The following is a 144,179-nucleotide window of genomic DNA, read 5'->3' on the forward strand; positions in this document are numbered from 1 at the left end:
CTGTAGGTCTTTGAAGTGTTTGAAGATTACCTATCTTACCTGAAATATATCCATGTATACCTAGAAGACTTAACTAACATGGCTATAAGTATGATTATCATAGATGACTAATTATTAATCTATTTCTTAATTATCCATTGCAATTTTAAATGAGTTACATAAACATAATACCTCAAACAAGAATAGAAATATATATACAGTATAATAAAATTAAGTTTAAACTTGTATTAATAAACTAAAATCTATAGCAATGTAAAACATTTTAAACAAGTTGTTACTCTTTAAAAGTACGTTCATTAATCTACCCTTTCATCCTATCATATCTAAACTATCCCCTTTTTTTTCTTTAGAAAGAGATTCTATTTATAATCAACCTGCTTTAAATAAAAATATTGTTTTTTCTCTGCCTCACACCAAAGGGCTCTTCTCATTTGGGACCCAAGAATCTCTTAACCATTTTTTTTAAAGCAATAAATATGTCTGGGTTTAGAAGGGGAGTGAGCCAATTCCATCTCTAAAGCCAGCTTGGTATATTTGGAAATTTGGGCCTAGCATCTCTTACTACTTCCTGCTGGGGGGCGGTGTTGTATCTTATGGGGACACAAAGAAAATTTTAGGCTTATGGGGTAGTCCTTGAGGCTGTATTGTGTGAGCCAGTTGCCTTGAAACCATTCTGGATGTTAGATTATCTGGGTCATGGTGTCATTGGAGACATTTTAGGGGATCTTGGCTGGTCAAACCTGATGTATCTTAATCTGGAACAAATCCATAGCCTCTGGCTTTATGTGGAAACAAAAGTAGAACCTCTTTTCCAAAGCAACATATCTTTATATCCAAATTTTGAAGTCAAGGTACCTTTAAAATTTACATTTTGGCATAACTCAACAGCTTTTACAATCAAATGTTTTTCTTCAGTTACGAATATTAAAGAGAACATAATCCAGATTTTATGTGTAATAGCCATCTTTATGTGGCTTATTTTTTTATATTAATTTTACTGTCTCTTTAAAGACTTAACTTTTTAAAACAATCTATTTGTTTATATAACTGTGTATATTTCTTTTTCTCTCTCTTTTAAGTCTACATACATTTTTACATACATTGTAAACTATTCTATCTGAATCAGTCTTATTGTGAACTCTATTGCTTTAAACTGCAGCATTCTAAGACTAAAATGGCACTGTGCCTATTGGCTCTGCCCAATTCATCTTCCCAACATGGAAGTGGTTGTTGCTGGAGGGCTTCTCTCCAGGTTCCCCAAGCCCCGCAGTCCCACAATCCACTTATAAAATAATCACTCAGACGCTTGTATCACTTATAAACTGTATGGCCATGGCAGGCTTCTTGCTAACTGTTCTTTTATCTTAAATTAACCCATTTTTATAAATCTATACCTTGCCACGTGGCTGGTGGCTTCCCGGCATCTTCATATGCTGCTTGTCCTGGCGGTGGCTGCAGTGTATCTCCCTCAGCCTTCCACTTCCCAGAATTCTCCTCTCTCCTTGTCCCACCTACTTCCTGCCTGGCAACCTACTTCCTGCCTGGTCACTGGCCATCAGTGTTTTATTTATATAGAATGATATCCACAGCAAGTGGTATGTTTTCTTCCAGCTTTGGGAGCCATTAACTCTCAGAAATAGTGGGTCTATGCTTCTATCAAAACAACATGTAGCCCAGAAACCTCTTTTTTCCCCTATATTAGTAAAAACTAAATCTACCACACACTGTAATGTGCCGCTGGCAGATGCCTCATTCCCGCCATACTGCAGGTCAAGCACAAACGCCAGGAACCTGCCAGTAGTACAAACCTGCGTTTTGTGGTGTCTAGCTGCTGTATGAGACATGAAGCAGGAACCTGGTTTTGGCTCTGTTTAGAATTGGTTATTAAGTATTCTCAGGTTTAAGGTGGAAACTCGAGCCATTGGGCACCATTTGTAGCTGGAGAGCTTTTCTCTCCAGATCCCACCAAGTCCCACCAGTCCCAGAGCCTACTTATAAAATAAACACACAGATGCTTACATTATTTAAACTGCTTGGCCATTAGCTCAGGTCTATCCTTGTCTAGCTCTTTCTCTTATATTTAGCCCATTTCTATTAATCTATACTTTGCCACGTGGCTCGTGGCTTACTGGTACCTTACATCTTGCTTGTCCTGGCAGTGGCTCCAGGCAGTCTCTTTCTCTGCCTTCCTGTTCCCTCAATTCTCCTCTCTGTTAGTCCCGCCTATACTTCCTATCTGGCTACCAGCCAATCGGTGTTTATTCATACAGAGCGCTATACACATCACTAAAGCTTAAATCACATATAAAACCCCACACATTAATAGTGGGAGACTTCAACACCCCACTCTCACCACTGGACAGATCTGCCAAATCAAAACTTAACAGAGAAATAAAGGACTTAACTAATGTTATGACTCAAATGGACTTAATCGATATCTATAGAACATTCCATCCTAACAAAAAAGAATATACCTTCTTCTCAGCACCCCATGGAACCTTCTCTAAAATCAACCACATACTTGGCCACAAAGCAAATCTCAATAGCTACAAAACAATTGGAACAACCTCCTGTGTTCTATCAGGCCACCATGGTTTAAGGTTAGATTTCAACAACAGCAAGAACTACAGAAAGCCTACAATCTCATGGACACTGAACAATGCTCAACTGAATCACCAATGAGTCAAGGAAGAAATAAAGAAAGGAATTAAAGACTTCCTAGAGATCAATGAAAATGAATATACCACATGCCCAAACTTATGGGACACTGTGAAAGCAGTGCTAAGAGGGAAATTCATAGCACTAAATGCCCACATAAAGAAGTTGGAGAAATCTCACACTAGTGACTTAACAGCACACCTGAAAGCTGTTAAAACAAGAAGAAGCAAAGTCACCCAGGAGGAATAGACATCAGGAAATAATCAATTTGAGAGCAGCAATCAATAAAATAGAACCAAAGAGAAAAATACAAAAAATTAATGAAACAAAGAGTTGGTTCTTTGAGAAAAATCAACAAAACAGACAAACCCTTATCCAAACTAACCAAAAGGCAGAGAGAGAGCATCCAAATTAGCAAAATCAGAAATGAAAAGGGAGACATAACAAGTAACACTGAGAAGCTTTTGTAGGGCAAAGGACACGGTCAACAAGACAAAATGTCAGCCTACAGAATGGGAAAAGGTCTTCACCAACCCCACGTCTGACAGAGGGATGATGTAAAGCAAAGGATGACTAGACTCCTACTCACAACTCCAGGGAAGCTACCTAGTAAAGAGGACCCTAATAAAGACACAGGAATTGCCCAACAATAGGGAAATGGATGAGATCTACATGAGCAAACTCATGAGGGGGCAGTAATGAAGGCAAAGGTCAGGATAAAGAGAGCTCAGGAGAGTGGGAGATCCCAGCTGGATCAAGAACAAAGAGGGAGAACAAGGAAAGAGAGACCATAATAAATGAAGACCCCATGGGAATAGGAAGAAGCAAAGTGCTAGAGAGGTCCCCAGAAATCCACAAAGATATCTCCACAATAGACTACTGGCAATGATTGAGAGAGAGCCCGAACTGACCTACTCTGGTGATCGGATGGCCAAACACCCTAACTGTCATGATACAACTCTCATCCAATGACTGATGGAAGCAGATGCAGAGATCCATGGCCAGGCACAAGGTGGAGCTCCAAGAGTCCAATCAGCGAGAGAGAGAGAGAGAGAGAGAGAGAGAGAGAGAGAGAGAGAGAGAGAGAGAGAGACAGACAGACAGAGACAGAGAGAGAGAGAGGAGGGATTGTATGAGCAAGAGATATTGAGACCATGATTGGAAAAAGCACAGGGACAAATAGTCAAACTAGTGGAAACACATGAACTATGAACCAATAGCTAAGGAGCCTCCATGGAACTGGATTAGGTCCTCTGGATAAGCAGACAGTTGATTAGCTTGGACTGCCTGGGAGGACTCCAGGCAGTGGAACCAGGACCTGTCCTTAGTGCATGAGCTGGCTTTTTGGAGCCTAGGGCCTATGCTGGGACACTTTGCTCAGCCTGGGTGAAGGGAGGAGGAGACTGAACCTGCCTGGACTGAATCTACCAGGCTGAGCTGAATCCCTAGGGGAGTCCTTGCCCTGGAGGAGGTGGGGAAGGGGGGTGGATTGGGGGGAGGGTGGGAAGTGGGGGGAGGAGAAGAGAGGACAGGGGAATCTGTGGCTGATATGTAAAATTAAATTAATTATAAAATAAAAAAAAATGATAAACTTTGTTCAGTTTTTGACCAATTATTGTACACTGATGTGTGAATGTGACTAATAAGAATTTTAGCAGATCCTCAGAAAATGAAGCATAGACTATATTCATAACTGTATTCTACCCACATGGGTACAATAAAAAGAAAGTGAAATATGTAGTCCCACAAACTTAACATGGATATTCTTAGAACATTATTCCTACTAGTAAAATATAGAAACAAATTAAATTTATATCATCTCATAAATCCAGATATTATTGGTATAGTATATAGTTAAATAATATTTAATGAGTTGGGGAGATAGCTCAGTGGCTCAGTGCACTGGCTTCTCTTGCAGAAGACTGAGATTAGATTTCACTAAGTTATTTCACAAAGTATTCACTTTGTAGTTGAGAATCATTTGTAGCTCCATTTCTAGGGGATTTATTGTCCTCCTCTGGCCTCTGTGAGTCCCAACCACACATGTAGTGTATAGACACACATATATAGGTGAACCTACGTAAATAAAAAAATAAAATAAAAATGTTGTTTAGTAATAAAAGGAAAATGAAATATGAAGTGTAGAAATCTAAATATGGATCAACCTCAAAAACACACTAAGTGGAAAATACAAATTAAAGGCCACATGAATCTATATGAAATGTTCTTACTAATAAGTCAGACACAAAAATTTATTATTAGTGCTTGCCTAAAATTAGATTGTAACAGGAGGAAATTAGTAATAATTATCAATACTAATGGACTCAAGATTGTTTGGGAGGAGAAACATCAAAAACCAATGTATTGTTATGATTACACAACTGCAGTAATCTAATAAAATGTTTAATAGTACACCATATTAATGAATGATGTGTGTGTGTGTGTGTGTGTGTGTGTGTGTGTGTGTGTGTGTGTCTGTGTGTCTGTGTGCCTGTGAGTGTGCACCCACTACTGGCATTTCAGAAAAATAGAGATAATGGGGAAACAATATACTTGAAGAGCAAAGACTTGACCTTATGAACCAGGAGAGTGTGTTTTCTTTCTTTCATTTAGAAATGCACTTAGTACTCATCTATACTGCTGAGTGGCTTGAACATATAGGACTTATTATTGGGAAAAAATATCCCATTTGATGTATTATCAAAAATAACTTATTCATTTACATATTGTAGGTAAATTTGGTTATATCCAGTTCCTATAAATGAAGAATTTATTGTCTATAAATACTATAGGCAGGGTTTTATGTTGACATGCTTTCTAAGCAGCTCGGGATATCACTAGGAATGTTAAATTTCAGGGTTGAAGGGTAAGAAAATGGTAACTATGGCAGACACCTCCCAAGCCTTTGCAGTGTTTGTCTTCCCACTATCCATAGGATTTCCCATTTCTCTTCAACCTCATTAGCAATTGGTTTCCTCAGATTCTTGGCATTTATTCATTTCTGTTGCTATATAACGAATGATATCCATTATCATTCATTATATCTATTATTTTTATTCATACTTTCATAATAGTAGCTGGCTTCCAGAGACTTTTAACATATTAATATTATATATATATATATTATAAATATTACACATTTTTATAGATCTTTCCTTTTAAAATTTCCTTATTTTCTGATAAGATGTTTTATGAAAATGTTTTAATATGAGTTACTTATTATATATGTATGTTGCATATATCAATCAATCACTCATTTTTTAAATATAGCAAAATGAAACATAATGAAGTAAAACAAAGCTATCACTTCAGAGCTGGACAAGACAAACTAACAAGAAAAAGAGCTCAAGGGATGGCACAAGAATTAGAGACTCATTTGATGAGTCTCATTTCATGGCACTCAGGAGTCCCATAAAATACATCAAGTATATCTTCAAATAGATTGATCAGAAAATGTATCCTGTATATTCTCTTGATATTAAAGAAGAAATATTCATGAAAGTTAGGTAAGTTAGATACAAATTTTTGTTTTTAAAATCTCATTGTAGAAATTGCTATCAACCAATCATCTGAAAAAATTATAAATTATGAATGGTTATTGAATTTCTAGGTCAATGATATGTCTGTATGACTTCTTTCTTTTTTGCCTGTTGATATGATAACTTGCCTTGTTTATTTTTAAATATCAATCTATCTTTTATAGGGAATAAATAAATATGCTTTGATATACAACATAATTTTTTCACAATGTTGGATTTTCTTTTCATGCATTTTAATCAGTATTTGAATACACACCCATGAGAGATATGGACTATATCTTTCTTGTCTTTATTTTGATTTAATAAAAGAGTAATGCTATCTGCATAGAGATATTATTTCTTGCACTATTTTCTGGACTAAGTAATGAAAAGTAGTATTATCAAGACAGCTGGAATGGCATACACTTATAATTCCAACACTGGGAGGCAAGAATAGGAGTATTATGAGTTCCAGGCCAGCCAGCGCTATACACAGTGAATTCCAGGAAAGCCTGGAGTATATAGTAAGGCACTGCCATAAGAATTATATTAAATTTTCCTAAAGTGTTTCATAATAATCGTTAATGAAGTAGTCTTGGTATATAATTATTGATTTTTATTTCCAATAGAAATTATTGATATTGTAAAGTACTTTGAATAAACATTTTAGTATTCAAAAAGTGAAATACTTGGTGACTGCTCCATGAGAATGTGAAAAGAAAGTATTCTCTCTTTTCCTGGGTAAAAGATTCAATAATATCAGTTAGAGCACGCTAACGAAGAATTGTCTTCCAGATAGCATATCACAATTGGTAATGTACCAGTTTCACTTGTCAGTTACTGGTAGAGTTGTGTATAGATCTACAGCTATAATACTGGGTTTTTCTATATATTTTTCTTCTAAATGACTAATTGAAATACAATTTTATCACTTTCTCATTCCTTACTTCCTTCAAGCTCCTCCAAACTACCCTTCCTCTCATTCTTCCATTACCTCCTCAAGTTCATTGCCTCTTTTTGTTTGATTATATTTAATATATATAAATGTATTTTTATACACAAATGCACTGTATCTGTTTTTGTTGTTTGTGTGTACATGATTTCAAGGCTGACAACTCTGGACACTCAACAGAAGGGAAATCAAGACTGATACTGAAAACATAGCCAGCTTTTCAGGGCTACTGGAGTTACTCCCCTTAGAATAGAATCTAATACTACCACTTCTGTAGACAAGCATTATTCCTTACTACATTCTACATCTCATCCTTATACCTATAGGTAAGCGTAGCTACCACCCCTCATCAAAGAAGCTTCTCTTTAAAACAAAGAAAGAGCATCACTGAAAACCACAAGTGGACACAACATAGATAGTAATGGTTGGTGAGGAACCTAGCCTCATGCCCACATGTACAACACAGCTCCTGAATCTACAGTTCAGGGAACATCACTGAAAAGGAAAAGAAAAGAAGTTGCATTTAGGGGTCAGGTCGAACCTGATACAAGGGAAACTCCCACAAGGATGAATAGAAGCAGATGCAGAGGCCCACAGCCAAAGGATAGGCTGAGCTTGTAGAATCCTACTGAAGAGAGGGAAGGATTGTAGGAGCCAGAGGGGTCAAGGTCATCACAAGAAAACCCACAGGAACAATTAAGCTGGCTCATAGAAACTCACAGAGTCTAAGCCCACAATCACAGAGCCTACCTGGGACTGACTTAGGCCCTCTACATATATGTAATAGTTGTGTAGCTTGATCTACTTATGGGACTCCTAATAATAAGAGCAGTGGCTGTCCCTAACACTTTGGCTGGCTTCTGAGATCCTATTCTTCATACTGGATTTCATTGGCCAGCCTTAATACAAGTGGAGGTGCTTAGTCTTATGGTAGCTTGATATGCCATGTTTGGACAATGCCCATTGGAGGCCTGCCATTTTCTGAACAAAAGAGAGAAGTGGACTGGGGAGAGGGACAGAAAATAGGTGGGGGAGAGAATGTGAGGATAGGAAGGAGCGGAAACTTCTGTCAGGATGTAAAATAAATAAATTGAATAAAAAACAAAAGATAGAAAATATATCATATTTGTAAGTTACACTATTTGATTGCATTTGTCTGTATTTTCTTTACCTTTATGTTTCTGAACTGGTATTACTTAATTATAAAAAACAACTATTTGATTAGTGGTTGTTTAAATAACAAACATTTCTAAGATAATTGATTGTAGAAATATTAATTAATTCTCATATCTCAATTTTAGAAATTTAGTGGTTATTTCTTAGTACATTATAAAGTATATGAAAACAAAATATTGATTTAAGTGAAAGAAATTCTACCATTACATTTTTTTAACTAGGAAAAATAAAGTAAGAGTTTGAGTACCACCAGTTTACAAGTAGGTACTAAGTATTTATAAATTCTTAGCATTAAGGTTTATATACAACTGTCTTAGCTTTATACAATCTCATCAAGAAAACAATATACTTTATTTTAATTAAATATTAATGTATTTAATTGTAAGTAATGTTAATTAACTTTCTATTGCATATTTACTTTTATGAGTAATTTTAAATTAATTTTATTTCCTCCTAATGAATATTTTAATAATTTAAATTCCAATGACTTCTACTCTTTCAATTCATATAAATACATTAAGTCAGTCTGTGTATACTTACCTTGAGCTCTCAACCAGCTTACAATGTTAGATTTTTCCATTTGAATTCTGTTTCCATTAGCCTCATAACATTATGTTCACTAGGGTCAAATATAATCAATTTGGAAATAATTTGGGCAGCTTTGATTTCTGGGAATTCAGATTAAGTGGATGGACTCATTTTATTTTTATTTTAGGTGGTAAAGACTTTCAGCTACTGACTGAAAATTTCAATGTGATTACATTTCTATAAATACTCCTCAATAACACATACATCTCAAAATATCAAATGTGAGATTTTGTATCTGGTATTGGTCAATGTTATAAAGGTATATGAAACCTTCACAGAACACTCTCCAAATAGGAATCTGAAATATCCACCCAAGATTTCATTTTCATTTCTAAAAAGTGTTTAATAGAATTTCCTCCATTTAGTTGTAATGTGAAATATGGTAACTGTTTGTTATCACCACGAAAACCTTGACATAATAGAGATTGGTTACTTATTATTATTTTGTAGCTTTAAGAATGAAATTAATTCACATCACTGGTAACATTGTCAATATAGACTCTTAGTCTAAAAGTAGTAAGAGTGTAGTTTGGTGAAGAACAGTAGTGGAGCACAGCAAAGTACAATAAGATGCACAGAGTGCATGTATTTGGATCAAATCCAGGCATGCTTCAGAACTTCCATTATTTTATCCCACAGAATACTTCACTGTAATTGTTTGACTTAGTGCCCCCACAAGCCTCCTATTCTGTGCCCTTTGCATTTCCTTGAGCTTGCACTTAAGACTTGAGAGTAAGTCTGAAGGAAAATTAGATCTAGATTCATGTTCCGAGATGCTTTAATGCACTGAGATATATTAAAGTTAGCTTAAGAGAAAACTTAGAAATTTTTATTGTAAGAGAATAAAACTGAACTGACACTCTCTGGTTGTCCAGGGACAAGCCAAGCTCTCCTTTCTATCTCTTTATTGACTTTTGTTGTTATCATTGGGGTGTTAATTTTATTTCATACAATTTTAAATTATTAATTGTGCATGTCAAAACAAACGTTTCTTCCTGGGACTGGATGTCATAAAAAAAAGTGACACATGGAGGAACCTGAAGCATGAACTCTAAAAGCTTTCATTAGCTAAATGAGTATTGACTAGCTAATATTGCCATGATGAGATAAACTTTATAGAGTCTCAAGCCATGTGTACACAGCACCTGTACCTGTGCTTTATCACATCTTAAAGAAGCAGAGATTTACTCTGTTAAGGTGATCAGTCTGATCCAAGAAGTATCTCTATACTCCTTTCAATTTTACCAGGTGAGCAAGAACTAGATGATAATTAAATATGCAGTTCTCTTCACTATAGAACATGCTTCATGATGGTTAATGTGCTAGTTCCTCATGCTGTTCCATGAATAACCAAATCAAATTACATCATTAAATCTTTAAATCCTCAAAATATCATAATCAATATGATGATTTATATAATTTTGATTTAATAGTAGTTTTCTTGGCAAATTATACAACAGCTTCAAGAAAATGAATTAATATTTGCTGTATTCAAAGTCCATAGTAACATTTTTGCAATGAATCTATGTACATTTCCCATTCCACATGTGAAACACAGGAGCTCAGAAAGCTTAGGTGGTTTTCCAAGAAGAGACATTGGTTTTGTAAGTAGAGAGACAGGATATAACCAAGGCATACTTACCCTTCCTTCTTCTCTCAATTATAATATCTAATATTCCCAGAAAAAAGTTGAAAGCAGAGGGAGTTAACAAGAAACTTGAATCAAACCCACTTAGCCCCAGCTTGCTGCCCATTTGCTGTTCATGTGTAGGTGTGATGTGCTTGTTAAAGCAGTGGCCTCATAAAGGCATCCTTGTTTTACTGCCCAGACTTCAGAAAATGTACTTTACATGAGCAAAACAATTTTGCAAATGTGATTAAGAATTTTTCTGGAACATATCTGTACTCACAGAGATTGTGGTAGCAGGCATGGGACCTACAAAAGTCTGAAACAGATGGGGTCCTCAAGTCAAAAAGGTGAATTGAACACACACACCCATTCTTACTCAGAAGCTATCTCCAACTGAACCACTTGCAAATGAAACATTAATTTTCTACAAAGCCTTATCACTAGAAAAATAAACCACTCTTAAGAGTAGGTCCCATGCCCTGTAAACTCAACTGCATCTTTGGAGGTTCTTTTTCTCAGGTTAACTCTGAGTGATTTGTCTGCTTGTTTGTTTATTTGGCTGTTGGTTGGGTTTTGTTTGTTTGCTTATTTGCTTGTTTTGTTTTTGCTCTACCTTATAGTTCCTTTGTATATATTTTATTCCTTCTGGTTCTGGGTTTTTGTGGAATTCCAAAATGTGTGGACATTTGTGTCTCTGCATCTATAAATGGTTCTTATGATTTTTCTTTGATTATTTTTCTTGTTTGGTAGTTTTGTTATATTTTGTTTGCATTCTATTTATTTTATTTTATTATTATTCTTTAGATGCCTATTTGTTTTCTAATGAGAGACAGAAGGGTAGACGAGTTGAGAGGAGATGTGGGAGGACATCCTATGCCAGTTGGAAGAATAGGTGAGTGACCAGCCTTCTACCCGAGCTGCCCCAATCCTGAGTCCCCAATCCCTAAGAATCAACACCTAGACCTATAATTATCACAAATCCAGATGTCTGAATGCCAGTGTAAGAACAAAATCAATAACATAAAGGGCAATACTCCACTACTAGAACTCAGCAATTCTGTAACAATTCTATAACCTGAACATTCCAACACAACTCAAACACAAGAAAATGACCTTAAAAACAGCTTTTTGAAGATGAGAGAGGTCTGTAAAGAGTACATGAAAAATTCCTTGAAGAAATTGAAGAAAAGACACACAAAAAATTGGAAGCAATCAATAAATAAATTTCTTAAAGAATTTCAAGGAAGTTAAGAAAACAACAACTAAAAACAGGTAAAGAAAAACCATTCATCACAAGGAAATGGAAATAGAATCAATAAAGAAAAAACAAACTGAGGGAATTCTGGAAATAGAAATCTGTGTAAGCAGCAAAACTACAGATGCAAGCATCACCAACAAAACATAAGGGATCAAAGAGAGAATCTCAGAATACAAGAGATGGAAGAGAGATTCTCAGGCACTGAAGATATGATAGAGGAAACAGAGTCATTGGTCAAAGGAAATATTAAATTAAAAAAAAAAACACTAACATAAAACATCCAGGAAATCTAGGACACTATTAAAAGAACAAACCTAAGAATAATAGGAATACAAGAAGGATAAGAATCCCAGCTCAAAGGCCCAGAAAATGTATTCAACACAACCAAAGATGAAAAATTTCCCAACCTAAAGAAGGACAAACCTATAAAGATAAAAGAAGCTTACAGAACACCAAATAGACTGAACCAAGAAAAAAATTCCCTTTACCACATAATAATCAAAACACTAACATACAGAATAAATAAAGCATATTAAATGCTGCAAAGGAAAAAGATCAAATATCATATAAAGGTATATCTATCCCAGTTACACCTGACTTCTCAAAGGAGAATCTAAAAGCCAGAAGACACCTTGCAGACTCTAAAATACTGTAGAAGCTAGCTCAGATTACTATATCCAGCAAAACTTTCAATAACTGTAGATGGAGAAAACAAGATATTTCATAACAAAGTCAAAATAATATAATATCTATTCACAAATCCAGTCCCACAGAAGGCACTAGAAGAAAAACTCCAACCCAAGGAAGTGCTACACCTATGAAAACACATGCAATAGATAAACTCACACCAGCAAAACACAAAGAAAGGACACACACACTACCACCACCACCAAAACAAAAAATACCAGGAATTAACAGTCACTGGTTATTTACATCTCTCAATATCAAAAGACTCAATTCACCAATAAGAAGGCACAGGCTAAGAGAATGGATATGAAAAAAGGATCCACTCTTTTGCGGTATACAAGAAACACAACTACATACCAAAGACAGATATTACCTCAGAGTAAAGGGTTGTAAAAAAGACTTTCCAATCAAGTGGACTGTTGCTGGAGGGCTTTTCTCCAGGTTCCCCAAGCCCCGCAGTCCCACAATCCACTTATAAAATAATCACTCAGACGCTTATATCACTTATAAACTGTATGGCCGTGGCAGGCTTCCTGCTAACTGTTCTTTTATCTTAAATTAACCCATTTTTATAAATCTATACCTTGCCACGTGGCTGGTGGCTTACCGGCGTCTTTACAGGTTGCCTCTCCTGGCCGTGGCTGCAGTGTCTCTCCTCCTTCTTCCTGTTTCCCCAATTCTCCTCTCTCTTTGTCCCGCCTATACTTCCTGCCTGGTCACTGGCCATCAGTGTTTTATTTATATAGAGTGATATCCACAGCACTTCCCCTTTCTTCTTTTTTTAAAAAGGAAGGTTTTAACTTTAACATGGTAAAATTACATATAACAAAACAATTACCGAGCAAGAATTATAGTTACAATATTAAAGATGTCCTATCTATCTTATATTTGTGAGTTTAAGGTTTTATAGCTAACTTATCTTTTATCATACCTGAGGAAATTACGACTATCTAGTCTTCAACCACATCAAAGACCTGAGAAGGAACATAATGGTACCTGAGAAATGGTAGATGGATGCAAGCAACTTTCGGGAATCTTGCAAGAGTAGACCAAGACAGCTGGCAGCCTGGACAGTCACTTAATGTTTCTCAGCATTGTTGGTGCATTCAAATTGGCTACAGGCCTAGAGTATCTGACAGACCATTTTTAGAAGCAGGAATTTTAAGAGACCATCTTACCCTGTCTTGGCAGAGTACAGTGGTCGCTTTCCTTGTGTCCCGCTTGTCCAGAAAGGACAGCATTGCATTTGTACTGTCAGCCATCAAGGCAAGGGCAGTTCTTTGCCCAGTAGGCCATTTTGTGCCAAGAAGACAAACTTTCAAATGGAAATGTCTTAGAAGCCCAACATTCTCTCGGGATCAGATTGGTGCAGCCAGGAGCAATTGTGTCTCATGTCAACAGAATTCTAAGTTATTTAAATGCCATATTCTCTAGGTCTATGAAGTGTTTGAAGATTACCTATCTATCTGAAATATATCTATGTATACCTAGAAGACTTAACTAACATGGCTACAGATATGATTATCATAGATGACTAATTATTAATCTATTTTTTAATTATCCATTACAATTTTAAATGAGTTATATAAACATAATACCTCAAACAAGAATAGAAATATATATATATATATATATATATATATATATATATATATATATATATATATATATACATATATATACAGTATAACAAAATTAACTTCAAGTTTGTATCAATGAACTAAAATTTATACCAATGTAAAACATTTTAAACATAAACTAAAATCTATACCAATGTAAAACATTTTAAACAACTTGTTCTTTAAAAGTAGGTTCATTAATCTACCCTTTTATCTTATCATCTCCATATCCTCTTATATATCATATCCCCTTTTCTTTTTTAGAAAGAAATCACATTTATAATCAACCTGTTTTAAAAAAAAATATTGGTTTTTCTCTGTCCCACACCAGAGGGCTCTTCTGATTTGGGATACAAGAATCTCTTAACCATTTTTTTTTAAAGCAATATGTCTGGGTTTAGAGGGAAAGTGAGCCAATTCCACCTCTAAAGCCAGCTTGGTATATTTGGGAATTTGGGCGTAGCATCTCTTACTACTTCCTGCTGGAGGGGGGGCGCTGTATCTTATGGGGACGCAAAGAAAATTTTAGACCTATGGGGTAGTCTGTGAGGCTGTATTGTGTGAACCAGTTGCCTTGAAACCGGTCTGGATGTTGGATCATCTGGGCCATGGTGTCATCGGAGACCTTTCAGGGGGTCTTGGCTGGTGAAACCTGATGTATCTTAATCTGGAACAAATCCACAGCCTCTGGCTTTCTGTGGAAACAAAAGCAGAACCTCTTTTCCAAAGTAACATATCCTTATATCCAAATTTTGAAGTCAAGGTACCTTTAAAATATACATTTTGGCATAACTCAACAGCTTTTGTAATCAAATGTTTTTCTTCAGTTACGAATATCAAAGACAACATAATCCAGATTTTATGTGTGATAGCCATCTTTACGTGGCTTATTACCTTCAGTGTTTTTTTTTAAAACACTTTATTTTTAGATACTATTTGTTTATATAACGGTATATATTTTTTCTTTTAAGCCTATGTACATTTTTACATGCATTATAAACTATTTTATCTGAATCAGTCTTACTGTGAACTTATTGCTTTAAACTGTAGCCTTTTAAGCCTGAAACGGCGCTGTGGCTGCTGGCTCTGCCCACTTCAGCTTCCCAACATGGCAGTGGTACGTTTTCCGCCAGCTCTGGGAATCATCAAGTCTCAGAAATAGTGGGTCTAAGCTTTTATCAAAGCAGCGTGTAGCCCAGAAACCTTTTTTTTTTTTTTTTAATAATAGTAAAGACTAAATCTACCACACAGCTTAATGTGCCGCTGGCAGATGCCTTATTTCTGCCATACTGCGGGTCAAACGCACACGCCAGGAACCCGCCAGTGTTCAAACCCGCGTTTTGCGGCGTCTAGCTGCTCATATGAGACAAGAAGCAGGAACCTGGTTTTGGCTCTGTTTAGAATTGGTTATTAAATATTCTCAGGTTTAAGGTGGAAACTCGAGCCGTTGGGCGCCATTTGTTGCTGGAGGGCTTTTCTCCTGGTTCCCCAAGCCCCGCAGTCCCACAATCCACTTATAAAATAATCACTCAGACGCTTATATCACTTATAAACTGTATGGCCGTGGCAGGCTTCCTGCTAACTGTTCTTTTATCTTAAATTAACCCATTTTTATAAATCTATACCTTGCCACGTGGCTGGTGGCTTACCGGCGTCTTTACAGGTTGCCTCTCCTGGCCATGGCTGCAGTGTCTCTCCTCCTTCTTCCTGTTTCCCCAATTCTCCTCTCTCTTTGTCCCGCCTATACTTCCTGCCTGGTCACTGGCCATCAGTGTTTTATTTATATAGAGTGATATCCACAGCAGTGGACCTACGAAGCTAGCTGATAAACCTGTCCAAATATCTAATAAAATAGACTCCAAATCAAAATTAATCAAAAGATATTGAGAAGGACATTTCATATTCATCAGAGAGAAAAATCCTCCAAGGTGATAGATATCTCAATTCTGAACATCTGTGCCCCAAATATAAGGGCACCCATATTTGTAAAAGAAACATTAGTAAAGCTTAAATCAAACATAGAACTCCACACATTAGTAGTGGGAGACTTAAACACCCTGCTATCACCAATGGTCAAGTCTTCTAGACAAAGTAAACAGAGAAATAAGGGAACTCACAGATGCTATGACTCAAATGGACCTAATCGATATGTACAGAACTATTTCAGAACAAAATAGTATACCCTCTTCTCAACATGTCATGGAACCTCTTCCAAAACTGACCACATACTCAGTCACAAAGCAAGTGTCAACAGATAAAAAAAAATTGGAATAACCCTCTGTATCTCATGAGATCACCATGGATTTAAGTTGGAGTTCTACAACACAAACTACAGAAAGCCTACACATTCGTGGAAAAGGAACAGTTCTCAACTGAATTACCAATGGGTCAATGAAGAAATAAAGAAACTAAAGACTTCTTAGAATTCAACGAAAATGAATGCATCACATACCCAAACTTATAAGACACAATGAAAGTGGTGTTAAGAGGAAAGTTCATAGCACTAAATGCCTGTATAAAGAATTTGTAGAAAACTCACACTAGCCGTTAACAGCACACCTGAAAGCTCTTGAACAAAGGAAGCAAATATGCCAGACAGGAGTAGACAGCAAGAAATAATCAAACTGACAGCTGAAATCAATAAAATAGAAACAAAGAGAACAATACAAAGAATCAATGAAACAAAGAGTTGGTTCTTTGAGAAAATCACAAGATAGACAAGCCTTTATTCAAATTAACCAAAAGACAGAGAACATCCAAATGAACAAAATCAGAAATGACATGAGGGACACAACAATAGACACTGAGGAAATCCAGACAAACTTTAGATCATACTTCAAAAAACTGTACTTCACAAAATTGGCAAATCTAAAAGAAATGGAAAAATTTCTTGATAGATACCACAAACCAAAATAAAATCAAGACTGGGTAAGCAATGTAAATATAACTCTAAGAAAAATAGAAGCAGTCATTACAAGTCTCCTAACCAAAAAGAGCCGAGGATGAGAGAGTTTTAATGCAGAATTCTACCAGACTCTCAAAGAAGAGCTAATATCAGTATTCTTCAAATTATTCCACAAAATAAATATAAATGGAAAAAAACTTCACTAAATTCTTTCTATGAGGCTGCATTCACCCTAATACTGAAACCACACAAAGATTCAACAAAGAAAGAGAACTACAGACCCATTTCCCTCATCAATATTGATGCAAAAATACTCAATAAAATATTTGCAGACCAAATTCAAGAACACATCAAAAATATCATTCACCTTGATGAAGGAGGCTTCATTCCAGAGATGCAGGAATGATTTAACATATGAAAATATGTTAATGTGATTCCCTATATACAAACTGAAAGAAAAAAAACACACGATCATTTCATTAGATAGTGAAAAAGCCTTTGACAAAATCCAACATTTCTTCATGATAAAAGTCTTGGAGATATCAGGAATTCAAGGAATGTATCTAAACATAATAAAAGCAATATAGAGCAAGCTGACATTCAATATAAAATTAAACGGAGAGACACTCAAAGCAATTCCACTGAAATCAAGAACAAGACAAGGCTATCCATTCTCTCCATATCTATTCAACATGGTACTTAAAGTACTAGCTAGAGCAATAAGACAAGAAAAGGAGATCAAGGTGATACAAATCAGAAAGGAAGAAGTCAAAGCATGGCTATTAACAGATGATATGATGGTATACATAAATGATTCTAAAAGTTCTACCAGAGAACTCCTACTGCTGATAAACATCTTTATTGATATGTCTGGACACAAGATGAACTAAAAAAAAAAAAATCAGTAGCCCTCCTATATACAAATGATAAATGGGTTGAGAAGGAAATCAGAGAAACAACACCCCTTTACAATAGCCACAAATAATATATTTTGGGGTAACTCTAACCAAGGAAGTGAGAGACATGTATGACAAAACTTTACATCTTTGAAGAAAGAAATTGAAGAATATATCAGAAAGTGGAAAGATCTCCCATGCTCATGGATCAGCAGGACTGGCATAGTAAAAATGACCATCTTACCAAAAGTAATCTAGATATTCAATGAAATCCTCATTAAAATCCCCAAAAAATCTTTACAGAACTTGAAAGAACAATACTCAACTTCCTATGGAAAATCAAATCAAATCAAAACAAAACAAAACAAAAAAAACCAGAATAGCTAAAACAATTCTGTACAATAAAAGAACTTCTAGACGTACCAACATCCATGATCTCAAGATATACTACAGAGCTATAGTAGTAAAAACAACTTGGTATTGGGTTAAAAACAGACTCATGGAACGATAGAATCAAATTGAATTCATTTTCATGTCATTAATGTCATGAAATTAAATTCATGTCATTAACCAAAGTATCCATGGATATCTGATTTTTGACAAAGAAGCCAAAATTATACAATGGAAAAAAAAAGAATCTTCAACAAATGGTGCTGGAATAACCAAATGTCAACATGTAGGAGGATACAAATAGATTCACATATATAACCCTGCACAAAACTCAAATACAAGTGGATAAAATATCCCAACAAAAATCCTCGTACACTGAACCTTATAAAAGAGAAAGTGGGAAATAGCCTTGAATGCATTAGCACAGGAGACAGTTTCCTGAATAAAATGCCAACAGCACAGACACTAAGATCAACAATTAAAAAATGGGACTTCATGAAACTGAAAACTTCTGTAAGGCAAAGGACACTGTCAATAGGACAGAATAGAACAGCAGCCTGCACAGTGGGAAAGGACAAGATCTTCACCAATTCCACATCTAGAAAAAGGCTCATCTCTAAAATATTTAGAAACTTGATATCAAAACACCAAATAACCCAATTAAAAATTGGGCACATATCTAAACAGAGAATTCTCAACAGAATAATCTCAAATGGCAGAGGAACACTTAAATATTCAACATCCTTAGTGATCAGAGAAGTGCAAATCAAGACTACTCTGAGATTCCATTGTACACCTGTCAGAATGGCTAAGATAAAAAGCACAAGTAACAGCTTATGCTAAAAGGTTGTGGAGCAAGGGGAACACTCCTCCAATGCTGGCAAGAGTGTAAACTTGTGCAGCCACTTTGGAAATCAATGTGGTGGTTTATCAGAAAACTAGGACTCAATCTATCACAAGACCCAGCCATACCACTCTTAGGCATATACCCAAATTCTCAATCATACTACAAGGACACTTGCTCAACTATGGACATAGCAGCTTGATGTGTAATAGCCAGAACCTGGAAACAACCTAGTTCTCCTCAACTGAAGAATGTATTTAAAAAAAAAATGTTGTACCAAGGTTTGCTCAGATGGACTCTAGCCTGCTGGGACCTTCCCAGCAGGTGAGAAGAAAACCAGTCTGGGTCCTTGGGTCAAGAATGGCTGGAAAACACCCACACCATGCAGGTTCAGTCAGATGGAGCCTAGGACAGCTATACCCACCTGATGCAGGTTTGCTCAGCAGGCAAGAAGAAAATGAGCCTGGGTCTTTGGGTCAGGTATGTGGGCTCCCTCATTTTAAGGAAATAAGGAGCAGAGAATTGGGAGAGTTAGAGAATCAGAATGGTTCATACATCATGGAAAGACCTAAAGGAAGAGGTAGATGAAGAGGACTGGGCAGATGTTGAAGGCCAGCCTGCCACCTGGGTCTATGGTAATGGCAGTGAGGAGTAGACTGAAGAGGGAGTCTGTAGGGCCCTGGCCCCCATTTTGGGTAGCTGTTGTTTGCTTGTCGACCTTGACCAGATGTCCTCCCTATACTGATTCCTTTCCGGTTTCCTTCTTCCTGAATGCTCACTAGAGGTTCTTTGTTTGTGTATCCTGCATTTGATGTAAACAGCTTAGATGCAAGAATGTAGAACATTGAGTAGCAGGGTTCCTCCATTGTGCTGTAAGCCTGTATTTAAGGCCTCCTCCCTCCTTCGATAAATGGCATTCGGCATTCTGCTGGGGCGAATGACCGCTGTTTCTTGTCTCTGTTTTTTTTTTTTTTTTTTTTTTTTTTTTTTTTTTTTTTTTTTTTAATCCACAGCCCCTCGCTCGGACATGGTGAATGGGTGGAGTCTGCTTACCACCCAGCACCACTGTGATATCTGGATCAGGCTGCTATCACAGGTCTTGGGTCCTATAGTAGCCAGGGTCTGTGCCAATATCCATGGCCCCTGTTGCTGACTCCAGTAGGCAAGGCTTCCTCCTGGGTCTGAGTTTGGGTCCACAAGCCATGCTGCCACTGGTGCCTTTGTCATCACCTGGGGCCATGATGACAACTAGGCCTAGGCTGCTGTCTGCCTGTGGTCCTAACGTAGCTGAAGTCTATGTTGATGCTCATGTCTCCACAGTGCCACCAAAGGCCATCCTGATCTGAGTGCCCAGAGCCACCACTCAGAACAAGGATGTCGACCAGGCTAAGCTGCTGCATGAGGCCATGTCTGGGTCAGTGGCCACAACTGCAGCTGTGGTGTGTTGAATTCTGTGGCACAGATTGCTACTATGGTCTGCACAGAGGCCCAGGATCTGGGCTGGAGACTGTGGCTTAGGTGGAGTTTTGTGTGTGTGTGGGCACACAGCAGGAGCCATACAGATATGGGTGGCCTGTGCTACCACCTGGGGCCAGGGTGTCATCTGAGCCCAGGCTGCCACTAAAGGCCTGTCTGGGTCTGTGGCCTTGTAGCAGCCAGGGTCCAGACTAACATACGTGGCCCCCGTTACCACTGAGTACCATGAAGAAGTCTGGGGTCAAAACAACCATGAGAGTGAGGGCTGGTGTCTGAGGACCAGGATGCATCCATGTCTCAGTGGCCTGTGCTGATACTCAATGTCATGGCAAAGGTGATGTCTGAACCCAAGCTGCAGCTGAGGGCCATGTCAGGGTCTGTGGCCACAGCAGCCAGGGTCTGTGCTGATGCCCTATGCTTCTGTTGCCACTGAAGGCCATGCAGACACCCAGGATCAAGGGCTGTTAGTGTCTCAGAGTCATGCCACCACTGGGGACAGTGGTGATGTCCAGACCCAGGTCCTACTAAGGACCACCTTGGAGTCAATGGTTCTACTGTGGCTGTGGACATGACCTGAGGTCCGGGTCCTGCAATGACACTAATGGTCATCCAGAGGCTCAGGTTTGGGGCTGCAGCCTGAGGCCTTGGTGATGTCCTGCGACCACACGGCTACCTGAACCATTCCCACCTGGGGTAGTCATTCTTTTCACCCAAAGCCAGGATGTCATCTGGGCCTAAGCAGATGCCAAGATGGTCCAACCTCGGGCTGGGGTCTGTGTTGGTATTTTTAGTCAGTGTCACCTCAGGAGGCCTTAGGAATCATGTGAGATGAAATCAGAGGGCTATACTGATCCAGTCCTGCTCTTCACTGCCCAGGGAAGCCTGGCTTAGCCTCTTGTAGGCCACTACAGAAAGAGAGCTGGCCCCTAAACTCAGCAAAGAGGGCCCCCACTCTTCACCACAGGCAAAGGTGAATCTACCTAGAGGGCATGCATGTAGGGAAGGTGACTCCTCCACTGCATCAAGGCAGGTGGCTCAAGTGGCTTTAACTGGCTTACAACTGGGCATTGAGTTGACCCACCCTAGCATCTACCCCATCTAGGTCATGTTGGAGCTTGTGAAGGGACTGATTGGTCCAGCAGAACAATACCTGCAAGATCTCTAAAACACAGGATACCCCAGAAAAGTTCTGGTGAGGATCCAGTGAAGATGGTGTACCAAAAACCAGAGGCCTTAAAACGGACCAATGATTCATTGAAATGAACAGTTGCCGGTCAAGCTGATGGGACGAAGGCGTAGACTATGACACACCAAAGCCTCCAAATGCCATCAGGACAGATGAAGAGGTGATAGAGAGTCAGGAGAGAAAGAGAAGCAGAGATTTTTTTCTATTTCTAGTGTAGTTTTTGTTCCATTATGGCTTATTGGTTTTTGTTTGTTTGTTTTTGTTTGCCTACTTGCTTACTTTGTTTTGCTTTCTTTTGTGGGATGGGCGGGATGCAAAACAGGCCATCGATATTTGGCTTAAACAAACTGGAGGGTCCCAGCTGCAAGGAAAATGGCACATCCTCTGATGGTTATGGCATTCCATAATTTATCAACAGAAACCTCACATTCTTTGTCGGGAAACTCAAGTCCTCTGAAGGTTATGGTATTTTTATCTATATCAGCAAAAAACACCTGGAACTTGTTTTGCACAGCTTTTGATTGGCTGACTCTTGGGTGGAGGGGTCCTTGCAGTTTTTCCCAGAATTATTTGTGCAAGGGCCTGCTGTCCCCTGTCTTACCTCTTTCTAAGATGGCTGCAGTCCTCTCAAGAGTCCTTCATTCCCCCCTCTAGAAGTAACTAAAGAAGGTCCTAGTCATGGACCTTCTCTGAAAGTCTGTAATAGATGATATTGAGACTTTAGTACCATCAACTGCACTGTATTGACTCTCTCTTTAACAAAATTATCCAGTTTAGGATGCATGGGCCAAAGGTTAGAATCAGCATTAGAATGATTAAAGGGGCAAGTAGAGTGGAAGTCAGGATGGTTATCCAGGGGGTCCTGTTGAACCATTCTTCTTGTTGATCTCTTCCTTGCTTAGTGAGTCCCTTTCTAACTTTCTCCCTGGATTCTTTAAAAACCCCAGAATGATCTACATAAAAACAGCATTCTTCTCCCAGAGCAGCACATAAGCCTCCTTGTTGTAAGAATGAGTTCTAGCCCTTGCTTATTCTGTAACACGACCTCTGAAAGTGAGGTGAGAGATTCTTACAGTGAGATATAGATATTTCTCTTCTTTCAATGTCTGTATCCATCGCAGCTCTTAGGTTAGAGGAGTACTTGTTCTGCAGGGCAGGAATGGAGATCCCTGCCCCTGCTCCCACCGCGTGTAACCCAAAGACAATGGCTATAGTAAGAGCTGTTAGAGGTTCTTTTTTTGCCTGGATTGGGCGTGTGGGGTGAGGGGGGTGTGCTTCTAGCCACCAATATATCTCTTCTTCAGAGTGGTAAATGAGTTTAGGGAAGAACTGTACCATCACATAGAAGCTTTGGGTATTATTAAGCACAGTCCCATGAACACAGGGTGTTAACCCAGCAGTGCAGGCCCACCGCCCTTCAGCTGCTGGGAGATGATAGGTCTGATTTACAGTGGCCTCAGTTTGATTACAGAGATGTTTACATTGACTAGAGACATATCCTAGACATACCCCTTGTCCATTGATGGACTGCATGGTCAGCCAAGCAGTTCTCTTCCTCTCCCAGTAGCATTGGCTGACATCCATAGATCTATTGAAAGGTTTTACTATAGCTATGCCCTTGTAGTATGGGGGCTGCATGTCATAATATAACCAGCAGGATTGAGTGTATTCTGGCATAGATGTATTTAACCCCTGGTTATCATTGACCAACAATGCCCATAGAGAGTCCCCAGTCCCTGAGGTAGCAGGTATGGATGAGATAAGTGAGGGAGAGAAGGAAGCTGAAGTGGAATTGGCAAGTGGCATGTGAGTGGGCTTACTTGGTTTGGCCAGGGGCTGGAGAACCTTACTAGGTCCTACCACTTGCGGTAGAAAGGGCAACTGCTGTGTAAGCTGTGGGATAAATAGGGCCCCTGGATAGGAGCCTGTATAGAGACTTATTCCTCACGTTTTTTCTCAGAATTCAATCTGCTGGCTTTCTTCCTACCTCAGTAAAGGTTATTTTAATGGGATTGCAAAGAGGGTGGCAAGTCTGGCCACAGGTAATAGCTTTCTGGCCTCTGATGGTCACCTGCTTAGAGCTCCTACTCACTCTAGTGGACTCACCCTGGTTGGAGGCTATCTAGTATATATCATCCATGCTCTCATATCCCCAGGACCTGCCAAAGAAATCAGCTGTCCTCCAACACATGCCCCCTTTCTGCTTACTACTGGGACAGACAAAAATAATTGTGCAACAATCCCCTTGTGTGCCAATCCAGAAACAGAAGCCACAGATCAAAGCTCAGTTCTGGGTACCACATATTCAGAGGGGCTACCTTGGAGGTTTGGTTAAGAATATCTCCAATGGACACATCTGTGACCATCCAAGTCAGGTTGGATGGCTGATGTAGATTATCAGTGGCTCTGCTTAGGCCCAGGGGACCTAGGAGCAATATGAGAAACAGTACCTCCATCTAGTTTCTTGACCTTTAATTTGAGCCTCAGATCAGATTCTGATTCTTCTGTCCAGTTTTGCTGAGGCTTGGAGATATCTGGTCTTGGTCCTGGTGGTTTGGTCAGCTCCAGGTTGACAGATCAGGGGTGGGGATGGTGAATTTAGGTGGTGATCCCATTGACTTTGGTGGCAGTAGGGGTTGTCAGCATCATGGATAAGGTCCCTTCCAATAATACTCTAGGGTCTTACATTGTCGCCAGACGTAGAACCCGTCTCTTGGCTGGAACCAGTATGGGGTTGGAGGTGGGGCTGTCTTGCATAATGTGCACAACCATGGCCAGACGGCTTTATACACCAAGGCTGCTGCCTCCAGGGAAGCAAGCAAATTGGCATCAGTAAATTCAGTGAGCAAGTTAGACTGTAGGTTAGGAAGTATAGGGAGAAGTCTGACAAACATAATTTCAACGGGGGTAAGTCTGAGGGTATATGGGGAATTTCAGATGCAGTATAAGACAAAAAGAAGGAGAGACACCCAATCACTACCAGTTTCCATGGTTAAATTGATAAGGGTCTCTTTTAGGGTCCGATTCATGCGCTCTACCTGTCCAGAACTCTAGGGTCTATAGGCACAATATAATTTCAAATCTGCCCCCAGTATTCTTGCTAAATTCTGAGTTATCTTTGCAGCAAATGCTGGTCCATTATCTGAGCCCAATAGGACAGGAGTACTATATCTGGGAATGATGTCTTCCAGCAGTTTCTTGACTACCGTCTGAGCTGTCTCATGTTTGGTAGGGAAGGCTTCTACCTAACCTGAGAGGTATCTAAGAAAACTAACATATTTGTAGCATATTTTCCTGGTTTTACCTCCATAAAGTCAGTCTCTCACTGTGTCCCTGGTTGGTTTTCTCTCATTCAGGTCCCAGGATGTTCTTTGGTAGGCCTTGTTTTTATTGGTCAATTGTCAGGCGAGGCATTTAGAGGCTATTTGTTCTGTGTTGTCTCAGAGGCTGAAGATCTTCAGTCGAGACTGTCTAAGTAGGTCTTCTGTCTTCTTGAGCCCCAGATGTGTAGTCTAATGAATGTGTCTCAGCAGATACATGGCCATTTTTATTGGCAGAATTAATCTCCCACTTCCCCTTTGCCACCATCCTTTCAGATTCTGTGGCTGCCAAACTTTGGGCAGGCTATGGATGAGGGCCCAATCCCCAGAAGAGTATTCTGGGTTGTCAGTCAAGTCAGGGGGCAGACATGGCAGTTTTAATACCACAACCAGCACCACTTCTTCTGCCACATCTTTAGTGGCCCTGTCGCCCTGCCTCATAGGCATGACAGTTGCCAGAGTCTCAATGGGGGTTGGAACTTCCAGATCCAAGCTGGAATGGCTACCCACTACACAATTGCTGGGGTGTCTTTCTGTATGCTGTGAGTGTTGCTCTGATTTATTGATAAATAAAATGTTGATTGGCCAGTAGCCAGGCAGGAAGTATAGTATAGGCAGGATAAGGAAGAGAAGAGAATTCTGAGAAGGGGAAGGTTAAGTCAGGAGCCGCTGACAGCCGCCACTGCCATGAGAAGCAAGATGTAAAGTACCGGTAAGCCACAAGCCACGTGGCAACTTATAGATTAATAGAAATGGGTTAATTTAAGATATAAGAACTAGATAGCAAGAAGCCTGCCACAGCCATACAGTTTATAAGTAATAAAAGTCTATGTGTTTACTTGGGTCTGAGGAGATGCAGGCCTGAGCAGGACTGGAGAAAACTCCATCTACACCCAATGGTTTCCCTGGGCAACCAGGGGGTCTCCTTACTGGTGGCCTGGGAAGGGATTATAGCCAGCTTTTTGAGAAGCCAAAGGGCCTGAAACAGGTTTAGGATCTCTTGTTTATTTTTAATAGTCTTTCCCTTGGCTGTGGGGAGCCCCCATTCCTGGTACAGGGCCCCAAGTACATGTGCTGTGGCGAAGGCATAGTGGTTGTCAGTGAATACATTAAGTATTTTCCTTTTGGTCAGTTGTAGGGCTTCAGTCAACGTGATCAGTTCTGCTTTCTGTGTGGGAGTTCCTGGGGGCAGAGCCTTTGTCCACATGTCTTTCCTTTCCACCACCATAGCTGCACCTGCACACCTTTTTCCATCTTTGACAAACTGCTTCCACTGGTGTGAGTTCTGCATCTGGCAGTGGTGGATCTCGCAGGTCATACCAAGTCCCATGAACCTGGCTTAGAATCTCAGAACAGTCATGGGTTGGCTGGTCCAGATCCAGGTCAGGGAGTAAGGTAGGCAGATTTAAGACCATCAATGTGGTGAGGCAGATGCAAGATGGGTTACAGAGGAAGGTTTGATAGTGGGTCATTTGTGCATTACTCAACCAGCACTTGGAAGGCTGTTTGAGGACCCCTTCTATAGCATGGGGGGGTGGTCACCACTAATTCTTCACCCAAAATGAGTTTATCCACATCTTTGACAAGCTGAGCAGTGGCTGCTGTGATCCTAAAACAGGAGGCCATCCTGAAGCAATGGGTCTAGGTGTTTAGAGAGATACACCACTGGCCTTTTCCAAGGCCCAAGAGACTGTGTCAGGGCCCCTTTTGCCACTCTCTTCTTTCATCTACAGAGATGAAATGTTTTGTGTCTGGTAGTCCCAACACTGGGGCAGACAGCAGTGCTGTTTTTACCTGGTTTGAAGGTCTACTTCTGTTTGTCCAGAAAAAGAGCTGACCTTCCCAGGTGGTTTCGTATAGGGGCCCTGCTGTTTCTGTGGAGCCTAGGATCCAGAGGTTGCAGAAGTCTGCTGACCCTAGGAATTCTCTGACCTCCATCTGGGTACTTGGGGCAGGTATTTTCAGCACAGCCTCTTTTCAGGCCTCTGAGAGCCATCTTTGTATGTAGCCCAAGTAAGTCACTTCTTTCTAACAAATCTGGGCCTTTTTGACTGAGACTTGGAACCCTAGAGCTCCCAAGATCCCAAGCAGATCTTGAGTTCCTACCTGACAGTAGTCTTTGTTGGTTGCTGCTATGGTCATCCATGTATTGCAGGAGAGTGATCTGTGGATGTTCAGCATGATAGGCCCACAGATCTTCATGAAGGGCTTCATCAAATATTGTAGGTGAATCTTATCCAGGTTAATTGTCCATTTAAGCCCTTTTCTAGGACATATCATTCAAATGCAAAATGGGATTGACTTTGAGGGGCTAGGGGCAAGCTGAAAAAGGCACCATTTAGATCAAGCACAGTGTACCATTATTGATCAGGTGCTTGGGAGCTTAAGCGAGTGTATGGTTTTGGCATAATGAGATGTATGTCCATGACTCTTTTGTTAACATCTCTTAGGTCCTGAACTATCTGGTAGTCATTGGAGTGTGGCTTTTTGACAGGGAGTAAGGGAGTATTCCAGACTGACTGACAAGGCCTTAGTATCCCTTGATCAAGCAAGCGGTGGATGTGCAGGGTAATTCTCCTTCACACTCTCACTGACACAGGCTATTGGTGTACACATACTGGGGTAGCACCTGGCTTCAATTGTACTAATATGAGGGGGGCAATGCTTAGCAAACCCAGGCCCCCCTGCTTCTACAAAGGCCTTTGAGAACATAGCCAGCCAGGAGCCTATTTCTTGAGGCTGAGGGGGTGAATTGAGGAGTCTATATTCATCTTCTAATTGTACTGTCAAGACATGTATGGGCTTCCCTTCTGGGTCTGTCACAGTAATTTTGCCCTTTTCAAAGGATATTTGGGCTCCAATTTTTGTTAGCAAGTCCCTCTCCAAGAGAGATTACAGGCAATTGGGCATATCCACAAAGGAGTGGGCTACCCAGCCTAAGCCAAGATCCACTTGTCTTTGGGTAGTCTATGAGTATTAGCCTATGCCATTAGCTCCTTGTACTCAGACATTTTTCTTTGAGACTGGTCCCAGGGGCTCTGTTAAGGCCGAGTGTTGGGTGCCCACATGCAGTATAAATTGGACAGGTTTCCCCTCCAACCTTAAAGTTACCCTAGGTTCAGGGAAAGGGTCTAAACCTTGTCCCGTTCAGTCACTTTCCCCCCTGTGTTCTGCCATCATGACATGCCAGGGCTTCCTGCATTCCTCTTTCTTGGGCATTCCTTTGCCCAGTACCCTGTCTCCTTACAGTAGTCACATTTGTCTTTCTTGTAGGTGGTGCCGACCTCCATCTTGAGGAGCCTTATCCAGGCAGTGTAGCCACTTGCCTTTCTCCACTTGGTCTGAGGCTGTGGCTGCCAAGAGAGTATGGGCCATGTTGTGAGTCTGTTTTCCACTTGTGGCCACCATTGCCCTGTGTTGTTTTCCATTCTCCTCAGCCCTCTGCCTAGCCTGTCTATCTCCTGGCCTTTCTCTATTGTTATAGACTCTGTTCATGGCCTCCATCACATTGATTAACAATTTGCCTGCCAAGCCATCTATTTTTTTGAAGTTTCTTTCTGACATCAGGGGCTGCCTGGTTTACAAAGGCCAAAAGTACAGCTGACCTTATGCTCTGATGCTTCAGAGTCCATAGGGAAATATGCCCCAAAGGCTTCCATCAGCTTTTCAAGAAAGGATTTTTGTCTCCTGCTGAACATTATAAATTTTAGCCATATTAGTTAGGTGCCTGGCAGCTGCTCTGAAACCCCCTATTAGAACCTGGCAGTAGATTTTGAGGCTTTCCTTACCTTCTGGAGAGTTGAAGTCCCAATTGCATTGAGTAAGGGGAGATCCTTGGTCAATGAGTGCCTGCTTAGTGATAGGGTTTCTATCTGCTCTTGGAACCAATTTCTGAGGCTCAATCAGGATCCTCTCCTTCTGCTCTGTTGTAAAGAGAATTCGTAGCAATTGCTAGCAATCATCCCAAGTGGGATGGTGAGTAAAAGAATCACAGAATCTAAGACAGTTTTGGGGTTGTCTGAAAACAGGGGGTTCTAGTTCTTCAATTATAGAGATCAGACATGGCAAATGCCAGTATTGGTAATTCTCATTTCCCTGGTCATCTCAAGGGCCTTGCTGCCTGGAGGGGCAGGGCTGCAGAATCAGGCTCATGACTGGTGGCTTTGTGGAGGGCTCATCTGCTAGTATGTAGTGGACTTACCAAACCCCTAGCCTCTCCAGGACGCTGTGGTGGTGACTGGGGTACTGGCCCCAGTTGAGGATCAATGAGGGGGTAAATGTTAGGGTGGCAGAGAAAAGAAGAGGCCATTCTCTGTTCTGCCCTGGAGGACCAGCAGAGCTGATAGCTTGGGTTTTCCAAGCCCTCCATGCTCCTCCAAGGCAAAGACTGCTGAAGTCCTGGGTGATTTGGTTGGGACTAGTGGCTTGAGTCAGGGAGGAGGAGATTAGACCATGTCCTCCCATATGTTGATATAGGGAATCTGGTCAAGGTGTCTGGGTCTTGATGACATCCTTGGTTTTTCCTATCATGAAGAGATCAAAAGTGCTCTCATGGGCCAATTAGTATCAAATGTAGGCCATTCTAATTCACAGAGGTTCCTCAGGTGGCCTGCCTTGAGATTATCCATTCCATTACACTGTCTGCACTTCCTGAAATCCTTAAAATGGTCAAGAAAGGGGCTCAGGGGAATGAGGTGACTTGGAAGACTGGCCCATGAGTTCAGGATGTTTGGACAAGAAAAGGAGCAGAAAACAGGCCAGGACAAAATAGACAAGGACAGACAAGACAGGTGCCTGCAGGCAAAACTGAAAGGAGATGCCGGTCTCACACTGGACTGTGGTTGCAAACCATCTTGTCCCTGAAGAGAGACAAGCGGGATCCAACCCTCTTCAGAAGGGTCTCCTGACCAACCCGCAGGGTCCTAGGATATCTCCCAATTCCCCTGCCTGCAAACCTCCAGCGCATCCGACTAGACAAACTGTGGACCAACAGAATGAGCTCAGATTTGGAACAGACTCCGATTAGAAAGACAGTAACCTGATTGCTGACTTGCACACAGACTCACTGGAGGGTAGTTGTGGTAGGCTTGGGGATCCTGGAGGAGTCCCCAAATGTTGTACCCAAAGTCCAGAATCCTCAAAGACTACCATGAGACCAAATCCAGGTGCAAAAGCAAAGAGTCTTGAATATTTCAAGTTTGAACTCAGGTTCTGTTTGTCCAATGCAGTGGTGAAACAGGAGGGACCTTGGGAACCTGAGCAGTAGCAGGGTAGGATATTAGTTGTGGTCAGGGTTGGGGTGAGGGAGAGGATAGGAGATTTCCAAATCCATGTAGTTACAGGCTCAGGATTGGTGCTTACTCGGGCCAGGGATGTTTGGCTTAAACTGATTGGAGGGTTGCAGCTACAAGGAAATTGGCACACCCTCTAACAGTTATGGCATTCTATCTATACCAGCAGGAAACTTACATCATCTGGTGGTTATGGTATTTTTATCTGTATCAGCATAAAACATCTGGAAGTTATTTTGCACAGCTTCAGATTGGCTGGGTCTGGGGTGGAGGGGCCCCTGCGGTTTTTCCCAGAATTGTTTGTACAAGGGCCTGCTGTCCCCTATCTGACCTCTTTCTAATATAGTTGCAGTCCTTTATGATGGCCACAATCCTGTCAAGGGCCCTTCATCCCTCATTATCACATGGAAGACAGGGTTGAGGGCCAGTTCTCCCACTCTCATGACCTCATGGAAGGCTCTCCTGCACCCTCGTCAGCAGGGGTGGCACTACTATGGTACCCAGGTGAGGTGCAGGGTCTGCTCAGCTCAGTGCTGTAGGCAGCAAGAGGTGAGGGGCAAGGGAAGGCATCTCCTCCCTGCTCATGCCGCATGACACCTGAGAAGTGGGACTAGCTCTCCCCCACATATGCCCTTGGGGTTGGCTTACCTGCACCATCACCAGCATGGGCAGATGTACTGAGATGTTCAGGTGAGGTGCATGGCCTGCTTTCCCCAGGATAGCAGTTGGTGAGTGAGTGAGGGGCTAGGTCAGCTCTCCCACCTGCCACAAGTGGTGAGGGGTGGGGAGGCACCTTCCTTACCACCACAGGGCAGACCAAGGGGGAGGCAGGGCCAGCCCTCTCAGTCTCACACCCTCAGAGCCAGCCTGCCCACACCTCCACCAACAGGGTCCGCTTTCTCGTGCTGTCCAGTGATGTGCAGGATCTGCTGGCTCTCTCCAGTGCAGCACCAGTGAGGGGCAGAGTCAGCTCTGTGCAGCCCTGTCCTCTAGGGGCCTTCAGTGGTAATGGGAGCCAAGGACATGAGCTGTACCAGGGAAACTGGTACAGACATGGCCCCTGGTCTCAGCTCAGGCATGAACAGCACCATGACCCAAGTGACAAGGAGGCCACCCACTTCAGCCCGCGTTCCTCACTGTCTTCACCTCTTTGGATCTGCCTCTCTCCACAGGACATGAACCACTCACTCTCTCTCCCTCTCTTCCACACCCCACCATATAGTTGCTCACTAAAACAGAGCCCATCACGTGCTGGGTAGTCCTGTGCACTGTCTTCCAAGCCCAGGGCAGAGAGCCCAGAAACCTTTGTCTCCCGCTGAGTCTTACTGGTGCTATGTAGGTTCCTATCTTTTCCTCTGGGCCACAGAATGCACCTTCCAACAAAAGCTATTTATCTAGATATCTGGACTGGCAAGGTGGTTCTGCTGAGAGAGTGTAATGGTGCCAGACAGCTGGGCACCAGAGGCTCTGAATGGGCTCCTGGATTCTTCACGCTCCAATTCCAGAGACCTGGGCTAGAGCTGTGCTGGTTCTGCAGAGCATACCAGCCCTAGAATCCTGGCCTCAAGTTCTTAGTCAACCAGACCAAGCCGTGTCAGGTGTCTTGTGCAGTGGGCCTTAAGTCTAATTGGATATTGGTTGGTTACTCCATGGTCTTTGTGCCACGATTGCCCTCGCATATCCTTCAGACAGGACAGCAGCATGGATCAAAGTATCTGTGGGTGCCTCGGTGTTTCTGTTTCAACTTTGGAGGTGTGCTGCAACAAAGCTGGGGAGGGGATAGGACTCTACGTAGGCACAGCTCAAATGTCCACGTTCATGGTGTTGTGTAGGCATTGTCTTCAGCGATGGGGCCTTGCTGTCAGTTTCTAGAGAACAATATGTAATTTTGGCAACAGACTGGGTTGCTTGGTGATTCCCATGGGACCTCTCTGGTCTACAACTAAATTAGCTGTAACCCAGTCCTGGTAATGAAAGCTTCATTTATTGACAAGAGATGGCCAGTTAGGGCTCTGTCTCCCCCATTATTAGGTGATTTTATTTTGATCACTTTCAAATATGTATATATCTTATGATACTTTGGAGGTTCCAAATGGCCCTGTATTTTGGCTGTCCTCCATATTTCCTCCCTCTTCCTTCTTTCCCATATTTCAGCCCCCTCTCAATCCATCATTATCTATTCTATATCCCATTAGATCTATCTGTTCCTTGTCTAGTCCCTTCCTCTATACCTAGCCTCTGTGGTTCTAGAAATTGTAGTTTGGTTATCATTGTCTTAATAGCTAATATCCCCATGTAAGCATGCCATATTTGTCTTCCTGGGTCTGAAATACCTCACACAAGATAATATTTTCCTAGTTCCATCCATTTACCTGTGAATTTTATGGTTTTGCTATTTTTTAATGGTTGTGTAGTACTCATTGTGTAAATGTACCACTTTTTTTATCAATTCATCTGTTTAGGGACATCTAGATTGTCTTTCTGTTATGAAAAGAGCAGCAATGAACATGTTGACCAAGTGTCTCTATGGTAGGATGAAGCATCCTTTGGATATATGCCCGAGTAGAGCTGGATCTGGAGGTAGATCAATTCCCATTTTTTCCATGGAATTGCCACACTGATTTCCATAGTGACTGTGAAAGTTTTCACTCCCATCAGCAATGGAAGTGTTCCTCTTACTCCACACGCTTGAAAGCATGAGCTGTCACATTTTATTGATCTTATCCATTCTGACAGGTAAAAGATGGAATTTCAAAGTAGTTTTGATTTGCATTTCCCTGATGGCTAAAGATGTTGAACATTTAAGTGTTTTTCAGCCATTCTGTAGGCTGCCACTTTGTCTGCTTGATTATGCCCTTTCCCTTACAAAATCTTTTCACTTTCATGAGGTGCCACTTACTGTTGGTGCCAGTGCTCACACTGTGTTCTGTTCAGAAAGTCTGTCCCTGTTTTCCTCTAACAGGTTCAGTGTCTATGATTTTGTGTTGAGGTTTAGAATCCGTTTGGAGTTGAGTATTGTACATGTGATAAGCATGGATCTATTTGTAGCCATCAAGTTTGACCAGTACCACTTGTTGAAGATGCTGTATTTTCCCCCTAGTGATTATTTCTGGCTTCTTTATCAAAAATCAGGTGCCTACAGGTGTGTGGATTTCTGTCTGGGCTTCATTTTGATTCCACTGATCAACTTATCTATTATTGTGCCAATACCATGCTGTTTTTATTACTCAAGCTGTGTAGTGCAGCTTGAAATCAGGGATGGTGAGATCTTTAGCAGCAATTCTCTTATGATTCAGGATTGTTTTGAACTATTCTGTGTTTTTTGGGGGGTTTCCATATGAAGTTGAAGATTATCCTTTGAAGACATATAAAGAATTGTGCTGGAATTTTGGTAGAGATTTCATTAAGTTTGAAGGTTGCTTTTGACAAGATGGCCATTTCTACTATATTAATTTTATGGATCCATCAACATTGCATATCTTTATACATTTTAATTTTTCTTCAATTTATTTCTTCAGTGTGTTCATGTTTTTAATCATACAAGTTTTTCACTTAATTGATTAGACTTTCCCAAATACATTTAACATCTTTTGAGAATATAATGAAAGGTGTTATTTCCCTGATTTCTTTCCTATTCCATTTGTTATTTGTATATAGGAGGACTACTGATTTATGTGAGTTAATTTTTTCAGTTACTTTTCTGAAAGTGTTTATCATCTGTGTTTGGTTCCAGGTGAATATTTTTGCAGTCACTTAAATATACCATCATAATATATGCAAATAAAGATACTTCATTTTCTTCCTTTCAATTTCTATCCCCTTGATATCTGTCAGTTGTCTTATTTCTCTAGCTAGATCTTCAAGTACCATATTGAATAGGTATGGAGAGAGTGGACAGCCTTGTCTTGTTCCTGATTTTCATAGAATTGCTTTCAGTTTCTTACCATTTAAGTTGATGTTGGCTGTGAACTGCCTTTACTATATTGAGGTATATTCCTTGTATCCCTAATGTGTCCAAGACTTTTATCATGAAAGGGTGTTGAAAAAAAAATGATACTTTGAGATATGGAATTTCCTGTAGTCTTTCCCCATGTATCAAGTTCAATCATAAGGGATCCTGTAAGTGGAAGAGAGAGGCAGCAGAGTCAGAAAGTGGATGTGAGGACTCCATATGTCCTTGCTGGCTTTGAAAATGGAAGGTTTTGAGTGAAGGAATTCAAACTGTCCTGAAAAGCCAGAAAAGGCAAGGAAACAGACCCTCCTCTAAGCTTCCATAAGGAACAACCCTGGCAGCATCGTGACTTCAGACCTGTGAAAGACACTTCAGAGTTCTGACTTCCAAGACTGTGAGAGGATAGACTTGTTTTAAGTCACTAAATTCTAGCAGTTCATTACTGAAGCAAAGGGAAATGAATATATAGTCCAAAAGCAAAAACTCACAAAACTTCTTTTCTTTTCTTTATTCCTTCCTGCTGCTTTTCTTTTCCACTCTGTAATTCTATAAAATATCTGGAATGTTTCAGCAACATATACTCATTGAACTTTATTTAAGAGCAACAAAACTCTAAGGAATGACCAAAATGACAAACATGGCTTGCTATTAATGCTCCTGCTTGCTTAATGTGAGTTCACTTTAGGCAAACGATGAGCTGCATTTCATCTTCCAGCATTATTCTGTTTTAAGAATAGATCTTCAGTCATGTTGACGCTATGTGGGGAAGATCATGCTACAGAAAAGAGACAATGAGGTGGGGCATTTATTTAGGGCAGAAGGGAAGGAATTGATCTCCACAGTTCATAACTGAATTTGAAGGGATTAGACAAATGAGAACGAACAGGGTAGAGAAGGGAAGGTGGTGGAGTTGCCTTATTTAAAATATCTTTCTTGGAATGATGTGTCCAAGACCTAATGACTTGTTCAAGAATGTGTATGTCACAGTGAATTAGAATAGTAGCCTTCTTAACCTTGAAGAACCTAGTACAATAACCCATAAAAAATAAATTTTCCTTAGAGGACATTAACAGGTTATTTAAAACCTTGAGTTATTATCATAACTGTTGACAAAAACATTCTCAGTGATTCTGCATAGGTAGGTAAATATTTCAAACTTAAAATCACATGGCCAAGAAAAACTGATATTTAATTGCATAAACTTTGAATTGTGCTTAAGGGGTTATAATTAAATACAAGATTAATTTTCTCTTCTTTATTTATAATAATATAACTTGAATTATTATTTGTGGAAATAAATTGCTGCATGTCCCATTTTATCACCAGATCCACACTTAGTTCTGTCTACAGAAGAAGGTGAAAATACTCACACTTGTTTGTTGTTCTCAACTTTTCTGGGCCTAATAAAGTTGTGAAACTCACACAGTTATTGACTATTGTGCTTCAGAAGACATTTAAAACAGTAGACATTTATCTTCAGGGGCTTTAGAGATAGCCCATGTTTAAGAACACTGACTGCCTTTCAGAGAAGTAGGTTTGATTCTCAGCACCCATGTGGCAGCTCACAATTTTCTGTAACTTCAATTCCATGGGATCATATGTTCTCTTATGACCTCATCATGTGTCAAGCATATGAGTCAAACACAGAACAACTATACACATAAAATTAAATTGACTTAAAAATACCAGCAAGCATTTATCTTCCATGATTAAATCATATAATTTTATTTTCATTCATATGTAACCTAAAATATATTTGTTTGAATAATTTTTACTTACTTTTTACAGAGATCAATAAAACCATCAATAATACCAAGCTACAGAAATAAAAATATCTTCTCAATTAATGTATTCATCATCTTTATTTGGAGTAGTTATAATTAGACAAACTTGACAAAAGATACAATTACAATAAAAGTTTTTGTGTTACTCTCTCTATTAACTTCCTATGATCAAGTCATCTTTTAAATTATGTGCTAATGTAAAAGTCAATATATTCTTTAATGAAAGTTCTCAATTATCAAATTGTTTATAAGTACAAAATAAAGTTAAATAAAGCAAAATAATAGTAAATCTACAAATTGGTATTACATGTGTGCTGGGTTTATGATAGATAATCTTGTTACCAATTAAATTAATCTTTTAAACAAATTAATAATTCAAAAATATTTGTTAGAGCTGAAAACACAGAGATTTCTAATATATTATAACCATTCCAAAGTCAGTTTAAATGTTCATACCTAAATCCATGTAAGTCATGTGAAGAGTGTAAAGAACAATGCTATAGAACTGATAGTGAGGGACTGAATTAGCAAGGGAAATTAAGATTCTTCTGAACCTACCTTAAATAAAGCATCCGACACATGATAGAGATGGATCGCTTGTTCTCATAAATCTGGCATTTAAACTGAATTGGTTATGAATATTCGTGACAGAAAGATTTAGCTCTATGCCTCATCCCCCATCCAGTGACTAAATAATTAGTCTTTCAGTTAATCTTCATTAACATTGTCATCTTCCACCTTGTCCTTTGAAAACAAGATTGAGATAGAAGGATATGTACAGATTCGTATTGAGAAATATGAAGGCTGTAAGCCATTCATATGACAAAGGTGCTTAGAAGAGACAGCAAAAGTTATTTCATGTAATCTATAGATACACCAATGTTAAATTGATTAAAATTTCAAAGGCAATTTCAGGGCATGGTAATGCTGATGAATAGTCCACAGACAGCAAAGGGTAAGATGAAATGCAGGCTGTCAGGAAGCACTAAATTGTCTTTCACATGCTCTGTACCTCTATAGCATACCTTCTATCTATTGCAACACATTATGATATTTTCTCACTCATAGAAACTGGTTTACAACTAGAAAGAGTTGATGATGTGAAATAATGTATCAATATGGTGTTTTGGGATTCCTTCCCATGATTGGAGTAATAGAAACTGAAGCAGATTTACCCTTGAATATCCAATTCTTAGTTGTTGAAAGAGAAACTTATTTTAAGGACTGAAACCATGTAAGTTAAGGAAAAACAGTTATAATGTGATTTATTTAATATCTAATATCTAGGTAGATTTATCTTATGTTGTTTAATACTTAAATTCTTGTTCAGTTCATATTAGTTTCCCAGACAAGGATATTGAAGTCATAAAGTATTTTGCTTAAATTAATTCCAAATCTTTGATGAAAAAGGAACATTGCAAATATGTTTGTTAGACTCAGCAAAAGTTTTCAGATGTTTTTATTTATTTGGAGAATATTTCAATTACTGTTCTGTCATTTTTGGTAAGATTTCCGAGAAGAGCAAAGTAAAATGAGCAACAATAGACTTTATAGAAATACAAGTTTTCCTTAATGTTTAATTATTTGCCTAAAATTATTCCATTAATAACCATTTAAACACTGAAAAAATTTTCAACTGTACGTTTATACAGGAACCAAGAGGTTTCAGTAAAGAGAAGTTGTATTGCTCTTCCCCTTGTGGAAGAACACTGAATTTATCAGTAGGTACTGAAGTTTCATGCACAGACAGCTCTTGGAAAGAGGTCTGGTGGACTTTTTACTTGACTTTCCTTATTTGTTTGCAAGAGTACATGAACAGGAAAGGGGGTCTTCCCAGCAATATTTAGAGAATTTACCTCCTGGTTTATAACAGAGTTGAGAAACTTTCATTCTAATATTCTCATGTAACATCATCAGTGTAAAAACCACCACTGTTTGATAACTTATAAATGTTTTATATTGCCATATAGTGATGAATTTATTAGTGGAAGAGTTGTTCTTTGTTCTTCATTTATAAGTAATTTTTCTCCCAGACATGAATTAATTTGTTTCTCTCCAAGACACCTGTAGCAGGTAATTGATGTAAATCTAGTGCCCTCAAGGTTATAAACACTGGAAACATAAGCTTTGGAAGAGAGTATGTTCTAGCAGTCAATTTTTAAATGCTTCTCCACTATAAAGTAATAAGATTTTTTTGTTCTTCAAAAGGAAAAGGAATTTGTTTAATTCCTCATTTTGTATTTATATTTTGTTGTGTATTGTGTTGCATTTCTGCAACATATAACTTATAAAATGAGCAATTGGTTATTTTGCAAACAGAATTCTGCTATTTTAGGGGCACAGTCCTAAGGAAAGTATAGCTTTTCTTTATAAATGCCTTTTCTTAGATGGCAACAAATTGCTTTTAATCAGATTATAACACTAGTTAAGATCATAATGACTCAAAAGTTCAAAGTCAGCAATGGCATCTTTTGAGAGCAACACAAAATCATTGCAGTCTTTTCAAAGGCCAAGTTCGGGATAGCATTCAGTCATTCATTACAATATTTTTATCTCAAGGAGCTGGATAGACACAGTGGGTAAGAGTTCTTACTGATCTTTCAGAGGGTCTGGGTTCCTTCTTTCAATTGACATAAGGTGGTTCACAGCCCCCTGTAATTCCAGTTATAGGAGCTGGGTACTTCCTGTCAGTCTCTGAAGGCACCTGCATGCACAAAGTGTTCATATACTTAAGCTGGCACAAACCCATACACACAAAAATAAGTTAATAAATCTCTAAAAATATTACCATCTTGAAATTTTAATTTAGAATGAAATGAATTTTGTTTGGGCAGATCCAAAAGGACACTCTATAAAGTGTCATTGTCCATTCCAGCCCCACAGATTTTAGAATTGTCTCTGAACTCATTCTGGAGACTGTTTCACATATGTTTAAAAAACATATTCATAAAGTTGTTCTTTAATATTATGTTGTTGAGTTTTCCTTGGGGATACTGAAGAAAGTTTTGAATAAAACTTGTTTGTATTTTCTATAGAAATTCTGCAAAATATCACAACTAATGTACAAATATCAAGAATGGATCTCAACCATACCTATATAGTTTAATTTTCCTTTTTAAAAGGATCAACAGCTATATGCTGTGTCCTGAATATGTTCTCAAACAACTGTTGTGTTGGATACCTATCCTTCAAAACCACAGTGCTTGGAGGTATGTATGGCCTTCTGGAGGGATTTTATGTCTTGAGGGTTTTGACTTATGAATGGATTGTCCAGAAGACTTCCATGAGGACACTGTCTTTCATTATTCTTCTGTGTTTGGAAACATCATTTGTCCTGGTTTGCCTCAGGTTTTTGCTATGTAAGGATGCAGCAGAAAGGTTCTAACATCAGGTGTTAGCACCCCCACTTCAGACATCCCAGCGTCACTGAGAAAATCTGAGAAATGTGTGTCCAGGACTACACTGGCATATGCTGATAACCTCTCCTCTAACTACATTGTTTCTAAATAAAAGTTATTTTAAGTAATCAAATAAATGGGCCATATTTGACTATATGTATCAAGCAAACAAATATATAAAGGGCCAATGTTTAACAATTTTGTATGGAATTGATTTCCCAAAATTTTATTTTAATATAACTGCAAAGATTTTTATATTGCAAGTTTTATGGTTGTGTTGCTATAGAAAATAGAATTTTCTAGTTCTGATCTATTGGTCTAGACTCCTGACACAGTCTCAAACATAACTCTTATATTAGTGAAGAAATTACAGCAATATGTACACTCCAGACAACATGCTCTCAAAAGGTAGCATGGTTATTTTCATGTGTCCTTAGCAGGTAGTATAATTTACAGTAGATGAATCCTGTCAAAATTTAGCAATATCTTTATGTTTGCTTATTACAATGAGTAGGAGGCATTTGCTCAGTACTGATTAAGAGGGACTATGTGAACATGTTGTAATTTGTCTCTTTTCATATCCAAAGTCTCACAGGGAAGTAGGTTACTATCATTCCAATTTTAAAGTTTTAAAATCTCAAAGATGTCTACAGGTAATAGTTAAATGGCATAACCATTCTAACTTGAAAAACAGTGTTGTCAGAACTAATCAGGTCTTTTTGGTCTCAAAAAAGTTAGCTTTTGAATCAAATAAATATTTCCCATTCTTCCGTCTCCATCTCATTACTTACCCAGTAACAGGTGCAGAACAAATGCTTGTAACCATGGTGCTAAATCCTTTGAGATTTTTAAGAATAAAAAGGAATATATTTTTTAAAAAATAAAAATTATGTCGGTAACAAGCCATGTAGAATTCTGGTCATATCTCTTTTGGCTTGCAATAAATACTGTATTAAGTATACTTTAGCATCGATTTAATCAATTAAGGGAAAATATTGCTATCAACAGATGACCACTGTTATCTGTACTCTATGGAAAAATGGAATACCATCCCAAACTAGATAATAATTTCAACTTTTACTAACAAAGAGGTGTCATAAGTATATAAGCCCTTTTCTAAATGTAGCACTATTAAATACCAATTGATGACTGACTTTTATGTGTCTACTGAAGTGTGCTCTTTAAGTTGCACATTGTCTATTGGGAAATTGGCTCATCTTCTCTGATTCACACACAGATATAGCAACTTTTCAAAGTCAGCAGAGCCATCACTAAGTTTACCTCACTCTGTCCTCCAGGCACCCGTGAACACAATGTACGCATTATCCCTTCACACAATATGTCAACTGTGTACCTCGGGCTTCCACAATGAGATACCATGGGCAATGTCAGCTGCCAGAGGTTCCAATGATTCCCAGTTCTGGACTGCATATTTAAGTCAGGTTTTCGCAACAAACAAAATAATATTTTCCCCAAACTTCAAATGTAGAGAGTCTCCATACTATAAAGTGACATTTGTGACATAGTAATAATAAGTACAAATGCAATTAAGTTATTTTGGGTGAGAAATTTTTGATTCTGAGTATGTGTTTAGTCTTCCTAAGGTTTTTGTAGTTGATTTGAAAATACAGCACAAGAACAAATGGTAGCTAATTAGATCTTGCTGTTTCTTGCTATTGTTTAACTGTCATTCTCTCTTCTGAAAGTTAAATTTTTGTGAATTTATCCCCTTGATATTCTCTCAGAGAATTGTCTGTGTGTGCTCACCTTCAGATAAGTTCTTAAGAGTGTGATTGTATGAGAGTTCTACCACGACAGTTAGGGTGCTTGGCCATCAGATCACCAGAGAAGGTCAGTTCGTGCTTTCTCTCAACCATTGCCAGTAGTCATTGTGGGGTATCCTTGTGGATTTCTGGGGACCTCTCTAGCACTCTGCTTCTTCCAATTCCCATGGGGTCTTCATTTATCATGGCCTCTCTTTCCTTGTTCTCCATCTCTGTTCTTAGTCCAGCTGGGATCTCCTACTCCCCTAAGCTCTCTTTCCCCCAACTTTTGCCCTTCATTATCCCCCCCATAACCTGTTTGCTCATGTAGATCTCATCCATTTCTCTGTGTGAGTGATCCCTGTGTCTTTCTTAGGGTCCTCTTTACTAGGTAGCCTCCGTGAAGTTGTGAGTAGCAGAGATCCACGGCCAGGCCACAGGTGGAGCTTCAGGAGTCCAATCAGCGAGAAAGAGGAGGAATTATATGAGCAAGAATTGTTGAGACCATGGTTGGAAAAAGCACAGGGACAAATAGCCAAACTAGTGGAAACACATGAACTATGAACCAATAGCTGAGGAGCCCAAAACTGAATAAGGCCCTCTGGATAAGTGAGACAGTTGATTAGCTTGAACTGTTTGGGAGGCCTCCAGGCAGTGGGACCAGGACCTGTCCTTAGTGCATGAGCTGGCTGTTTGGAGCCTGGGGCCTATGCAGGGACACTTTGCTCAGCCTGGGTGAAGGGAGGAGGGGACTGGACCTGCCTCTATTCAATCTACCAGGCTGAGCTGAATTCCCAGGGCAGTCCTTGCCCTGGAGGAGATGGGTATGGGGATGGGTTGGGGGGACAAAAGGGAGGGCAGGAGGAGGGAGGACAGGGGAATCCGTGGCTGATATATAAAATTAAATTAAATTATAAAATAAAAAAAAGAATGTGATTGGTTAAAATTGGGGTATAATTGAGTTTAACAAACAGTACAATAAATCTAAGTATTTAAACAAAACACTTCATTGTTCTTGTTCAAATTGCCAATGATGACATGAAAAAAACCTTTATTTCACATTTCTGTTTTTATATTCTCATAAAGTATATTGTGTTATTTGTTATATATTCAACAAGTAATATATACATGTGTGTGTGTGTGGGTCTTTGATTTTTAAACTATTTTTATTGCTTGATCAGATTTATTTTTAACATTAGTAATTTGCTTTTTATCTAGTCTTCAAATATTGTGTATGATTTTTTATTACAAGTTTATCTATTTTTTATGTATGTTTCATTTTTATCAAATTTTCTTTACTGTTTACTTTTGATTTATTAAGTATTTCATAAAATACTTAATATTTTATTTTAGTTTTAATTTTAAATTCAAATATTCAAGTATGTAATTTATTTTGGAATTCACAATATGGCAAAATTCAAATTTTTTCATCTATCTTTCTGTCTCCTCAATTTTAATGTCTGAAAGATAAAAATCTTTCTAATCTAGACTGAAGTTACATGTCTCATCCCAGCAGTGCATATATGGAATTCACATGAAAGGTGACTTGTCAACTGTAAAATATTGGCAGAATCTATTAAAACTACAGCAAAGTTTTTCTACTTGGGAGAGAAAGCACAAAGTATGTCTGTCTCTGAAGAGGTGGGTTGGTATTCCATTCCATACTAAACTTACGGTAGGACAGATAAAATGCCTTTGTGGTTGTTATGTCTCTTGAGTTCTGTTAAATGACTGTTAATTCTATTTAACAGCACTTCCTAGCACGGGTATTTAAATTAAATAACAAGTGGAAATGCTTATAAAGTCAATAGAATAATTCTGTGAATATAAAATAAAAACTTAGAACCCTAAAACTTGATTTTAGTAGGTGAAATTTATACATGTTACCAGGGTTAGAAATGTATCATGGAATATGTATGTGTATTTGAAGAAAAATTATTGCAACGGTTTTGAAGAAAACCCTTTCATGCAAGAGTAGAAAGGAATCTCACTTAGAAATAATAAATACTCACATTATTTGTATTTTTGTTCTTAGGCACTATTCTTAATGTTTTATTAGTGCTGATAGAGACTCACAATAACTCTGAAACCATTGGAGCCCCGAGATATAGTTATCCAGGTATTTACAACTATACAGCAGATTGAGAATTAACTCCAAAGTCATTTCCCAGTTCAAGAAAATCCTTAACATTGTGGCTTTATCCTCACTTTCCAGAAAAATTCATTTCTGTTCTTTAATGGTCTTTTGCTCCCACACTGTGAATTATTACATAGGTATAGGATCTAGTTTCAATCTATAAAAAAAAAAAAGCAAGGTAAATTGTATGCTACTTTTCTTACAAAGTGATTATGAAAATCAAATTTAAAATGTGGACACATGACTAACAAATTGAAGAACAATGCAAAATGTGAGTTCTTGCTATCGTTACAGAACAGTTTCCTATCCAGAATAATGACTGTTGAGTCTTCAATCTCATGCCCTTCAGAACTTCACTCACCCAACATTTAATCAAGTATATATAGAATAAACACTGTGCATCTTACAGTGATTTACATGATAGCAGAGGTCCCTACTCTCATGTATCTTCAGTGGAGTTTAGTAAGCAAGGAAGACTCTCTTGAAAATAAGCCACAATCTGTGGAATGCAGAATTCTGACATTGATGCAAAGAATCAAAACAGAGCGTAACTTTCTAAACTTAACACCATGAAAATCAATTCTTCTGAAGAAATATTTCACAAAATACTTCTCAGAATTAAATCCACAACATGTTAGAGGGGAGGGTAACTCTTTACCATATGAAAAAATATACAAAATTATATTTCATCTCACACTCATGAATAAGTTTTATCATTTGAAAAAATTGGAATCTTTGTTTCATTTGTGTGTGTTTGTGTGTGTATAGTATATAATTGTTGGTGAGGATATATGCACATGTCATGTACTTATATGCAGATGAAGGCTAGAAGTTGATGTCAGATGTTCAATTATTTATTCATTTAGTTGGTTATTGAGATATGTTTATCTAATCTCATTCTCAACCCCTAACTAACTGCTAAGGTGATCTGCACTTGCTGGAATGCTAACCTTTTTACTTGAATGCAGGAGATCTGAACGCTGGGTCTTCATGTTTGCTTGACAGGTGTATTACCTATTAAGCCATCCCCAAAGTCTCAGATAAACACTCCCTAAGGTTAAAACCATGTGTCAAGTTCATTTTCTTTAAGTTATCATTCAAAAGCACACAGTTAAAAACTATGATTTTTAAAATATTTTTATTTTATAATTAATTTGATTTTATGTATCAGCCAAGGATTCCCCTGTCCTCCCTCCTCCCACCCTCCAGCCTTCCCCCCCAATCAACACCCCATTCTCACCTGCTCCAAGTCAAGGTCTTCCCTGGGGAGTCAGACCAGCTTGGTGGGATTCAGTTGAGGCAGGTCCAGTCCCCTCCTCCCTACACCAAGGCTGAGCAAAGTGTCTCAACATAGGCCCTAGGTTCCAAAAAGCCAGCTCATGCACCAAGGACAGGTCTAGGTCCCACTGCCTAGGGGCCTCCTTAAAAAGTTCAAGCTAATCACTGTCTCACTTATCTACAGGGCCTGGTCCAGTTCCATGGTGGCTCCTCAGCTATTGGTTCACAGTTCATGCGTTTCCACTAGTTTGGCTCTTTGTCCCTGTGCCTTTTCCAATCCTGGTCTCAATATCTTTTGCTCATATAATCCCTCCTCTCTTTCACCAATTGGACTCCTGGAGCTCCACCTGGGGCTTGGCCGTGGATCTCTGCATCTGCTTCCATCAGTCACTGGATGAGAGTTCTATCATGACAGTTAGGGTGTTCGGCCATCCAATCACCAGAGTAGGTTATCTCAGGCACTCTCTCGACCATTGCCAGTAATCTACAGTGGAGGTATCTTTGGGGATTTCTGGGGACTTCTCTAGTACCCTGTTTCTTCCTATTCTCATGGGGTCTTCATTTATCATGGTATCTCTTTCCTTGTTCTCCTACTCTGTTCCTGCCTGATCCAGCTGGGACCTCCCACCCCCTTAAGCTCTCTTTCCTCCCATCCTTGCCCTCCATTTTCCCCACCCTAACCTTCAGTTTGCTCATGTAGATCTCATCCATTTCTGTCATTGGTTGATCCCTATGTCTTACTTAGGGTCCTCTTTACTAGGTAGCCTCCCTGGATTTGTAAATTTCAGTCTGGTTATCCTTTGCTTTACATCTAGTATCCACTTATGAGTGAGTACTTACCATGTTTGTCTTTCTGAGTCTGGGTTACCTCACTCAGGATGATGTTTTCTAGTTCCATCCATTTGCTTGCAAACCTCATGATGTCATTGTTTTTCTCTGCTGAGTAGTACTCCAATGTGTATATGTACCACATTTTATTTATCCATTCTTCAGTTGAAGGGCGTCTAGGTTGTTTCCAGGTTCTGGCTATTACAAATAATGCTACTAAGAACATAGTTGAGTATGTGTCCTTGTGATATGATTGAGCATTCCTTGGGTATATGCCCAAGAGTGGTATAGCTGGGTCTTGAGGGAGGTTGATTCCCAATTTTCTAAGAAAGTGCCATATTGGTTTCCAAAGTGGCTGTACAAGTTTGCATTCCCACCAACAGTGGAGGAGTGTTCCCCTTGCTACTATAGAGTTCCTATAGAGCTACAGTAATAAAAACAGCTTGGTACTGGCAGAAAAACTGACATGTGGACCAATGGAACTGAAATGAAGACCCTGACATTAACCCACACACCTATGAATATATGGTTTTTGACAAAGAAGCCAAAACTATACAATGGAAAAAAGAAAGCATCTTCAACAAATGGTGCTGGCATAACTGGATGTCAACATGCAGAAGACTGAAAATAGATCCATATCTGTCACTGTGCACAAAACTTAAGTCCAAATGGATCAAAGACCTCAATATAAATCCAGTTACTCTGAACCTGATAGAAGAGAAAGTAGGAAGTAGTCTTGAACGCATTGGCATAGGAGATCACTTCCTAAATATAACACCAGTAGTACAGACACTGAGAGAAACAATTAATAAATGGGACCTCTTGAAACTGTGAAGCTTTTTTGGGGCAAAGGACACGGTCAACAAGACAAAATGTCAGCCTACAGAATGGGAAAAGATCTTCACCAACCTCACATCTGACGGAGGGCTGATATCCAGAACATATAAAGAACTCAAAAAATTAGACGTCAAAATACCCAACAGTCCAATTAAAAAAAATGGGCTATAGAGCTAAACAGAGAATTCTCAACAGAAGAAGTTAAAATGGCTGAGAGACATTTAAGGAATTGCTCAACATCCTTAGTCATCAGGGAAATGCAAATAAACGACTTCAAGATACCATCTTACACCTGTCAGAATGGCTAAGATCAAAAACACTGAAGACAGCTTATGTTGGAGAGGATGTAGAGCAAAAACTATGATTTTAAACTTTACTATAAACCAGAGCTAGAAGTAATCAAGTAAAACTACCAGTTCCCTATCCTTGGAGAAAACATACAGCAGAATATCACCAAACTGCCAATTAAGCACTTTGTCAATACCTGAGGACAAATCTTGATAATTAACCAGGAAAGTCAACTGACTCTGCATCAAATAAGAGAAACTAATAAGATTTATAATGCTAACAAATCTATTTTATTATAAGATCAATTAGCCAAAACATTACTCTAAAGATTTTGGTTATAGTTTGCAGTTGTTATGTGGTTATATTATGTTCCATGGTCAATACAGTAAACTAAACAAAAACTCAAAATAAACAATGGCAAAAAGAAAGCTTTAGGCAAAACCATAATATTTCAAGTTGCACTGTAGGATATGAACAACTCTTGAAATAGTACTAAATTCATAAGAACAATGCTACATGATGATGTTTCTATAGTCTTGTAGATTTCCTCATCACAGCTTCACTTAGTGTAATTTCTTAGCACTATAACTTCATGAAGATTAAAGTATGAATTTCTGAACTTTGATACAAAATATATTCATCTAAATAACTGAAAACCATCTTGAAAACTTACCAGTAGACATTATCTGAGATTAGCTGAATCAACTGCTTGCAAGATTTCCAATTCCGGGATATATCCATTTGATGTTCTCTGATAGTCACATCTGAAATCGTTATCTCCTTAATTTAATATCTCAGCATTTTATATTTTCCTGTGTATGGGCTTTGTCTGAATGTTAGACTAATATCAATGCCCACATTGTTTGGATATCATCTTTTTATCCACTATTGCACCAACATGCTGTAGGAGGGCTGGCATAGACTGAATGTTCATCAAAAGTTTCATAGTGGCTAAATAATTATTAGTATTTAACATCCCTACAAAGATAATTTTGTTTAACAGCACAAATTGGAGATTTTAAAAAAGAATTACTTTAAAAAATTTAGTTGTACTGTAGTCTGGTAATTTTTATAAAGTTTTAAGTTAATGTGATATATGTAGCTTCATGAATGGGAGCTTTTATTTTAAATTAACAAAAAGGCAATCATTATGTTATTTGAAACTTAGGATGTTGTTGGCAGTATTTGTTACCCCTTCCCCAAAATATACACAGTGCATAGTTGGTACTTATAATTCCCAACATTTCAACTCTGCTCAGACTTTGAGAAGGAAGTTTTACCTATATAGAATATGAAAAAATAACCATCTTCTTGTGTTTTAATCAAAAGAAAATTCATCTCCAAAAGATGTCCATCTGTTTCCTTTCATGAGTTCTACATTTACATTATAAAAAGGCAGAAATATAATTAATATATTTTTCAATAAGAGACAGTTTAAATTAAGTGTACCAGCAATGAATTGTGTAAGCTTTGACACATCTAATTTTGAAATTTGTTTCCATCCTGGGAGGATGAAGGAGAAGTCAGGGCCTGTAGTCTTTTGCAGTTGAGAAATTTTTAGTGATCTATGGCTGAAAACCATGGGAGGATAGTTTCAGTTTTGCTCTTGAACATGTATCAAGCCCTTTTGCCAAGACATAGTCTTTCCTGTCACACTTTTCACTGATTCTAAATCAGTGAATGAGCGATGTCTTCTGGCAGCGTGGCTGCATTTGAATCTCTTCTCTTTCAAATCCAATCTGCACTTGCTAAACCTGGTGATCTGCATTTCAAACAAATGGCAATGACTGTATAATTTTATATCATTAATATTCTCAGGAAGTAGGCTAGATAGAAAAGGACCTTCTATAGTAAAGGGAAACAAAGTTGTAGAAGAAGCTTGCAGCATATTTTCTAAAGTAGAAAGACTGAGTAGGAAACAAAATCAGATTGTCAGTGTGTGAAAGTTAAATGCATTGATTTTATTGCAGAGGTTCAGTCACAACACCACCCCCATGTGACAGACACAGACAAAAAGAGAAAGAAGTGTATATCGCTGAGTAACATACTGGAAACCCGAGACCTCTGAGTCATAAATACCAGATTTGCTAATAATTGTTGGATGACAAACCACTTAATTTCTGTCATCACTTTCCATAAAATATTAGACAGGCTGAATCTGCCCAATGAAAAGGTTTTGTGATTAAAGTGAGCTGGCAGTTACAGGAAAGAGACTTTTAGATTGGGGGTTTATTCTGGCTCTATTTCCATTGATAATGGATGCCAACAAGTGAAAGTTAACTGTTCTTACCCTTCAGCTTTTCTAGATCTTGTTTAACGTGGGTATCCAAATACTGGTAATTTCAGAAAATGGTATTAAGTTATCATGCTTCTTCCTGTGGCGGTAGAGATGAGTAGAAAACACGGAGATTGATGTTAGAGCATGTGTATGGAAGGAGATGAATGACATTTATGTCTACACATCAATTCCAACTGCATGCTTTGAGCAATAAAAGTTTTTTTTTTTCATTTGTGGCTTAGAAATTACACATGTAAGCATAGTGGTCTTCCATGCCCAGTGAACTTTGAGTGAATTTAATTAAGTGAAGCAATCTATTGAAACAATGCACACTTCATAGAAATTTGAGCCCAGTTATCAAAATTATCAAAAATGAGGAAATTTTATAATGTATAAGAAAACACAACATTGCCAAAGACTAACTTTAGCTATGTGTAATCATCTTATAAAACAACCATTTTATTGGATGTTTCTTAATCTGTTCTACAAATCAGAGGCAGATCAACCTGTGCATTCACAGCAGCCCTTCTTTCACTTGGTGATCAGCTTTTGGTTTTGAAATGTCAACTTCAATATTTTCCATAATTCCCCAGTTATAGGCACCATTGTAAATTAGTTTAAAAAAACATTGCCTGACCCCAAGTTATATATGATCTGGCTCTTCAAAGAGAATAATAGAAATATGAATATTTTAAAATGACAACCCCAAGGATATTCTCAGACATGTTTGGGAAACGGATTTGAATTACAACCTGAACTTGAGCTCTTTTGTTATTCCATATAAACACTTAATTTCACACATTTTATAAATTATGTTTACTTTTCTATATGTCTTTGGATTTCAGTCAATAAAATGTAGGGGTGAAGGTAAGTCAAGGACTATACTAATAATGATCATAGTGAATTCTAATATGCCTTAAGGTCTATATTCTGAAGATTGAAATAATTTGTGTAATTCCCTAGAAGAATGCTTTGGACAGTTCTTGCTTTCACCATATAATTTTCAGCAGTGACTTGCATTTTTTTTTTGGTTAACTAAATTACATGAAAAATTTTAATTCAGGTCAGTGATGTCTCATAATCCAATAGCTTTGAATGTACTCATGGAATACTTTTATAATCTTGTGGTAATTACTAATATCCCTATTCTTAGAGGGAACTAATTTAATTTAAAGATAAGGGCTAGGACCCTCCTACAGTTTTGGTACTTTGAACTCATTTAGTATTTGATGCTATATGTCTTGTTATTTGAAACATTATCCCAGACTTTTAGAAAATAAACACAAATATGTGACAAGGTATAATGTAATTTTTGCCAAGCTATTTATTAATAAATTTTATAACATGAGTATTTTCAATCTAGACTACATTTCTTCTGAAATATCTATGAAAACATATACCATGTGGTGAAATTATTCACTGATTAAGACACTGATTGGGTAAAATCAATAAACACTTGCCATTTCTCCGATAGGTTAATCACAGGCAAATAACTCAGATTGTCCTCAGCATCCTGGACCCCATGTCAGGATAAAGATAGCATGGTGAGTAGAGTTTAAGCCAGGCTTATAAAAGTTTGGAAGCAAGCCAAATAAAATATGCTTTTACAAAACTCTCATATAGACACAGCTTCAAATAAAGAAGGACACAGCCCTGGGATTAATACTCCATCATCCCCATGGGGTAATGCTCCTGAAATGGCATATTCCTGTACATCACATATTGTGTGGAACCACCAAGTGTCCAGGCTGTTTTTTAAACATGCCAAGCAATCCCACCATGAAACTCCCAAACTCTTGGAGATTGTGTTCTACAAGGCTGCGATTCACAGAGATCTCTGAGGTATTTTGCTGCTTACTTTCCAAACCTGGCTTCCTGGGCATGGACATGAGAATAATCAACAAGGTACTTTACTGCCATGATCCTGAAATCTTTATTAACTTTTAATCAAGGGTCACACATTTTTATTTTGTTTGCCCTGCTAATTTTGTTAGCAGTCCTATTTACCTACTCTGTTACGTCTGCATGAGATCCTTGAGAACTGAATAGATTTTGCCTTTAATTTTTAATGCAACTTTTCAAACAGCTGGATGTTTCTCTTATAATCTTAAAAAAACATTTTCTTAGAGCAGCTTTACTCAACTATTTTGAGAAAATAATGTTGTCTGATTAGTTATTTCCATGTATGCCGCTGTTTCCACTATGATGCATCCATCACAATGATGACATGGACTGCTTATTGATTTAGCTGTTTTCTCAGAATAAGTATTACTTCATGAAAGGACAGTTTTTTATTAACATTTTTTCTTAGTGTCCTAGAGCTGGCTTTAATAAAAAACTAAAGAATACATGAAGTTCGGCGAATTTCAAGTATAGGTTGCTCAACTGTGAGTGACACAAGACAAAGCTGTCAGGTAAGCAGGACAAGGTGGGGACACTTGTCTTCATCTTCCTAAAGTAAGAGTGAGAGTTTCATTATTAGTGATTTGGTACTTATATTGTTTAAAATTTTTATTTTAAAAAATAAGTCAACACTCTGTACATCATGATACATACCTTGGGTGTACTTATGGACAATACATGCGCGAGCGGCGTGCGCGTGCACACACGCACACATGCACACACGCACACACGACTACTGTCAGTTTGGGGTTAGGAGTGTTTGGGCATTCTTTTAAAGGTGCATGAAACATTATTATTGAATTACAGAGAAAAATCAATGAATTTCCTCAGTTTGATGTTAATGAAAAAGGTTAAGCTACCAAACATTCAGGTCACTCAGCACATGACAGTAATTATAACTCAATAGTGCACTATTTTTCTAATGAACATCATTTTGTTTCTGGGTATGTATTCCTCCAAAAAGCAAATTATATATTCAGTTATAGTCAAGTAAGTAGGTTATATGGGAATGATACTGTTCATAGCCTGCTTCACATGGTGATAAAAATTGATGGTAAAATTCCTTTAAAGTGTTTTGTAGTTCTTGGTAGAAAGATGTATCTTTGGAAGACTGATACCAGTGGCCCCTGGAATGATCCCATATTACAAATTGAAAGTTAAGAAAATTATAGCCATATTCATGTGCAAACTTTTCACAGGGTTTATGCTCCAGAGAGGCAATTTCTTAGAGTGCTATTAACTACAATGCCATCTGCTTTCCAAACAAAAGCAAACCCTAAGTCTGTGGCTATTTGTAATTTATTTCTAAGTTTGAGCATTAAAGGGTGCTTTACTGGAAACTCAGTATAAGTTGGCTAGGGTGTCATAACAGAATGTCAGAAACTAGGCGGTTTAAACAACAGAATGTAAGTTTCTAAGAGTTTAGAATTCTGGAGGCTTGAGATCACATTGGTGGCAGCTTTGGCTTTCTCTTAGACCTTTTCATGACTTGTCTGTGTGTTTATGTGAGCATCCCTCTTTTCATGTACTTTGCTTATTATTTCCCATTTCTCTTTTCTTCCTTGTTCTTATCCTAGGGCATTCTTTCTTTTCCCAAATAGCAGTAGCCATAAGATGCTTGTGTTTCTCATTCTGACTTCATACTCTTAAAATGTTGACAACTAATTCCAACTATTTAATGGGAAATAATATAGTTTAGCTGAATAAATATTCATGTGTGAACATACTACATTTATTTTATCCATTCATGTGTTGTTGGGCATTTAGGCTGATTCTACAACTTAGTTGTTTTGAATACTGCCACGGTAAACTTCAATGTGCAGCTGTTTCTATTCTATGCTGACATGGAGTCCTTAGAGCACCATAGCTAGGTTCTATTTTTAGTTTTTTTTTTTTTTTTTTTTTTTGAGGAACCTCCATATTGGTTTCCATAGCGGCTGCACTAATTTACATTCTTACCAACACGATACAAAAGTTCCTTTCCTCCGTATTCTTACAAGCATCTTTTTTCTTGCTGATAGCCACTCTGGGAGTGAGCTAGATACTATCTTCAAAGACAGTCATATTCTGAATTTGGGGAAGAGAGAATTTCAAATGGGAATTGTCAAGGATACACTTCTCAGTCACTAATACCCTAATATTTGTGGTTATGACTAGGAAGAAGACACTAACTAGTAATTTAAGATACTCTCTTTACAGACACTTAATGTTTTGCGCTGCCGTTAAAATAAAATGCAGATCCTACAGGCAAGCTACATAACTCAGTTTCTCCCTTCTACTCATTTTTAGATGAGCATTCCTCCTTCATGGTTCTCACATGCTTGTAACCCCTTTCTCCAGCCATTTGCATTGACATCTGTCTAATTCAGCAGTTCTCAACCTGTGGGTCACAATCCCTTTGGGGGTTGAATGCCCTTTTCTTTTCTTTTCTTTTCTGTAGTATTATTTTTTAAAATTTATTTAATATTTTTATTTTGTAATTAACATAATTTCACATATCAGCCATGGATTCCCCTGTCCTCCCTCCTCCCACCCCCCAACCCTCCCCTAGTCCACTCTCCATTCCCACCTCCCCCGAGGCAAGGTGTCTCCCCTGGGGATTCAGCCCAGCCTGGTAGACTCAGCCAAGGCAGGTCCAGTTTCCTCCTCCCTACACCAATGCTGAGCAAAGTGTCCTAGCATAGGCCCCAGGCTCCAAAAAGCCAGCCCATGCCCCAAGGACAGGTCCCGGCTCCACTGGCTGGGGGGCCCCCAAACAGTTCAAGCTAATCAACTGTCCCACTTATCCAGAGGGCCTGATCCAGTTCCATGGGGGCTCCTCAGTCATTGGTTCACAGTTCATGGGTTTCCACTGGTTTGGCTATTTGTCCCTGTGCCTTTTTCACAGGGGTCACCTAAGACCATTGGAAAAACAGTTATTTACATTATGATTCATAAGAGTAGCAAAGCTACAGTTGTGAAGTAGCAGTGAAAATAATTTTATGGTTGGGGTCACCACTACATGAGGTGAGGGTTGAGAACCAATGGTCTAATGTGACTGTTCCAAGCACTTCAAGTCATTATCTCTATATTCTACGCTGAACATTATTTCTGAAAACTATTACTTGGACACATTATGGAAACTTGTCCTGCAGACATTCCTTATTTATTTTAATTGCTTTTAGGATAACCCATGAGCAGAAAGGAATAAGCCCTTCATGTTAGAAAAGTGATGCCATTCTCTAGCTGGAGTTTGAAGTCATTTCTAATGATCTGACTCTTTCTCAAAAAATAACCTTGCTTTTGTATTGGATATAAAGCTTCCAAGAACATTCACATTAGAAAGAGCGCTGAGAAATGTACATTGTAAAATCCATTCCTATCACTCACCAAACAAGTGAATAGGAATGTATTTATTTATTTATTCATTTATTAGTTATCTCAAATTTATAATCAAAATTTTATTGGTGTTATACCCAATTGAAGTCAGATATGAATACATCATTAGCTCCTGATAATTTAGGTTAGTGTTGAATTTTAGTGTTAAAAAAGATATCTGAATTTCTCAAAGTTAAGATGGATAATCTATTGAATATTTTCAATAATTCTTGAAAGCAAATAAAGGAAACTACTTGTTCTAATTTAAGTTCAAACAACGTTTTTAAAATTATTGTGACATTATGAAATCTATACTTTTCATTTACTTTCTAGAAAATGAACTGGCTTTCCTATATAAAGAACAAAAATATGTTAAAATTACATTTTTGTGTTAATGACTATTTACTTGATTTTATACAACAATCATATACATCTCCCCTGAAATTTAAAAAAACTTAATAGAATAACCTGGGGGCTTTTGACAAAGGGGTTATGCAATTATGTCAATATTGTATAATCATACTATAAACCCTTTGTTTTCAAGGAAGACTTATTGGGATGTCTATTCATTCAATGCACCTACTTAATGAAAACAGTCAGTCTAGAACAAAACCACGCTTCCTAAGTCTCTCTTCAGTTTATATAGTAAGAACACAAATCCCACAATGGGTTTTCTTAAGACTGGTCACTGTGCTGATCCACAGGTTGCTCAGTTGCAGGTTTTTCTGACAGAAGAAGGCTGCCTGCGTATTGTTAGGACTGATCATCTGTAGCATGGTTTATTCTTTTCTCTTAGATGGAATGAAAACTATACCAGGGAAGAGTGCTGACTTCATTGCTTCTCAGTTGCCAGCACTTTATTTCTTTCAGCTCTCATATTTCTGAGATATAGTAAATATTCAGTTAATATTTAATTAATAAGTTAATGACAGAGAGTCTGTGTCTTTAGTTTATGTACCTTCACATATCTCATTTTAGAAATCTTGAGGTTTTCCACTGATATTTGAGTTAAGGGGACATATTTCTTGAATATAGGATAATGTATTGAACTAGTACATGTGAATTTTTATTTCTGCTGCTGGGGTAAGAATTTATTCCTGGGGAAAAATAATAAATATTATTGGTTTAAAGATAACAAAAATTGACCATCCCATTCCCTTATGTTCTCATCCCTCATCCCCTACCCTCCATTGCCCCCTTTTATCCCCAGTTTATTCATGGAGATCTCATCTATCTCCCCTTCCCAGGGCAATCCATGCATCCCTTAGGGTCCTCCTTGTTAGCTAGCTTCTCTGGAGCTGTGGGTTGCAGTCTGGTTATCCTTTGCTTTACATCTAATGTCTACTTATGAGTGAGAACATACCATGTTTGTCCTTCTGAGTCTGGGTTACCTCACTCAGGATGATATTTTCTAGTTCCATCCATTTGCCTGCAAATTTCATGATGTCATTGTTTTATACTGCTGAGTAGTACTCCATTGTGTATATGTACCACATTTTCTTTATCTATTCTTCAGTTGAGGGGCATCTATCTGGAACAGGAATGGAGTGGGAAAGCAATAAAAGAGATACCACGATAGAGGGGGACATCATGGGGATAGGGAGAAATCGGGTGCTAGAGAAGTTCCCAGGAATCCACAAGGATGGCCCAAGCTTAGACTACTAGCAATAGTGGAGAGGGAGCCTAAACTGGCTTACCCCAGTGATCAGATCAGTGAATACCCTAACTGTCATCATAGAGCCTTTGCCAGTAACTGATAGAAGCAGATGCAGAGATCAACAGTCAAACACCAGATCGAGCACAGAGAGTCCAGTCGAAGAGAGACAAGAGGAATTCTATGATCAAGGGGCATCAAGATTATGATGGGGAAACCTACAGAGACAACCAAATCAAACTAGTGGATGCTCAAGATCCATCTCTGATGCAGAAGCTGGCTTTTTGGACCCCACTACCTATTGTGGGACACCTCACACAGCCTTGAGGCAAGGGGAGGGGCTTGGACCTTCCTCAACTGAATGTACCAGGCTCTGCTGACTTCCCATGGGAGGGCTTACCTTCTTGTAGGAGGGAATGGGGATGGGTTCAGAGGGGAGGTTGGAGGGGCGGGAGGAGGGAAGAAGGGAATCTGTGATTGGTATGTAAAATGAATAAAAAAATTTCTTAATAAAAAAGATAACAAAAATTGTGTTTGGGTTCTATATTAAGGTAAAGCAAGTAAATGGTTTGTTTGAGAATAACAGACTACCTTGATTGCATACTCTGGAACCAAGATAAAAGTCAGATCAAATAACTACAAGGCTGTTATTCTTAGATTCTGATTGAATTTCAGTTACTTTTTCTCATTAAAACTCATGGTTTGTACTTGATATGAAAATCTATTTTAAAAAGTCAACTCTTTTCTTAGGAATTGTAAACTTAACTTATAAAAATTTGTATACATTCCTCCCCAAGCCATTTTAAAGGCAGAACAATAGATAAACTGTATCAGAGCATTACATTTTTATTATATGAAAACACTGAGTAATTTATATGTCATATTCCTTGATTTTTAAAATGTTTGCTTTCAAAAACTTGAATTATAGCTGCCGTATTTGCAAAAAAGAACTAATTCAGACCTTCCAGGATAGCATAGATACCTGCATGTTAGGAATACCAGCCTAGAGGAGGCAGAGAAAGGAGCATAATGAATTTCAGTTTAGTCTGGGACACACCATAAGCCATTGTCAAAAACAAACAAGCAAACAAATAATAATACAAATAATAATAAACAAAAAATAGAAAAAGAAAGCACACTAAAGCTCAACTAAAGATCTTTTAGCTTTTATATATGAAACTACTCATTTTGTATATGAAATATAACATGAATCATGAGCTACTTAATTTCATAAATATTTTCAGAGCTGACATTTTAAAATCCAATATGCAATATGAGAACAAAAGAGATAAAAATTATGCTGTATATGATTCATATGTACAATTTAATTGATGAAGATGATTCAAATTTTATGTTCTAAATCCACTATCTCAACATTTTAGGACAGTACCACCAAAATTGTAATCTTAAGTTTATAATAGTATTTTAATTTGCTCAAAGCATAAATATTGGATTTAATGATAAATGAGTACATTGTTCATTTACTTATTTATTTTAACTCATAAAATGACTTTAAATTTCTATTCATGATACTAATGTGAACTCATGGCTTCTGTTGAAAATAATCTGATTTTTTCAGCTTAATCAAAATAAACCAACAGCCACTAACCACTCTGCTGCTAAAGTTCAATAATACACACAAATTACCAAAGGAAAATGACTTTGTCATAGTAAGTGGCCTTCAATTGATTTTTATAAGAATGAACATAGGGTCACTGATGCAGCACAATCCTGAGAATCTGCTTTTTTAATTTATATATCATAATCTAGTGGCTAATAGTTAAGGCTTGGAAGCAATATTTTGTTAATCTTACTTCTTTTCATGTATGTTTGTATGTTTTATTTCTTTTTTTTTTTTTTTTTTTTTTTTGGTTTTTCGAGACAGGGTTTCTCTGTGTAGCTTTGCGCCTTTCCTGGGACTCCCTTGGTAGTCCAGGCTGGCCTCGAACTCACAGAGATCCACCTGGCTCTGCCTCCCGAGTGCTGGGATTAAAGGCGTGCGCCACCACCGCCCGGCTGTATGTTTTATTTCTAAACATGTATGTTGAAAATCTGGTGCTATGTTTCCATGGTTGAAGATTTTCAGGGTTTGTTACCTCTTACTACAAGGGGTAGGAATCACTTTGTAACTTTAAGGCTTTCAGTTGTGAGGTACCTAAATGTCCGGCAGAATAGATGCTTGTGAAATGGATTTATCTGTCTATCCATCATCTGTCTGTATCTATCTATCTATCTATCTATCTATCTATCTATCTATCTATCTATCTATCATCTATCTATCTATCATCTATGTTTATTATTTTGTTATCTATTTGGTAGACATATCTAAAGTTCACACAAAAAGATAAACTCTTGGACATCTATATTTTAGGAGATTTTATTTTTTTGAGGTGAAAAGCTGCTAAACACTGAATTAATGTTAGATTATAGCTGGAGACAAATGTGTGGAACTTTGTGTGGATACAGCTTTTAAAAATTGGCTTCAAGTGCCACCTTCATGTGGCAAAGCAATAAGACAGCATTAAGGGAACATTCTAGTGTTTACAGCAGGAATTTTCCTTGAATGGTGTTTGTGTGTTTTAAAATTAAATTTCACCAGAATATTTGGTGGTAGTGTCTCAGAATGCTCATTTTCTCTTCTTTATTTAAAGGGTAAATTTTCACATTGACCAAGTTTGCCTTACAGCCCTCAAATGTGTGTGTGTGTGTGTGTGTGTGTGTGTGTGTGTGTGTGTAAGTGTACCTCCCTGTGTGTGCAATAACTTTAGATAATTTTTTTTTCTATTGCTTCCCACCTTAATTTTTGAGAAAAGGTCTCTCTCTCTGAATTCAGAGCTCACTATTTCAATTAGACTGGCTGACAAAAGAGCCCCATAAACCACCTGTCTCTGCTTCCTCCAACACCTCTGAGTCCTGCTGATGAAACTTCAGGTCCTCGTGCCTGTGAAGCAAGTACTGTACCACTGAGCTTATTCCTCCACCCTTCATATAGGCTTTATTTCTATGTTCTATGATGACTTTTAGAATTAAAGGGAAGAAAAATCCATGCTGTGAACATTTCTTTTATCCAGTTCATCAATGTTTGCTTCAGAAATTACATACTCTTAGAATGTTGGAATGGACTGAAATCACATCCTTCTGTTGTCTCTGTCTGCTAAGGATCAAGCTCCCCTTCCTTATGTACAGCCGGTACTCTTGGAACACGAGTTTCCATGTAAATAATTCACACACTCTGAAAACAAAGCCTCATAACCTTTGGTACCCTGCTGGATGTATTTACCAATGCCTGTGCTCACAGCTTCTTTTTTAAAGGACTGTATTCTTGCTATATAAGGTTTTCAGATTTCACATTCATAATTTATAGATGTTCTCCCTAATACTGTATAGTATATTTTATAAGTGATATTTCTGATGAATGTGTCTAAATTCACTTTGATTTTTAAGCACAGTTCCACTTCAACAGAACTTAACGTGATATACAGAGGTATGTCTCACAGGTAACCTCAATTTTACTTGCAGTAGCAAAAAATATTTAAATAATGTTTTCTGGGGTGCAATACTAGTGTATACTTCCCCATATTTACATAAATTCCAAGAGTGAGGGTGTGCATAGTTTTTTTAGTGCATTTTTTATTTGGTAGCTAATAAATAAATTGTTCAACAATTATGTAGGAGTGCTGTAAAAGTGGTTTCATGCAATGTTTTGGGGACTCTACATATCTCCCTAACAATTCATGACATATATGATCCATGTTAACAGAAAATTTGTCAGAATATTCTCAACTTTAATGCTGTAGAAATAACTAAGCAAAAGAAACCCCTCTTCTGTTTCCTAAATACTTTCATGAAAACCTGAGGTATTCTGGGAATTTTAGGTAAAAACACTATTTTCTCAGATATCGAAACACTCAGAACACTGAGTGTTGAATGGCTTGACAGTTAGATGCCTCATCACTACTTTTTACCACTGAGTTAAACATGTTCTAGGCTGCTAAGTTCTGGACAAAATATTAACTGGGCATTTAATTACATATTCATATTAGTAAACCTTGACTTTTCTTTCCCTTATGTTCACTCATAAATTTCCTCAACAAATTAATTTCCACGACTATAAAATCTCATTTTATGAAGAAGCTTTATTGAGTAATAAATACCAAGGAAAAATTATCATTGTTCTATGCCTAGGAAAAACAGGCATCCGTGGGCTGGAGAGATGTCTCAGTGGTTAAGGCTACTGGATGCTATCACAGAGAACACAGTTTCATTTCCAATCACCAACATGGTATTTCACAAATGTCTGTAACTCCAGCTCCGGGGGATCCATCACCATCTTCTAGCCTCCACAGGCACCAGGCATGCAAGTGGTCCATGCAGATAAAAGTCATACACATAAAACAAAGCTTAAGAATAATACGCATAACTTTATAACTTCATAATCTGGTATTTATCAAATTTCCTGAATAATCAAGACTACATTGGAATAGAGAAAGAAGAAAGAAGTGAAAAAGAAAGAAAGAATGGAGAAAGAGAGATGGGAGGAGTGGTTGAAGTCCTAAACAAATGTGTATTGTTGACATGATCACAGTCATGCCAAGGATGCCATTAGCTAACTTCCATAGTAATGGCAAGGTTTTCCTGGCCCAGGCTCAGGGGACCGGCAAATACTTCTCCTGGTCCAAGTACAGATGATAACAATGTTTGCATAAAGTATCAATAGACGCTTCCTTTTCCTGGATGACTGCAGCCTGAGACTGCTCTCCTTCTGACCCTACAGAGATTAGCTAACCTGTATCCTTTTTCATGTTGTGTGTGTAATAAACATGCTGTTTTCTGGTTACTGCCTTGTCTGCACCAGAGAACATGCCCTCCCTGATTCCAGCTTTCGTGTGTGTGTGTGTGTGTGTGTGTGTGTGTGTGTGTGTGTGTGTGTTTCTTCATACTCAGACTCCCACTCACGTCAATCCCAAAACTGTGCAAGTTGAGGTGGCACTGTTGGTTTTTACTCTCAAGCTTTTTACTCTTTGCTCCTTGGGGTGCCCCACCACTCAGCATCTAAATAAATCACACATGGAAACTTATTCTTAATTATAAATGACTGGCTTTAGCTTGGCTTGTTTCTTGGCAGCTTTACTTAACTTTCACTTATCCCATCTACCTTTTACCTCTGGGCTTTTACATTTCTCTTACTTCTGTATATCTTGCTTTCACTCTCACTCCATGGCTGGCTGTGTGGGGGTGGATGGCCCCTGGCATCTTCTCTCCTTTCTCTTCTGCTCCTCTTTGCCCCACTTCCAGGTTTCTTCTTCTAGTTATTGTCTCCTGCTGCCAGCCCCGCCTATCCTTTCTCTTGCCTTTCTATTTGCTGTTCAGCTCTTTATTAGACCATCAGGTGTTTTAGACAGGCAAAGTAATGCAGCTTCACAGAATTAAACAAATGCAGCATAAACAAATGGAACGCGTCTTTGCATTATTAACAAGTATTCCACAGCATGAACAAATGTAACACATCTTAAAGTAGTATTCTCCAATTGAGGCATAGAGGGAGAAGAAAAAAGAGAAGGGAGGAAGGGAAGAAGAAAGAGGTGGCAGCAAAACCAAGAACCAAAGCACGAGGTTTGTCTCAGCTAAGGTTTCTGTTGCTGCAATGTAACACCACGACCCAATAGCAAGTTGGGGAGGAAAGGAATTATTTGTCTTACACTCCTACATTGTATCCAATCACTGAAGGAAGCCAGGACAGGAACTAAAACAGCGCAGGAATCCTGGAGACAGGTGCTGATGCAGAGGACATGGAGGAAAGCTGCTTACTAGCTTGCTCCCCATGGCTTGTTCAGCCCACTTTCTTATAGAACCCAGGACCACCAGTCCAGGGATGGCACCACCCACCATGGGCTTGGCTCTTCCCCAATGATCACTAAATGAGAACATGCCTTACAGATGAATCTCAAGGAGACATTTCCTCAGCTGAGGCTCCTTCCTCTGCTGACTCTTGTGGTAATATTGTGTTCCCCAAAATATTGTGCACCCTAATAAACTTATCTGGGGTTAGAGACAGAACAGCTACTAGATACAAAGGCTAAAAAATGGTGGCAATCACACCTTTAATCCTAGCATTCCAGAGGCAGAAATCCCTCTGGATCTCTGTGAGTTCAAGGCCACATTGGAAACGGCCAGGCATGGTAACACACACTTTTAATCCCAGAAAGCAAGCCTTTAATCCCAGGGAGTGGTGGTAGGAAGCAGAAAGGTATATAAGGCGTGAGGACCAGAAACTAGAGACATTTGGCCTGGTTAAGCATTTGGCTGGTTAAGCTTTCAGGCTTTCAAGCAGCACAATTCAGCTGAGAATCATTCAGATATAAGGACACAGAGGTTTCTAGTGTGAGGAAACAAGATTAGATGAGAAGTTGGCCAGGTGAGGTTAGCTGTGGCTTGTTCTGTCTCTCTGATTTTCCAGTGTTCACCCCAATACCTGCCTCAGGTCCAATTTTATTAATAAGAACTTTGACGATTCATGCTACAGACTAGCTCATGTCAAGTTGACACACAAAACTGGCCAGTACAGAGTGGAAAAGAGAGGAAAACCAACTGGGTATATATTAAGATTTTGTAAATTTAGTGGACCTCAGGACACTTTTTCTAGTCGTCTGCTCTACTGAGTTTTAATGTGCACCTCAGCTTCATAAACACTACACCAAATGATCTTATTGATATTTACAAATATTTTATAAGTACTTAATGAGCTTAATATTTCTTTAATGCCCTTTCATTTAAGGTAATAATTTATATTAATAAACAAACCAGATCTATGTCATTTATTACTTTGTATTAGTCTTCTTACCTTGCTCAGCAATTTGGCGATTAAAAATTCTAGTAAAGTTTCATTGATTTGTTTATTAGCTGATTCCTGATCTTGGCTCCCTGCTTCCCCTTTTCTCTCATCTCTTTACTATCATATAACCTCATCTTGCAATATCATGAAAAGGGAATAAATGCTAAGTAATTTTTAAGTCAATTAAATGTCCACACCCAACATTTTATACCTATTTTACACCCAGCATAGATTCTTCCTTAGATAAACTCATAGACTATGGTAGCATCCAGAGACAAAATGTTAGACATAAAATGCTCTTTACTAAACTAGAAGCATAAAAGAAAACGATAAAAGGGTAAAACTTAAGGCACTAGTCATTCAGAAATGAGCTTAGATGCTGGTTCTGCCACTCAGCACAACAGCTTCTCTGAAACTCCATTTTCTAATTTTTATTTTATTTATTTATTTTATTTTTTATGACATGACCTCAGTTTCACTTCACTATTCTCCTCCCAGTACCTCCTCCAACTCCTGCCCCTTTCCACTTCATTTCTCTCCTAAAAAGGGCAGGCCTCTCATAGATAACCAAACATGGCATATAAACTGTAGTAAGCCTAGGCACCTTCCTCATGTGAAGGCTGGATGAGGCAGCTCAGTATAAGGAAAGGGTGTAAAAACCAGACAAAACAATCCCTTCTCCCACAGTTAGGAGTTCTACAAGAACACAGATCTACACAACTGTAACATATTTGCAGACAGCCTAGTTCTGGCTCTCTGTTGTACGTTCAGTCTCTATGGGCTCCTGCTTTTCTCCCCTTTAAAATTACCATATTAATACATGTGGAGCTTCTAGAATTTTAGACCATCTTTTTTAAAATTAATATTCTGTAAAGAACTTCATATGGCATTTACTTTTGTTATACTTATCACAACTACTGCTTCCCCATTATCTGGAGGAACCCAGTTTAAATAGTGGAAATGTCTAAAGGTGTCTGGTAGACTAAATGTTGGACCAAGATGAGAGAGAGTCAAGTCATAATCAGCTTATCTCACTCATTATGGCTCTCCTAGCTCTAGTTTGCGATAGCTGGGTGACTAGAATGACTCTTACTGTTGCTGTTGGAGAAAGAGTGGCAAATGGTACTTATTAGTTATCATAGAAATGCAAGGAAGAGAAAAACTGCAGTGTTTACATCATAAATCTTCACTGAGGAGAAACAAAGTCACATCTTACACATTCGGAAGGCAGCCGTGGCTCCTTTTACAAAGAATATGCCCGAGGAAAAGCACGAATTTAGAAGCTGGTTGCATTTTAAGTAGCATTAGGTCATGTTAGCAGTCTAAAAGATGTTTGCCCAAGGATATGTTAGCATTCCTTCCATGATATTCAGAGGATTCATGTGTACTTTTGAAAGAAAAATCAAAGTTCTATTCAATACTTGATATGTGTACTGAGTGAATGTAAAAGATAAAGAGAAACCATTACACTGATAGCTCTTTTCTTTTTAAGCTATTTCTTTTGTATTTAAGATTATAATGTAATTACATCACTTCTCCTTCCCTTTCTTCTCTCCAAACCCTCCATATACCCCTCCTTTCTGTCTTTCAAATTCATTACATTCTTCATTTTTTGTTACATATATATGTACATGTATATGTAGTGGAAAAATCTTTTTGTACATTGTAAAGATGTTCTTTGTCAATGTGCCATTTGATTGGTTTAATAAAGAGTGGAGTGGCCAAAAGATAGGCAGGAAGAGGTTAGGTGGGACTTCCAGGCAGAGAGAGAACAGAAGGTGAATCTAGGCACAGGAGAGATGCCAAAGGACATGGAGAGGAAACCAAAGATGCAATATTCAAGAGAGGTAAAAAGTCACAAGGCAAAATATAGATTAATATAAATTGGTTAATTTAAGTTATAAGAACTAGTGGGATAAGTCTAAGCTAAGGCAAAGTTTTCATAATTAATAATAAGTCTCTGTGTTGTTATTTGGGAGTTGGCGACCCAAAGAAAAATCTGACTACATGTATGTACATATATATTCCTGCATAGTGTTACTTGTATAAATGTTTGCAGGGCTGACCATTTAGTAGTGGATAGTCACCAACATGACTGATTAAACATGAGCAGAACAAGGTCAACAACAACCGACATGCCAAAATGAAGTGTGCATTGGTGGAGAAGCCCAGAGGTCTCAGCCCTGCACAAAACTACAGGCAAGTAAGGAATGCCAAGAGTGGGTGAAATAGGCTTACCAAAGGGCATACAAATTGATATCTCTATTTCTTATAATTTAATGATATTTGGTTTCAAAGATGGATTGTGCCCCATAGAATAGACTATTATCCTGGTGCCAGTTAATGACTTCCCAGAAGGCTGAGACCATTTTAGTTTTCCTCATGTTCTTACACCTTTTTTTTTTCACTTGTAACATTACCTCCTGTGGTTGATATCAACTGTCATCTATGTCCTGAGACCTATAGAGGTAATAGTAATTGTGGTAATGTGAACATAGCCTAGAAATGGGCTAGAGAAAGTAAGAATCAACCTCTAGAACTACTTAATTTTGATCTGTCCTAACAATGTGTGAGAAACTAAAATCAAGACTAGATTCTCATCTCCTGACTGGCATTGTGTGGGCAGATAGACAGTAAACTAAGATATCTCAATGAGATAGAAAGTTGATAGCATGCAGTGAGGCTAGAGACTAGAATCTAGTGATTCCCTGTGCTCTAGAAGTCCCAAGCCACAATACTAAGCACTAAGGGCTGGTATAATGGTTGTATTCCTTACTGTGTCCTTAATCTTTGGGAGAGTGGACTGAGTTGGTAATGTAAGAGTAGATAACTCCTACACAATACTAGCTAGAAGGTGTCTAAAGGGATTCAGGAAAGTTTGATTTTCTAAAGAGATGTTCAGCTCCTAGCTAATTTTTCATTCAAGATATCACTGTAGGGGAACATTGAAATCCCTATCACAAATAATAGACCACCACAATACTAACTAGATGAAAAAAAGAGAAGGAGATTAATAATACATTATTATACTATTCATCATTACATGACAGTTTCTACATTTTATTAGAGTAGGCATCACATTAGAAGCTAAATTTGATTATTACTGTTATTTAGATGCCTTGGCTATTACTTATTATTTAAGGTGTATGAACATCAATGTAGATATCAGATTCCTGAAAAGTATAAGTAATTTCATATTTCCTTATTTCAAATTAAAATGTTATCTAGACCATCCTTTAAATGAGTTTAAGATGTCTAAAAGATTAATATATTGCTTTAGATTTTAAAAAACTAAGTAGATAAATAAAATTCTGTGATTTCATTACTGAATTAAACTCATAGATGATGTTCTTATTGTTGTGATTAAATTGTAAAATTATTTAAGAATGTATGTATGTCAATAGTTTCCACATTTTATTAATGCAAGAATAGCCTTTTCATGCTTTTGTACTCTGTTGTAATATGTTGAACATATTACAAGGTTATAATAGTATATTTGATAAAGAGACATGGAAATATATTTTAAAATGTTTAACTTCCACTACACAAATGGAATATTCCCAAGAGAATTCCATCAATTACTGATTCTATCGCTTAGAAACCACAACTTATTTCCCTAAAATGTGATTTTTTTTGTAAAACCTTTTCCATTATACTGCTTTTTAATCTCAAAAATACATGTTATTTGTACATCAAAATGGTGACAGAGTTAGTTTTCACTTATAGTGATGATTCAGATTTTAGATTATACCTGACGGACCAGTGCCTGAACAGTACATATGGCAAAGTCTCAGTCCTTGAAGTTTGCCATTCAGCATGGGTACTCTGAAGCCTCGCTTACTGAGTCTACTGTGTGACTGTAGAGATGTGACCATTTCCATTAGGTGGCCATTTGTACAATGGGACAGTTTGGCTAAAAACAATCATCATTAGAAGTATGGTGATTTCATTTGTCAGCCTCTGCATAGTTTTCAATGGAAAATTATCTCAATATTTATCTAATCTGCCCTAAGAAACGTAGTGCGATCAGAAATGTTAACAAAATTTTTCTGTAATAGTATCTGGGAATATAAGGAAAACAGGAAAAGAATGTGTCATTTCTTTTCTAGTAGTAGTTGTTGTAGCAGTAATGGTGATATTGGCAGATGTATTGTATGTTATCAGGTCTCTGGAAGAAACAGGACCCTAACAATTATAGAGGTTGGATAGTATCCTACAGGGTGGTATGTATCACATACTGAGTGGCAGCAACTGTACCCTGAATTCTGGTAGAAAATGGTGTAGGTATTGATCCTACTGACCAGTTATCTTGTACTTTTGAGAAGGCATTAAATAGCTAAACAGAGGATTTAGCTTTTGGCTGCATTTGGTAAGATGACATTGCCTGTAAGCAGTTCATTTTTTTTTTTTATTTTTGACTCATTCAAACACAAGGAAATCACCACAGAATCTCTTTACATAGATATTTAATCATTTTTTCACCTTTTGATATACTGTTATGATAAGGATCACACATGGGTTCTGTCCACCTCTCCTAAGGTCCTGTCAATCTAGAACAAGTAGATTGAATCTATGGAGAAAATGCTGCTCTCACTGCCAGAATCAAATGATCTAAAGCATATATTAAACTTCCATTTTCTCCTCTAGGGCATTTTTAGTCCCATAATGAATATTAGGCTGAAATAATAGATGGTAGTTAAACATATATTGGCTCTTCCCAAATGTTTCACTACAGAGACAAAGACAATATGCAAATTTTCCTTTGTATTCTTACTAAAGAATTAATATTAGTGAACTCCTGGTTATCAAGATTAAGTCAAATAAAAATAAATCAACAGAGAAATTATTTATAAGATATATGCAATATAAATTATAACATACAAAAGGCCAAAATAGAATTCATTTTATACAGATATTTGGGAACTCAACTCAATCTTGGGATGATGATTTTAGTGGTGGCCTTAACAAAAATGCACAATTTAACAGGATATATTTACAATACATAGTAAATGCTTAGATTGGATTAATTAGTATGTATCGTTGAAGCTTTTTACTGTTTAGAATTATTTGCCTTGCTGAAGTAGTAAATCTAGATGAGCTGAGTGCTCAAATGATTCTAATAACAACACTTGGCATTTGTACAGTGCATTATATTTTCTAAGTACTTTATAATTACAGTATTAATTAGTTAAGTGACACACTGATCTTGTGAAGAGGTATACATCATTATCCCCTTTTACAAATGAGGAAACTTTAAATACACAGACACAGCAATTCACATAGCTACTAAATCAGGTTAATACTAAACAACCCTTTGCATGGCTTGTGATATCTGATGTTGCATTTTATCATAATTTATATTGTTGTCACATTATCTTTGTTCAGAGTCTTGGATAGTAAGCTCACTCACTAAGTAGAGATTTTAGTTCACACATAAATTTTCAGAAAGCTAATAAACTAAGAAAGAACAGGGAACAATTTTTTTTTCTTTTCATTTCAACATATTATGTCTCCTATGATAAACTGTATCTTTGAGTATAAGATATTGATCAGGGCATCTTTGTAGTGACTTGAATAATTTCTTAGAAGGATTCTTAGTCTTTCATATGCAGTTAGCCTCACCTGGTCCTTTCTGTAGTATTTCTAAAGTAAGTCCTTTCTGTAGTATTTCATATCAGAGCATGTTGAAGCAACACTTCAGACTAATGAGGATGGAAAGTTCAGTAACATTTCCTTAGTTATGAACTTTAGTCCACAAACTTAATGTAAATGAAGTAAATTTCCAAAACATTATGAAATAATTACAGATTATTTTAACCAAACAACTTCAATATGCATTATTAATTACTTATTTTTATTTGAGTATCTTAGAGAGTTCCTAAATTAATAATATATAATGTCTGTACTCAATTGGCCTATAGTTTGTTTAGAAGGATCTAAACACATGTAAAGTTATAACACTATCCAAAAAAATATTTGTTAACTACTTACCATCTATAAGTCATAATTCTATATAGCAAAGTATATAGAAATCCATTAGAGTATCTTGAATTGTAGTGAGCAAACTAAAATATTATTTATACTGAAATAGAAGAGGGTTGGAATAGTTACTGATGAGTCCTGAACAAAAGAGGTTTCAATAGTTATCTGACACACACTATCCTGAAAATTTACTGACAGAAAGAGCAATTGAATTAAATATTAGAAATTAAGTAAATGTTTTTTAAAAAGTCAGAAAACCTGTAGTGTGGTCAAGGGCTTTGTAACATGCAGACAGATGCAAGAGCAGGTATAGTGTGGTGACATAGAGTGTGTAGATGCGAGAGTGGGTAAGATGAGGATAACATATATTCAGCAAAGAAAGTGGCAGCAAATGCTTGAATGTTTGAACCATTCCAGAGCACAGGGCATGGCTGTAATTTGGAATTTAAAGAAATTCTATAAATACTTCAGAGACAGAAACAATCTGGAAAAATACAGTAGCTTTTTGATACAGGTCAGCATGATGGCTGAGATAGATGTTGCTCATCTTCTCTCTGGTGAGAGGAGAAAAATGGCTAAGAAAGTTGGGCACATTTTCTTTCCTCTTCTACCTTTAAAAGAATCAGCAAACAAAAGAAAAACAAGCAGCAAAGATAACAGTATTTTCTCATATATTATCCTGTATTTGATTCTTTCTGGTTTTTTTGTTCATTAAAATATGTGTATTAATGATCTACTGAACCTTACTTAAAATCATGCAAACCAAAAATGATCAAAATGACTGAGACCCACATGATTACATAAAAGTTTCAAATGCACAGACAAAAAAAAAAAAAGAAGTAAATAATTCCTATCTATGCAATTTCATGTCTGTTTTGTGTTATTGAAATGAAGACAGAGTTTTTCATCAGGACTACCAGACAGCTCCCAAATAACCACACAGAGACTTAATGTTAATTATAATTGCTTGGCTAATAGATTAGGCTTGTTACTAACTAGCTCTTACAACTTAAATTAATTCATATTTCTTATCTAAGTTCTGCCTTGTAGCTCATGGTTTTTTACCTCATTTTCTACATGTCCTGCTTCCTCTGCATCTAGCTCTTGACCCGTTCAGACTCTGCCCTTCTTCCCAGCATCCTCCTAATCTGGCTATCCAATCCAATCTTTTTCTACCCAGGTGTAGTCCAGTCAGCTCTTTATTAACTAGTGATAGTAATACATATTTACAGTGTACAAAGATTGTTTCACTGCACAGAAAGAATAATTTGAGTTATAGAAATCTTTTTTAAAAAATATTTTTATTTTATAATTAATTTAATTTTACATCTCAGCCACGTATTCCCCTGTCCTGCCTCCCCCCACCCTCCCAATCTACCTATCATTCCTACCTCCTCCAAGGCAAGGTCCCCCCTGGGGAGTCAGCCTAGCCTGGTAGATTCAGTTGAGGCAGGTCTAGTCCCCTCCTCCCTGCACCAAAGCTGAGCAAAGTGTCTCAGCATAGGCCCTAGGTTCCAAAAATACAGCTCATGTGCCAGGGACAGGTCCCTTTATTATTATTGATTCTATGTGGATTTCACAGCATGTATCTTGATCTGATTAATCTCCCTGCGCATTCATATCTGCCCTCTGCCCTTGCAATCTCCCCCCACCAAAAAAATTTAAAAGAAAAACAATCAAAAACCCCCAAACAAGAACAAACTAACTGTGGGGGGGCAGCCCCCACTTTTTCAAGGGTACTCTTGACCAGGGAGCAGTGAGAAATATTTAGATAGAAATATAGAGGAGAGAGACAGAAACATAGGATAGTCTTGGAAGAGCCTGGGTCAAAACCCACCAGCTTCCTCTGTCTCTACTAAAGGGCTTTTAAAAGAATGCCAAGAGGTGAAGCAAAAGACCTCCCCCCCAGCACAGACCATCCCAAATACCTGGTGACCAGGACATTGTCAAGCCATCACCTAATGGAGTTCTGCTGTATAAAGCAAGCTCATATCTCACTAGAAAACATTTGTGGGCTCCCACAAGTCCCTCCTCTTAATTTTTTAAAGAGCTCCTCAGGCCCCATCAGATAGACTGTGGTCTGTCTTAGGTCATTCTCCCTGATTATTTTCTTCCAATACCCATCATGGAGCTATGCTTTCCATGAAGCATACTCTGTCTTAGGCTGCAAGCTATCAAGAAAGTTGCCTATCCTTGACTCTCAGCCTCTGCCATGAGGGAGTACTGAGCTTAACTTAGGTTTCTATGGGGCTTACAACCATCCACAGTGATCTCCATAGCTGCCACACCTCCCAGTATGTGAGTAGAGGATGATAAAGATGGAATATCCTTTTTGGAATGGGTCTTAAGATGTCTATAACAGCCTTAGCTATGCCAAGCCCTTTTCTAAATCAAAAACCTTAATGCAAATGCATCAGATTAAACTGCATCAAACAAAGATTCCCTTAGCTTTTACCAAAACATGGTTTATTAATATCAACATAATTCTAGTATGAACATTATATATTTACAACTCTCTTAATTGAACTATTATCACTATACATATTTATACTTTTTGCAAGCTTACATTAGACATTTAGACATACATTTACATTTAAATTAACATTTACACTTTTCACAAACTCACATTCAACATATACATATTTATACTTCTTACAAGCTTATATTCATAAGGAAACTATATAACTATTTTATAAACTTACATTCATGAGGAAACTCTATCTTAAAAACTTTAGCATATATCTAGAAGAGATTTTTTTGAAGAACTATTTATCAAACTTATATTTAAGAGGAAACTATAGAACTATTAGAAAGACTCTTAAAAGAACTAACTCACACTAAAAAGAATCTCTTAGCATAACTTAGCAAACATCTATAAGAGATTTCTTAACACCCAGAAGAGATTTCTTAACTAACATCTAGAAAAGATTTCTTGACTAACATTTAGAAGAGATTTCTTAGCTAAACTATTAACAAGACAAGAAGTACACATATCATTTCTAAAGTTCAGAGTTCATAGTCAGCTTTGATATTATTCTTAAAGTTCTGGAGAGTTTGAAACAAGAGCCCAATTTGGCAATGGCTCTCTCAACACTGGGATATAGTGAATTCTGTTGCTATGGAGTTGTAACACTTAACACTAGGGGGATGTAACACTCTGAGGACAATGCCACTCTCACAAAGTCACCTTTCCTGCCAAACTCTCTCAGCCATTTTGGCAGAGATGTGCTCAGCAGTAGATGGTTTTTAATTAGGGGCTCTCCCTTTACACAAACTTATCACAGCCCCCAAATGCCACAATTCAGACAAATATTTCTGTTACAGCAGAACTTTTGGTTTGCTCTAATGCAAATTTTTATCTCAGGAACTGCTGTAAAGCTCTTAGCAAAAACTTCTTGCACAGCTATTAGAAACTGTTTCAAGCCTGCTTTGACTTGCTGCTAGTCAGACAAAAGCAGTGTGGCTCCGAGATCTGTTTCTTTTTAGCCTTTTATTGGAGCTGATATTCTTCTGTTCCACACTCATCACCAAACTCTTAATTTTTCCCCTTCTTAATTTTTTAAAGCTGTATTTGCCTTGAGTTATTTTAACAATTCTGATGTTTCTGGTAGGTTTTTATTAGTTCACTAAAACTACTACTGTTCAAAGGAGTCAACAACATAGATGTTGTTTCATGAAACACATCCTTCATTAGCTTATTCTGAAGATGAACATTTTCATGATTTAGTATTTTTACTTTATTCATTAGTTTCTCAACTCCTGAACCTAAATTTACTAGTAGCTGTGATATACTCTGACTGTGAGTTATTTAACTCAGACTGTAATTATAGCTTTTTAACTTTTAGTACTTGGTACATTTTTCTTATTCTCACAAACTTCAGGGCATTCACTAAGCAAGCATTCTATTTTAGCATTGTTTTCTTGTAGAGAACTTTTAAGTGAAATGACTCTAGTTTGTAATACAGCTAGATATTCTAGAGTTTGATCCCCATCTAAAATGCAGTCACTCCTTTCTGAACACATGCTTTTAGATTTGCAAAGGAATCATTCATTGCAGAACTTCTGATTATTTTCATTTGTCCTCTCTAGGATCTCATAACACAACCCAAGATTTTAATTTTACTTGCCCATAAATTTTTCCCATGACTAAAGCAATTTCACAGTGTAGAAATCACTTTCCTTTGCTATAAGGGTTTCAAAGTGACTTTTTGATAAACAGTATTAGTATTTTAAATGTCTCCTGTGAGGCAAGATTTTGCTCACCTGTTTGCTTTTTTTTTTTTTTTTTCGGGGGGGAGTGCTGTGGGATGGTCTGTATGTCAAATCTGTTGCTCTGATTGGTCAATAAATAAAACACTGATTGGCCAGTGGCCAGGCAGGAGGAAGGATAGGCGGGACAAGGAGGAGAATAATTCTGGGAAGTGGAAGGCTGAGTCAGAGAAACTGCCAACTGCCACCATGACAAGCTGCATGTGAAGACACCAGTAAGCCACAAGCCACGTGGCAAGGTATAGATTTATGGAAATGGATTAATTTAAGCTATAAGAACAGTTAGCAAGAAGCCTGCCACGGCCATACAGTTTGTAAGCAATATACGTCTCTGTGTTTACTTGGTTGTGTCTGAGCAGCTGTGGGACTGGCGGATGACAAAGACTTGTCCTAACTGTGGGCAAGGCAAGAAAACTCTAGCTACTCTGGGGGGGTGGTAAATCCAAGCTTTCCAGCAGCACTTAAGAAAGAAATTCCACTTTCTGCTGAAAAACCCAGTTTTCAGGCAGTACTGCCATTTTTAGCTGAAAACTACATTTCCCAGACTGCCTTTCTCTATAGCATCATGATATTACTATATTTCCCAAGCTATCTTTTCAAACTACATTTCCTACGATGCTCCTTGTGTCCACCACATTCTGTTTCTGACTAGGTGGTTTGTTTTCCTACTTTTGCTTTTTCACCATGAGAGATCGGGAGATGTCTGTTCTCCCTGAGCTAGAATTGCCTTGTATAATATTAGACGGACCAGCCTTAATATTATACATCCTAGGGGCTCAGGAGAGAGAACTACAAATGATGAAGATTATTTTGGGGAAATAGAATCTCAGCATACTGAGTTCTTAATCCAGTCATTTATTCTTCCAAATCTTCTTCTCTATCCTTCCCCGGGGAGTCCACGTAAATATATATATATATATATATATATATATATATATATATATATATATATATATATATATATATATACAGTAATCCCATGGTAGTGCAAAGCCAGGCTTCCAGGGTCAAAGGGGGCAGTAATTGTTAATTATCATTTGTAACCCAAAAGGCAAGTGACTAATGGGGAAATGAATTAACTAAGGGCTAAATTCAGGTAATATCTAAGAAGAGGGATCTTATGTGCTCAACTATACTCTTAAATGTAATTGGTAGAAAATGTTAAGACTCTGTAAGTTGCTAGGTCAATGGGAGAAAATAAAACTCCCTTCCTTTTTCCTGTGGCTCATATCTGTCCAAGCTATTTGCCGTTTTTTTCTGCAGGGTGGGGGAAAGTGTGTTTGGTTGCTAGGCAACCTGTATACAGCTTGATGCCTCTGGTGATAGTTAAAGGGAGATCTGGAACTAGAGGTAAGATGTGGGAAATGAAGTTAAGCTTAACTGGCACATCCACCAGGCCTTCTCAAACGGGGACTCTGGACACTTAAATCTGTTCTTAGAGAGTACAGAGGTATCTCTGATAAGGTACTTTCCTCTGTCTGGGGATGATCCTGGCTGGATGCTGCCAATGATAATTACAGGGAGGCTTGAACTGGGGTTCTGGCTGTGCATAGCTGTCAGTGCACAGGTTATCTAAATATTCCTTTAGTAGAGGGGAAATGGTGCCCAATAAATGATGGGAGAGCTGCAATAACACACAAGAAACTCATAGCAGAAAACGACTGATAATCAAAACCCAAATATCACCAAGGCTCCTTGAGCCTCAGCTTGACCTCTGGAAGGCCCTTGGCTTCTTCCAGGTATTAGCTTTGTCATAATCAGCTGAAATCCTACTTTGTATATTTTGGCAGCTTGTAGCAGAATTTCTTTCTTGATATTGTCACTGGAACTGAGTCATACCTGCCTGCTTGTGCATATTCAGGCAGGTCCTTTTGTGCCCAAAGCAAAAATTCCCTTAGGGCTTGCTCTACTGCCTTTACTGGGTTGGTGAAAGAATGAAAATACTTGATAAAGATTTTTTCATGGCCCTTTCCGGGAAATTATTTCCCAGTTAGATTTTTGTCTTGTCCTTGCTTGTCTCCTCCCCAAACACAGAGCCGCTGACACCACAGCTGCAGCTGCAGCCGAGGCCGAGGCTTGGCTTCACTGCCTCCTCCACACCAGCAGCCCCTTCTGTTCGGGGTGAATCTGCCTTGGTTGGCTCTCTGTGGCTGTCCACCTGCACTTTCCCAAGCATCTGTGCCTAGGTTCTAGCTGCATGGGGATTTCTGGTTGCTGTTTTTACTGACTTGGGAAAGACCAGGAGAGAGGCTTTGCTATTTTCTAAGAGGTTTGTTGTTTTTAGAGCTATTATTGGTGATTCTTTCATACTGATCTCTCCAAGTGGATCTAATTTTTGTTCTTACAGAAGGAGAAATCTCTGAGAAGCAAAGATCTAAAAAGCTTTTTAGTTTTTTAGAGACAGATTAAGTTTTTCACAAGAAAGCTTTTTGGGTTTTGAGAGAGAAAGACCATCAAGTTTCCCCAAAACTTGTGTTCCGTAAACTTTGGCTTCAATGGCCAAGGGGAAACTAATTCTGATGATATGGCGTTTCTACACAGTGGCAGCATCAACAGAGTGAAAAGTTTTATTACATCTGCATTCACCTCAGGGAAAATTATTTCCCCTAGTGCTTGGGACTTAAACTGTTCACAGGCCAAATGCTTCCCACAGGAGTCTTCTCCCCCCATAATTTCTCCTCTTTGATAATTCTTTTCTCTGACTCTTCCCAGTTTGAGTTCCTATCCCCATAGTTAGAAAATTAAGGACATATTTCTTAAGTCTTGTTGCTTATCTTATTCTAAGTTTTCTTCCCAATATTCCTACTCTACTAAACTCTACACTATGTCACTATACTACCTTACATTTTCTTTAATTTTATAGATAGAATTTTGAGAGAGAGAGAAATAGAAAGAAACTCAGATAGATACATCTATGCTGCAGCCTCACTGTTCAACTCGGCATTCCACTGCCTCACTATCACTCCTGAGGATAAAACCCCACCTTCACTTTTATAACAAACCGGACCAGTTCAAATGCATCTCATGTGGCTTTCTCCCCAAGTTTCACCAAGTCCCTGGGTCCCTGTTTCTGGATCCATTTCAGTGGGCCTGCACCCACTTTTATTTACACCAGGAACTCTTAATCAGGGAGAAATGAGGACTATGTAGATAGAAATATAGAGGAGAGACACAGTTATAAACATAGGATAGACTTGGGAGGGCCTGGGTCAAAATCCACTGGCCCCTTCAGTCTCTACTAAAGGACTTTTAAAGGAATTCCAAGGGGTAGAGCAAAAACCTCCCCCCAGCACAGCCAAGTGCAGACCATCCCAAACACTTGGTGACCATGGACATGGTCAAGCCATCCCCTAATGCAGCCCTGCTATGCAAAGTAAGCTCAGATCTTACTAGAAAACCTTTGTGAGATCCCACAACTAACATACAACAAGGAAAAAAGTCTCAGTGTGGAAGCTAATGTGACACAGTGAGTCACACTGTATTCCTTTTAGTCTATACATCTTTACTTGTAAGTTTTCATTGCAATAAGTTATTGGTCTGGTTCAAGGCCTCTGGCATCTACAACATCCATACTGGGCTCTCACTGGTACTCCTCTTGAATATCTTGCTGTTGCCTTGTGTCATAGCTTTGGATCTGCAGGTCTGGCTCCTCCACATGCTCCAGCAGTTCATAGATGAGGTGGATGTTGGGGTGGGCCAACTCATAGCCCTGATTCTGTGCTTGGATGGTAGCTGGCATGGTTGACCTACAAGCTTCTGTAGAAGTAACTGTCTTATTAAATTAGAAACACAGAGCCAATGCAAAGATGAAAGCCCAAGAGTTCAGAGCTAAGAGATTTACCCTTCACTGCTGCAGCTATCCTCTTCAGCCAAGAGACCTACTTCCTGTGTGTTTGTCTTTATATAGACTTTCTGTCCTGTCTTCTCATTGGTTATAAACACAACCACATGGCCACCTCATCACTGCCTGTCTGTATAGACCTGCAGGTCTTCTATGTTTGGTATTGAGATTAAAGGCGTGTGTCTCCATGCTGGCTGTATCCTTGAACACACAGAGATCTACCTAGCTCTGCCTCCCAAGAGCTGGGATTAAAGGCGTGTGCCACCAACGCCCAGCTCTGCTATGGCTTGCTATTAGCTCTGACCCCCAGGCAACTTTATTTATTGACATACAAATAAAATCACATTTCAGTACAATTAAAATATCACCAGAGAGAAGGGAGAGATTGCCTGGAGCCGCTGCCAGGACGAGCTTCCCCTCATTGACACCACCAGCAAACTCTTCAGCATTGCCCCAGCTAGTTCACCCACTGCAGTAGGCATCAATGAGCAGAGCTAGCTCTCCTGCTCTCAGAGGCTGGCTCACCTGAACTCACATCACCAGGGCCAGCTCTGCTGTTTCACCCAGGCAATGTGCAGGGCCTGCTCTCCCAAATGCTGTAGTTGGTAAGGTGCAGAATAACCTCTCCTACCTGCCATAGATGGTAATGGGTAGAGGAAAGCATCATTCCCTCACCCACACCACCACATGGCAGAAGAGGGGTGGCAGGGTCAGCTCTCCTGCTCTCCCTCAGGGCCAACTCACCTGTGTGACCACTAGGAGGGTCAGCTCTAGTGTGCTGAACAGGAGAGGTGGGTGAAGGGTCCACTCTCCCATGTGCTGCAGCCAGTGAGGGGCAGGACCAACTCTCCCATGTACCTCAGGTGACAAGGAGCATGAACAGGGATTTTTCTTTATCCATACTTAGTAATTTCAAATTCTATATCCACCAAGAGTGTATTGGAAATAAATTAAATTAAAACAGTATTTGCTTATTGCTTTTATATGGCTACCTTGATTCTCCGGTAGCTTCTCAAATGCTTCATCTGACCACTTTGTACTTTCATTTCTATGTATACTTAGTACCAGGTATTGACACACAAGAACTAAGGTTGTTAATCGTTCAGTGAATGGCAGACAAATTTTAAAAAGTTTTCTTCATTAAAGAAACATACTGAGTTGCAGAGAGGAATTAGTGACTGTGAAGCACATTCACTTAGGCTGGTTGTAAACTTTCTGAGTTAGAAGAGACAGAATCCCCACTCTGATTATGTGAACTGGGAGAGTTACTACAAATAGCCAATGAGGAAAACATAACCAGGTGAGTATGGTTTGGGAGACAGGCCAACAAGGTTCAGGAAAGTTATCAAGTGCTCACAGTTTCATCTGTGCATATCCCTTGCATCAGAGCTGAAGGAACCTGGAACTCATTCTCCCCTGAGTTTGTGCCCCAAACAGGCATGGCGTTCTAAACAAAAGCATTACAAGACATACTGTTTCTGGGAAGAGGCCTGGGACAGAGCTCTAGAAACTTAAATGTCTCCGTATGTCAGAATTTTGGCTTTACACTCATTCTTGAGAACGAATGTGAAGCAGGACACAAGTCCCTGGCTCACTTTGGAGAAGTGTCCTGCAGTGCCATGTTAGAAACAAATAAGATTTTTCTCCTCTTACCCCTGACTTCTTTAAATACTGAAAATTAAGAAAGCCTGCTTCACAGGTGGAGGTGTCATGCCTGATCCTTTAACCTGATCAAACGCCCACAGATGGGAATATCACAGGCCCTTATGAAGATGTTACCTTAGTGTTGTTATATTGACAAATGTTCATGCTATAACACTTCATTCTAAATATTTATGCTCATATGCATGGATCTGTACTGCTCTCAACTTAGGTCAAAGAAGGCTCTTTTTGCAATAGATAGTGACTATGTGAACACTCATAATTCATCTCATGTCCAGTAAAATAACTGAGTACTCAGCTGTGGGTGGTTGATCTTCACCAACATCTCACCATCCAATATTCAGGGACTTTCACAGCAAAGGATGCAGAAAGCTACCTTCTGGACATGACAAGACTCTTGCAGGTAAAATGCAGCAGCTGTGGTTACCTTCACAAGAAGTAGTCAAGATCGAAATGATTAAAATTCCAGTGTATGTGGAGAAGGGTCATTGACTCCACCCCTATGAAGAGACTATTGGCAGTTGATGACTGCTGAGAAAGAGTCACACTCTTCTGGGGATGTGGATGGTGGGTTGCTCATGTGCTAGAGGATGGCCTCCCAGTCACATCCATATGAACATCACTAATTACACTAAGAGGGTTATTAATAACAAATAAAAAATACATGAAACTTGGAGAAAGCTAGAGAAAGGCACAATGGGGGATATTGGAAGGAGATAGTGGTAGATAGACATGATAGTATGAAACTGTCAATGAATAAAAAGAACACAAAATATCATGAGAAGAAAACAAAACAACTACAAAAACAATGCTCCCACCCAAGCACACATTTTGGTTAAAATAGACTTCAAAGAGAGCTATCCTAAGCATTTGATATTGGGGATCTCACGCATGAAGAAGCTTTTTACTCTTATTCCTTCATCCTCCCTCCCTTCTAATTACTTCTTCCTCCCCTTGCATCCTCTGCCTTGCTTTCTCCCTCTCTATGTTCCTGAGATATAATCTCTTGATTAGACTTGACTGGCATGGAATCAGGATCTCACTGCCTCAGCCTCCAGAGTGTGAGCCAACTATAATCCTGCCTTCCTCATTCTCTTAATAGGGGGAAATTAATTTCCTTCTGAAAAATACAGGTCACAAACTTAAAGTCCCAAGCCTTGTTCCTGTAAATATAATTAAAACCCATTTGCACACATTTTCTATTCATTTTCTTTCCTTTCTAAGTATAATACCCCACCACCAAGAGAGAGACTAATGAGTTATAACTAAAAACACACCAATTTATTCTTCTTTGAAACTGGCTTTATGTACATACTTGAGTGACAATTTCTCTGGGCCTCATTTTCCTCCAATGCAAAACGTAATTCCACTAGCTGTCATCACTGCTCTATCAATGTTCTTTTGGAGTATTAGGTAATAAAATTGTATAAGAGAAAATATAACATAATTATCAGACATGTAATGATACAGTTTTCTGATTTTACAAATTTAGCCTGGATAGGTTGCCATGAAACTGTTAAAAGTATTAATACTGCATAGCAGAATTATTTATAATTATGCTTATTAAAAATTAATACAAAAGGTTCATGACTATCCATAAAAGTAAAATAGTAACAAAAATATGAATATACTTTGGAATAATGTTCTTCAATTTTCTTGTCTTAAAGCTGTAGTTCATTCTATGATTTGACTTGTAACAACAAATTAAAGTGAAATGTAACCATGATGGTGGGGCACAAGCCACCAAATATTAGTGAAGAAGAAATAAAAGACATCAGGTGCTTACAGTCCACTTCTTCCTGCCATATTGTGAGACCCTCACCACCCCTCTCCATATTTGTTTTTAAGGGGACTCTTTGACAGTAAAACTCAGGCCTATTTCACGTTCCCAGAGCTGATGGTGGTCCAATCCCCTTTCTGGGAAAATTCCAAAGCATAGAGTCAAAATGACTGACCATCTAGTGGTGATTGATAAAACCATGAGATGTCCTGACTCAGGGACAGCTTGACCTGACTCATAGGGTGGGCTGTATAACTTCAGACAAAACAAAGCAGGACAAATAAGGATGAAAAAGAGAACAGAGATGTCCAAAAATAAAAATAAACCAATCCGAGTTGCACCTGTGCCAAATCCCCAACTGCCCTGAAAGGCCTGTGATTTTTGTCTTTAAAAAGCTAGCCTCACCGGGAGGTGGTGGCGCACGCCTTTAATCCCAGCACTCGGGAGACAGAGCCAGGCGGATCTCTGTGAGTAGAAAGCCAGCCTGGGCTACCAAGTGAGTTCGAGGAAAGGCACAAAGCTGCACAGAGAAACCCTGTCTCGAAAAATTTCCTGCCAGGCTCGTACTACACACCTCCAATAAATCTTGCTGTTGCATTCTGGATATCCTTGGCCTTTGGTGGTCTCTCTGGGGGTGATTTGAGTGCACACAAAGAGGCCAAATGACTGCTCATGGAAAACAAGAACCCTAAACAGAAAGCAAACATTACTAGATCCTTGATCTGGAACTTCCTAGTCTCCTTAGCTATTATGAAATAATGTCAATTATTTAAGCCCCCATGAGGAGCACTACGCAGCCTGAGTAGACTAATGGGATACCTAGAATTAAAATTACTACAGGATGCAGACGCTGTAAAAAAAAACTTTGAGAACAAGGTAAACAGACATATACTGATGGCAAAGGGAAGACACAAACACTAGAGATCTGCTGTGTCAATACAAACATATATGCATTTTGGATTTGAGAAAAGTTGGGATGCATGAACACAAAAGATTATATGGCAGTCCCTCTCTCCGAGATACATTTCAAGACCCCTATTGATACCTGGGACGGCTGAGCCCCACAGAAGTCATATTTGCCTATATATTCATATTTATTGCAAAGTTTAACATCTTCACTTTGGTGATATACTTTCTGAGAGCACCCCATGCCTTGGAAGATGCTGTACTTTTTCCAGACACTGTAGCCAAGTTAATATTCTGCCTTGAGATCAATTATGACCATGTACTTAACTAGCTATTTTGCTGTGTACTTAGCCTAAACAAGTTTCATCTGCCTTTAAGAGAACAATGTAATCAATCTTACTATCCCCTCTATTTCCCATGGAATCAGCTTTCACTGAATGCATCACTTCAATCTTAACTTAAGTGCTCGTCCATGCCCCTGACCTAGAGTAATGTTTGTGTGTGTTGTTATCATCACTTGCTAAAAACACCCAACAGGTTGAAAGCAACCTTCAACAAAACAATATATCTAATAAGTGTTAGAAGCAGCATGTGTGTATATATTAATACATATACTAATATATAAAATTTGCAGTTTTGAGTGCTATTCTAGGTCAATTGTGGTCAATAACGTAAATTTTTTCTTGTAAAACTCTTAAAGATTTATGTAAAAATAAATCCTTGTTTTTCCCCCCATACTGTTTTCTGTGCTATTCCACCAATACAGAGTGAAACCTATTGTGATAAACACACAAAAGACAGGACACACACACACACACACACACACACACACACAGAGGCAACAGGGTCAGATATGTCAGACACAAACCACAGTCTACAGACAGGAGATCCAGGGCGAGAATCAGAGAATTCCAATTTGGACTTGATCTTGAACATACTAATTCAAGAGGAAGACTCTGTCTTCGTTACTGTGACACTGACACAATTTGGTGCCACCCTGAGGCAATCTTTAGTGTTTTAATCAATAGAATAAACATGGATATAGGAAGAAATAAATAATAACTAAAACTAAAACAGAATAATTATGGCCATATGACATAATAAAAGTTATATGATTACATAATCTCTCACTTTTAAAAACATCATTTAGGCCCATTTCTCAATTGGACTGTTGGTCCTTTTGATGTCTAATTTCTTGAGTTCCTTATATATTCTGGATATCAGTCCTCTGTCAGATGTGGGATTGGTGAAGATCTTTTCCCATTCTGTAGGCTGTCGCTTTGCCTTGTTGACCGTATCCTTTGCTCTACAAAAGCTTCTCAGTTTCAAGAGGTCCCATTGATTGATTGTTTGTCTCAGTGTCTGCGCTACTGGTGTTATATTTAGGAAGTGATCTCCTATGCCAAGGCGTTCAAGACTATTTCCTACTTTTTCTTCTAGCAGGTTCAGAGTAGCTGGATTTATGTTGAGGTCTTTGATCCACTTGGACTTAAGTTTTGTGCACGGTGACAGATATGGATCTATTTGCATCTGAAGGCAGACATCCACGGCTGGGCCCCTGGTGGAGCACTGGGAGTCTAATTAGTGAGTAAGAAGAGGATTTATATGAGCGAGAATTGTTGAAGCCAAGGTTGGATAAAGCACCGGGACAAATAACCAAATGAATGGAAGCACAGGATCTATGAACCAAAGGCTGAGGGGCCCCCAACTGGATCAGGCCACCTGAACGGGTGAGACAGTCAGTTGGCTTGATCTGTTTGGGAGGCAGCTGTGCATTGGTGCCAGGTCCTGGGCTCGTTGCATGAGTTGGCTGTTTGAATCATGGGACTTATGCAGGGACACTTGGCTCGGTCTGGGAGGGGGGAATGGACCTGCCTGGACTGAGTCTACCAGGTCAACCCCGGTCCTCGGGGGAGACCTTGATCTGGAGGAGGTGGGAATGGGGGGTGGGCTGGGGGGAGGGGTGGGCGAGAGGGGGAGAACAGGGGATTCTGTGGCTATTATGTTCAACTGAATGGTGTTGTAAAATAATAATAATAATAATAATAATAATAATAATAATAAAAGAATAAAATGATGACAAAAAAAAAAAAAGAAAATTAAACAGGGCTTAAAATATTGGATGAAATATTTATTGGCCTTTTGCACGAAACATAATTTAGCTCTCAAGAGCCCAAGAACTAATGGAAATCTAGGTAGAAGGGGAGTCAAAGGAAACACAACAGACAGTACACATTTCCTGACTCCTAGAGTGCCTTTACCAAACAGCTTAAAAAAAAAAAAAAAAAAAAAAAAAAAAAAAAAAATCATTTAGGGCTGGGGACATATTTCAGTGGTAGAGTATTGCCTTGCAAGTGCAAGGCCCTGCCCTCAAATCCTAGCTCTGCCAATAAGTTCATAGGCATATATACCCATACTTTTAAATTTTCACTTAAAAGAAATACTCCATGGTACCACTTTCATATATATAAATTGCCAGCATTGCTACATTTGCATTTTGGGTGATTATTGAGTGAAATAATTATACATTATATATATATATATATATATACATATATATATATATATACTGTTTATATCATAACAATGACTCTGATAATTAAGATGACTACTAAGGGTCATAGTTGGGTAGCATACACAATTAGGACACACTGATTAAAATAATGACACATGAAAGAATGATGCAATGCAATTGTGTGCATTTTTATTCCGTTTCTCAAAATCCCTCACAATATCTTAATTACTTATTTAAAATTTTTCCCATTTCATATTTTCAGATGATAGTTGATCTTGGGTAATTAAAGCCTTGGTGAGGGAAAGAATGGATACTGAAGGAGTCCTATATAAGAATACTTGATATATCAGAACCTTGGTAAAATATTAATATTGAGAAAGTACTGAAAATATTGAGAAGAGAGTACCCAAGGATAATTTAAAAACTGAGAAAATACTCTGGCCCTAGACCAAAAATGTATACACATATAACGTGGAGATTAAACATATACTAAAGAAGTCAATGCAAATATATGAAAAAGGGATTTTAATAAATTATTTTAGGGAGGCTAGCTTTCAGCGGCTGCATTATTTTTGCAACTTGATTTTAGCCCAAATGCTCAGGTGTGCTATTATTATTGCATGATGATTATAACAAAACATTTTTAAAAGGTAACTATAAATCCTGAAATGAAAGAACAAGTTTATTTTTAGTTTTTGACAGGAGAAGACTTTCTCAGGTCACCAACATTGAAGCCATGAAATAAGAAATTTTTTTTTTTATTTTGAAGATCAGAACAGGAAAGGGGCTAGGGGCCAAAGCTTGGAAATAGAGTGCTTGCTTAAGTAAGTGTGAGGCCCAGGATTTGATCTCTACACACAGAACACATTTAGGACATCAGCAGTATATATCCCCGACAATTTTTTAATAATAATTAGTAAAATATAACAGAATTGAAAGTCTGCATGCATTTAATTCAGAATATGCATTGCTAAGGTTTTATTATATAGAAAATCTAATATAATTATCTCGATACAACCACTGTTTTTACTGCAGCACTTACAGAGGCATTTGCTAAAGCATTGCTTGCAATGACAAATTTTAAAATTCTATACATTTATTGATTACTAGTCAAAGCAAACATTAATTAAAATGTCTCACTGTAGCCCACAAATACTTAGAAATATTAAATTTCAACCAAAAAGTTTTAAAAATCTTAAATCCAAATTGTGTAACAGAACACAGTTACAAACTAACAAAGTTTAAAAAGTTGGAAAAATAGCTACATGAAAAATGGCTTCTATTTCTGCTGAGAAAGGAGAAAGTCATAATTTAATCCTTAAAACTGACAAAACAAGCATACTCCACACAGTCATGATATGTTTTAAGTCTGTGGGAGAGGAATATCTCAAAGAAACAATTTCAATTAAGATCTGAAGGGACACCTGCTCCTGCAGAAGGACAGACCTGACCAACACATAAAGGCTGTTAAGAAATAAATAAGAAGAATTAAAAATCTTTAAAGTGAAATGCATGCCTGATAACCATGGGTGCCAGAAAAGGACATCATATTCTCTGAAAGAAGAGCTAGAAATTGTTTTAATTTATCATGTAGGTTTTGAGACTTGAACCTTGGTCCTCTGGAAAAGCAGCCAATGTTCAACCATAGAGCCATCTCTCCAGACCCATCTTTGGAATATTTTGGTAACCAGTTTGTAAGCATAATTGCCTTTACATTATATATTGTATATACTCTCAGAAAAATACTTAGAAAAGTTGATTAATAGGCATAAGTAGAAATATTTATGTAGGGATGAGTAGATAGATACATATAGTTGGATTGGACAAAACAAAATTGAAATTGTCATTTGGTCAATTCTGAACCATAAATGGTCAGTCTTATATAACTGAGTTAAAAAAACAAGTGAAAGACAATTAAATCTCATACTGAAATCCATTGAATTAAAGAAAATAAATCTCAGCTTGGTTTGAAAAAAATCTCCGAGCCGGGCGGTGGTGGCGCACGCCTTTAATCCCAGCACTCGGGAGGCAGAGGCAGGCGGATCTCTGTGAGTTTGAGGCCAGCCTGGGCTACCAAGTGAGATCCAGGAAAGGCACAAAGCTACACAAGAGAAACCCTGTCTCGGAAAACCAAAAAAAAAAAAAAAAAAAAAAAATCTCCGACTATCCTGAGTTCTTGATGTGCTTCATTTGAAACTGTGCTTACCAAGGATTTTTGGTTTGAAAGGCATTTCAATTCTGTAAATTGTAAGATTAAAAATTAACTTTTTATTATACAGTTTATCAATAGACTACTTATTGATAGACAATAGACATCTGAATAGATGTTACCGAACACAATTTCCTCTGTTGCTTGACTACTGTAGAGTACTTTATATGTAACAACCTTATTGGAAAAGAATATTTGCATGTTTTAAAAATGGCATTGCACTTCTTGAATTTGCATTAATGTCAACAAATCCGAACAGAAAGCTCATGATTGTGAATGGGAAGATGCTTAGCGTTTGGTTCAAGTTTTTTTTTTTTTTTTCACTCTTGATGGAGCTTATGTTCCTTAGGCAAATGATGTATAGTAATGGTTGAAACATGTAATAAATATCCCTCCTTACTAATGTGTTGCATTTTATTAGCTAGATCAATATTGCTGTAATTTCCACCCATTAGCATCTCATTGCTGTAAAGTACATAAAAATATTTACATTAACACTGATCAAAATTGCAACAGCATGTATTAAAATATGAATGACATATAATCAGAGATTTCTGTTTCTACTGCCTCCAGTTATTTGTGACCCCAGATATGAAGTTCAAGTTTATACTTAATAGCACAATTATGTAAATCTGTAATTCTAACACTGAATTACAGCTGGTAATGATCAATAATTATATTTATGTATGATGTGAAGTTAATACTGCCACCATAGATTAATGTAAACAACAAAATTATTTCTACACTTGAGAGCTAACAAATTATCATAAACAAAGAGAATGAAAACAATCTCTTCAGAGTCTAATTCCTTCAGCAGAGGAAACAGATTTTTTTTATGTTTTTTACTTCCAGTGAATGTTAAAGTCCTGGTAGAAGAGAACATGGATTTTGTGAAACACTATCAATGGTTGTTTGCTATACTGATAATTTCTATTTCAACTTAAAAATAAGAAAATAATCTGAAACATCTCATAAGACTTAGTTATGAAGGACATGGAAGAGGTGAAAGATAGACAACGAAGTTCCAGAAAGAATGGATCAGCTAATTTAATAAAGGAATCTGATTAATGTATATATTTCTGGTTCCTTATAGACTTTAAGATCTTTCTACTAGGATAGGTGTGGTGGTGCATGGCTTTAATACTAGCACTCAGGAGGCAGAGGCAGGCAGATCTCTATGAGTTTCAGGCTAGTCTTGTCTACAAAAGCAAGTTTCAAGACAGGGCTGTTATACAAAGAAACCCTGTCTTGCAAAAACAACAAATAAACAAACAAAATCCCAAAACAAGGACTGGAGAGATGGCTCAGCAGTTAAGAGCACTGGCTGCCCTTCCAAAGGACCTGAGTTCAATTCCCAGCACCCACATGGCAGCTTACAACTGTCTGTAACTTCAGTTCTAGGGGACACCCTTACATAGATATTCATGCAGGCAAAACACCAATGCACATAAAATAAAAAATTATATAAAAAACCCCTCAAAACAACAGAAAAGATCTTTCTGTTTACCTTGTTCATAATATCTAAGAAGTAAAATTTAAGTCTATTATCTGAAACTAAAACCATTTTTTTTGCTTCACACAAAACTGCATCATGCAAATTATCAATATTATTCAACAGAATTCTGTTAAAAATAATTTGTAGTTTCCTAATTTAGGCTAGTAAAGAAAGCCATCTTTGCTTACCTGTCTCCAGAACTTTTCTTCGAACTCTACTGACAGTTGGAACTCAGATGATATTTTTGCTTTCGAAGAATTCCTCTACAATGTAGCATGCTTATCACCATCCACAGCTTTCACTCACTAGATCTTGGTAAGCATGTTTCCGGGGGAGTAGAACAGCTGCAGTTAAAACCATCAAGTCATAGTCTAGCAAACATATATAGTTAAATGAGTCTTCAGTCAAAGTATCTCAATGACATGCAGTAAACTGTAGATAGTTTCTTATTTTCAATCTATCAGGATACTGTGTCTATGGATTTTTTGAAGGGTAAATTTTGAAAATGAATTAGTCATCACTCCTCATGATGATGTTGCAAGTGATGAGCAGCTTTCTGGTCTTCTATGGACTCTCATCTCTGACAGGCTTATTATGTTCACTTGTTACTGTCAATGTATTGACAATGTGGGCAGACATTGGAGAAGAGGACACATTTACTCCTTATATCCTTTGGCACAGCTCCTTAATACATACAGAGAACTATGCTTATTGAATAAAAGTTAAATGCTTTTTAGTGATTTCAATGAGATGCAGTGGTTTTAATGAGCATGTCCCCCATAGGTTCAGACATTTAACACTTGGTCCAGTCAAGGGTGCTATTTGGGAAGTTTTGGGAGGTATGACCTTGCTGGAGGAAGCACATCACTGAAGGAGCACTTTGTAAGTTTGAAGTCATGTCACTTCCACTTTTCATTTACTGGTTTGCACTTGTGGTTGTGATGTGAACTCTCAGTGTACTGATCCTGCCGCCATGTCAGCTGCTGCTTGCTACCACATCTCCTATCTTGATATGGATTCTTGGGTCTCTGGAAAACTAAGCCAAAATAACTAATCTGTTCCTTTATGAGTTGTCTTAGTAATGGGGTTTTATTGCAGCAAGGAACATGTGATGAATACATTCTCCTTTATGAATTAATTTATTTTAGATGACTGTTTCTTTGAGAAATCACCTTCTAAGCACATGTCCATTTACTCTCATATAAACACAACTACTTTAGGGTAGCCAAAGTAATTATTTTCTGACAATCCAACTTTTCTTAGCTGAGCACCCTAACCATATCTTAGCAAAGAGAAAAACAGAATAACTTTGAGTCTTGCTGTGGAAGTTTCTTGTGACATAAGTTTCTCTCACACTGCAAATGTCACCTCTTGACATAGGGTGATAGATTGACATATTTTTACTTGGTCCCTGTGGGAATTCCAAGCCTGCTTAACTCAGGATAAGCTTGTTCTTTCCATATTTTCAGTACAATGAGGATTTAAAGACAATACATTTATGTGAGCTTTATTCATTCAACAACTATCTCTATGGCATTTAATATGATCTAACATAATATGGCATTTAATATTGATCTAACAGAGTCACAAAATAGCTAATTAAACACATATATGCTGTTAAGTAAGTACAACTATTTTAGTAATCTCCTTAGTTTAGACACAAACTGAGGTATAGAAATTTAAAATAACAATTTGAAGGACACAAGATCAATAAATAAGAAACCAGGATTTAGGCAGGCATTGTTTCTGGACTGGTCGTGCACAATATGAGCATGTTAATCCTTAAGGGGGTGTATTTTTCTCTAAACTATAAAATAATATATATTCTGCATATTTAGAGTCTGATTTATCAAGAAACAGGATTTTCAGTTTTTAATTTAGGATTTATAAAGTTGAGCCTATAAACCAAGGTTCTTCATGCCCGAGTGTGTGTGTGTGTGTGCATGTGTGCATGTGTGTGTGTGTGTGTGTGTGTGTGTGTGTGTGTGTGTGTGTATGTGTGTGTGTGTGTGTTCAAATAAAGTATCATTGTTATATTACTTGGCAGAATTGAAATTATGTTGGTGAGATGGTGGAGCAGACCAAGTTACCTACCACCAACCTAGAGTACCCGAGCTAGATCTCTGGGACTCAAATAGTAGAGAAGAACTGACTCCAGTAAGTTCTCTCACTCGACTTACACACTTTAGTAAGTGCACACCTATACACATATACACAATAAATAGTTAAAAAATTTTGTAGATTGACAGAGTTTTCAAAAACATGAATTTCTTCATTTTCTAAAACAGTCTCAAATATTCCTTACTGACCTACATAGCTGAGTATGACTTTGTAATCCTCCTGCTTTCATATCTAGAGTGCTAGAAACACATAAATATTTAAATGTAACTGCTGAGTGTATTTAGTGGTTCATGTATGTATAAGATTTCAGGGCTGACAAGTTGGTATTAAATAACCAGTTGGGGGTTAATTCTCCCTCTATCAAATGTAGTTAATTGAGTATAGTTCTTTATCTATGGGTGGGATTCCATTAAAAAACCTTCCGTCTCCATTATCATGTCTTTGGCTAGGTCACTGTTTAATTTTTACTTAGGAGCCATATTGTTGAGGTTTCATTGGCATAGCATCCCTATCATTTCTAGGAGTTACAATCTCACAGCAGGCTTTCGGGTCTTCTGAGTTTTTCAATCTTTCTTTCCTCTCTTCCATGCTACTCCATGAACCTTAGGTACAGAAGCTGTGTTGCAGCTGTACTCATTGGAGCTTGGCTATTTGAGTCATGAGAGCCCAGCAGTCTGTGTCTTACATCCTACCAGCCTTGCTTACTGCGCATTGCCTTGTTTCTATAAAAACTTGAATTTATATATACTCTAGACTCTGGAAGTCTAGCATGGAAGAACTTAGTTCCTATATGTTATCTGAGCTTCATACTAGTTAAAGAAGTCTATGAAATGTCAATTGTTCAAATGATTCTCTTTAGAACATGCACTTTCCTCACATGAATCAAATTCCCTGGACTCCATGAGGAAACATTCAAGGATTTATTAATGGGATAGAACAGGCTATTAAAACCTCTGCAAGCTTATTTAGCTAGATACTGAGATTTTACATAAGTACAACAGTTGCTAGTTTAATATGGATGTCAGGGAAGCAGCTGGGAAATTCTGTAAATAATATAAAAGTGGTTATGTGGAAAGAGCTTAGTAAAGCAGCTAATAACATGTTTTGAACTACATTTGCAGCATTTCATTTTCTTTAAAAAGGGACAACCAAGGAAAGAAAAGTAGGGACTTCTGTACACAGGGAAGAATCTCCCATGCCACATCCAACCTGATGTACTCTTACTGCCTTATGGCAGGGTCACTAGCAAACTGCTAGTGTTAACCTTGCATCTGTCTCCATGAGTTCTATTTTCAAAGTAAAACTTGAAATAATCCCTGAACATTAAAGAAGTGACTACTGTAATTGTATGAGTATGCTCAGCAGAGTTCATTCTCAGAATCAGCCTCTGCTGTGATAGTGTGAGAGGAACCAATACTAGGTAGGCATAGAACAAATGCAGGTATGTTAAGTTTATTATGTAATCAGAAAACCAGCCTGATAATTATGTAAAGTATGTTCTAATCTCAACATTGAAGAGGTTGAAGCTTTGAGTTCAAAGGCAGCCTGGAGTATAGAGTGAGGACTAGATCAGCCTGAGCTACAGTGTCAGACCTATGTTTACAAGAGCCATATGAAGTCTCAATCATCCAGACTTTTCTTATATGCTATTAATCAAAAGAAGTCACAGGACTAGCTGAATGTGGGGGAATTCATTATTTCACAGGCTGAAAGGATTCATAGTCACATGTTTAGTCAGTGTTTTGTCATTGTTACAAATGTGTAAGGTAAAGACTTAAATTGAGAGTCATTACGGCTTGCAGTTTTACTTCATGGCCAGCTTGCTCTACTTCTTTTGGACTTAAGATGATGTAGAACAGGAAGTAGAGGAAAGCTTCTCAATTCCTTATAGCCAGACTTTCTTTTTGGCCGCCAGTCCCCAAATAATAACACAGAGGCTTATTATTAATTATGAAACCTTGCCCTAGCTTAGGCTTGTTTTCAACTAGTTATTATTAACTCAAATCAACCTGTTTCCCATAATCTACATCTGCCATGTGACTTTTGACCTCACTTCTATTCTGTGTGTCCAACTCTCTCCATGTCTCACTGGCATTTTTCACGCACTAGATTCACTCTGATTTCCTCTCGTTGTTACATGAATGCTAATTGGTCTTAATAAAAACCCAGAGCTAGATATTAGGGTGAAAGGTGAAAGATCAGAGAAACAGAGCAAGCCACAGCCACCACCTCTAACCTCACCAACTCCTCAGCCTGAAAGAGCACAAGTTCTTGTCTCTTCCTGACTTATATTCCTTTCTCTGCCCAGCCATATCACTTCCTGTCTCAACCTTCCTACTGCTGAGTTTAAAGGCATGTGATCCCAAGTGCAGGAATTAAAGCTGTGTGCCACTACTGCCTTGCTCTGTTTCTCTTTTAGACTGAATTAATCTTGTGTAGCCCAGTGTGGCCTTGAACTGACAGAGATCCAGACTGATCACTACCTCTGCCTTCTGAGTGCTAGGATTAAAGGTGTGTGCCACCATTGCCTGGCCTTTATGTTTAATATAGTGGCTTGCTCTGTCCTCTGATCTTTTATTTGTTCAAAATATCACCACATATCACTACTGGAATTTCTCTCCTAACCTCTCCTGCCTAACTATTGGCCATTCAGCTCATTATTAAACCAATCAGGTACCACAGACAAGTGAGGTAAAACAGAGATACCTCTTTACATACTTTGCTCAAATATCCCACAACATATCCTACTTTTTCTAAATAAAAAGGAAAGGTTTTAACTCTAACATAGGAAAACTATATGTAATAAGAACAATTATCAATTTGTACATTCACAATGTCCAGTTCATTTGTATTTGGCAAATTCAGAAAAACTACTCTACTATTTATCTCATCTTGGTGAGTTCAAAGTTTTATATGTAAACCACTTTCTATCATAACTTGTATTAATACAGACCTGAAAATATTTTCTTTTTTTTTTTTTTTTTTTTTGGTTTTTCGAGACAGGGGAAAATATTTTCTTAGATAAACAACTTAAGCTTTTATGTCTCTTAATCTTGTAAAATTTACATTTCTTTTGTAAGTTTCTTTTTTGAATTCGTAAACAAACAAAAAAAATGGTATAGCTACCTTGTCTTCAACCACATCAGAGATCCAGGAAGGACAACCTCATCAGAGATCCAGGAAGGATAAAATATTACCTGAGTAAACAGGGAGTGCAGAGCAGACAACTTCTAAAACTATAGAAATGACAGCGACACCTGGCTTCCTGAAGAGTCACTCATGCTCCCTTGGCACCAGTGGGGCATCCATCCTCAGTCTACAGACCTAGAATATCCAACAGACCTTTCTGTGAAGCAGAAGTTTTGAAGGACTGTCCTACCTTGTCTCATCAAAGTTTAGTAGTCAACTTTTTGTATTCTGTTTTTCCAATTTGGATAGCATACTGTCAGCACTCCAGACAAAGTCAGTTTCTTGCCCTGTAGAGAACTTTGACACATGCTGTGGGATGGTCTGTATGTCAAATTGCTCTGATTGGTCAATAAATAAAACACTGATTGGCCAGTGGATAGGCAGGAAGTATAGGAGGGAGTAACAGAGGAGAATAGAGAAAACAGGAAAGTGGAGAGAGACACTGCCAGCCACCGCCATGACAAGCAGCATGTGAAGATGCCGGTAAGCCATGAGCCACGTGGCAAGGTATAGATTTATAGAAATGGATTGATTTAAGATATAAGAACAGTTAGCAAGAAGCCTGCCACGGCCATACAGTTTGTAAGCAATATAAGTCTCTGTGTTTACTTGGTTGGGTCTGAGCGGCTGTGGGACTGGCTGGTGACAAAGATTTGTCCTGACTGTGGGCAAGGCAGGAAAACTCTAGCTACAGACACAATGAAAGCAAACTCCATATGGAGGTTCTTTGATGCCTGTAATACTTTTTTTTCACTGTTATGAAAATCCTTATGTTATTAAAACATTTTAAATGCCATATTCTATAGATCTCTGAAGTGTTATAAGATGACCTATCTATCAAAAATATATCTATCTCTGTTTGACCTTGAAACATCCCTAACATGACTACAAGCTTGATTGTTATAGATGACTAACTACTAACCTTTTCTAAATAGTTTATAATAATAGCTTTAAAGGACTAGAACTATACATTACATTTTTTAAATGAGATATATAGGTACAATACCTTAAACAAGACTAGAAATATATATATATATATATATATATATATATATATATATATATATATATATATACTGTTATAACAAAAATAACCCTAAATTTGTATCAATATACAAAATCCATACCAATGTAAAATATTTGAGATTAATAGTGGCCTTTTAGTTTAAAAGCAGATTCAATAATCTACCTTTTCCCTATCATTCCTATGCTCCCTCAATTTTCTTTTTAGAACTAGATCCCTAAATCTAATCTAGTTTGCTTAGTTTCTTCCCTGACAATTACCAATAACAACTTGCAACAAACCCCCCTAAATGTTGACAAACATCCATAACCCACTGAATGACCAAAAAACCATCCACCCCACCTCTTGGGAATGTGGGCATTGTGTTCTCTAGACAGCTTCCTGTTGTCTGGGGGTGATAATTGGGATATTAGTCAAGTCCTGGGAGAACTAGCTGTATTTTATTCTTGTTGTTGTTCAGTTCCTGTGTGATGGGAAAGTGCAGAGATTATCTGAAGTCCTGGCTGGAGTAGTCTGTGAGGCTGGACCACCATCTCAATTTGCAGCTTCAAAGTTGTTCTGGATGCAGATTTTTGTGGAAACTGCAAAAGAGGCATTCTGAGAGACTGGATCACCTGTGCTACTTGTCTTGTCTTCAGTGATCTCTGGTCCTTTTGTTTTGAAAACATACAAACTTTTAAAGATAACATACATATCTGCATTAACACAAGTATGGAATGTGCACTGTGTACAAATCAGCTAAATATGATTTGCTGTTTTATGTTTGATCAGGTAAAAGGCAAATGTTAACTTTATAGTCTGTTTCAACTGCATAACCAAACTGCAATACAAATCTCCATTCATGTCTTATGAAAGGATGTCATATAATAATAAGTCATGAGGACTCTGTAGCCAACAAGATTTATCATATCTCATCCAGTTTCAGAGAGGTTCCCATGTAGAAGGATCAGCTTATACATCATCTGTTTTGTAGGTTATTGTTTTGTTTGTTTGTTTTATATATGTAGCCAAGACTTTCAGGAGGTCTTCCTGTTTAAATCTTATCTTTATTAATTTTGAAGAAATCTATAGCTTTGTTTCCTGTGGAAACAAAGGCATAAATTCTCTCCAAGCACAACACATTTTCTGACTTCCATTCTAAAGTTAAGATACTCTTAGAATATATAGGCTGGATTAATTTAGCAATTCTTTCTACAATCCAATATATCTCAGCAGTGTTTGTCCTTTGCTCATCAGCATTCAAAATATTCTAAGTCAACACATACAGGATCCAGATGCCCTGTGTCTTTCCTATCCTTACTTGACTTATTCTTTTTATTCTTTACTCTCTCTTTAAAGAGTTTAGTATTTTTAAACTATTTATTTATACATTTTTTTCTATGACTGTCTATACCCATTTTCTTTGCTTCTGTCAGTGTCTAAGCACATTTTTAAGCATTCTGTTCCTGTTTAGATGTTTTTTCGGTCTGGACCTGGCTTTGCTCACCACCTGCAGTGTTCTCTGACAGCATGAGCCAAGCCTTAAACAGCTCCACTCAGCACATGGAACTGGCAGCTGGCTCTGCCTGCCCCCCAGGTTCTGGGAGAGCTTAGCTTCATGCCAATGAGTACTCACCAGGAGCCACACTTAACAGCCCCAGGGAAGTTGGTGGGCTGAGCTGCAGTAAACATTTCTACCTAGACTTCACCCAAGTAGCACACCAGCTATTCAAATGCTCAGCTGTACAGTAGGGACTCTTAAAGGAGTCAGACCTCTATAAGCCTTGAGCACATAGTCTACCTGAAAGACTGCAGTTGCCAGAAAGCACTCTGTGTTCCGACTCCTTGTATGGAACTTTTTTCAGCTTCTCAGACATATGTGGATATGTGTGCTGTGCTTTGAGTACCAAATGTAGTTGGTCTTTATACTATAGGACTTTCTCTGACTGCCAGCCCCCAAACAATGACACAGAGACTTATTAATTATTAAAGCTTGGTCATTAGCTTAGGCTTGTTCCCAACTAGCTTTTATAACTCAAATGAACCTTTTTCTATTCATTGAGATTTTGCCATATGGCTTTTTACCTCTCTTCCATTCTGTATGCCTGACTCGCTGCGTGTCTTGCTGGTATCTCTCAAACACCTAGATTGAATCCAAGTTCCTCTCCCTGGAAGTCCTGCGTAACCTCTCCTGCCTGGCTATTGGCCATTTAGCTCTTTATTAAACCAATCAGGTGCCTCAGGCAAGTGAGGTGAAACCAAGACACACTTTTACACAGTTTGCTCAAATATCTCACAGAACCTCCTCACAGTTAGGAAGCCCTGAGACCAAGGTATTCCAAGGACAAGACATACTCTTTACAGGTGTCACCCCAGAGGTATATATTCTCCAGCTAGGCACTTCATCCTGAGTCTCTATGATGTTCCAATGTCATTATGGTTATGACTCTATCAATGAATTAATCCACTGATGAAGTTGAAGACACTATGATTCAATGACTTCCAAAACATGCCATAAGCTGAGAGCCACAACTATAATACATGTGCCCTTGAGGGACATTTTAGAATCAAACCATCACAACATATAATAGACCAAAGGCATTAAATCAATTACAGACATGGAAACTGAGACCTAAGAAAATATTTGGCAGAAATAAAATGTTAACAAGTCTAGGGTGATAGTGAAGGAAAGTAGAGCCACCCATAGCAGATGCTTAAAATGTAATACCTATACCCAATTGTGTAATGTTTGGGGTGTATTTAAAGACACCAGAAGCAGTGAACACATGCAGAAAGTGGGCTAAATAGATTTCTCCAGCAAAATGGTCGTTTATGTCTTTTATATATACATAAGAGGGTTGGAATTGTTCTTTCTGTATTTACTCAGAAAACATAGTTTCCAAAATTGTCCCAACAACAGTGACATATATGGAAAGATAATATTCTTTAGCAGCTCTTGTTTCAAATTAAACTTTTATTTGTTTATTGTTTGTTTGATATTTTTAAGTTACTATGTTTTTGAGAAAGTTTAGTGTAGCCCAAACTGGCCTTGACTTGTAGCCTATGATGACCTTGTGACTTTGAACTCTCAATCTTCCTGCCTCCATCTCAAAAGTGCTGGAATTACAGCTATGAACCTGATTGTAGGGCAATTTCAAAGGCAAACATATTACATAAGATGAAGAATGCCTTAGTGTAATTTGCTGCTGTTCACCACTGATTACCAAAGCACTGCTGTTTCACTGCTCCACTGGTGGTGTAAAGTACTGCATTTCTATTGTCACTAGCAGATTGTGGCCTGGGCATCCTTTACAGCTAGTGAAACATTGATAGTCACATGTATCTTCATGGCAGCAGGAAAAGGCCTTCCCTACTCTTTGCTACAATAATTGCTGACAACTGACTGATTTGAATAAAAATTGCTATGTAAAGTTTCTGGCATGTTCTTGGAGAATCAAAAAATCGTGAAAAGGTGTTTGAAATCAGCTAACTTCATTTTGTGCTTCATGTTACTCAAAACGTAACTAGAATTTAGATTTTTCAAATGATGCTATAACCTCTCGACGTTTGAATCTATTTATCTTCAATTTCTGTGCTGAAGGCAACAGCTGCATCTTACCGATGAACCCCCATCTGATAGAAACATGTGTCTGATTTCTATTTTAGTCCTGGCACAGTAGCTGTGAAAGACTTTGGTTGGCACTTAGTTATATTGCTAATATGTCACCTACTATTATTGCTACTGAACCAGCTTTTCTGTCACATCCCATATCTTGTAGTATATCTATAATCTTGATAAATAGTTAAAATTATACTCTTTTACAAAAACATGATTTTAATTCTATCCCTAAGCACACACGCACCCCCTGAGACACACACACACACACACACACACACACACACACACACACACACACACACACAGAGAGAGAGAGAGAGAGAGAGAGAGAGAGAGAGAGAGAGACTGACTTGTGCATTTCACATTGTATTCCCATTTTTATTTAAATTCTGATACCATTAGTTAAAACTGTCAAAATGCTAGAAAGACTGAAAAGAGGGAAATCAACTAGAAAATTATACAGTTGGTAGCTCTTTGCTAAAGAATGATGAAACTGTACGTTTATTACTTTTAAACCGATACAAGTATTTTACTTGCTTTCTTTAGTTTATTAGACAGATATTAAATCATAGAATTCTTACTCATTTTTTCCTTATCTTCTTTAGTTAAACATTATCAATATCCCAGTCAGAATTTCACTATTTATAGTATATTTAAACCAAATGTCCTTCATAGATTACAATTCATAGACAACTAGATATTATCCAATAATTGTAAAAATTATGATTATTATAATTTTTTCTCTTATGGAACTTCACATTTCATATGGAAAATCCCAAGGACCGAATCCTAGTATTCCAGTAGTTTCTTAGTTAGCTAGTACTTTATATCTAGTTCACTGTCTTAGAATAACTTGACTTCCCATACCTATTCAGAAAAACAAAGTATAAATAATCTAAAAGGCAGTTTACTGTCTTTTTTGCCAGGACTTATTGTAGTAATTGACTTCATACTGGGATGAGGAGAAGCCAATGAGTTACAGTAGAAAAACATGATATGTTAGCCTTTTGTCACAGGACTCAGTGCCATCAGCAAAAGAATAAATTTCAGACTCCTTTCTGTATAGTATAGATATTCAGGTTTGGTTAACCATGCTGTTGAGTGTAAAAGTTTCTATTTGTGTCTATCTCTGATTTCAGTACAGTAGGAACAATTACCTATGCTATCATTGTGTCCCTAATCTATGGTTCTTTGGCTAAAATTAATAATGAGACTTTTGTCAGACAGAAGTCTGCCCACCTGTGAAAGCCTTAGGTTCACATGTGCAAGCTCTCATAATATCTTCTTCATGCATGTCTCAGCTCAGATTTCAGCATATTTTATTGCAGCAGATGTTTATCTCTTTGCTTCCTATTTATGAAATCCATGAGACTAGATTCTACTATGACGTAATTTGACTAGTCAACCAAAACAATTTTTCAAACACTAAATGTACTTTTTAAATATTAAATATGCATATTCTTGAAGTCTTACATTTAAAATATTTCTTCAAAAACTATTAATATGTCTGTAATATATATAATTATTTAGTAGATGAAAAGTTCTATGGAAATAAAAATTAGATCAGAATCACAAAGATTTGGACTGGTGGTGGGAAGAGTGACATTTTCAGTATTAAATAAGTGTCTTGGGGTTTCATTATTTTTATTTAATATTTGAGAGAAATTTTGGAGAAAAAATATTAACTATATGTAATAGCTGCAGGAAATTCCGGGGAGAAGAAACATTTGAAACAGTGTGCTCATCAAAGGAAAGCATCAGTTGAATGTAACTAGAGCCACACGAAGAAGGAAAAGAGAAAGAAAAGATGGATGAAAAGAAATAGGTTGACTTTGTTGTTGTTGGGAGTTTTTAGACCATTGTATAGCTCATTGCTTTATATTAAGTAAAATTTAGTATCACTGTTAAATGTTGACAAGTGTCATATAACCACAGCAGTGTTTTGTAGAATCAGTCTGGGTGCTATAGTGTTGTAAACTGTAGAAGAGAAGGATGAACTGGTAGAAGAGCTGAAGGGTACTGTGATGGAAACAGGGAAAGAGAATGCTCTGGGCAGTGCAATGACAGTACAACTTAAGGGGTAGGTAGAGAATGCAACTTTTAAGGATATGGTGATAAGATTTTCAAATGATGCAAATGTGACTGGTGGTTTGAGTGGAACAGAAGAAGAATAAGGTTGACATCACCTGGGGCTGGAGAGGTAGTTCAGTGGTAGAATACTTCTGGAACATAATAAAGCCCTGGGTTCAGTCTCTGTGCCACAAATATTCACAACTTAATTAAAATAGATTTTCATCAATCAGGCAGTAAAATTCTAGAGGTTTACAAGGTTTGGGGAAATCAGATTTGGACATATAATGTATTTTTCTATCAGACATTTACCTGGTTATGTTAGGTCCATAGTTTATGAGAGGTCATTAATCTAGGAATATGCATGGAGAACTGTCAGTGTATAGCTATTAATAAATCCATTGAATTATGTGAGATCACAAAGAAGAGCACATAGACAGGAGATGAAAGCAGAAATTCTGGAAAGCATCCAAATTGTCTTCCTGGGAAAAGGAGATGACTCTGTAAAGAGAACAGAGAAAGAGAGATCACTCATGGAGAAAGAAATCCAGAGACTGACAACATGAAGAAAGGATGCAAAAAGGGCAGCAATCAACTGTTGACCATAATTATCAAACAGGACAGAGACCCAGAATCAATCACCTAATTTTCAACCAGGAATTTGTGATTAAAAGAAGTATTTTATGATAATCACTGTGACTGATATTAGGGCTGTCCAGAAATGAAGACAGAGACGGAGAGGGAGATGGAGACAGAGAAGGAAATGGAGAACGAGAAGAAGAAGGAGAACAAGAAAAAAAACTGGAGTAAGATTTGTGGAGAGAGGAATGAGAACAAGAAAACAGTGCACATCTCATTCTGAGAATGCACAGAAAATGTGAAGGACTGATGCCGTAGGAAAAAGTCAGAAACTGCATTCCTGGATTCATGTCTTTGAGTGAAAAGAAGAGATGCGGATTCAGGTGGGGTCATGTGGATTTGGACAAGAGCTTAATAGTTCACTGGAAATATCTTCACGTGAGAAGGCAGACTACATGACAGAACACACTGGAAAATGTGGAAGATGGATTCACAGAGCTTCTATTTTGATTGCTTAATTTTTCTTCATGGCAGAGTTCTTTTTAAAATTATTTCTTTTATTTTTGAGATTATAATATAATTGTGTAATTTCCCCATCCCCTTTACTCACATAAAACCTTCCACTCCACATTCTCTTTCAAATTCCTGGCCTCTTTATTGTTAATTGACGTTAAATATATACATACATATGTAAATATGCATGCATGTACATACATACATATTCCTGAATACATAAGTACAAAGTGCTCAGTTAGAATAATGTTACTTAAATGCGTGTTTTCAAGGCTGACCATTTTGTATTGAATAATCAGTTGATGTTTCTTCTCTGGGGAAGACTATTTCTCCTACTTTTAACATTCCTTAGTTGCCTGTAGATCTTTGTATGGACCCAAGCCTTCTGGGCTTTAGCTTCTGCATAGCCAAAGAAACATAAAGTGGGTGAAGAGGGGGCACACAGAATGAGAGGGAATATTTCCTAGATATATCTCTGCCACAGGATTTATATCTAGAATCTATTTTAAAAACATAGAGTTAAAAAAAATGACCCATCATAAAAAATGAGCCTGGGACCTCAAGAAAAGAAAAAAGGTAGCTAAGAAATATCTCAAGAATCTTAGAAATAAGGGAAATACAAATCAAAACAACTTTGCAATTTCAAGTCACTCCAGCCTGAATGACAAAGATCAACGAAACAGCTGACAACAAATGCTGGAGGGGATGTTGGGAAAAAGGACTCTCAAGCACTGATGGAGGGATGGAAAACTAGTCGAGTCACTGGAAATCAGTGTGGAGAACTCTCAAAAATCTAAAAATAAATCTGCTATATGGCCCAGCTATACCACTCCTTGGCATTTACCCAAATGCCTTGACACCCTATCTTGCAGATACTTGCTCAGCCATATTCATTGCTGTTCTATTTATAATAGCTAAGAAATAGAAATAATCTAAATATCCTTCAACTGATGGGTGGAGATTGAAAATGTGGTACATACATGCTACAGACTATTGAACTGATTGCTGAAAATTTATTCCAACAAGTAGAGAAATGTCATGGTGTGTTGAGGTATGAGAAGTGAGAAGATAAGTATAAGAGAGTATAAATATAAACGGACTAAAGAAGCAGTTAGAGATCAGAAGACACCATTGGGTGTCTACTTCAGACTATGAAAACCACCACATGAACAGAGCAGTCCACAGGACAATGTTTTTCTTTAGTCAGATTCAGTCATATTGAGACAAAGTAGGAGGGGTTTTGGATTTACTCAGAATCAGGGGAAGCACAAGAGTCAGGGTGTGTAAAAAGTAATGCCTATAATGAATGACAATCATGTAGGGTTATTTTAGTATTGTATTACATTAAAAATTTCAAGGTAAACAAAGAGAAATTGAACAGAAAATTTTTGCTTATACAAGTCAAAATATCATAACCCTGGAAATTGGATGATAACACCAATATGTTCATTAAAATAGCATGCTAAATAAAAATATTAAAATCTTTCACAATCTAATTTCATCTTAATTCAAATATATTCTCAGCAGGTATATTTTTCTCAGAATTTCCAAGAGGGCAAGCCTTTGATACTGTAGCACTTTACATTTTGTATATTAAATATATGATAAGGAAAATAATATGATATTTTGAGAACATGCCTGTGACAATCCAGTCATTTGAAACATCTCTTCATAGATAGTTTTTAAGGAGACCACTGAGGTAAGAGAGGGCAATATACTAAAGGGTACTGAGTTCATTTCTAAATCTTATTTTCACAATGGATATTGGAATCAAATACATTCATAATTTATTTAAACATTAGAATTGTGTTGAATAGTGTAGAAAATGACAACTACATATTAAAAGATGCAATGTGCCTCTAGTTACAAAACAGTCTTTCTTATAATGCTTATATTAACCCATTGCAAATGTGTGTTTCTTTTTTCTAAGAGACATCACTCATTATTTGAAACAAAATATATAAAGTGATGCATATTTGACTTTTTTTCATATGATTAGTCAGATTAGTAATCTTATGTGTCCTAAAGTAAATTAATTTCTTTTGCAAGTGTTCTTAACTTGAAGCAGATTAATGTCTCATATCACTTGCAAAAAAAGTGTGTATAGTAGATTATGAGTTTTAATAAAGGTCTTATGGGGATCCTTGATGTTCCAAGTAATAGTAACAACATTCAACTCAAAAATCATGCAAATACATTTGCTGCTATTGTGTATTTACGAAGAGGTATTCAGTTCGAGCATTCTATCTCTTTCACAGAGTGTAAAATTTTGTATGTTCTAGTCCTAATTGCCATATAATGAAACTCAGTTACTAAAGGGACAAGCAGACTCCTTAAATCACCCAATAGGCAGCAGTGTGAACACAAAAGCCACATTTATAGAATTCCCTCTTTACTGGACTAACCGGGAGCATGCAGTTTGTCAGCTGTGAGCAATTGGCTACTGATAATCTTGTTCATTAGCAAATCAAGCAGCTGTTCAGATCTGCAGAAAGGCCCCCATGTTGTCTCTAAATACTCCAGTACAAAATCAGTGTAAACCAATTAAGTTACATGATGGGAAAAGTATCCGATATATAACTGATGATTCACTTAACCTCTGCCTACTCTTCTTTTACTTAAAAAAATCATCTACCTCTTGGAAATGATAAGCTTTTACATTGAATTTACACACACATATATTCTAATATTGCTACAATTACATCAGATTTTCCAGATGTACTTCATTCACACCTATCAAAGGAATTAGGATTAAAGGTATCAAAAAATCTAGCACAATAAATTATACACACACACACACACACACACACACACACACACACACACAAATACATTGACATTTTTTGTATCTTTATATACACAATAGAATAAAGCACATGGGCTACCAAGACATTTTTATATAATAAGTATTTTGAAAACAATTCAGTGCTGAAGTCATTATGCAAGAGCTAAAGAACAAAATGAACATGTACTTAACATTGATATAAAAATATAATTATAAGGAATATACTCTTAGTGAATGATATACTACTTAAATAGGTATTTGTGAGAGTTACTATCTTTGGTAGTTTCAAAACATTGATTCATGTGCTACATTAGTTTTCATCTCATAAAAATGAGTTATGGTAAACATTAATCATAAAATCATAGAAATTTCAGAACCTCAAAGGAATTTTATGGTCCTTGGATTCAACTCCTTTATTTTACTTGCTCAGTAAAAACTCATTAGGAAAATAATCCCAAATCCTAATTTTTATGTCCATTTCTAAAAGTCACCCAGGTTTCTATGCTTGATCACCAAGCCAAGCTCTCTCATTGAAAAGAATGACCTTGAGTTGAACTGTAGGAAGAAAACGGAAAAAAAGTTTACTGAGAAAGTTGGGGGAGGATACACGAGATTAATGCGTATGTTTGTGTTGGACACCCTTCTCTGTGTTAAATGTTCAAAGTGATGGGATCATGTTATTTATTGTATTTTTAAGATCATTTGCAATGTTAATTTATATGAGTTTGATATCGCTTTTGTCTTTCAGTTGTGTGTTATTCTGAGAAATCCCTGGGGAAGGACAGGATTTATATGCTTTGTGTACACGTTCTGCAGACTAAGCGCTCTGGCATAATTATTTTTGGCACTCACTAACTGATTAAAACATCCAATTTAACTCATGATCAGTAAGATTAAACCTTTTTAATATACCTCAAAAGTAAATTATCATTTACTGCTCAAACATCCCTTTTTCCACATGCCCCAATAAAGCTGTTCTTTTTTCGTTAATGTACCTTTTAACGAGGATTCCCTTTTATTTCTTCCTTTGGGCAAAACTGCCTCATCCTTTATAGAGAGGTAAAACAAAGATGAGACGGGCCCTGACTAGATAAGTACATGGGTTTCTAATGTCACACTAATTGCAAACCTTTATTTTTGTGGTATTCTGTAAAGAATTTGCTCTTGCAGAAAACATGCTCCTGCTTTGTGTTCATTTGATTTACTGGCAAGTCTGAACAGTTAAGAGGACATAACAGTTTAAAAAATTACTTTCATGATTTGAAAATGCTGTGCTTCCTTTTATTTCATTTTGCTTTAGTTTATAAAAAATTATTTTAGTCATGTTGTGAAACCTGTTTAGCAGAAAAGTCCAATGCTTTCTTCAACATTAGAAAATTTACAGTGAAAAACAATGTTGCAAGGAGTTGAAAGAAAAGCATGCTATAGTACCAAATTAGAATAATTGCAATTTGCAAGTCCTTTTAACCTGCTGGGGACCCTTGCAGAGGTTCATCAGTGTAATGGAGAGGAGGATCCAAGACATAATGGATAACATGCACTGCTTAAGTTCAGGCCTGAAGGAGCTGTGAAGCCGTCACAGGTGTAAGCCCCTCACACGCTGGGTGAGGTAGGAATGAAGTCAGATTAGTAGAATCCTCCTGCGTGGGTGGTAGGGTATTATTGTATACAAATATCCGAGTTACCTTCTTTATGCATAGGATTATCATAAAATGAAACAAGAATTATAGAATTGAGCTTCAGATTAAAAAAATGGGTCAAGTCAATGCAATTAATATCCTGTCGAATTTTTGATCCAGATTTACAAGTACTTCACCAGATTGCTAATAAGCCTTCATCTCTTCACATAAATATTTGAGCAGTATAAAAAATATATCAGACTTAAACACAATAGGTTCAAATGCTGAGATGTCATAAACCAGACAGAAGGGAAACTTCCTAGGCACATCTGGAAGGTATACGGAAAAACCAACGAACCAACAAACAAAAACCAAAACCGCTACAAAAATTGTTAAATAAGATATCAGAAAACTAGAGTATACATACATACATACATATATATATATATATATATATATATATATATATATGTGTGTGTGTGTGTATGTATATATCAGTTGGTTACACAAATTCAAACAACTGAAAGAATTGAGCTTATAGATATTTGAATACGTTTCCTGGTTTTGGACTTGTACACATCAAGGTCTTCAGGAGTACCAAATTAAAAATTGGCTTTTCCTAAAAAGAACCTCAAAATTATTGTGTCCACAGAGTAGTGTCTTTTCAAAGGTATTTTCTGCAATTGGGGATTCCTTGAGGAGTATCACAAAATTGGACATACATTAGGTGTGTTTGTACCAGTACCTTAGGGACTACACTATGTATAAGATCATGAGGCAACCAGTTTTTCTAACCACCCTTTTGACATAAAATCAGAGAAAGATTTACTGTGGATCCACACCATATGGATCTCTAGGCTAGTGTATTGGTTTCAATGGTTATTATAGTTTCTATAAGACCCATCAAATTCTATAATACTGTAAATCCTAATCTATGATCTTGGCTTATTTTCTCTTACCTTTTAAGTCAAATATGGGAATAAAGACTTCAAGAGAAATGTTGGTTTAAAAAGTGATAATGACACCAGTAAGTATTCTGCTTCACTCTATCACCAATTATAAAAGAAATCTAATACATTTTCGTAATGTTAATGGAGAAGTAAAGATGAACATCATTTTCTAATAAGGAGTGAGTTCAATTACTAATCAAGTCATCTGTAAAAATATAATATACTATCACTTACAAGTGTGTGGTTCATTTTAACTAAGATTTCATTTTTAAATTTTGACACAAGACAGGGTAAGCTTGTTGTGGTTAAATTTTCATAAATTGGCAACTTTTGGCTCAGGTGCCAATGAGAGGACAAGAATAAATGTCTCAAGCCTTGATTGTTAGGGTCTAATCATAAGCATCGTGGTGCAAAATTCATGGATTATTCATGTGTAATTACAGATAGGTACTGTGCTCCTTTAAATCATCCCGATGGCCCATTATGGTCCATAACAACTGAAATAGCAATTGTCATAGTAAGGTTTGGGCTCTGCCATAGAGTGTGGGCTCTAATCAATAATGATGAATGGTAAAATTTTACATCAAGCAGTCCAAAGTCTGGTTGGCCCCCTCCATAAATCTGTACAAACACCAAGCAAAGCAGCTGCAGGGCCTGGAGATTTAAAAGCCAGCATCCCCTTACCCCCCACAAGCAGGTACCTCGGAAAGTGAAGCAGAAGAGGAGGGGAAAGAAAAGGAAATGCACAATATATCAGCTCTAATGATTCATGTGCTGCTAAGAAGAATTTCCTTCCTATTTAAATGGGAATGAACCCTAGGTTGTTTTCAAGGTCAATTTCAGGTGAAAGGGGGGTCATCTAGAGGTCACTTCAGCTACCATGCAGGTCAATAACGCCTCTTCACTTCCATAGCAGACAAGCTCCTCACACACAATCAATCCACCAACGCTGCTGCTGCACCAAGTGTAATGAACAGTGAATAAATGTAGCCTATCATCACAAAACATGCTTTTTAAGTACCTTTCCTTTTCATGTAAAACCTCGCGCTGTCAAATTCTACATTCAGTCATCCAGCAGTGAGTAGCAAAAGTGAGAAATCAGACTCTCATTGGGGTTGGTAAAAGGTCACAGCTGACAGACACGGAGGTTAAACTGCCGAGTTAAAATACTGTTCATTACCCACTGCAGCTTCGTGCTAACTACACTTCTTTGTGTTATAGTCAAGCAGTACATCAAGATGCCCCTCCTCCTAATTTATTAGCAATTGTTGAATTGTATGAGGCGGGAGCTAAGAGAGAAATTGATGTCTTATATATATGCATATGTGTATTCTCTTGCTCTTTGAATATTTTTATTTCCTTATCTATTTCCATATCAGTACCCTATGCGACATCCTGTCTGCTTGAGATGCACCATAATTGTTAGAGAAACATAAATTCTAAGATCAGAATAGCCTGAACTATCTGAATTCCAAAGCCCAGGGTTGGTTGTTTGGAGACATTTATATTTTGTATGTTCATATTTTTTTTTCTTAAATGAATTGTGGGTGGAGTATTTGAAATTTGTTTCACTCAAAGAAATTTAATTAAATATTTGAGAGCCAATAATTTACTCCTCAAATGCAAACTCTTTCTACAAATATAATTGATTTTAACGTGTAAGATGATCTTTCACTGACAAGGTTTTACCTGTGGCAAGTATTAGTCCAGAATATAGCCCTTTGTTAACAGACATGGCAACTTACTTTGTGTTTTGCATTAATTTGGTTATAGTTGGAGGAACATTTACTGGCAATCAGTAATCACTGGAGATTAAGGAGAAACAGTACTTTTTAAAAAAATGAGTTGACTAAGCAGTTTGGTGTGAAATCTGAATGGATTAGAACAACTTTCCTAAAATGAAATTTCATTCTTGATTAATTAGTGCGTAGGTGGAATTCCCTTTATTGAAATGAAGAGGCACAGTGTGGAAGACACTGGGAAGAAAACAGGTCTTATTGCACCAAATTCAAAATCACAAATCACAGATAAATAAAGGTTTATTTATATGCTCTCTACAACAATAATTTGACTCAACAAAATTACCATTATATATTTACATCTTTTAAAAATGCATTCTGAAATCCCTCCTAGAGAAACACACTCCTCGCTTCTTCCTGCATGCCTTCTATCTCAGTGGGACTGGAAATAAAATGTTATGACTTAAATCACAAGAGGCTAACATCATTTTTAGCAACAAGGGCTGCATAATTTCAAGACTATGAGTGAGTGGCTGACTTTAACTAAAATGTTTCAGTTCTGTGCATACATAGGTACATAAATAATTCAGAATTAATCCCTGCAGAGGGGACAATGGGAATCGTAAATTATCCATGTGCCGTCCTCAACATTAGAGGCAATGAACCTATAGTAACAAACTATGAGTGTTACTCATTACATACATCTCACAGACACCTTAACCTTTTGAATATTAATTTCCCTCTGCATCTTGTAGCTAGGCAATATCATCATTTTTTTTATATTTTTCTTCATACTCTTGCCTTCATTTCCTTCCCGCTTTTATGAAGCCTCCCAAACCGGAGTTAAACGACAGCTACTGAGTAATGTATTGGAATACATTGATTTATTGCAGAGAGATTTTTTTTTTTAAGGTGCACTTTTTTTCCAGAAACCCCTTACTATTACTTGTATCCTGGTATAGAGTGTAAAATGAGGTGCAGCAGACAGATGGTCTTTATGAAGATAAACAGGATAGCAAGTCTGACTCCATTGCGGTTGACAGTATCCTTTGAGTTTCATAAACATACATCACACTTTGTTTAAAGCAAAGAACACATTGCAGAAAGATCATAGTTTTCATCCAAAGAATGAAAATCAATATAAGCTAAAAAGGAATAAAAATATCTCCTAATTATAAATTTTATTATGTCTTAATTATTAAATTGGGAAGCTATTTCTTTAAAGAGCATAACATAATAAAACAATGGGTATTAAAATTTTGTCTTTAAATTACTTTCTAAGCTAAAAAGCAGTTTAATAAGTTCCATGACTTTTTTTGAATAATATCATAGACAGAAAAAAAATAGAACTATTTTTTATCATAATAAATTATACTTAGTTTCTATCTGCTAGATAGAAGAAATTGGAATAATTTCCAGAATCTTTTTTTAGCGAGGCCCATCTTTCTCTCCAGAGACACACTTGACAGAACAGCATACAAACCCTAGGGCAGGGTTTAGCCAGACCTCACACCACAGCAGCAAGGCCCAAATGCACGGCAGTGAACTCGGCCAGTGCAGGCTCTCTGGCGGGCCTTTCCCCACCACCGCTGCATGGCTTACTCCTTGTTCTCTTTCAGGCCTGCCTTTCAAACCCTTTCCCTTCCACCCATTGCCAAATCACAACCAAGCAACAGGGATGGTTCTCTCTCTCTCTCTCTCTCTCTCTCTCTCTCTCTCTCTCTCTCTCTCTCTCTCTCTCTCTCTCTCTCTCTCTCTCTCTCTCTCTCTCTCTCTCTCTCTCTCTCTCTCTCTCTCTCTCTCTCTCTTCTTAAGGCTGGAGAGGACCACGGTTTGTATTTGCGCGTGAGGGACGTGTTTGTTACATGCTGGGTGCGGACAGAGAGTGCAGAGTACTCACTGCTCTGTCTTGAATGCTGCAGAAACAGCTGGAGTTTAACAAATCACTTTGAAAACTGTAACGTGGTTGAAGACTTGAACAAGTCGACGATCAATCCCTGTTGGATCTTAGTAAGGTGGGTCTCTTCTGAAACGCTGCTGTAATTTGGTTTCCACTGCACAACTGGCCTTTGACAGGTGATCAGGCCATAAAGGGGCACAAAGAACTAGGGGCCAGAGAGGAGGACGTCACAATCAGGCCAGACACTTCGTGTTCTCTTTCTCCTTTTCCACCTTGTGATGGTGAAAGGATCCACCCAGTTGGATCATCCAATCATGGACTTCTAGCTTCCAGAGCAGTAACACAGAACCATCTGTTCTTCATAACACACTATCTCAAGTTTTCTGTTACAGAAACTGAAACTGTAGTCTCAATATGGCTAACAATTTGGACTAAGTAGGGCATGTATCCAAAACAATCCTGCCTTCCCTCTCTAACTGTGTTCCACCCTCTACTGTTTGCCATGTCCTCCCATTGTTTTCTGTGGACATCAGATGTTTTCAATCTTGTTTTCTGTCATTGCTTTTATTAACATTAAGTCTTGTTCTCAACAAAAAATTTGATATTAATCATTTCAGTTTGCTCTAAAAAATGTACTTGCTTTTCAAGCCTCACCTCATATCACACAGTTAAAGATTTTCTGTCTATTAACAAAATGTCTAAGGTACACAAGTAAGTATGAGTAATACCTTTAAAAACCATTTTCATTTTATGCCATCAAACCAGCCAGTTCTTTGCAATGATTGAAGGTCAGAGTTCAATTCTTTTGTCTGTTTGTTTTTGTTTCATTTTGTTTTTTGAGACAGGGTCTCACTATGTAGCTCTGGCTGTCCTGGAAATTACTATGTAGGCCAGAGTGGCCTTGAACTCATAGAGATCCATCTGATTCTGCCTCCCAAGTGCTAAGATTAAAGGCGTGTGCTACCACTCCAAGCATAAGAGTTCAATTCTTATTTGAGAAGTTATATTGTTGTTTTCAAGAAAATCAAAGAAGTTTGACATTTTACCCTAGAATAGTCCTCTGATTTTGTGAAACTGTGTAGTATTTTTTATTCATTTTTGTGTGTGTGGGGGGGGAAACAGTAAAAATTATTATTAAGAAAATAAATTCATTAAAAATAACACATTGAGGTCTATTCTAGGGCTTGGTCAGTAAGTGCCTGCTCTGTAAGCACAAGGAACTTAGTTCACGTTCCCAGCTACCAGGTAAAAAACAATGTGGTGGTACTTATCTCTAAGCCCAGTGATTGGGTCTGGGCCTAGCAGAGACAGTTAAATCCTGAGGCTCATGACCAAGCCAGCCTAGATGAATGGATGAACTTTAGGTTCAGTTTAAAACCTTTTTCAAATAATGGTATAGAGAGTGATTGACGACAACGCCTGACATTGACCTCTATTGTCTACAAGGACCAACATAAGTACACATGAATTTGTATCTATCTGTGCACACACTTGTGTGAACATTCAACACACACACACACACACACACACACACACACACACGTACATACACATTCATATATATATTGATCTATAATCCATTTCAATGACCAAACCATAATGTCTAATTAAACTCTTATTCCTATAATTTTATGGGATTTTGAAAACAAAGACACAAGGTAACTACATTATAGCTTTTATATAACAAGTTGTGAGCATGTTATATATATATCTTCAGGATTGTCCCCATTCATAACCCAAACCTTTGTCTATCCAAGCTATCAGAAGTGATCATTTAGTAATAAATACCAGTGTTATAGCAAGAATTAATCTTAGTAACACAGTTATATAAAAACATAATATTTAATTTTATATAATTTGATTTATATAATTCAAGTAGTTGAAGCCCTCATATGGGCAATAATGACAGTCACTGAGGTTTGTCCTCTATGGTCCCTTTCTCATATACCTGTTCAGACCTTTTGCAAGAGGCAAGACTTTAATGTGTGAGCTGTCTTACCTCTCCTAAGCTAGCATCTGCAGTTACATCTATCTACATAACCAGACTTGGAACAAGGAAGAACCTGGTTATTTCCTGTCCTTTCAAGTTGTTTAGCCTCATGTAATATTTGCCTTTGTCTCTTATGTGTTTTGTCGGTTAGATGCAGAAGACACTGAAAATGTTTCATTCTCCCGAGGCTGTGGGAAGAGTCCGGCATTCCCATGGGAACTTTGAGTTTGTGCCATGACCATCTGAGGAAATGCTTCCCTGAGACGTTTTTACTCTCTGTCCCTGGATTCTCTATAGTGCGCGAGAAGGTGACACTGGAGTGACATATCTTTTCCACAAACTATATTAAATGTGAGCAGAAAATAACAATTTTCTTTGTTGTTTGATATTTCCCCAATGTTCATTTTGACACACTTCTGCTACTTACTGTAAATTCTGTATAAAATAAATATTCTCAGATAATCAGCTGTAGTAAAATAAAATGAGCAAAGATATAGATATAGGTGTTGTGTTTCCATATTTAATTCTGTTCCTTTTAAAGTTAGACTGTTAAATTAAAAATGAAATGAGAGAAAACAGTGGCTGTAAATTTGTTTTTTAGTGGAATTCCATGAGCAAAAAAGTTGTAAAATAGTTAAAACATTTTCATAGTGAAGGCACACTGAGCATTTGCTACTCAGTCAGCCTAACCTTGACTTGAACCTGTTTGTAAAAAAGTGAAATGTTTCTTTTCAATACTAATATGTTTTGTTACCAGATTATTAAAGTTTATGGACAATTTGATCAATTCTATTTCAATGAATTGAATAATCAAGACAATTTCAAATGTGTAATGGAGACCAGGCAGCCAATGTTCTCCTAAGCTATGGTTCTAGCCATTTTCGGTGACTTGAACATAGTTTATGCTAAATAAATATTGTTGAGCGGTTAATGAAAACTACTCCTTCTTATACACATTGCTGTCAACCAACTACATGTTCTTCAAGGAAGTTACATTCATGTCTAAGGATGTACCACTACTTTCAACAGTATAAAAATTGTAATTTGACCATTTGGCAGCTAATTAACAAACCTGCTATAAATAATTTCCCACAAAGTTATGGGCATAGCTAGCTCTTGGTGTGTAATTAAGATGGAGTGGGGTCGCGAAGGTGAAAATGTATACCATCGAAGAAAAACTGTGAACATATTGCTTTGTCTAATTATGCAGCTGATAGGAACTTCCATCAACTACTTGAGCTTACATCTTCCTATCATAAAATGAAGAGTCTGATTGGGTTTTATAGGAAGTTCATATAGGAACAAACAGTATCATTGCAAGCACCAGCTGAGTTTATGGGGCCCTGAGCATCAATGAAGACCACAAGAGTTGAAGAACCCTTTTCTTTACTTCTAATGCTATAATTTAATTCTACTTATGCAAATTATATATCAATGACTATGCAAATCAAAAATCAATATTGTCTTCCTCAATGTAAATCATGAATTCTTCATTCACTGTAAATAATTATATTCTGTATATTTGAATATTGTACCTAGTAATAATGTTATACCACAACTTCTATATAACATTAATAAAGTACATAAAATTAAATGTTTTTAAAAAATTAGGCAATTTACCTTTTAAATATTGATATTTGTAATATTAAAATGACTAGGCTATTTCTCAAAATGGACTCATACTTAACACCCAGTTTTTGCCTTTCCCTATTCTTGCCCTTGCAATCTTGTTATCTACCATGATCAAACAGTGTGCCCAAGGCTATTGTTTCTCTGAGCCAGTATTTCAGGGAATGACCTTCTAATGCTACCAGACATATTATTGCTGCCAACTCATGGAAATAGTACACAGAGAAAGGACTAAGACTGTTATATAGACTAGGAAAAGTTATTAAAAAATAGAAATGTGTAGGAGTCCTAGAAGTTTAACTCTTTTATACTTTATATAGAGGTACAAACACAAATTCATACATATTATAGCCTAATTACAACCAAAAATGTAAAATTTCATGGGCTAAGTATCGTATTGTGCATATGGTAATTAATTAGTAATTATGTAACTCCTGTTTAAAAGGGCCCTGTATAATTTGTGTATATATCAAGGTATTCAAAATGCTATCACTTTCTAAAAATCAACATCAATGATTGTTTATCAATATTGGCATCATAAAAAAAATCTAATTTATTTTTCCTAGTAACTGGTTTGTTAAAACACTACAAAACTTTTAAAATTCTTATTTCCTTTTGTTTTCTCTCTCCCTCTCTCCTCTATCCCTCTCTCCTCTTTCTTTTCTCCCTCCCCCCTCTCTCTCCATGAACAGGAGATTAGGTACTATCTTTAAAGTTTTTGAGTCAACTGGAAAAAGTCTAGTAAAGAGAAGTCATTTTTCATAATCATCATTATTTCAAAACCTTTAAAAAGTAGCTCAGACAAAAGACTTTCAAATATTCTTGCAAGTTGTCATTCATTAGACAGAGCAATGAATGCCATTGTAGTGATTTAAACATGAGGACCTATGCTTAATAAAGATGTTAAGAAAAAATGCGTTAGAACAAATTCTTCAGTTTAAATTAAGTGAGTGGTTTTATTGTCCCAATTTTTGAATCAGATTATTGCATTCTCTTGCAGTGAAAACTTTGCCTTATTAAGTAGTCAGAGCCTTAGTATTTGGAATGCTGAAAATATTCAATTAATATTAACTGATTTGATAATAAGTAAATTGGTGAAGGAAAGCTTTAAAAACCTCTATTGGAATAGTCCCCAACTTATCAAATCATAAGTATTTTAAGACTTGGTTCAAACATAGTAATTTTATTGTATAATGAAATGTAAGTATAAAAACTGGTGGAGTTATAATATCACTAATTTAAAATCTTCATATTGTCCTTGCTCAGAAGGAAATCTTTGTGTTAGAGACAGATCTAATTCAAGTTGGTTACAATTCATGGTACTAGAATGATGCAATGACTCTAAGAGGTTTTCATTGACTAGTTGAATACCCTTGTTTGTTTGTTTTTCTGAAGCATTTAGGTTAGAAATAAACAAAGTAGAATTTTATTCAAAGAAACTCTATGCCAATGGGAAGCAATTATTTAGATTTCCTAGAGAAAGAAGGTGAAGAAAATATAATGTTGAAATATTTCTTTTGTAACACATTGAAGGGCACAAAATAATTTTGTGATTACAAAAAAATGAGTAAAACACTTAATGCTACTTACTAATGACATGGTTTTCATATTTTGAGGGCAAAAACTTATAAATTCAAGTTCTCTTACTAATTAAGAAAAATATTAACTTCTCGATATTAAGCAATGGATGACATTTTCATGAAAGGTAATACAAAAACCTATTAACATCTGTGCTTTATTTTACTTGATGTGTTTTTTTAAACAAAAGCAAGCAGTTTGCAAATTTCTAGATTCCAAATGGTGAAGATATAGACAATTTTTAATTAATTATTATTAGTTCACTTCCTCTTCTTCTAATTAGAGTTGTGGTGTATTACTTTTATTTTTGGGGTGGTAAGACAGAAAAACAACAACGATTTTTTATGATGGAAATCTGAATGTTTAAAATAGCTTGAATCTGAGCTCATGTTTTTAAGACTATTATTTGAGGAATTGTACCTGATTTTTCCTGCATGATACAGAGAGGTACTTCAGAGTTTCAATTTGAAATAAAGTCAAATAAAGAAAATTTCTCAAATGTTCTCAGTAGGATTGAAGATTGAATCAAATTAATCGTTTAAAAATGTTTAAAAGAAGGTCTCGTAAGATGGCTTAGCAGGTGAAGGTGCTTGGTGCAGAAGTCTGGTGTTCAATTCAATCTGAGTTCAGTCCTGAAACCAAGGTAAAGGATGAAGGAGAGAACTGATTTCATAAAGTTGATCTTTGGCCTCAAACATGTGCTAATATACACACACACACAGAGAGAGAGAGAGAGAGAGAGAGAGAGAGAGAGAGAGAGAGAGAGAGAGAGAGAGAGAGAGAGAGAGAGAGAAGAGAGAGAGAGAGAGCAAACAAACAAGCAAGCAAGCAAACAAATAAAACACTAGACAGTATTGCAAATATTTCATAGATCTATTATACGTTAGTTACTTTTTTCTCTCATGAGGTCAAGTCTTCAAGTATTTTCATACATGGCCTACTTTTGTTTATAGAATAGCTTTTATTGCTAATGTTGCAATGTTTTGTAATAGTTCCCAGTGAACTGCTTAAAAAAAGTACTTGAGAAGTACTTACGATAGAATATGAAAATACATTGGTATATCTAAAACAGCTAACCAAAATTATAAAAAAATATCACTTAATTGTGTATCCAACTTAAAAGAAACTGGTTACAGTTAATTTTGGTTATTAAATGCTCTCTTGATTAATTACATTTGGAGACAATTTGAAATAATTTTATTTCTAGAATATTTACATTATCATCTTCCTTAATACATTAAGGAACAAACCAATTATTCTTCTAAATCAAGGATGACAATATTTTGAGAATTATACTTAATTGGAAAGATTGATCATTTAAGATGTAGCAGTAAAGATAAGATTAATAATATTTATTATAGTAACTAAAACTCAGAAGTGAATCCCTGACTGAACATTTTTATAAACAAGGAGAATAATATGTTTTCAATGGTTTTAGTAACCATAAAACAAAGAACAGGTAATGGATCAATACAATTTTAATTAATGCATTGCCCTGTAAAGGCATATTCTACAAAAAGAAATAGAAGCCAATATAGAAATATGATTTTTTGTTAATTTGGAGTTCAAATCACATCAATTATAAAACTATATGTATCACAACGACTAGACAAACACTTAAAAGGAGGTGTAGGTATAATTTAAATTACTAGCATGATTTTGTCCATGTTGTGTAGGTTGAATTGAAATCTCAATGTTTTATTATAATAAATTCTGTTATGCCATTTGAAGCCTTGTAAACAGATCCAGTAGATTAACACCTGATGTTATTTCCTTTCATTATGTATTGTGGGCAAAACACAATTCACTCAAACTGAGATGATGAGGGAGACACAGCTTATGAGGAAGGAGGTTACTTACCACCACTAACTCTTACAATCTTTTCACCCCCTTTTCCATAAAGATCCCTGAGCCTTGTGGGCAGAGGTGTGCTTTGCATGTCCCATTTAGTGCTGAGTACTTAACAGGCTTTTACTCTCTTCTCTTGACCAGTTGAGCTCCTCATGTTAGTTGATAGCTATACAAAAAGAATTTCTCTGATATTTTTGGAAGATGCACTGATTTATGAATATAGGAATAAGTCATTAGGAGTCACTTTATTTATTATATTCATTTTGCATAATGATAGTTGTAGGTTCTCCTCTGGGGCCTGTGAGCTATCTAGCACAGATTCTTGCTACCATTAACAGTTCCAAGGACAGTTTTCATCCATGGAGTCTTAAATCCAACTTATTAACTTATTATGGTTACTCCCATAATATTCATGCCACTATTTTAGAACTAGGCATGCCTTGCAGGTAGATTGTTGTTGTAGCTCTCAGGATTCATAGTTGGAAGAGACTAATGATTACTTTCTCCTCTTATAAGGTGGATAGCACCTTCATACACTATGAAAACCAGTCAATAGGGATGAAGCTTCCAGGTGATTATCAGCTTAGTTTCTCCATGTTCTGTGGTGTCTTTAGCAACATAGTCATACTATTGAATTCTGGAGATAAGTAAGAATATTGGCTATAACCTCTAATTCTTTGAGGACTATTGGATCCCACTGACTAACAGATTAAAAAGAGGTTACCCACAGCATTTACAAGTACTTAAAATACCACTTATATATGTTTTGTTTCCTCATTCCAACTGATTGTGAGACTAAAAAGATCCATTTTCCCTTTTTATTTCTGAACATTCACAACCTAATAAGTAGTATACTATAGATAAATATTTTTAAAATAATGAAATTGACTCCAAAATCTATGTAGATGTACTTAGAATAGCTATTTCATCACAAGAATAGGAAAAAAGATTTATTCCTCCCAATGTTCATTAAAAGATAGCATTTACTCTTTTTAGCTTAATCAGATATTAGGTAGATGATAGATATATAGATGATAGGTACATGGAGAAATAGATAAATTATTATATAAATTTTTAGAAAGCAAAGAGACTTTATCCGAGGGAAACATATAGAATACTAAATATTTAAGTAACTCTTTGAAGATTACCAGGGGGATAGAAAAACAGGCTACCCATGAACAAATCATTATATTTTTCCAGAGGAGTTTTAGTTGGACAGTGATGGAATAGATACTTGTCTAGGGTTAGTTATTACTGTGTGTGCTACTTCTGTATAGGCTAGAGCAATAATGTTCTTTTCATAATATACCCAAGCAGTTTATTTAGTCAGATGTTGTAAGAGGTTTTAAAAATATTAACTTGCATTTGAAGAGTAGGAAGAAGTGTGTCTGGAGGTAATTAGTGACAAAAAGTCACTTTGATTTTACACTTGTAACACGGAAGAAAATAGTTTCATAAATTTACTTTCAACTTATATATCATTGATAGTAAAGATTTATTAATAAATAATGAAAGATCACTGGGTTAATTACTTTCCTTTGGCTGTGATAAACCACCATGATTAATTGCAACTTATACAAGAAATGTTTTATTTGAGCTTGTGTTTCTAGAGGGTTCGAGTCCACAATGAAAGGGCAAAGGCATTGCAGTTGAAAGAGAAAGTTGAAGGTTCCTATCTTCAAATTTAAAGCACAAAACATAGAACAAATTTTAAATTAAACAGTTTTTTAAATTCTCAAAGTCTGCTTCTAGTACACTCTTTCTCTAAGAAGACTACACTTCATAGCCCTCCCCAAACAGCCAAAACTAGGACCAAGTTTTCAATGCCCAAGACTATGGGGGACATTTGTCATTTAGCCTCATGATAACAAATACTTTTCCAATAGAAGATGTCCTTAAAATTTTTGGTATTTGTCATATGTTCTATATGAACTTTATAATAGAAAATGTAACTCACAAATTTGCTTCATTCCTAGAACAAAAATCCTATATTTTCTCCTTACCTTCTTTTTAAAAAAGGAAAACAAGATACCATTGTCTACCTGCAAAGTATTAGCAGTCAATGAAAACTTAAAGTTTAATTAGTGTTCTGTGAAAGAACATGTCAGACTAATTTTTCTTGCCTATAAATTTAGTTTTATGGCATTTTAGCATAGGTATCATCATGACAGATATACTTGAGGCATAATTTTAAGATCTTTTACATGGTTTAATGTGACATAGACTTGACTTACTTGTACTGACTATGTTTTTGAAAGGCTAAGTCACTGCCCAAGTACCTTAAAAACACACCTCTCTTGTTTATGCACAATTCTAGCTTAAGGTATCTGTCTGACTTATTTAATTCCCTGGCCATTACTGGTAATATTTTTGTTTTGATATTTTTTATGCCAAGGTTACAGGATGCATTCTATGCATCAATATTTTGTTATCAGTTTCAACCTTCAGGATCATTAGGACTCCACCGATCATGGAAAACATGGAGACAGAGTATTTTAGGTTGATGCCCAATATTTCACACACACTTTTTCTGAGATTTATTTTTATTTTAAAAATTAAAAAAGAGAAAGCGGGGGTAGAGAATTATTCACCAGGAGGTAAGTGAAGGCTACCAGACATCAGCTAATGACTTGCTCTTAGATTAGGCTGGACCTGGGTCACAAAGGTAAGCATCTTGCTATTATACGGCCAACTTTATACCATTCAAGTCAAGCTTGAAAAAAGCACATTTCAGATGTTGACTTTTGCCTTCCCCCAGATGCATGTGATCTTTGGAGGAGAAAAGGACAGCGTTAGGCCCTTGGTGCTGGTATTTTCATGTCTTTCTCAAAGCTGCAGCCATGCTGTGTCCCTTGGAGATGTTCTTTTACTGGACTGTCCCCCAATGAAACTGGGTCTTGAAGTGTCAATGGCATCAAGAGAGATCATAAGACACCCCTCTAAATCTGCCTCTGGTTGATGTTAGTCCTGCTGGCCCTGTGGATTCTGGTCATAGCTGCCAACTTTCTCTTTGAAACTTCTTCCTTTTCATTATGTTTAGGTGCCTCTCAAGTCGCTGAGCTTTGGTCCAGACTCAAAATCAAATTTCTTTCTTCTTGTCTCTCCCTGACTGATCTCAGAGATATTACAAAGTGCATTAAATCTCCAAAGAGAGACAGGACTTGAAAGTGCTACTTCACTTTTGTGTTAACTCACAAAAGTCAGTATCTCCGACTGATCACATATGAAAGAACCCTTAAAAAGAACAGTATCACATTTAAAAAAATTAAAGCATTGAAAAGTTCTCTTCTGGGTCTACCTTCTTTTAGACTCTTCAACCTGATGTAATGGTGGGGGTAGTAGGTAGGTGGAAACTTCATTTAAAAATTAATTATTAGTATATTTGGAAATTCTTAAAGTATGGCTAGATATTTTTTGCTCTGCCGGAGCTACTGGCGGTATGTGTGTTTGATCTATTTGACTAGTTCTAATTATTTGAGAAGAATATTTTATTTTTGAGAAATAAATCTCTCTTCCCCTGATTTCTATAAAGTAATTCCTAATGATAATACTAGTGATAGATACAAAATTATATCATTCCATAAATATAAAGTTAGGAGTATTCCTTTAGAAAAGGTTGGTTCCATCTTTAAACTTCATAAGAAAACTAAAGATTAAATGATGGTGAATGTTTTATTACAGAAAGGAAATTAACAAAGGAAGATAGTAAATGAGAATAATATTAGAGCTTTGACTGAGGTCTAGAAAGCTCTCAGGAAAATGGATATTAACTTTAAGATGTTAACCAAGGAGTATGACCTTCCTGAAGACAAGTTGGAATAAAGCTCAGTAAATTTAAGCTGGTTCAACTTTATCAAGGTAATATTTGCTTGTAATAGTTGTATTATAGAGATAGAATCCAGATATACTCAAAGTGTTCTTTGAACATAATAATTCCAAAAAAATGTTTGTGATTTTAATTTTTTTAATATCAAGGTAAAATAGCAATCCTCAATCTTCTGCATTATGAAGAGTTATTAGTGTCAGGGAGGTTATGCATAAACATTATTTTTATTATGTTTCTTACCACCTAAATGTCTCCAAACTAGCCTTCCTTACATGAGGAGTATTTAACTTGATTTGAAAGTATAAATTTGTGTTACTTTCTGTTTTATCTTTTATATCCTCTTAAGGTGAACACTCTAAGAAGAGAAACCATAGATAGACAACAAACTTCATGATGTCTGACACACTGTATATCTCATACACAATGTGCAGAATTATTGTTGCTCTTCAACTAACCTTTTACACAGAATCATTTTTCCATATATGAAAGACAAAATGTGACTACAAAATAATCCTTCTTTGTGAGGTTTTATTACTGGTATAAAACTGATATTTCCCCTTCTCCTCTTGGGTGTTAGGCAGCTGTTAGAACCCTTAGCTGAGCTTTGAGGCAAGATTAATGTGAGTATTTTTATCATACTGAGCAACTTTTAAAATTTGAATACTATTGAACAAAACAGGTATCACATATAAGCTTAAGAGCTCTGTGGCTCAGAGTTGTTCAACTGTGATACAGCGTGAGGGTTTGGTTCATAACTCAGTGTTCTCTAGTCAGAGCACTTGACAACTTAATTTTGATTTTCAGATACAGAAACATTTTCCCAAAATCTACTTTCTAGCCAGTTCACTTGAAATGATTTTGTTTTTCAAATAAACAATAGTACACCTCATTGGATAGCTCTCCAGAGTATTTGGTAAGGTAGATTCAAAATTAAACTAAAATAAATACTGTATATCCTTCACTAATAAATTATATATACCATATAGGATAGCACTCAAATGTTAGCATATCATTCATAGATTTAATGTGTACCTAATTATAATATTAGTTCCTACTAAATAAATGGTTAATGTCGATAAACAAACAATTTACTTGACTTTTTAAGTATAAAGATATTCATCTAGTTTGTTAATTAAATTATGAATTTCACTTAAATAGTGAACATAATCATAGAAAAGGAAACAAACAGCTTTGAAACAAAGTTTTTACTTGAGAAATTACTTCTTTTTGATGCACTAAACTAAGTAATGTGATCTGTATTTCTCGTAAATATTTATTTTTATCAAAATTAATAATTATTAGCCAATATGTTGAGAGTCATTGTTCAATGATCAATATTACTTGACTCACCAATCACATTCACTCATCCTCATAAGAGGTATATGGTAAAGACAACCATATGATCATTTCAAGATAATGATGGTGGATATAGAGATGCCGAAAGATCTTTCCAGCAATACCTATCTCATATGTTTATCTCAGAGGCAACGCTTTAAGGGTGATCAAGTGTAGTTCCTATAAATATTTTCAGTGATTTCTCTACTTTGTCTTAGACATCTATTTCTTTCATATTACATCAAATGTAAATAACAAGTTGATAATGAAAACTGGAATTTCCAGTATGGATTTTCTGTTATTTTCTTAAGCAAGTTATATACAAATGGCAAACTAACTTCATAGTGCACTGTGCATTCTGGGTCATAAGATTTTAGATCTTATATTGACATACCTTAAAGAAATTGACAAGAATGTTCAGGAAAGGCATTGGCTGAATCATTTCATGACTATGTTTCTTTTTTTTTTCCTAAGAAGTTACCTTAAAAAAAATTAAGTCTTTAAAATATCCTTCAAGATGTATCAGTAGATGTTTTTATTGGGATATTGTGTGAAAATATGTGAAATACTTAGTGATCAACTTAAATTGTTACAGCCTCAATTATCACTTATGATAAAGAAAGAAAAAGCATCCTTTCATTATTTCAGTTTGGAAATCTGCAGAGGGAGAAGTTGAACCAGAGTAGAGCTGATGGTGAACTTCAGCTCCAGAAAGAAAAATACGGAGATGAACTAAAGTTTTTGTCAGGTATATTAAGTTTTATGCAATAAATTAATTAGCTTAAAAAAAGGCAATTAACACAGATTCCCTATCACACACTAAAGGAAAGCACAGACGGGGTTCTATCAAGTGCGCTAGTACTCATTTATAAAAATCTGCATAATTCTTCTGAACATCTGAAGCCCTATAAAGAAACACATGTTAAAATAAAACCATATATGTATTACTCTAAATTCAAAGTCTCTTTTACATAATATGTAATACATGAGGGAGCGAAGTGTTATTTGTGCCTGGTATTTCATGAGAAATAGTAGAAGTGCAAAGAAAATGTACAGATGCAATGAATCCCCTTGAATAAACAAGAAATCTGTCTAATATTGCAGTGTGCACTTTGCTTGTAGTGAATTGCTTTTCCTAGCTAGTTCCTCATAGGCTATCTTGAGTAGTTGAACCACTTACTTGATAAAAAGAAGTGTAAAATCCAGGAAACTTGTATAAACTATCTTAAAGATTTATTGCCCTCTTTTAAGTTATCTTTATTTCCCAGATTCAGAAGCTCATATTATTCAGTTCATACTGAATTTAACTGTGCTACAATTTTATTGTTCAGCTGATGATCGCAATGAAAGTACCTAACTTTAATAATCATTGCACCCAGGCATTTCACTCTAACGATATTAGTGGGGAATTTTATATTGTTTTGCTTTATGTTTATCTTTTAAAGATCTGTTTTGAAAGTGACTCTATTGCCCTGAGCAGTATATAGAACAAAACTTAACTAAATTTTGACTCCTTTTCAGACTTATGTCTTGTCTTTTCTACCAAGATTCTTCACACTTTCTAACACTTTATCCTTTTGCTGTTTCTGTTTTCTTAATGGTATTTTACACACACACACACACACACACACACACACACACACGCACGCACGCACGCACACACACGCACACGCACATGCACACACGCACACATGCACACACACACACCAATCAGACATGCTTACCCCTAGACATATACATGCAAGTGTATTAACTGAAGTTGGCATGAAAGGTTTAAGGTGAGATGTGAAAAGGCCCCATAAGCAGTGCTTTATTTTACACTCAATCTTCCAGCTACCCCTGTTTGAAGCATATTATGCAATATGGTTTCCTTTGACCTTATTGGTTACCCTTTCAAATGGGCACAAATAATTAATACACAGCCATTGAGTGACACAAATACGTTCTTGGTTGCATTGTTGAACATGCTAAATAATTTAAATGCACAGAGGGCTCTCTAATACTTAGTGGGGGAGGGAAAACCATACCCATTTTGAAGGAGCAGAGAGTAGGGGGGGTCTTTGCTTTTTTGTTTCTATTGAATGCATTTGGGCTGTACAGCTGGAAAGGGCATTCCTATAGGACTTTAAAGGCAAAGTAGAAAAATGACATAAAAGCCTTGCTTGGATTTGATTGATGCACTCTCATATTTGAAGTTCACTCAGAGCTTTGTGCTAGAAGGCCTGGGTCACTCTATCCAGTGCTCTAATGAGACTGTGTGCGAACACTTCCAGCGTTGGAGACCTTGCTTTAATCAGAGATTGGAAAACACTCCTGACTGATAGTCTCCAGAATCAGACCTAAACAGAAAATAACATGCTCAATTTGGCCTCTGAAGGTGGGTTGAGCAAATCTTTGTGATGTATTGGAGCATTTGCTGAGTGCAAGTGCACGTGGGGTGGTTCCTATTTCTGTCGGCAAATACAAATTTTTCACTCAGCAGGCATAATCAGAGCTAACTCGAGAGGAGAAATAACAAAAACTCAACAGCCCTTAGCAACTCAGCATGGCATAGAGGGATTTAAGACTTTAGCATTTTATCTCCATCAGTATGAAAATGTATGAGGAAATCTGAACTTTGCAAGTGCAAATAAACACATTTAACACATTGTAAGCCACGGATTTTCCTCTGGTCCTATGCTGGGAACATTCATTTATTTTCTGATAAATTTCACTTAAAAATTTTAAAGTTTAATTTTTTTTTAATTTGAACAGACTAACCATAACATAATTTGGATGGGCTTAGGATAATGTAATCAGCACCTCTCAGTGGATTACTTATGTACTATTGTATGTTGAAGACTTTGTGAATGACAAACACAGAATGAGATGGGCAAATATAATTCCTGTCCAACTTACTGGGAACCCTCACCAATCTCCCCCAATATAGACCAGAGTCAGAAACATATTTAGAACTTACTTATGGAAATTTGTAATATCATTTTAATGAATCAATCATGAAAATGATCAATAAAGATTAAATAACCTAAAATTATATTTTTTCTTGTTATCCAAAGCATGAATAATGAATGAATGTTTTTTGAATATCAGAAATGAGTTTTATCATCAGAACTTGGACCCTTCATGAATGAAACAGTGGTTATTTTAATAAAGAAGAAAGCACACTGACACAATATAACATAATCTGGTAAAACTATCATGTATAGTATCCCACATAGAGAACACTGTGTGGGTTGTGTGCATATGTACGTGCATGCTTGCATATGTGTTTGTGTGGGGGGGTGTATATGTGTGCACATCTGTACCTCAGGACAGAAGCTGATATTAGTTGTCCTCCTCAACTGCTCTCTAATTTATTTATTGAGGCAGGGTTTCTCACTGACCATGGATCTTGCCAGTTCAACTAGACTGGCTGACACAGACTCAGGGACCTTTCTGTGACCACTCTCCAGGACTAGAATTAGTAGAAAGCCAGAAATGCAGTTGCAGTTGAAGTACTAGGATCTTTTTGTGGGTGCTGTGGTTAAGACTCAAATCCATATGCCTGCTTGGTAAACCCTTTATCAGCTGAGTCATCTCCCAAAAGCAGGCTTTTCCCCCTCAGTGTGCAGAAAACTTCAAGTGATGTAGAACTTGCCTCAGTAATTCTACAGAAATGTGATTTCTTTAACCTCTTTTGCATCTAGGTAATAGTGTGCAAATACCAGTTTCCTTCTTCTAAAAGGTAGAGATGTTGTTTCTATGCTTTATCAATTTATTATCAGCTAATATTTTAGATATAATTGTGCTTCAGCATTTAAGAAAGTGTTAATAAGCACTTCCCTTCCCATAGTATCCACCCTGACTCTGGAAGAACTAGAGTGGCCATGGTACTCCAAAAGAGTCTAATGTAGCTCTAATTTCAGGGTACTGAAACATTTTCTTAACTAGAAAATATCAATCTACAGTCAAGGAAAGAAAATTCCTTTCTTCTCCTATTTTCCTATGCTTATTCTATTTTCTTCTCAATCCATTGGAAATGTTAATAATGACATGATATAAATTTCCAAATCAGAAGTTTCTGTCTCTCATTCCTTGGGAATCAGGACAATGAATGAAGCTAAGTTTTGGAATCAGTTACTTTAGGCAACATCTACTTCATCATTACCTGGATATCCTAACCTTCTGCCCAGATTGGTGTTCAGAAGATACATAAATTATTTATTAGAAACTAAATTGTTCAACCCCATCTCTCGCTTCCTTCTCTCTCATATTTTCTTTCTGAAATAAAGTGCAAAAAATAAACCTGAAGTGAATGAATCTCATAAACCAAATAATTCAACTTCTGACATTTATGTAATTCAATTTTCATGAATGTTTATATGTATTTCATAAGCTGACAGTTTATTAAATAAGTCAATAATAGAAACAGATTAAAAGATAAATGCATATATTATATATAACCAAATACTTATATAATTATAACAATATAACTATATAATTATACAAACACAAAATGTTTAATGTTTAATCATGTTGTAAATTTTTAATATTTGTCTATAAAATACATTCTTGCTTCAACATTGTCATTTTCTAAAGTAAAAAGAAATGAACAGTATTTTCTCTGGATTTAATGAAATGATAAGTACTTGAAATTTTAAGCAAGGGTCTATTTATATGAAACAGTTTTGTTTCAATGTGAGATAAAATATTTTCTGTAACTTTGGAAAATACTAGTAAAAAGTAAAAGGTTAATGAATCATGCACTTAGTAAAATGAAATAAAAAAAGTAGCATTCCAAAATATTATAATGTTGGGGCTGAAGATACAGAATGGAGTAGAGCATTTACTTAACACATAAAATGCTGTGTGATCAATTCCTAACAACAAAGAGAGAGAGAGAGAGAGAGAGAGAGAGAGAGAGAGAGAGAGAGAGAGAGAGAGAGCAAAAGAAAGAAGAATAAAAAGGAGAAATCAAAGAAATTATAATCCTGTAAAAGAGTTTAGAACAAAGTTATATGGATAGGCATTTATTTATGCATGGTGTTACTTTGTGGTATTATGTCCCCAAGTTGGGGTAAATAGGAAGTTGGCACATATTAATGAATTGTGTTACACTTAATATGTTACTTATATCTAATTATTCCCTTCCCCTATCGAACTGAATCAAGTCTAAGACCAATTTTTCAATGTTGCCTTCTAAATGACATTCAGAGGGGTGCTTACTCAAAGCCAGGACAACTGGATGTTTTAGACTATGGTCACTTCTTCTATGGGAGCTGCTTCTCTAAATTTCAGCAGTCTTCATTCCATTCCCCACATGGTTGTCAGGGTCATCTTTTTAACATGTAAATCTGTCTTGATCATTAATTTGCTTTAAAAAAAAAACATTTAATAGCTCCCAACTATCACCAGATGAACATGGCTGACATCCTCTGCACAGAGCAAGCACCCTTGTCAACCTATCACTTTCACAAGATGTCTTTTCCTTTTGTATAATAACCTCAACTAGTGTTTAAACTGTATCTGTTCTTCCCATCCTCTCTTTTTTGTAGAGTAAATAAATAAATTTTAGAAAACCCATTAATGCCTTTTCTACCATTTCTTAACATCCTGTAAGATGATTAAAGGCTGGAAGAGAATCTCTCCTGTGTGCAATAGGAACTTACTTAGTTACTATTAAGAATTACTTAGTTACTATTGATAGTTGCTTCATTGTACATGCCAATTTTTTAAATGTCACATGATTTAAAACCTGTATGACCTTGTTTACACTATTAAACCAATCTTAGATACAGTGTATTGAAGCACAGTAGGTATACAATGTTATTTAATTCATGAGTCAGTCACTTGAGAATCCAAACCAAGTTAGAGTAAGTAGTACTTATCTAATGTTCTCAAGGCCTTGACTTCAGTTCTTTTATAAAAATACAAAAAATAATTGTTGACACTTGCTGTAAGTATTTGATACTGATTTTAAAAGGATACCTATTTTGACATTGTTAGCTATTTATTAAAAAAATCCTGTGTAATCAATCAATCAATCAATCAATCAATCAATCAATCAATCAGCTTCACTTAAATGAGGTACCTTAAAACTAAGTTAATCATTTTAATATAAACTTCAGTTAAACAACTTGCATATTTTTCATTCTCTAGGAGATGTCTTTATTTGCCTCTATTCTACCTATATTTTAAAATAAACTATATTGAAACAGGACATGAGAAAATGACAGTCGTGCATGTCCATGGAATGATGGGACAGTGGTGCTCAAAGATGACTGAAGAACAGTGGTTACAGAGGATCACTTTCTTCCTTGGTACTCACTAGCAGAGACATTTACTTCCATGGCTCCCTCCTTGCCCCAAATTAACTATATGAAAGTTTATACACTTGCCAGCTAAGTGAATCTAATATGCAGCAATTTTTCTCTTAAATTATTTATACGATAATTAAATATATCCATCATGCTTTATCCACCCATTCCTACTTGAGGTCCAAAATTTATTTTGGATATCTGAAGTATGTTTAGACATTTAACTGATAATTTGGCTGGATATGTTTATCTCTACAACTTTGTTACAATAAAATTTATAAGAAAACACATTTACTATAAAAATGAGACTTATAGAATGAACATGAATGTGAATATCTGAACATGAATGTGAGTATCTACTTTATATTCAGCTTTCTAAAACGCAAAGGTTATCAAAGAAATAGAAGGTCACAGGAATAAGTCTAATTATCTCATGGAACATAATGTTACATTAAGGAAAATACATAAATTCATAGTAAGTTAATTTTATAAATTAAAAGCAAAATGAAAGTACTTTTAAAGAACATAAGTCATATGGAAATATGAATGAGGAAAACATTGGAAGGTAAAACACTTCAGAAACATGTATATCTAGAGTATGTTAAAGGCAAATGACTCAGGACACACACAAGCTATAGATAATTTTCAAAAATTTATGTTTGTTCACAGGCCAGTCCATTTTCTCTTCACCTTCGAATTTTCACCTAACTTGAGGACTTGTTTGTTTGTTTGTTTGTTTCAGACAGAATTTCTTTGTGTAGCCTTGGCTGTCCTGGAACTAGTTCTGTAGACTAGACTGGCCTCTAACTCACAGAGATCGCCTGCCTCTGCCTCACTAGTGATGGGATTAAAGGCATGTGCCACCAATGGTCGAACTTGAGGATTTAATTAAAATTTCATTAATGCTTAACATTTTCAGATGTCAAATATTTTCTTTTTTCTTACAATTATTTTATTTTTTTTTATTTTTTATTTTTTTTATTTTTTTTTTTTTTGGTTTTTTCGAGACAGGGTTTCTCTGTGTAGCTTTGCGCCTTTCCTGGAGCTCACTTGGTAGCCCAGGCTGGCCTCGAACTCACAAAGATCCGCCTGCCTCTGCCTCCCGAGCAATTATTTTATTTTTATAAGTTCTTTTATTTTGATAATTGTGATTATAATTACATCACTTTTCACTTCCCCTTTCTTCTTGATCTCTTTTAAATTCATCTCTACTTTTTCATTAATTGTTATTGCTTACATATATATGTATGTACATATATACACATATACGTTTCTAAATATAAGCTGCTCGGTCTGAATGATGTTATATGTATGTCTGTTTGGGGGTATGTATTCCACATATACTCCTGGTGTTCCTAGAAGTCAGCAGAGCATGTAGGATCCTGTGCAACTGGAGTTAGGGATGATTGGGATCCTTCATGTGAATGTGGGCATTGAACCTGGGTCCTCTGCAAGAGCAACAAGTACGCCTAAATGCTGTGCCATCTCTTCAGGCCCTGTAATACTTTCTTATGTAAAACAGTTTTTCTATAAGAAGACAAGAAATCAACTTGACATTTTTCTTGAGAGGAAAAATTGTCCTAGCACTGACAACAGAGGTAAAAGTAGCAGGTATTTGGTCAATTCATGTACAGTTCCAACCTCAAGTCTGTGTATCTTTAGCCCAGAGCACTCCACTGCTTTCTGAAACACAACCTGCACTGCCGTCAGTGGTCAAAGAAGGAGAGTCAGTCGATGGTCCTATCAACAGCCTCAAAACTGATTCCACCAAGCATTTCATAGGGAAATTCTTCTATCCCCTGGTTAATCCATTTAAGGCGGCATTCCTTGCTCTCTTAGTTATGCAAATAATGCTCATGGAAAAATTAATCTGCAGGCTTGTGGGAGGTGGCTAATCAGCCTTCACTTGATCTCTGGAGAAAACACTGCAGAAATTGGAAAAGAAATTTCAAAGTTTGTTCACCATGGTTCTTTGAAATCTCCCCCGAAAAGAAGCAAGGACAAACGGACAGTTTTGTTGATTGCTGCATAGGAGGGGTGCTAACTCTCACTCTACTCATATATAACATTTTAGGGGGAGTCAGAGCTGATCCGTCACCATATGTCTGCAGAGCTGGCTCACTGAAATCAAGCACCTACTGTCGCTTCACCGGCCATTCTCAAGATCCCAAGAACTGAAATCCATCAAAAGATTTTTAGTCTTTTTCTCCTTTTCTTCTTTCTCCACATTTTAAAAAATATATAGTTTAAAAATATATTCATTATGCTTTCATACACCAGACTCATCATGCTTGGGTCAGCTTTCAAAAGTTCATAGTAAATAGTGTAAGTGTCCCAGGAAGAGACATGGGTGCTGGCTAATGAGAGTTTGCTGCAAAGAAAATGATAGTCAACGGAGCTCAGACTTGGTACTTGGCAGCATTAGAGAAAAGCAGTTTTGTTTCTAATTACTTTTGTTAATTTTTTTAACATTCTTTTTCCCTTTGGAAAAATAGTTTGTTCTTATAAAACTGTGTGTTTTATCTAATACAAGATGTGACAGGAAAAAAGAGTCATAACAAATGAAATATCAGCTTGCAATTTTCCTGCTAAAATTGTACTAAACATTTGTACTTAAAATCATCCATTTGATAAACAAATTTGCTCAGTTTTTTGCAAATTAGATTATTGTTATGAAGATTTGAGATGTATAATAACTTCAATAGTTTTAAAAATCCTTAAACTTGAGAGGGGAGTAGTTAAAATATATGTTTTCATTTCCAAAGGAAAGAATCTCAAGTTCTTTAAATCAAGGGTGTGGGTGCATGTGGGGAGGGGAGGGTCCAAGGTCTAACTTCCTTGTAAACTCATTTCAAATGCTGTGTCTTATTGGACCCTAATAAGCAGGGTGCCTACTTCTCCCTCGACATTAAATTTATCAATATTTTGAGATGATTCGTTCCATAATTCCTTAGGTATTTAAATGATGCACAGCTTTAGCAAAATATGAGGGAAAAAGAAAAAGAAAGAAAAACCATAAAGCTCTCTAATCCTATCTCTTAAATTAAAAATGCCTTGGAGAGGATTTGAAGATTTTCTGTAACATGGCTTGAATAGTAACTAAGACTCTCAAGTCCACTGCGATGTCTTGCTTCTTTTTAGAAAAGAACAACAAATTAACTGCCTCCCATTCTTGACCTTTGCCCTTAAAACCATGACTGGTCAGACCTCAGTTTGCTGTTTCCGAATGATCCTCATAGAAACATGAGCGGCCTCTGAGAGGGGAAGCTCCCCCTCTAGTGTTCATTGCGCATGACTTTATTCTGCCTAGAAACGAGGCAGGACTGCCTGCTTGGTTTTCCATTTCGTTTGGAAGGACAACTCTTAGAGAGGTGTTTATAGATGTTCAAAGGCATAAAACAGTGCAAAGTATAAATTCCAAGTTTTAAAATTTGATCTATTTAAGCAAATCTCATCGGCTTGCCTACTGCTCTTAGAAACACCGGTTGCTCAGCATTGCAGGCCCTGCGAAGTCAGTAGACAGGATGTATTTAAGAGGCAAAGACCCAGGCAAAATAGCCCTCTAGGCTGCAAAGGCTGTCTGCTTATGAAGAAATTATCTTTTCACTGGAAGTTGGCACCAAGATTTATACTTGTAGACAGATTACCAATGGAGAAGTAGAATAAGGGTGGATGTGATAGCAAGAGCTAGCAGTTAGTTTTATTTCCAGACTTTAAGAAAGGGCAGAGAAAGGATTAAGTTCCATCTATTTAATTATACAGGGACTCACATAAATTAGCTCCTGTACACTAAAAGATTTATCATTAACATGCCTGACATAGAACTATCTTCACTCCAAAAAACAAATGTAATAGATACTGTGATAGTTTTTGTTTGTTGACCAAAGAAAGGTTAAAGGTTCGGCAGATTTATTAAATCTAGTTATGAAACTATAGTGGGAATTTATCCAGAAGTTATTATGCAATGGAAAATTAGAGGAAGGAAAAACAAAGAAAGAATAACAGGATAAAAATTTAAAACAAACAAAAACCTGAAACAGCTCTGAGGATCAACTGCTCAGTTGGTTACCAAACTGATATATCTGAAAGCTGCATCTATTTATTTACATTTATCCACTGGCCATGATTGTGAGCTAAAGGAAAGAAAACATACATCAAATGCTTCAGAGGGGACAGTGACCTAATGTCTCCGCAGCTATTTCAAAAGGACAGTGAATATCTGGAAAGGTCCACATGATTTGTTTAAAATTTGAATTGGAAATGACATGCCCTTGTTACTTTAGGATAGGTCTTAATTTTAATTTTGGTGAATAAATCAAGCTGTGGATCCATGTTTTTCTTAATATTAGTAATCCTGAAAAACTACATGACCTTTTTTTCCCTGTTCTAAGTTAACATACCTCTTTAAAACAATGTTAGCATTATATAAATATGAAAAGATAAAGGTGGTCACCTAAAAACCTAGGAGTACATTTTATTTTATTTTTTAGATGATGTCTGGTTTCAAACCCATAGAGATCTGCCTTCCTCTGCCTCCTGAATGTTGAGATTAAAGGTATGTGCCACCACACTCAGCAGAGAACTAGGTTTTTAAGGTGTACAGTTTTCATATTCTTGGACAGCTGTAATTACTTACATTCTTATTATTGTAACTAGACACATGGAAGTCGCTAGAAAATTATCTAAACCTACATCCTTTCATAAATCTACTTACATTCTGTTAGGGGTTCAAAAGTGAATTACTCTGTTTTAATACAATAAAGCAATCTAGATAGATTCTGTAATGATGGAAGTTATCCCTGGAAAATTTATCACTTTGTTTTTGTTACTTTTCTTCTCACTAGAAGCTCGGCACAACCTTCAAGAAGCCACGTTAGAATATTTGGTACTTAACTCTTCCTGTTCCCAATTGTCTGGCTCTGTGCCTGATTAAATTCCTTTTTAGTGATCACCTTAAAACTCTCCTTAAGTGTCTTTTTTAAAAGGTCATCATTTCTGAACTTACAAGACTAGGTGCCTGGCAATAGCCCTTAGAGGCCAATTTGAAGGTCTCAGGGACTAATGTGGTCTGTGGATCCATAAGTATGAGCTTTGTAGATCACAGTGACAATGCATGGGTGGCCATTTTCATGAACACAAGACATTTCTGGGGTATCAGCTCTTCTCTTACCCCATCTGAGATCCACACACACTCTTCTCTGAGCATATGATTTTCAAGCATACTCTTCATAAACATGTCACATGCTAGAATGTACTAAATGACAGAAAATAAGTGAAGGATGGCACAAAAATAAACAACTTCTTTAGCTTTATGTTTTTAAGCAGTGCCCAAAGTCATTGGCTCAGAAAAAAATTCAAACTATCAGCCAATTTTCAAAGTAAATGAAATTCTATTCAAAGTAGGGAAGTTGAATTTTTGGAAAGTTCCATAGCTCAAGTTCTAGATGCAAAATTTCAACTCAACAAACTATGACCTCCCATGGGGAGTCAGCAGAGCCTGGTACACTCAGTAGAGGCAGGTCCAAGCACACCTCCCCTTGCACCAAGGCTGACTGTGCAAGATGTTCCACTATAGGTAGTGGGTGCCAAAAAGCCAGCTCATGGGAGGAGGGAAGAGAGGGAGAGCTGTGGTTGGTATGTAAAATGAATAAGACGTTCCTTAATTAAAAAACAAATAAACAACAACAAAAATTTCAACTGAATCTGAGTATGGTGGCTAAGGCTACTAATTTGAACACCCAGGAAGCTGACGCCTGAGGATTGACATACGTTTAAGAACAGTCTTATCTAAAAGATAGATTCTGTTTAAAAAAAAAAATCAGGAGATTTTTTTAAAATCAAAATTCTACTATAAAGAAACCACGGTTTATGTCAGCTTGACTAAGTACCATTGTGAGTGATCATGGTACATTGCAAAGGACAGGCGAAAAGCGTCTGTCAGTCAGTGAGCTTACAGAGATAAATAGAAAGATAAGCACACACAACATTAGCTAAACTCAACCCCAGGGAGCTTCTGGAGATTTGTAATTCGAAATGATATATGATGGGATTATGAAATGTAAGAACCATAAAGGACCTAGAAGATATCTCACTTTTTTTTCTTTTAATTTGACAAGTTTCTGGTACAGGAAAACTTAGAAAAAGAGATTGTCAGCAAAAGGCCATGTGGCTAATTAGAGTATAACACTGGTCCTTGCTCTTTCTATACCTATTACAGTGCAGCTTATACCAAAGACCTTTGGCCATAATCTCATTGGTCTGAAGGCAATTTGGATTTGTCTATAGAAATAGCAAGAAAAAAAACATTTTTGGTAAAGTATAGGATAAATATGAGTTCTTCAAAGAGGCAGGAAAACACTAGGTATGGTGGTATTCCCAGCATTCATGAGGCTGAGACAACGGCAGTCCTAGGCCAACGTGATCTACATACTGAGGTTTAGGCTACCCAGAGATAAATAGGGAAGTTTGAACTAAGTAGCTAAATAACTAACAGACTGACTTACTGACTAACTCATAGTTTTACTAGTAGTTAATACCCAAACAAACAAATTGAAACAAAAGAACAAGCAGCAAATATGAGGGGCTGAAACAGTCCTTTTTACACCCTTAACACTCTGAGCTTTTACCTTTACTAAAATAATAACTAGTAACACATAATTAATTTATCAGGGAAGAAATTAAAGATCAAAAATAATAACTGACTAAAGGTGATATACCTCTTACGGAAAGAATATCAAGCTACCTGCTCACTTTGCTGATGTCTGCAAAAAAAATGCAAAGTTGTAGGACCTATCAAATTTATGAAAACAGACCTTATCATTTATGGTAAAAACTTTTGTGGTGAATTTAGAATATTTTTTTTATTCCATTTGGTGCTGTGAGAGTTGAACATCAGGAATAATAGGCTACAATTCCACTGTGGCTACACTTTCACAGGTGCCTCTTCGAACATAACCAAGCTTTTATCAGCAATCAGATAGGAACAAACTATTTAATAACATTTTTTAAAGAATTTATTTATTTATTATGTATACAGAAGAGGGTGTCAGATGTCATTACAGATGGTTGTGAGCCACCATGTGGTTGCTGGGAATTGAACTCAGGACCTCTGGAAGAATAGTCGGTGCTCTTAACCTCTCAGCCATCTCTCCAGCCCCATAACATTTTATCCATAGTAGTGAAGAAAAGGGGAGAGAGAGAGAGAGAGAGAGAGAGAGAGAGAGAGAGAGAGAGAGAGAGAGAGAGAGAGAGAGAGAGATCAAGCAACTGCTTTAATTGTTATTCTTAATATTCTGCTCATGATTCTGTGCTCCCTTTTCCTTGAAGATGGAGCATTCATGGCTCTCCAAAATCTATATATTGGTATTTAGTCCTAATACCAAGTGGTGTGATAGCACTCACACCTGAGATTTTGAGATGTACTTAGGTCATGAGATTGGAATATTATCGAATTGGTTAACATAATGATAAGCAGTAGCTATGTACTACAAAGCCAGTGCAAACAAGATGTCCCTCCAAAGAGGAAAAGACTTCTGGTCACATGAACCAGATCCTGCTGGCTCGGAGAGCTTACACTCTGGCCTCTACAAATATAAGAGATAACTGTTACTTAAAGAAAGAGTCCATGTGACTGTGATAGCAGACTGATTTGAGACCATCCTTGTAAGACAATATGTAAGTTACTTTTCTGTTGCTGTGGTAAAATACCATGACCAAGGCAATTTATAGAGGAAAAGGTTTATTTTAACTTAGAGTTCAGAAGCGTTAGAGTCCATATTGGCAGACACAGTATGGCAGCTGGCTGCAGGCTTGGGCCTCAGGAGCAGAATAAAGTGACCTTACATCTGTAACCACAAACAAAAAGCAGAGAATGCAACTGGAAATGGAGTGAGCCTTTACACACACAAATATGTATTTATCCAAGTTTTAAATAAACTGTCTATATAATGATATTGAGAAGGAAATTGCCATACACCCAGTGTACCGAATAGAAAGCAGAAAAGCAAGAGTATCAGTAACAACTGAAAACAGAAAAGTTACTTTTTCAAGTTTTTTTTTTTGAGTGTTTAAGATGTGTTTGGTGAGATTCACAGAGTTTGGCATGCATGAATATATGAAACACATGAGTACTGTTTTCATGAATCTTAAATACTAGTTGGCTTCAATTAGAAAGCATTAGGAAAATGAGAATGTTTATAAATATCAAAATAGAAAGTTGTTCATGAGAAGACACTTCCTTCTGGTATGGAAGAAAACCTAAGAGTAGAGAAAAATGAAGAAGAAATATTGAATTTATTTTGGAAAGGGATTTTTGTGTCGATGCTCAGAGAATTTTATGAAGGAAAACCTGAATTTAGTAAAAAGAAAATACTAAGGAGTAGAGATGGCACCGTCTAGAGCTTTAATCCTGTAAGAAAACATATAGAGTGAGCTCTGACTGTTATGGACTATGGCTGCACAGAGTTCTCACTTTTTTTCCTGAAGTACAAGCACTACAGAAGAAACAACATGTCATTTGTATCTACACTTAAAACAAAGCTTGTAAAAATCAGATTCATCCAAGAACAGAGAAAACCTGCTTTTAAAATGACTCAGACTAACAGTTTGCTGCTGAGGTATTACTGTGAGCCCTCTGGAAGTTGATCATTTTGATTATATATAGACAGTTTTGTGTCTTAAAGACAGGTTTCTCTGTGTAACACCCTTGGTTGACCTTGAAGTTGCTTTGTAGACCAGGCTGGCCTCTTAACTCACAGAGATCACCTGCCTCTGCCTTCCAAGTGCTGGAATTAAAGGCATGCGCCACCACTGCCTGGCCAACATCACCTTATTTATTTATTTTTTTTTTTTACACAGCTTCTCCCATAACTTTTAGGAAAGTAACTCAAGCATCTGATCCCATTGTAATTTAAGTGCGCATCTTCTGCTCATGTTGTTCACTCGGTATTTGAAGAAAGTCCAGAGAGCACATGAGTAATACAACTTTCTTCGCTTTGTGAAGCTTACGTATTAGGATAAGAAGCTAAACAAATATATACATGTGGCATTAGTAAGCAGACAAAATAACTAATATTAGGAAAGTATAAAACACTAGAAAAGGTCACTATTTCAAGCCTATGTTGTACCATGGTAGCTGGTAGCCATAGCTTTGTCTTGGCTCATGTAATATTATTTAATAAGACAAGAGCATATCCAACATTTTTCTTTTCTTTTTTTCTTTTTTCTTTTTTTTTTTTTTTTTTTTTGGTTTTTCGAGACAGGGTTTCTCTGTGTAGCTTTGCGCCTTTCCTGGAACTCACTTGGTAGCCCAGGCTGGCCTCGAACTCACAGAGATCCGCCTGCCTCTGCCTCCCGAGTGCTGGGATTAAAGGTGTGTGCCACCACCGCCCGGCTCCAACATTTTTCTTGATTCTCTCTAGAGCTTCAACCTGAAGAAGCTGAGGTTCCAATGTTTCCTCTAAGGTATGATGTTTGACCTCACATTCTAGCACTTTAGTGTGCTGTTGCATGTCTAGATGTATACTGTATAATATGATGGACACTACATACTTAATGAGATTTGAGAGAGGGGATAAATGCACAAATGATACTGTCATATAATACAGTTTGGTGTCACAATAGAACTTACAAAGAAAGGGGAGCCCTCTTAAAAAAACACTAGGAAAAGCAAAGTCGGTGATCTGTTATGAAATGTATCCTTTCAGCTGGGTATCAAATGAACTGGACATTACAGCAAGAACTGCATTGTAAGTGTCAGTATGCTCTAGCAGGAAAAGTGGAGAAAGACACCTTTCTTTTATTGCCTATGAATGACCTGTTTTATTTTTACCAAATTCCATCAACCACCGTGTATAATGGTCAATGCAAACTAAGAGCTAAAAAAAAAAAAAAAAGAGTTAGTAGAGGCACACCAGCATAATGGAAAGTCTCTCAGACATATTTGCATGAGCTTAATGTCAGAGACAAAATTCAGTGACAAAATTCAGTGGAGGGAGCTGCAGAGCACAGGATGCTTTACCAGAAAAGAGGTGCAGATGATCCTGCCACAGCACCTCACTGTCAATCCCTGTTATTCCTAATGTTCAGAGCAAGATTTAAAGCATTAATGTAGAAACACACTTTTCAGTAACTTTCAAGCAGTTGAGAAAATTAGTCTTAATCAGTCAACAAATTTAATTTTTAAGAACCAACCATCTTTGCTACTAAACAGATTATTTTTTTCAAGCCTCAGTCATATGAATGTGACTATGCTAACTACTGAAACCAACTTTAATATAAAAAATTCTGATTTCTCTTCTGTTTAGAATATTGCCTAAAGTATTAAATTAATTTCAATTTCTTTATAGTTGTTTTTCTTAATAGATAACTAAATGAGTGAATAAATGATGAGTGACTATATGGTTAATTTTGCACACTTTATAAAAAAATCATGAAGCTAAAACAAAATAATATCAGATAAAACTTCACTAAAATTTTGAAAAAAAATCATCTCAAACTTTTCTGGAATAAGAAAAATTGCCAAATGAACCTTAATTCCAAATAAAGTCCAAATTGTTGTGTGCAAAACATGTGCCAAACCATTTTACTTGTATTAAGTTGATTCCCATAGCAACCTTCCCCAAGACAGATATTATCCATGATGAGAAAAAAGTAACTTTGCCTAAGGGAAATTAAATAAATTGCCCAAAGTGACGCAGCATAAACAGAGGAGCTAGGTTTGAAGGCACAACAAACGCCTCATCTGCTCTACAATTCTCCCTTCTATGGAAAGAAAAAAAACAGAGAAGATAGGTGGTGTTTGGAAGCACAGGGGGCTGTGATAGTAACTGACAATTTATAACAACCGTGAAAGGAACATGGAATGTAGTTGAACATGTATTCTAGACTTTAGGGAAAAAATTAAAATGTGATCATTCCATGGCCATTCATTTAAAAATGACTATAGTGTTATAAAGGATTCGGAAACATAATAAAATTATCTCCCTGTCTTCTTGCAAAGACATGACTTTATCACTAGATAATAGTATGATGTTCATGGTCTCTGTGTTCCCTAATTCATACCAAGAGTCTAACAGCAATGTTTTTTTTATGTCATCTGAATGATTACATGTTATATAATTGTAAAAATAATTTAGGATAGTAGCTAGTTCATGATATGCATTCAGTAAACAAAGCAATTACACAGGTAATAAAGAAAAATACAAGCAACCAATGGCTCCATCACTCATGACACAGGTTCAGGCAACTACCAACACAGACAGAAGGAGTTCAGGCAACTACCAAAACAGAACGAAGGGGTGTCAGTGCGGCACAGGGCAAAGGCCGGGGGTATAACCTAGGCGCAAGCTGAAGTGTGGTTTTCAAAACTTTCTGAGAACACAGACTGCAAAAGTGTGATGTGCCTTGCTCTGAGTGAAGGTATGCCTTATACACCAATAGGCTTAGTAGAGAAAGAAAACAACAAAGTGAATGTGAACTTAAAATCTAAGGAAAGCAGAATAATGTCCATGGAATTAAATATGATAGGAATAAGCAAGGCCCAGTGGTACAGACCTACAGTCCCATCTGGGAGGCCTGAGGCAGGAGATCACAAACTCACCTCATTTTCAGAATGAGTTCAAGGCCAGTCTGAGCAATTTGTTAGACCCTATCTAAAAAAAAAAAAAAGACAACTGTGCTTTAGAGCGGTGGTGAGGTGTTTAGTGCATATGATGAGACTCCAGATTCACTCTCCAATGCCGGGATAAATTAGTCAACCAAGATAAGGGCTTGAGCTTAGGCTGAAAGCCAAACAACCAGCAAAAACAAGAAAACACAGTATTGTCTTGGAAACAAATCTCTCAACTATTTTATTTCCTCTACATATTTCTATCTACTGGTGTATTTTGTATTTATTGATCTATGTGTCTACATAGGCCTCTCCCAACTAGAACAAATATGTCCAGATAGTAGGTCTTGTCCTACATGTGCAGACTACAATACACTGAGCACAATGGCAGGAAAAATCCGGACATTCTATTTGTATTTAGTTATTTATCTATTTATTTATCGATCTATCTATCTATCCATTTATTAATTAATTTATTTATTTATTTATTTATTTATTTATTTATTTATTTATTTATTTTTTTATTTATGTGAATTCCCTTCACCTTACATTTCTGGAACATACTGTTTTATTCTATGTAGACTACTCAGTTTTCATCTCCAAACTGTGACAATTGATAACACAATATTCATGAAGCAGCTGGCTTGATTCCTGGTGTATTGCAGTCTTTCATAAATACTAATTTTACTCTCCTAGCCAGTATTTTTGTGTAATAAATAAATCTGACACATTGTATGGGTGTTACTTGGTATGAAACAACACAGGGCTCCTCTTAAAATAGCATATTTTAATAAAATATATAATCTTTAATATATTGATCATTTACAGAAACTTCTGAATGACTGCTACAATGAACGTTTGTGATTTACTACTGTATCTTTAATAAAATCTTGGTAAAAATTTTAAATAAATTTTATTCTGTTAAACTCAACATTTATTCCTGTTTTGTGTTATATAAAGATCTTAGAGTTCTTACAAATTGTATAAACTAGCTGAATGGACTTAGATTAACTATCCATATATAGAGAATATTTTTTTTACATATATTATATGCATATGGATGTTTTGACTGATGTATATCCATGTACCACATATCTGCAGTATTCATGGAGGCTAGAAGAAGGCATCAGATCTCCTGGGTCTGGAGTTACAGAGGGTTGTGAATTTCTATACAGGTGATGGGGATAGGACCAGGGTCCCCTGCAACAGCAGCTAGTGCTCTGAACACTGGGTCACCTCTGGAGCCCCCAGGAATGTTGTTTTCAAAAAGGAACACACATTCACATACAACAAGGAAGATATATATATATATATATATATATATACACATATATATATAGAGAGAGACATATATAATACACAGACACACACACACATTATATATATATATATATATATATATATATATATATATATATATATATAAAATAACCTTATACTGAACTCCTAGAGACATAAATTTTAATGCTAGTAATTCTGACTTAGAAATCCCTGTGGTTAGACCAAAGCATGGCAGAGCAGCAGAACAATTGTAGAAGGTTATTTTGCTGTATTATTTTAGCTTCAAATCCAAATGAAAACAATTATGTTTGAAACATGCATTTAAGAAATGGCAGAATCATAAGGTCAAATTATCTTTAAAATAGAATCAAACGACAATTGAAATCTCTTATGAAAGACATTTGGCTCAGGAAAATTGTTTTCTTTTACTTGAGACTCAGCAGTTATACATTTGCTGTTTTAAAATTACTTTTAAAGATTATCCGGGTATTATAATGGAATTGTTGTGCAAATATGGCTTAATACATGGAATGAGAGCTATTATAGTGTCCTTTGTGGTTCCATCAGGATCCATAAAGAGTTCAGCGCTGCCTCACAGGTCTCTGCAGTCTGCCCTCTGGTGCCCCAGGCTTGCGCTGCCTCAGTCACATTCCCTAGCTCGTCAGCCATGAAATAAAAAACAACTCTGAGCTCAAAAGGAGACTTGATAGATGTGGCCTAAATTCAATTTGAGAAAATCAAATGCTATCAAAGACTGATTTTGAAGGAAGGTTTTTCTACTGTTCAACAACAACTGCTACAAACCATCTTAAATGGCAGCTGAACACAGTTCTAATCAGGAGAAAGCATTCGACGCAGAAAGCATATTCAATAAACCAGACTTGACTTTTGCAACAGTTATGAACTGATTTTTGAATTTCTCAAAGATGCAAAGTTTTACTGGAAAATGATCTCACAAAAGTGTGCTTAGAAACAAAATAGACTTTATTAGTTTGTGTTTTGTCATAAGAAAAAAAAACAGTATTATCTAAAATTCTTACTCTGTATGTCATCAGGAAACACAAATTTGATGGAAGTACAAGCACAAGCCTGCAGCTCTGAATTACGGGCTAGAATTCATAACTTAGATAATTTATTTCATTATTTAAGAAACTATCTAATTTGGTGTGCACTCTTACTTTAAACTTAAAGAAAATTAATGAGGATTCTTAAGTAACTGGAATCTTTTCAGCATGACTACTAAATCCTGCTGTAGATGAATATTTTAAAAAGGTAGTACTTTAACAGTATTAACAGTTTATATAAATGACTTTGTCCATATCAGCATTATTTGTATTGGATGCATTATACAAAGGTAATTACTTTTGTTTATTTTTCAGAGAGATATTTAGCATTCTTTTGAAATACATCATTGAAGAACTCACAAACCTAAACATTTTTCATTAATTAAATATGAATTCATTTATTCAAAGGAAGCTAGAGTCACAACTTATTTTAATGATGATCTGTATTGCATTGCTTGCACAATGGCACACCTGTCTTTGATAATATTAACCTCAGAAATAAATCCTTCTAACAGCAAAGGCATCAATTACAGAAGAACGTCAGATAATAAAAATTGCAATCAGACTAGATCCTTAGCTGTGTGTGAATTTAGAGAGAGACACATTTAACATTGATTTCTGTTATATATTTTAACAACAATTTTTAATTTCTTTGCAAATCAGTTTAGTTTTTGCTCAGTCCTTCCACCAGATATAAAAAATGAATCTCTGCAAGTCATTTTGAAACTGCGAAAAAAGGAAGTAATAAAGTGGTATCTTCAACTCTCCCACTCTACTTTATTTCACTGAGATTTGATCAATAAAAAGTCCCTGTTTGAGCAAAAGCAGGAGCCAAAACAAAGGAAAAGTATGAAATGATTTGTTTACAAAATGCTAAGTAAGAGTTCTACGAGGAAAGAGATTAAATCCGATTTTGATGCCTAATGTAAGTTAGGGTCTCAGGTTCTTCTAACTCTGGTACCGACTTGTCTTTCGCCCTGTAAACTGACAAAATGTGTCTTTTGGGGGTTTTGTTTGTTTTTGCTTTCCCAATGTTAATTTGTAAAAGCTACCTAACTTCCTTCCTTTTCAGCTTTGCTACTCTATTTCTAACTAGCGCAGAAGAGATAAATCAACGCCTGAACTGTAACCTTACACTTATATACTTGTTAAATGACTTTTTTACAGTCTGTTATTGCTAGAAATTGGATTGCTTTTAAACTAATGCTGTCTGGCAGGCAAAAGTGAGTGAAACCGCAAAGCCTGGAGGAACACTAATTACTTGTTTTAATTAGCAGCAACTTTCACTGGAGTATAATCTCCCTACAGGCCACTTTTCGGTAGGTGTGGAAAAACCTCATGTAGGAACAAACTGATAATCTCTTACTCGCCCCTAAATGAGAGCAGAATCTGTCTCTAGCATAGACACATCATCCAGAACAAGCCTCTAAACCCTCAGGGAACAGGGCCTACTAGGCAAGGCTGCCCAATTCAAAGATCTTTAGCAATCAGTTGCACAATAGAGTCCCTTATTTTATGCTGCTACATCATAAAAGTGGCCCTTTTGTTACATTCCCATCCTTAGAACGGTCTTAATCCCTTTCTTTTCAGCCAGTCTGTGGCGAATTCCGCTGGGACGTCCCATTCGCCACAAGGACTGAAATGGCCCACTCCGAAAGCAGCATGTGAAGCTTTCAGGCTTTTTCCCCCTGCCGCTCTCCAGAGAACATTAAATCGTACTTTTCATTCCCCTCGCCATAGGGGGAACCCCCTTAATGATGACAGAGAAAGAAAAATTCCATCACACTGTCTTGTGATACCATTCCGCTGTCAAGCAGGCGTTTCCCCGGTCAGAGAATCAAACATGGCTTCCAGCAGGTGGATGTCGCCGAAGGTCATGGCCAGCAGAATGCGAGGTTACACGCGAGGACGCACGTGTTCCCAGAGCAAATTAAGTCATCTGGGAAGCATTCTCATTTCCCAGCGACTAAATCTATGGCTTCTTTGAAGGGTCATCACTGCCTGAGTGCATATGTGCTTTCTGGAAAGTATTTGAAACTTTTGAGGAGGAGGGTGGCCCCATTTAAAAGCAGGGACAGAGGTACATGATCAATGGAAAAGAGTGAATTTTAAAAACATGTTTATCTGATTCTTTTATTACTTATTAAGGGAAAAACCTCTTGAGTAATTAGATACTTTTAAAAGCAGAAGCTCTAAGCCTTCATTGAATACCAGCAGTTTCAAAAGTAAACCTGGAAGAACGAGAGAGTCACATTTTCTTTGAGAAAAGAAAAGTACTTTAGACTTTACTTCA

General features: G+C 36.9%; 1 long non-coding RNA gene across 1 annotated transcript; it reads right to left on the reverse strand.

Annotated features, from left to right (window-relative positions):
• Nucleotides 1–51,215: 51,215 nt before the first annotated feature.
• Nucleotides 51,216–109,615, reverse strand: LOC121822862 (uncharacterized). The gene is made up of 4 exons (XR_013044784.1): nt 109,429–109,615; nt 87,530–87,685; nt 55,560–55,727; nt 51,216–51,389 (listed from the first exon to the last, which is right to left on the reverse strand). It is a non-coding gene; the product is annotated as an uncharacterized LOC121822862 (long non-coding RNA).
• Nucleotides 109,616–144,179: the final 34,564 nt, after the last annotated feature.

The sequence above is a fragment of the Peromyscus maniculatus genome, chromosome 15 (assembly GCF_049852395.1).
Source record: "Peromyscus maniculatus bairdii isolate BWxNUB_F1_BW_parent chromosome 15, HU_Pman_BW_mat_3.1, whole genome shotgun sequence".
In the NCBI taxonomy this organism is placed as follows: Eukaryota; Metazoa; Chordata; class Mammalia; order Rodentia; family Cricetidae; genus Peromyscus; species Peromyscus maniculatus.